The sequence below is a fragment of the Wolffia australiana genome, chromosome 13, assembly GCF_029677425.1.
Source record: "Wolffia australiana isolate 7733 chromosome 13, ASM2967742v1".
NCBI classification, from domain to species: Eukaryota; Viridiplantae; Streptophyta; class Magnoliopsida; order Alismatales; family Araceae; genus Wolffia; species Wolffia australiana.
In genome coordinates, this window is record NC_135847.1 from 1433636 (window position 1) to 1557500 (window position 123865).

Below are 123865 nucleotides of genomic sequence, written 5' to 3' on the forward strand. Positions count from 1 at the left end.
TACTATCATGCATATCACTCTATTATACACTGAAGCTTGTATAAATCATACATTAACTGGCTCTCAGACGTGTAAGTAAAAAAAATTAATTAAATATTATTTTTTAGTTGTGTAAATAATTAAATGACGCCCAAATGAAATGATGAAGGCTATGGTTCTTTTAAATTTTCTCTTCAACTCGCTAATACTTGCTCTAGAGCTGAGATTGTTCCAAATATCTCAGAAATATTAAATTTCATTATCTTAATTATGATTCAAAATATATATTATTTATTTTTTACATAATACCTAGTTTATTAACAATGAAAACGGGGCAAACAAATTGATGAAAAAATTCGTTTGAATTACATGAACTTAAAGTTGGGTGGAAACTTTTCTTTGGTGTATGGTATATAATCTATATTTTTTATATATATTTAAATATAATTAAAATATTAAAATGGAAATAAATTCATGTCTTAAAAAAAGACAGAAACTGTTGTTATAATATATTTTCTCTCTTTGACTCACTTCCACTTGGACTAGGGTAGATAATTTTTTCTGAGTCTCTTATTTACTAGTACCCAATCACAATGTTAGTTTTAAAAATTATCACTCGTTTTAAAGAATAAAAAAAGGTCCATAAAAATAATTTATACTCTTGTTCTTTACTTTCTCTTTTGCTTCTAGGTCTGTAAAATTAAATCAATGGTTGATGCATTCTGAAAGAAATTAGTAGCTGACAAAAAACTTTTTATGGATATTATTTTTAAAGTGAATATGATATTTATATAAGAAAATTATCATAATTTGAAGAGAATATTTACTAACCTTGGGTGTCAATATACTGAGGGTATTTCATGAGTTGTTCCTTGAGCCTATTGATGCCTCATTTTCTATATATTTAACATCCTTCACATTAGCCTCATCAAGAAAACCTTAAAAAATAGTGGATCTATCAAAACATTTGTTCATTCGGATTGTCATGGGTAGTGCATAAGAGAAGGTAAAGATTTAAAATGGAGGGATAAGGCTGGTGCACCCTTTCATTACTTGGAATGTTTATCTTTACCTCCTTTGAGTCATTTTCTTGAGTTTACTCATGATGGATGGAAATATAAATAATTATGACAGAACCTCATGTCATGGATCTTCATACCATTACTCAGTATCATATTGTAGACAGGTCTTTCCCTCAACGTATCTAGTAGCTACTATCCCAATTAGCTTCAGATGAAGTTCGGCCTGGCTCCCCCATTCATCGGAATCATGATCTGTTGGACCTTTATTTATCTCCCCATCTTAGTTTGACATGTGTCATTGGGGAGAGGGTGGGGTGGACCGCCTCAAAATTTAATTAAATCTAGGCAATAAAGAATGTCTTTTCATAAATTATCAACCTGCTTCCCATCAACATATTTACCTGAATTACCTGAAGTAAAAATCTCACGTGCCACAAAAAATTTAAATATTTCTTTTAAAAATTTCATCACATATTTTATTTTTTTATTTAAATATATATAATAAATTCACCATAAAACTATTATCACTAAATGTATGGATTTAGTTACCACCAGGTCACTATTAATCAAAGTTTAGAGACTGATAATTAACTTATCACTAAATTAAAAGGAAGAAAATTTATCAGTAATATTAAAATAATTAACATAAAATAAAAGAGGGATTTTTATTTCTATCTTTAAAATAAATGAAAATATGTTTATGAAAACAAAACCATCTCTTATCAGAAAATAAAATACAATAGTATATATACATATTCTTTTCTTCAACAATGGTAAAAACAATTGTCAAATGCCTACTGATCTCGGATTAACACTTTCGGCAATGTATTTATATTAAATTCACAAAACGAAAGGATGAAAAAGTTAGGAGCACGAATATAATTTATTAAACTTTCCATATCAAAACGAATGAATATATTTTGTTGAGAAACAAAAGCCCCACTATGGAGATGATATCAAAATTATAAATTGATAAAGAGTATTCATAATCGCAAACTGACAATGAAACATCATGATATGAATTTTTAGAATTATCATTAAACTATGGAACATATATATATATGGAAGTATCAACCATTCAGTTCAATATATAACTTCATATAAGGCATGTTAATTATTTTGTGAAACATAAGTTAATACTAAAATATTCATGACATATATTGATCAGCATAGTGGTGAATCATATTGTCTTCTAATCATTATAATTTTCTAGGAAAAAATTTATTATGATATGAAGTACTCTGCATCAACACATGGGACACATTTTGTGAATATTACAATTTAAAGAGGGACATTCATATCTAATTGTTTTTACTTTAAATTTCTATTCCTATTTGGATTATATTCCTGATACATTTTTAACATTAAAATTTTCGGTCCCTTGGATTTTAAAAATTAGATGACTCACAAATGTTGTGATGGTTCCTGACGTAGATTCATGAAGTCCAAATATATATCATTATATTTTATGAATTAGACATCATGCAAAATATCCCTCTATATGATTTATTAGTAGAATTAATCCTCCCTAACCTTGATATGAGAGTTACACTTAATTCATAATATTTGAAGTTGCATAAATAAGCATGACTAAGTTGTTGCTAAAAATTTGTACTTAACCTAAGGTCATTTAATAAAAAAATATAAATGTGTATGTTATTATCCCTAATATAAATGCATATTAGGGTTTCTGTTAAACACGTGAAAAAATATTACATTTGGGATAATACATGCTCAATGAGTGCATTGAATAATAATTTTTTTCTTAAAATAATTTACTAATTTATTTTGTTACAAACATATTCCTTCTGTGTGAAAATCAGATATACATATATAGTACGTGTGACTTTTATAAAATATCAAGTGATTTATGTGCGTCGGCTCAGTATTAATACATGACATTTAAATATAAATCAAAATAAACTATATTTATTTAGTAAATTTCATTTTTACTTGAATTCATCAAAATATATAATCTTTTGTAACCAAATTTATATGAAGAAATTTCCATGCATTTAATCGACCCATTATTCATCTAACGTCTAAGGGGGGACTAATATTTTTACTTTATTTTTTTGTAAAATTTAATTAATTTATATTTTTAGTTATTAATAATAAATTAAATATTATAAATAAATTGGAATTTCAAAGGTTAAAATAAATGTGTGTCAAGGGTGCTACCGATCTACCTGAAGAGTTGGGTCATTAAGGGGCCCATTGAGTGAAATCCCATTGGAGGGGAGGTCTTATAGAGTAGATGAACCTCCTTACTCTGTGATTTCTGTCTTTGTGGAGTTGGATAAGCATCCAAATTCTTTCCCATTTCTAAATGCATCTGTTGAATGTGGGACTAAAGTTTTCTTTTAGTCTCAGCAAATAGGAATGTGAAATATTTTTCTTGAAAAAAAAGCACCAAAAAAACCTTTTCATCCGGGAAAAACCTTTGACATTATGGGCCAGGGTAATGATCACAGGATTAAATATCCAAGTTCTTCATAGCTGCATGTCTGTTGATGAAATAAAGAATCTCTGATGTCATTTTATGACCAAGAGCCTTGGGAAGGTAGGTATATTAATAAATCCATGTAGATTGCTTTCCTCATCGATGAAACACCAAAGCACTTTCTTTTGGTGGATTTGAGGCATCAAGCATAGGCTCAACCTGAACAAATCTCCAAAAAAATTCTAATGACACGTGAAATATAGTTGAGAACATGTTTTTTTTTCAATTTTTTATTTAAATTACATTGGCTTTACAAAACCTAATTTCATGCATTATATATGAGCTTCATAGAAAAATTCATCCAGTATAACTTTACTCACTGACTATTTCTCAGAACTGGAGCTCATGTCCATGACGTTATTCCTAAAATAATGATAAGTAAAATATGGTTTCTACATATATTAATAAAAATAAAAATTTGAAACTCCTAGAATATTTTTGAATTTTAAAATCTGAATATAAAATATAGCTAATTTCTGCAATCAACATTTTGATGAGAGGATGAGAATGGATATTTTCATGACACTTTGAGCTGAGATGAGTTTTATATCAGTTATTAAAATTAATAAAAAATCAATGTAAATGGGTTTATAATTATATGCTCTTATCCATTTTTTTCTAATTAACAGGACTTATATAAGTATTATTATTTTCTCTGGATAAAATTATTTTGATTTTTATGAACTATGAGTTTTTAGAAACTAATTATAAGTATTTATAAAATCCTACTTTTTGCCACATTTTAAATTTTGTGTATATTGTCAAAAGTAATTTTTGTACTACTATGAACATAACTATATTTGAATTCCTAGTATAATTATTCTCAATATTTTTCAAATTATATTCATAAATCCATTAATAATCATCCTAAAGAACAAAAATAAAGAATATGATTTTATCACATGATAAATTTATGATAAATACATTAGATGATATGATTATTCAAAGGCATGTTTTTTATTTCTGATGCACATAGTATTTATTCATTTTAGTGGTGATAGAAAATTGTTATATCTAGGTCATCTGAAGGCAAAGAATGTGTTCATACTTCATGAAACGACTTAAAATTGGAAAAAATATTTTTAAGAGGATAAATTCAGAAGACTCGTCCTTTTGATATATAAATACGACTTCATTCATATTATAATTATGAGTTGTATAAAGGACATGAATTAACTTAGGAATGATGTTATTGTTAGTAGCTTATATAATATGAAGATAGTTTATAATAATAAATGATATCAAAAATTAAAACATGGAAATTTAAATGAACAAGTAGGAACATTACAAAGATTAAATCAAAGCCCCTTTAAAAATAATGCATATTTTCCTTGAAATTAATTTCATAATTCTAATTTAATATTACCCACAGGGAAACTCTCTTCAATCATTCATGAAGGTTGAAAAGATACTTGGTCTGGAATGTTGGTTTATGTGGCTATGTATACTTCAATTAGGTATTTCAATATTTATTTATAATATTCTAACTTAATGTTTAGGTGATAGTTTACCTATGTAGTGGAAAATGGATGAAAGATAGACAAAGAGGGTTTATACAGGTTAGGGCTAGTCCCTTACTCATTTCCTGGGGATATCCTTGTCTGTAGTCCTATAAAGACTTATACAGACTTCGAAGACACCCAAGAATATGCTTGGAAACATGGTTTTATATGAATATCAAAGAAATAAAATTTGGTGAAGAACTAGCCCCTCATAGCCTTGTCTAATGTGTGTTTCTTCCACCTCCTCTTCTTGAAATCACTCAGATCACTTCACTTGGCCCCCTTAGCTGTCATGAATGAGGTTTCTACAACCTTGATATTGACCACACAGGCCACTGAAGTGGCCCCCTTAGACTAGTCTTTAAATTCTCACTGTATGTCTTGATCTCTAAAGATTATATAATCAAATAAAACTATATCAAATAAATATAAATAAATGAGCTTATATTAAGTAATTTCTTGCATTTGAGCTTTTTTCCTAAAGTCAACTTTTGACTTTGACTTCTGTTTTTTTATCTCTGACTCGAATTAATCAATACATTGAAACTCTGAATCAATAATTCGACAAAATTTTCACAAGTCATTCTAGTTTTCTTCCCATAGTTTTCCTCTTACTTTCACACTAGGCTGATAAGCCTAAAATACGTGTAGATATGTCGTTGATTTCACGTTTAGACTTATAAAATAAAATTTATAAATACACTTAATCACTAAATATAGAATATAGAGCAAGCAAGGGGTCCAACCACAGGGAGGCAGCAAGCAAGAATTTTATCCAAAATTTAGTGAATTAATTCAAGGAAGAATTAATTTTTCAATTAATAAACCTTAATTATACTTAATAATGGTTTTTAATTAATCAAAATCAAGTAAAAAAACATAATTTTGATTTTAAATATTTCAGTCAAAAATCTAAAGATATAAATATTTCAATTATAAGGTTATATTAATTTGGATTATTAATTTCTCAATTATTATAATTTTAAGACAATTTTTATGAACTAAAAATTGGGAATTTAATAATCAAGAAAGAGATTTTGAAATTGGAGTTCAAGATGGATGAATTTTCGTATCAAATTTTATTTTTAGGTTTTTTTATATATTAAATTAAATTTCCAAATAATAAAATTGAAATCTAGAGAGAGAAACTAGACAAATTAACCTAGAGAGAGAAAGTGAAGAATTTGGGGAAAAGATAAAATACGACCCTAAATTAAAAATCTAATCATGTAAAATGTTCAAAATTGATGTAGAACTAAAGATTAAAAACCAGATCTTGAATCAGAATCAAAATACAGTGCTAATTTCATTCAAAACCACTTCTAGGGCATGTACATTTCGCCCATGCCTTGGCGTTTTAGAATCGTTCAAGAAGAAGGTTGAAATACAAATCAGAAACTTACAAATTTGAGTGCAAAATCAAGAACTGTCGACTTCCAAAGCAACTCTTGTGTCCTTCCTGGCCAAATCCTTGGAGAGAGCTTCAAAAAGTGAATTTTGCCCTTTTCCAGACCTCTATTTAATGATCCACCGTAGGTAATGTAGAGGGGCAAAAGACAAACATGCCCTCAAAATTCAGCCCAATCGGACGTCTAGATCTCAAGATATCAAGGTTTTACTGGCGCTTAATCTCCACCGTTGGATCTTTTATCTCTCTTCAAAATATTTCAAAAATCGGCCTTTTCTGATTGGTCGGCATTATTTTTCTCATTTTTTGCCTTCTCGGATCACATTCTGATACGTGATTGTCCCCGTCCGCCGCCCACAATCATTGGAGAATGATTCGTCTCTTTGAACGGCTATAAAGAAGCCACGTTGCCCTTTGTTTTATTTTTCTAAAAAAAAAGCATAAAACGACAAAATCAGCCGCAATATTTGATTTATTTCAACCCACATGTGTCGGGTGCCACGTGCATTAAATGCATGCGGCTAACCGATTGCAGCTTTCATGATTAAAAGCACGACGCAATTTTTGATTTTTTAACATGTGTGTCTGTTACTGCGTGCATTAAATGCACGCGGCGAATTGACGCTGCATGTGCATGGATTTACGTGTGTCGTTAGCGCGTACATTAAATGTACGTGCTAACGACTAAAAAATAATCATAAAAGCACAGAAAAAATGCACTTTTTCTTCTTTGTCGACGCCACGTCGTAAAGGTTTTTCGAACTAATGATTGGTTAGTTATGGCATCGCGATTTGCGATGCCATAATGAGCCAATAATGCTCATTCTCTCTTTTTTAATGATTTTAATAATATTTATCCACTTATTCACCGGAATTTTGGCCGAATGATGTGGAATCATTTCTTGGCTAAATATTGGTCAGAAATTTATATGAAAATATGGAAAAATTCCAAGAAAATCATGAAAGCCCTTACCAACCTTTAGTCAATTATTTAAAGCCCTGTAAAAAATATTTCTTCAATGAAGTGAGGTTAAATACCATGTAAAAAAATGATAAAAAATTCTAAACAATAGTAAAATCAAAGTGTAAGTCATTAATCTTCATTTTTATATGATAGCATGCAAATATGGTCATTAAAGCACATAAATATAATGTAAAATTCATCAATTAATCCTGTTTATTTGCAAGTTATCATAGGCACAACAAGAGATTAAGGATGGCCCACTAAGTTTCACTATTCTAACTCCACTCACGCTTAATCAAGGTTTCTCAATCAGATCCCTTAAGAGGATCCCTATCAATTAATTTTACCAATTTTCCCTTAAGAGGATCCCAAAATCATTCATGAAGATAGTTTAATAATATTTCCCCAAGACAACCCTATAGGATCGAGATAGGGATCTGAAGTATGATGGAATTTCCCAATATAATCATTCAAAAAATCCAACAATTTTTTATTTATATTTTCCCCAAGATGTCTCTTTTGGTCTCCTCAATATATATATTTTAACACATCCCAATGTCTACCTTCTATTTGGCCCACTAAGCTCAATATAAAAAAGCCTCAATATATCTCTCTTATGAATCCATGACTTTCTTCTCTCAATCTCTTCTCACATAGCTCATTCCTAAAACCATCTCCTCTGAGGTATATTTAACACATATTTATCCTTTTCTAATCAAGGTCTCTAATCTCTCCTTCTTCAATCTCATTTTGAGTCACCTAGGTTTCAGAATTTTTTTGTCTTATTACCTTGGTAACTAATGGAGTGGATGCTTACAATTTATGCAGCTTATTAATGTAAATGTGCACCTAGATTTATTGCTCAAGAGTGAATCTTCAAGTCCCTATTTTTCTCGCTTCCTTTTCTCTCCTTCCATTATCTGATTAAAAAAGTTAAATACTTGAATTAAATAATCAAGAAGAAGAATGAGAGTAAAATGAAGAAGAAGAAATAGAAGAGGAAGAAGAGAAGAAGAAGATGATGATGATTAAAAATTAAAAAATTGAATTAAATATTCTTCATCGAACAAGAAGAAGAATAACAGTAGGACAAAGTTGAGGAAGACGAAGAAGAGGAGAAGAAACTGATTAAAAATTTATAAATATTAATGATCATTCCAGAATAATGTCACTGAAGATTCAATATAATCCCTCAATTATTAAAACGGTATTCTAAGAATAATAAGAAGAAGAACAAGACTTGCTGATGACAATCAAATGTTCAGAAAATAAAAGCAGAAATGCAAATTGCTAGCGGAGGCAGGAAGCAAAGACTGCAGTTGCAAACTCTTTTAAGAGGTTTTGATTTCTCTTTAAATGGTCCCCATTGGATTTGAAATTGTTAGTATCGGTAAGTATGATTTTTCTCTGCATATGAGTTTTCTCATACTTTTATAGTGAATTTTCATTATATTTTTTGTGCAATGTTCGGGCCTCCATGAGTATTTTCATTATCTGGATTATTTCAAGAAAAAATCAAAATCTTCTTGGGATTTTCTCAAACATCTGAAGATCCCAGGAAAATTTTCAAATTCATACATTTTAGAACTTTTCAAGTTTAATTTATCATTGTTTCTTATGCTTTACATTAATACAATTCCGGCAGAACGGGTTCATCTGTCGTCCGGTTAAACTCAGGAGAGAATGACGAGACAAATTTATCAAAGCATCCGTTAGTTCGGGCAATGTAGATCAAGATGCTGAGATGGAATGAGACCTAAGTTTTGAGTCCTCTTGTGTACAGAGATTAGAAGGAGAATTAATAATTTCATGAATAAAAAAGGAAGTAAATATTTGAAAACCTCATTTCCCCTTCACAGGCAACCATCATTTCTTGAGACATTAAAAATTGCCCAATAACTTATAAGCATGACTAAAAAGTACCTTAAAATTACACTATAAGAAGATTTCATGAGATGCCATACACCACTTCTAATGAAAAAATATAATTCCTGAACCAGATAATGGAAATTGTGTAAAGTTCACCTGCAACGCTCACAAAAAATGTGCATGAATACTAATATATGGAATGATGAAATGCGCACACCAAAGAACTGGCGTTTTTTATTAAATCGAACCCTCACATAGCAACAAAAACTCGTTATTAAACTCAGAAGATAAACCTACCAACATCAATTTTTCAGCAGTTGATGAGTTCCTTGTAGAGGTGATGCCAGATATTTATGAGGGCCTTGCCTGGAGAAGTATGGAAGAAAATGGAGCCATATTATAAACAGCATCAAGGATGACGATAGCGTCTTGCGAGAAATCCTCTGGGGGCTTGAGGTATGTGTCTATCTGTGAATGTAAATCAGAACCAAACATTAATATGTGAGAATATTATAAGATTAGAAGTAAAACATACTCTATCAATGTAAATGAATGTTTTAAAATCTAAATCAGGGTCACTGAGGTAGACATATTTCCCAGACATCTAAGGAGCATTTCTTTGAATCACATAAATATCGGATTACTTTCCATTCCATTTTGAATTGTTGACATGATTTCCTTTTTCAACGTTAATTCGGCATCAGGCATATCCAAGAATTTGATCATGAAAACATTGGTTCCAGGTAAATAACTTGTTACGTTTTGATCCTAACAAGTCTTTGTGAAAGTAGAGTTCAGAGCTCTTAAAATTGAAAATACTTCCTTTTGTCAATCTTTATGTTTTTTTATATGTCAAAACGGTACAGGCTCAGTGAAATATTTTTAAAATTATATAGTTTTTTTACCAAAATAGGGAAATTAAAATAAACATGAAAATTAGATTAAAAAATTCAATAAAATGGGAAGAAGGTGAATACCACTCTATGCCAGTTTTTATTTGGTGGCGGTTGAGGTAATTGGGCACCCATGTAGGAGTCATGAATATTGAACGCCAAATAGATATCATGCCCACGATCTTCATCATGAAGCCTACAAAACATACCCATTCAAAAAAAAGTTATTCATTTGGTTATTGAAGAAAAATAGTTTAAATCTGAAGATATAGCTCCTCTTACGTAAATGCAATGAACTTGCTCTCCTGGTCGTCCCAATTGTCTACGTGCCAAGTGATGTCTTGCTGCATGGCATGTTATCATAATCCATAAAAAATAATGAAAATTTTGAGTTAATATTTGTTTGCCATAAATCTCCTGCAAATTCGTTTCCTGAAGAATCATGGCATTATCCCTGTATTGTTTATTGTAAAATCAAAATGTTTGGTTTCTTAAAGTTTAAGAAAACTCATCCGATATCTTTCAGCTCTTAGGGGAGAAGAGGGTTACTGTTTCAAGGAACCTGTCGCGACCGAGAATAGAGTGCTGATGCCGAAACTTAATCACCTCAGAGAAGAATCTGAAGTGATCGTTTCTCCTCTCTTCCATCTATTAAGAAAATAATAGTTACCTTGACAATAATAATGGCCATTGAGCACTAACTAAAAAGAAATAGCACCTGATTCCAAAGGAAGTGATTTAATGCATTGTCATGTCCGTAGCTGTTGTTGTTTCCATAACGTGTATGACCATATTCATCTCCCATTAGCATCATCGGTGTTCCCTATATCATTCATATGAGAAAAAGGTTTATTGAGAGATAACATATGTATCAAAGAACTCAAGGAGATCATAAAGATGAAGTTCTGATAGAACTTTATTGGACCCTCAGTGGGCCTTTTACTGTACTGGTTCAAAGGGCATATTAGTCATTAGGTCTTGGGTGTTTAAGTAAAGAGCATATGGGAAAATGTATGGGCGGGTAGGAAGAAAATTGTTCGGAGATCCTCCCTAGGGCTGCAGATTCTGTCTCTGGCTGCATGCATTGTTCTGGAGTAATGTTTGCCCATCCCGGATTGATGATGTCAGATGCAGATATGAGGATAGAACTCAATTTCTTCATCAGAATCTTAACCCTGATAATGGATACCGACAACAGACGTCAGTTGTTACAGAACCTATATCCTATATCAATATCTATCCTCGAATCTGCATCTGCCTTTGTCTTGAGGTTTGGATGCCAATATCGGATGTGGATATCAGATTTACAGATATCCACGATATAATATTGATTCTTTTTTGATAATATTTATTACAGATAATATTCTGATGCGCATTTTTTTCTCAGTCAATGTATGCGATGACCATGGAGAAAATGCAACGATAGGAATTGACCATCAAGGACCAATGCTAGATTCTCTAAGTCTAAGTCAACAGGGGACAACTTAGTCCAACCTGGACCCAATACGTGCACCACAAGCTCAAAGAACAGAGGAATGGTCCCTCTCCCAGCCTTCTAAGTGGATGCCATGGGCCATAGATGTAGGCTAATGAAGAGTTGAAGAGTGCAGAAATATTGCTTTATAATACAACAGCCATGCAACAAAGAACGTTATATACAGGTTTGTTTTTTTTTTTTAAAAAGTTGACATGGAATGTTGTCTAAGTCATCTGCTTTATCTTGATATCCGGATATCAGGATTCAACACCCGATATCCAAGATTTGATATACTGTACCAATATCTGCCATCCTCCACAGCATGGTGATATCCATCCCAATATCCAATATTTGCCTCAGTACTGAGATTCGTCCCAATACCCATTATCATCGTCGGAATCCATCTTGTTTTGCTAGATATTGGATATCAGGACAGATATCAGAGAGGAAATATTAGCCTGAAGAAGCCAATTCGAGCTCCAGAATTTCTTCTCTCAGTCATTCACCTGTATCCTAGGTTTCCCAGATCGACAATCTAGGAGTAGATCAATGGTATCACAGTCAGGTTTGTATCTGGTAAGAGGGAAAAAGAGAAGCAGAGAGATAGAGGCGATGATCAAAAGAGATCAAATAATTGGGAGACGATCTACTGGGAGAGGGGTTTACTTGGGGAGAGACAGAGATGAGACTGGGTCAAGGGGACGAGGACAGCTATAGACTTATATTTCAAACATTCTTGGCTTCTCTTCGAAGGGGAAGACTACAGAATCTGAAGTAGAAGTCAATAAATGCCCCCCCCCCAAGTGGTCTGAAATGACAGAAATACCCCTAGAAGGGTTTGAGGTTGGCATCAGTTTTCAGGATGGAAGATTAACATAGAAATACAGGAATTGAAGATGAGAGACTTAAACTGGGCACTTATTATTCAATATCTTGCTCCATTTTTAATGGCCAAACTACATACATGAAATTTCACTGAATGTTTAAAAGTGAGTTCCACACAGTACCTTTGAATTCATGTTTTGTCTTAATAAAAAATAAAATAAAAGTGAATCAAATAATTAAAAAGATATGTTTAAAACATCCTGAGTTCAGTCCTGAATTGGGCCTGAGACTCTTATTTTCCTGGACGATTCAGATCAATTACGATCAGATCTGAGGATTGATAAGGCCAAAACAATGGTATTTGACTGATCAATCTATCCTTATAGATATTTCATCAATCGTTCAGTTTGATTGATAAAAAAATAATGTAGAAAAACAGTCAGGCAAGAAGGATCAAAAGGAATGTGACCCGGGGGAAAAATCAAAATGTACTCTACCTTTATCAAATTTAAGAAATTTCCAATTAAATCAATCAAGGATCGATCATGATTCCATTAAATGAAATTAATTTTAAATGAAATTCTGATTCCATCTTCAATCAAATCTTTGATCGATCTAACTGATCAACTTTTTATTGGATAATTTAGATCTGATCGCCAAACCCTATTCTCCTAAAAGTGAGTGTCAGACTCGGCCATTGTAGAAGTGAACAAGCATGGATGTCTGTTACTCTGGAAAAAGATATATCACCTGAGCTTATTTTCAGAGATTATTTTGATTTCACTATGAGATTGAATGACCCAGTTTTTTTTCGAAAGAAAAAGGGAATATCACCCGGAATCGGTGATCAACCCAACTGAATGACCCAGTTAATTGCTCTATCCAATTCGTACCGGAATTGGTGATCGTACTGGAATGACCTTTAATGCACACCTCAATCCAATTCATAACCACCTCAAATTTCGTTGGACAATAAAAAAAATTCAACACCAAAGACCTAAAATTAAGGTTTGACAAGGAGACAGTTCTTCCAAATATCTCCCAACTATCAGACTGAATTGCTAGTTTCACGTAGAATCGGGATCAGATGATTTTTCCAATTCTAACGCTACATGAGTTTCCATGTTATAGAACTTAACTGGAAGTCATTAAGGATTCAGTAGCACTGTTAATTTCTTAAAGTTATAAAAGAAGGTTGCCTCTTTTATATCGATGAATTAAAGTTTACAAATCCATGAATCTGAAGTTCTGCAAGATTCAGTCCATACCATTAAAAGCATATCACATTGTTGGATGGAAAATTTTTATACAAAAGGAATGGGATGATTACATGTGGACCCTACTGTGACTTTAGATCAAAATGAATAGTACTTGCCTGAGAGACCATTAAAGCCAGATGGAAATTTTTCATTTGCCTTGCACGTAAACCCCGAATATTTTGATCATATGTTTCTCCTGCAAGAGTCCGATATCAAAGAGGAATAAGTGGCATTTTCCTTAATGCAAAATTTAGAATGTTTTAAAGGATAAATAATTACTGTTAGGCAGTTTCGAAATCATAAAAAATAATTTGCAATTTGATGCCCCCATTTAACCATCCAGAGATAATCTAGACCCCAAATTTAGACTGGTTAAAGACATTTCAAAAAGTTCTAAAGAAGTAGGCCTCTTAAAAAGATAAGCAAGTCCAAGTATCATAAATAAATGGATAATTCTTATCATAAATATTTTTAATCACAGTTAAAAATATTATTTTGATGGATAATTCTGGAAACGACTAGCATCATAAATAGATGACCTTCATGACCACAGTTCCAGCTAAAGTTGTCATTGCACCCATCTCTTCCATCCTCTCCATTTTCTTCATTACGCTGAAGTAACCAAAGAATCGTTTTCATGTCTGATAATCCTCTGAAGATTAAAGTGAGGTACTCCTAGTACCTTGACATTGTAAGAAACCAGATCGTAAAGTGTAAAACCATCATGTGCAATAACAAAGTTGATGCTGTGGAATGGCCTTCTGTTGTTTACCTGTAACATGTGTCAATACTTTAGTATAATTTTTCCAAAAAAAAAATTAGGCTTGGTAATGATATCAGTAACCAAAGAGTGACCCATAACACTTAAAAAAATGACAGAGCCCAGTCACCTATGTTTATGTTTTCCTCTTTATTTCACAGCTTCCCGTAACTGGTTGTATGAGAATGGGCTACTTCTATCCTCTCACTTCCGCTTTCTATCCACCCTGTGGATTTCTACAGATAGTTTTTTCCTGGAGAGAACCTGACAACTAGTTTTTCTAATTAAATAGTACCATATTAAATGGTGTTTTACCGTTTCCATATGTTATCAAAGCTACTAAAGCGTACTCTTTCAAAGCCATATCTCATTTCTTCCATTACTACATCAACCTGTCATTTTGAAACCTTAGTCCCCATCTCAGGTGTCTCAACTTTTCTCTTTTTCCCCAAATCATCTTTTCATGACTTGGAGACCTTGATGAAGAAGTTCTTCTAGAAAGGAACTGAGGCAAGGAACGGCTGAGGTTCCGATGGGGTTTCCTGGGAGGTGGTTAGCCAGCCAGCGGAACGAGGGGGAGTGGGTGTGTTACACCTGCATGACATGAACAATGTACTGCTTGCAAAATGGGTGGGCACGATTATGGGGCTAGATGATGCAGGTCGTGTGTGACAACTATGGTACAAAGACAAACCGGGAGCAGCACTCCACCTCTCATTTGGAGGGGCTTCTTCATTCTGGCAAGGCATGTGAAAGAGTTTTACCCACATTCAAAGGTCCTTAGAAGCCAGCCTCGGAAAGGGTTCCCTCTTTCGATATTGGGTGGATGACTGGTCGAACCTAGGCACACCACGGGAGGAGTTCCCACGCCTCTTTGAACTGTCAAGGAACCTCCAGGCAAGAGTTAGTGAATGCTGGGATACACATGGAACCCCATATTGAAGAGCGTCTTTCCAGACCTGTGGATGGAAGAATTGATGACCCTGCAGCGTGCATTACTACACTTACAGGCCTCAAACGAGACATAGGATGGATGGGGTTGGAAAGTCACAGCTTTTTTGGTTGGGGATGCATACAAGAAGATTCGAGAAGGCCCAACGGAAGAGGAACCCTTTGGAGACAAAAGGTTCCCCTTAAAGTGAAGATTTTTGGATAGCTATTGAACAGGAGAAGAATTGTGACCAGTCTTCCATAAGTGTATATTCCGAGACTCTTCCGTAGTTTCACCCATGTCCACACATGTAGAGGAAGATTGTTCTCATTCTTGTTCGAGTACTCATTTTCCTAGGCCATTTGGAGACCACATAAGCTCACAAAAGTGGATGTGGCTTCCGAAGAGGTCCCCTGGGGCTCGATCTAGGAAGGCGCATGCAGGGGACGTAGGAACTGGGAAAGAGTCCTTGAGGTTGACAGGGTCAATGGCTGCACCGCAATGAGGTGATATTTAAGGGAAGTGTTGTATCAAAGGACAGCGTCCTACATGATATTCATAGCTCCATTTTATATCGGTTTCAGAGGCAGGGATGACGGGAGAGCAGAACATTTAGTTGGTTGCGTATTTCACGTTCATATATATTATTGATTTCGGGTTGATCACTGTTAAGGGTGATCAACCCTATTTTTTTCAAAATAAAATGAACAAATAACTGAAAACAAATTGTTTCATCATCAAAGTTAGAAAGCATATGAGCTTGAAGATCAGAATTTTTTCTAAGAGTCACCATGCAGAAGAAATGTTTTGAGTGGAATAAAAAACAATGGGTAACATAGGATGATTATCTTCATTCATCATCCGAAGAAAGAGAGACGGAGTAGAAACAATCATCTAAGGTTGACCAGGAAAGACGGAAAGAGGTATGGATGAGTCATCATGCATGGAAACTGTTGATGACTTAGCAGATCAGTAGATAAAAACAGCTGCAAAGGACCATTTTCTTGAATAAAAATGGTAAAATAATCTCTCTCAGGCAGAAAAAGGAAGCGGGCCTGGAATTTCGTAATTTCTAGAAGAAGCATGAATCCCTGGATAGATTATATTAGAAGCTACTGCAAAAGGTACTGCATCGATGGATATCGAAATTTAGTTCCTGATTTGTGGAAGTGTGTACCGTCATAAAACTCTTTTTAGTATTCCAAGTTTGACTTGTTAGTATTTCATATCCTTCATATTTTTAAAAGCTATACATGTCTGTTGAAGAAGATAAAATAGATAGAACTTTGTTACTTAGAAAAGAAGGGATACATGCCCTTATATAGGGGTGAGAGAGAGAGAGAGTTTTAGAGATTTGTCAATGTGGGATTAAGAGAGGGAACCCTTAGTGGGCTAAGGTCTAGTGGACCTAATAGGCCACACCACCTATTTCCCAACAATGTCAAATATCAGACCTACTTATGGGTTCAGATTCCTAATTCTCTTTAGGCGGACACAAAAAACCTCATAACTCGAGTGTGGAGTTCATTCTTTAGAAAGCTTTTCCACCCTATTCCGAGGAGTGAATTCAGGCATCCCAAGGATGTCCTTGGATCTAGACTAGAGTCATAAAATTATTCAGTCCCTTGTTTATGCAACTTTACCTTTTGTGTTATTTCCTGTAGATTCCCTGAAAAGAATGAGCTATATGAAAATCAGAGAAAATAATGTAATTCACTGAATAGATGTGTTGAGCAATTCCTCTTCAAAACTATCACTTGGATTTAAAGATAATCTTAACTTTCTACAGTATTCTGAGCAAAATCTAAAATTAACTGGGTGATCAATACCCATATCATGGAAAGGCGTTAAATTTTGAATTATCATGATGTTAATACTGAGCTGTGTTAAAGACTTTCATCTTGTGATTATAATTTGTTATAACATATGTTACTACAGATGGAGCTATACACAAAGCGGAGGGATTAAAGGCGACATGGCTCCAGAAGACAACAGGCAGAGAGAGGAGGGTTTGAATATGATCTGATTGATGGTGAAGGGACTGTAAGGTCCTGCTGGGGAGTTTCACCGATTCATTGGATTTTCATCCCTTTTATATTTCAAAAAAAAATTTGCTATAACGTAGCATGTGAAGCCCTCATGCTACATTCCCTTAGACATCAACTAGCCATTGTAACGGCTCCAGTAATCCCCCTCTATATATGAACCTTCACTATTATAGAAAGAGGGTATTGTTGGCATGATGCCCTAAGCATATCATTGCTCTCCTTCTCAAATGGGTGGTCTTATTCTGCTCAATCTCACATTCTTGGCGTCATTGAAGGAAATACCAACCAAACAAGTGTGCAAGATACAAAACTTAGAAACAAAGGCTCTTTGCTTTATCATGAATAAAATTGATAAATAACCACAATATGACGCAATGTATATGATTTACTTTGTACAAGTCTGATGATCCAGATAAACGACTAGCAAAGGCGCCCTTTGTGCCAATATCACCCTGAAAAGTTCAGCACTTCTCTTGGGTCAGTACAGGAAAGTCAGTAATGAAATTTCTCTGGTGAAATGGAGGCTGATAATGGGCTTTTAATGCACCTGCATTGAATTTCTTATGCCTAACTGTGGATGCGCTTTAACTGACGTATTATAATATGAGGAGCCTTTGTAATGAGAACAAGAAATTGATTTTTTTGGCAACATTGTCCATTTGAAAATGATGAATTTGGTGTGTTATCCAAAGCAAGGCACAGAAAAAAGTGGGCGAGACAGAGATTGGATGAAGAAGAGAGAAAATGGTGAGCAAGCGGGAAATAGGGAGCAGAGAGAGAGAGAGAGAGAAAGCAAGAGTGAGAGAGAGAGGAGGAAAAGAGAGGGAGAGGTATCAAAAGGTAGCCTGAGGATGAATTCGTATAAATGAATATATGCATAGGGAAGGTTGAAGATAACTAGGATGTGTCGATTTCTCAGAAAAACCTCATATCTAATTTCCTATTATTCTGCCTTTTCCATCTTAATAGATGCTTTATAGTTCATAAATGAAAATGAAGAAAAGGCGCAGTAAGAGTTGGTAACCTTGATGAATCTCCTCACATCATCACGATACTTCCCATTCCATTCGGCCCACCTAAAATTTTAAAATTCAGGAGAATAATTTATAAAATGAGAAAATCAGAGTCCGGAACATCATATGCTTATTTTGAAAAAATTTCAATCAAAAATGAAAATTCTTTGGAAAAATTATGAAATTAAACAAGGTTTTCCTGATTAAGGTTTGTTTGAAGTAGGCTTTTTCATATTTTTCCCTTTTAGATCATGTGACTAGCACGGGAAATGGAATGGATCGATGGTATCGCACACGGATGGAATAATGATGATTCATATTCTCTTATAGAGTTCTGTGGAGACCAGTGTTTCAAATACAGTTTCTCACCATGAGATACGAAAGCTATTATGCAATCAGCTTGCTTATACATATTCTAATGATAGCACCCAGATTTATAATCTGATGGTTTCTTATTTTGGAGCAGCAAAAGAGGGATCACAGTCTGGCCATGTAGTTTGGAGATAGTTTATCTTCAGGAAGAACTCTATTAATTTCTGCATATTATTGTTATTCAAGATATGAGCAAGTTGCCGTCTAATAAATGGAAGAAATCCTCCTGTCACTTTTACTTCCGTGTCTCTATTTCAGATACATTTCCTGTTCCTTTACTTGGGATCTTTGCTCTATCTTGCTGATGATACTCTTCACTCTAAAAGCCCTCTGATAGAAATCCCCTCCCTGAGAGAACCTACTGTAACCTTCCACACAAAATGTGATTGTTCAACTATTGAACCAAAAGGGCCACGTTTTGGGGATGAGGGACAGGGATGAGAAAAGGACAAAGCTGGCCACAAGGGAAAAATGGGTAGAGGGAGATGATGCCAGAGCGCCATTGATGCCAGATATACTCTGGAGATGAGGGAAGCCCAATTAGATCAAGGTATCATAGAGAAAGAAATGACAGCGGGAAAGGTAGCCGATAATCACGATTTTTTCCTCCCCCTCTTCTTTGGGACCGCCCTTTGCTTCTAATGTCATTGGACCAAAGACTCTTTGCTTTCCTTTGATAAATCTTAGAAGGTATCATATCATCGTCCGGCTCTCCCTTTGAATACCATATGAACTAGATCTCCCCATTGCATTTTTCTAGCTACCTTGTTCAAGCACTAAAGACCCCATTTCTGGCGTTATGACCTATTCCCAAAAATATCCCACCGATTATGCTCCACTTTTCTCTAATCTAACCACATCTGAGCCTTTTACTAAGGCAAATTATCATCTTGGCTAGCATAAAACTGTGGAAGCAGAGATGCAAGCATTACATGTCAATGGCACCAGGTGACTTGTACCTCGTAGATCATCTAAAGTTCCGATTGGTTTCAAATGGTCTTAAAAGTTGATCATTTTAATTCTCCATTAGTTGCTCATGGTGTTGAACTGGAGCTCTCAAGACATCTCTCTCTCCTTCTCTCGTCTCCATTGTAAGTGGGCCACACTCTATAAGTGGCCCACAAGGGAGACTCTTCCTTCTCACTGGCTCCTCTTTAAATGAATTCTCCACGTGGGAGTCTCATTAAGTGACTCCCACGTGGGAACTTGATGTAGGGGCCTTTAAAAGGCCCCAAACCCTAGCCGACTAAGCGTGAGTTCTTTTTTTTTTTTGTTGGTTTCTCTTCCTTGTCAGGCGCCGTCCCCAGGGCTGGAGCTCTTCCCTCTTCCTCCCTTCTCATAGATCCTCATTCCTCTCTCTCAGATCGAGTTGACATGGTATCAGAGCTGTAAGATCCTGCATCCTCCTCGACTGAAGCTTGAAGTTCTTCCTCCAAGATCTGTTTCTCCCCTCGAACCTGTTCTAGGGTTCTTGATTCCATCCCAACTACCTCTAATCGGTGTCTAGAGGCTGCGTGAAGGCATGGCGAGCCAGGGAGATGAAAACGTAGCTCAGGAGGAAGACAGTGCTGTCCAGAACGGCTCCTCTACAGTGGTGCAAGAACTTGGAAGACCTGCTGTGGTGTTTCCCCCTTCAGAAGTGAAGTTTGATGGGGGAAACATGTTTGAATGGTCCAAGATGGTTACCCTAACCGTCTATGGCCTCTTTCTGGGAGATCACCTCACTGATCTGCCTAGGACGACTGCAGATCCTGACTTCAAGAAATGGAAGGCTGAGGAATCCCTCATTCTAGGCTGGATGCTGAGGTCGATGACGCCAGATATGCGCCGAGATTTTCTCTACTGCAACACCGTCAAGGAATTGTGGGATGAGATTCAACGGTACACCACGGAACAGTCCCACGACTGGAGGATTTACGAACTGAAAGTGCAAGAGTCCTAGGCCCGTCAAGGAACAGACAACATACGTCAGTATTCATCCCGCTTGAAGGCAATATTGCGAGAAATCGATCACCTCTGGCCTACACAGAATCCGCTGTCTGTGGAGCGCCAGTATATTCTCAAACAAAGGATATTCACGTTTCTTATGGGTCTGAATTCGGTGTATGAAGCCGTCAGGAGCCAGCTACTTCACCGGGAAATACTTCCCACCTTGGAGGAGGCCATCAGTGCGGGACTGCAGGCTGAAAGCAGACTTGGCGTCACACCCGACCCTCAGGGACAGACATCCTCTGCCCTGCTGACCAGAAAGCCTGAGGGTCGGTCTAGCTCTACGGGAAGTTGGACATCCAGGCCAGCGCAGTCAAACTCATGAAACTCATCAGCAAGTATTGAAGGGGAGGATAGCCGAGATGCGCTATTTTGCAATTACTGCAAGAAGCGCCGTCACACCAAAGAGAACTGCTGGAAGCTGGCATGGAAGAACCAAAATTCAACACCTGGCAAGAAGGCCCTCGTGGCAGCATCACAGCCCAGCAGTTCAAACTCTGCTGTCACGGGCCCAGAAGTCGGGGAAGTCCAGGAGCGCCTGAGTTCCACCTCCCTTGTGAAGTCAGGTAATCCCACTCTCTCCGTGTGGGTGGCTGATACCGGGGCAACAGACCATATGTCCCCAGAACAATCAATATTTCAGACCTATGTCCAAGCCGGAGGCCCCCACAGAGTTCAGACCGCAGGTGGAGGTTTTCTGTCGGTAAAGGGAGTAGGGGACGTTCCAGTTGATACCCTTGGAACTCTCCGGAAAGTGTTACACGTTCAAGATCTTCGGGCAAATTTAATTTCTATTCAGAGAATAGTAGACGATTATGGATGGCGTTTTATCCTCGACAGTGACACTTGTTTTCTCTGTGACAAGGTCTCCGGGAAGAAGATTTCGTCCTTTAGAAGGGAAGGCGGACTACTCCTCCTTGATCGGTCCCTGCAACAGTGCCTGGTGACGCAGCGAAGTCGGACAGTGGAGGAGCGGGTGATACACCTTCATCGACAAATGGGACACCCACCTTTTGATTTGATGAAAACATGCTATCCTAGTATTTTTCGTGGTATTTTGGACAACGAATTATTTTGTGAGGCCTGTCACCTGGCCAAACATCGTCGGGCAGTTTATAAATTGGTGGATAAAAGATGCCGTAAACCGTTCGAGTGCATCCATAGTGACGTATGGGGACCGTGCCCCGTGACGAGTCTTACAGGGTGCCGATATTTCATTGTGTTCGTTGATGACTGTACAAGGGCAATGTGGACATACCTTCTGAGGTCAAAGGCAGAGGTCCCGGAAGTCCTCACACAATTTTGCGAGTTGATATCCACACAGTTTGGGAGGACTGTGAAGAAATTCAGAACGGACAACGGCTCTGAATTTTTTAATGAAACAGTAAATTCTTATTTCGCCAGCCGAGGGATTGTACATGAATCGTCATGTGTTAATACTCCACAGCAGAACGGTTTGGCAGAACGTCGACTTGGGTACACCCTAGCCATGACTCGTTCCCTGCTGTTTCAAACCAATTTGCCGAAACACTACTGGGGTGAAGCTGTCCTTACTTCTACTTATCTGATGAATCGGACGCCAATGAGAGTTCTGGAGTATCAGTCACCGTTGGGGCTACTAAGTGCCGAGTTCCCTCACTTGAAGTTGTTCTCCGGGTTGCCAGCCCGTATCTTGGTGTAGCGTGTTTGTGCACCGAAGTGGCAGTAAACTTGATCCCCGGGCACTGAAATGTGTCTTTGTCGGGTACTCGGGTACTCAGAAAGGTTACCGGTGTTATCACCCATCGTCCCGGAAATTCTACGTCTCTGCAGATGTCACATTTCATGAATCCGAGGCATTCTACGGACCTGCAGAACCTCCAAAGGCTATGGCAGAAGTGGAAACAAGTGGACTGGAATTTCTGTCCATTCCTACAGTCGTTGATGTACCGTCTCCTGATGAGCAGTCAACCGATGTTGCAAACACCAGTGGAATTAGAGAGGAAGATGACGAACATGTACACACAGTACCAGCTGGAGAAGAGCCGCCTCATACCGAAATTCAGACCTCTCCTCCACCTGCAGAAGATGCTGAAGATAGCCAGACACTGCCCGATCAGCTGGAGATTGAAGAGCCTTCAGATTCTCCCCCGGATAATTTGGGATGGCCGATTGCACTGAGGAAGGGAGTTCGGTCTTGTCGATCCACTGCCAAGTATTCGATTGGACAGTATGTGAAGTATGAAAAACTGGGAGAAACTTACAGGAGCTTCTTGACATCCTTGGGGAACATTGTGGTTCCCACCCGGGTTGAGGAAGCCCTCCAACATCCGGGGTGGAAAGCAGCCATGGAAGAAGAAATGTCGGCTCTAGAAAAGAATGACACGTGGATTATTGTCTCTCTTCCTAAAGGGAAGAGAGTGGTGGGATGCAAGTGGGTCTTCACACCCAAATTCCACAGCAGTGGAGTGCTTGATCGATTGAAGGCTCGACTGGTGGCGAAGGGGTACACCCAAATGCAGGGAATCGATTATGACGAAACATTTGCACCCGTCGCAAAGTTCAACACAGTACGTGTTCTGATTGCAATTGCTGCCAAGCACGATTGGGAAATCAACCAGTTTGACGTCAAGAATGCGTTCCTTCACGGGGAACTGGAGGAAGAGGTTTACATGCAGTTCCCGCCAGGCTTCCAACCTACGGGCACAGGACAGTCTGTATGTAAGCTAAAAAAGGCGCTCTATGGGCTCAAGCAGTCCCCCCGAGCATGGTTTGGACGATTCATGAAGACGATGTTGAGCCTAGGCTATCACCAAGCAAGGGGGGATCACACCCTGTTCATCAAACACGGCGGAAATGGGGCAGTTTCCCTCCTGATTGTATACATCGATGATATTCTTATTACTGGGAGTGATGTGGTTGCAAATCAGGAGCTGAGTAAGGCACTCTCCAGACAGTTTGATTTGAAAGATTTGGGCTTGCTGAAGTACTTTTTGGGCATTGAAGTTGCCCATTCCAGAGCCGGCATCTCACTGACCCAGCACAAGTATACTTTAGATCTTTTAAAGGAAACGGGGCAGCTAGGGTGCAGACCCGCAGCAACTCCACTTGACCCAAATGTAAAAATCGGGACAGGCGACGACAGCGCGGCAGTTGACAGGAACCTGTATCAGAGATTGATTGGGAAGCTAATCTATCTCAATCATACACGGCCCGACATTGCGTTTGCAGTGAGTCTGCTTAGTCAGTTCATGAGCGCACCACATGAAGTTCACCTCCAGGCGGCATATCGAATCTTGGCATATTTGAAGTATACAGTTGGACAGGGACTATTCTTCTCCCGGGAAGGGGGACTTGAGCTTGAGGCATACACTGACTCTGATTGGGCGGGATCTGTGGTTGACCGAAGGTCCACGTCAGGCTACTGCACCTTCCTTGGTGGGAGCCTAGTTACGTGGAGAAGCAAGAAACAGAAGGAAGTATCGCTGTCCAGCGCTGAGGCCGAGCTCCGAGCATTGAAGAGAGGCGTCTCGGAATGTCGGTGGTTGAAGCATCTGCTGGAGGACCTCGGCCTGTATGAAGAAAAGGGCATCTCGTTGTATTGCGACAACCAATCAGCATTGGCAATCGTCAAGAATCCAGTCCAACACGACCGGACGAAGCACATGGCGCTAAATCGACACTATCTTGCTGAGAACATCGACAGAGGCATCATCCGACCTGTGTTCGTGCCGTCCATTGATCAGAAAGCGGACATCTTCACCAAGGCCCTCCCTACATCACGCTTCCAGTCATTGGTGGTCAAGCTAGGCATGGAAAACATCCACACCTAGCTTGCGGGGGGGTGTTGAACTGGAGCTCTCAAGACATCTCTCTCTCCTTCTCTCGTCTCCATTGTAAGTGGGCCACACTCTATAAGTGGCCCACAAGGGAGACTCTTCCTTCTCACTGGCTCCTCTTTAAATGAATTCTCCACGTGGGAGTCTCATTAAGTGACTCCCACGTGGGAACTTGATGTAGGGGCCTTTAAAAGGCCCCAAACCCTAGCCGACTAAGCGTGAGTTCTTTTTTTTTTTTGTTGGTTTCTCTTCCTTGTCAGGCGCCGTCCCCAGGGCTGGAGCTCTTCCCTCTTCCTCCCTTCTCATAGATCCTCATTCCTCTCTCTCAGATCGAGTTGACACATGGGTTCAACCAAATCTATGGAGAATACTACGTAGAGACCTCTCTTTCTGGCAACCGCAATATTTCTCATGGCCTTCAAACTGCTGGTCATCTGAAAGAGTTTCTTCATGGTGATCTAGCCAAGGAAGTATATAAGCAGAAACCCCTAAGCTCTGTGGCTTCTATCCGTTATTACAAGGTCTGTCTATCTTAGACATCTCTCTATGATCTGTCTATTTTTAGTCAATACTTCAGTGTTTTCCCCGCATACAACCTTGTGTTCTCTTCTATTCCTTTTACGAGAATGATATCATTATCACTGGTGACATCATTTGTGAGAATGTCATCATTTCCTGCAGAAAATCACAGCTTATATCATTGATTAGTGGGTCGGTTGAACAATCACACATTGATGCAGCTGGATATATTTTTCTACCTGCAAATTTTTGAATCAGCTCTTAGTAGGCCAACATCGGGTCCATCCCACTACTTTCATGTGGAACCTTTAGTGTTTTAAGGTTTTGGTGAGATGAGCATTACTTTATCAGGTTTATCTTGACATCATGATTGGAGTAGGTTCTCATGTTGATCAATACTCCACATCTAGTTATCACATCTTCCTGGAAGAGAAAGAAACTTTCAGCAGAAGCCTTATTTCCATTCTATATTTGTGTTTATTTTTGTTAATTCTTTAAATGTATATGTGGGCCCCGGGCATAAGAGGCCAACTTACCCGCTAGCGCATTTACATGGGCCAAGCCCATATACGTGTATCTTATTGGCATTAAACCAGTGAAAGCCTAGTCTATGGATTATGAGAGTTTCTTGAGTTCTCTCGTTCTGACTGGTGCAACCCAACCAGCTAGGGAGCTCGCTAATATGGTATCAGAGCTGGACCTGGGGAGCTCGCCACAGTGGAAGGTGCAACCCGATCGCTATCATCTCATTCCTGAAGGAAGCAATCTGCTAGTCTAAGGAAATGGGAAGACTATTCAAGATTTGAGATTAGAACTCTCTGGGCTTGGAAGATGACCACAGAAATGACGTAAGCGAGTTCTAGTGACTCAGTATCACTTCAAGACCATGAGACAACGGTGCAACACATTTTTACAGGTGCTTCTGAAACCCTCAAGTATGATGGGTTGAGTACACTCCATTGGGGCCAGTAAGTGGAGATCATCCATGTGGGAAGAGGGCTTTCTGACCATTTATTCATCACTGTTGAACCTAGCAATGCAGGGTACAAATCATGGCAGCAAGATGATGCCCTAATCCGAGCTTGGCTCAAAGGAAGCATGCTTGGGAATGAATGTAAGAACTTCCTTTCCCTGAACACAGCCAAGGAAATCTGGGATCACGCACACAAAGGCAGTTCTAATTGAAGGGATTGGATAATATGCACTTTAATTGCTAGAGCAGCCAATCTGGTCCAAGGAGACAAGACGGTCACAGTATACGTCAACGAGTTACAAGCCAGCAGGCGAGAGATTGACCACTGCAGGCCCATCAATAACCCTGATTCGGATAAATGGAAATATACAAAGAAGGACCAACTCTACAAATTCCTAATGGGTCCTAATATTGAGTATGAGAGTATGCGGAGCCAAAATTTGAACCGAGAATGAGTACCTGACCTAGAAGAAGCTATCAGACCTTTGAGGGAGGAAGAAGAAATACTGGGTGTGGTATCTGACTTGACCAAAAGGGAAGGAAGAACCAGACTAATGGTTAAGACGGCACCACAGAGGCCTCATAGACCTCAGATAGTTCAAGGGGATCAAAAGAGTTAGAATTGGAAGACACAGACTCAGATACAATCACAATCTCAGTCACGGGGTGGCATGTTCTGCAAGTACTGCAAGAAGCAAAATCACAACATCAAACAATGTTGGACGATGCAGAATCGACTCCCCACCCTAGTCTGGGTCAGGAAAATTCAGTGATGGTCCAAGGTGGCTCCACGGAAGATTCTGAACCAGTTGTTTTTTAAGAACCCAGAATGATGCCCAGAAATACAAGGGAATAAATATCTGTCCTTAGGGAGGAAGTTGAAAGACTCATGCTATGTTTGGATCTGCTTCCATGACTAGATCGTGGGAATGAGCTGTCCTGGGAATGGGCTGGATCATTGAGTCAGGAGCAACTGTTCAAAAGACCCCTGCTCATTCAAAATTTTATTCATGTTCTTCCTGTAACAATCAGAGAAAAGTAATTACCGCTTGGGGGGAAATTCTCCAAGTGGTAGGCATCAGTACATTATATCAAAGAATTGGGACTTTTGGAAGATGTCCTTCATGCGCCTCTGTTAAGGCCACAATTGATTTCTCCATAGCGATTAGTCAAAGACATTAATTGCTCAGTTATCCTGAGAGCTTGATGGAGGACCATCCAGAAGATCAAGCTCAGACTCGTCAACAGCCATGTCGTGGAGCCCGAGCCGACGTGAAGAACCCAAACTTCTGATATCAGGTTTGACGACATCATCCTATCATCATTTATTTCGTGCACGTATCATTTCCCCCCCCCCTGTCCGTCTTGCTGCATGTGTATTGTTTTGGTTTTTGTTTTGCCTTGATCCATAGGGGAGAGTCCTTGTTTGGACCCCTCCCCTAAGGTGGCCCATTAGGGCAACCACACCTCCCTACTATATAAGGGGAAGGGTGAGGGAATGGTAGTTTTGAAGACTTTTGATAGAGGAAAACATTCTTTGTTATTTTCACATCAGGGGTCTCCACCTTTCTCCCCAAGGGAGGATCCTCAACTGTTTTTTTAGGTTAACTCTGAAGCAGGAGCACCTTCCGACCGCTACCTTCAATCTTCACCCATACGCACGAGCACCTTCAACGAGCTGCCTCTAGGTTGCACCATCACCCGAGTGGTACCGCGGCCGTCGTGGCCGCTCGACTGTGGTGCAGTGCAATCCAGAGTTGCCGTTTGTTGCGACACGCAGTCTGCTGGCACCTTCGGTGACTCGCCGTGACTTCCACTCCTCCCCGGCATCCACTCGTTGCTGCTGTCCGACACCTCCCTTTCCTCTCAACCGCGGCCACTTGTCGGTTGAGTCATGCACCTGCAGCCCCCCCGCGTATTCCACAGTCGGTCCATAGCCCCCCCTACAGAGTGCACCCATGATTCTCTTGCGCCTCAGCGTTCGACCGCCTTGCCATTAGTGGCCCTCTCTGCAGCCCGTCCACGAGTCCCACAGTATTGAGCCCAGCCAGAAACTGCACCACTCGCTGACTGATTGCTCTTACATCCGAAGCAGCAACTGCACTCCGACCGGTGACCTGCTCTTGCCGTGTGTGTCGCCGCCACCCATTTAAGCGGTGACCGTTCCCTCCCTTGAACGCCCTCTATTGCCGACCCACAGTTCGCACCTTCTGCTACCATTCGCAGTTGCCGCCGCCTGGTCCCGGATTACAGACCCCAATCTGCACGGGGAGACCCGAATACGACCCCGACGTCACCTGTGCACTTTTGCCGTCTCCCATTATCGGCTGTGCTGGTCTCGATCGCAATCTCACTCTCCCCGAAACATCCTCGACAGCGGGCGACGACCACAACCCACCCCAAGCATTCGGGCCCCAGCCCGCAGGTCACATCCGCTCTCCCTTATTTTACAGGTCTAGCCGTCCGCCACACACACCATCCATTTTAGACAAAAGGTGGTTCATTTTTTAATTGATGATTGTACCAGTTTTATGTGGGTATACTTGTTCAAGAGTAAAACAGAAGTATGCAACATCATTCGGGAATTCTGCCTCATGGTAAAGAACCAATATGGGGTTGACATAAAGAAATTTCAGTCAGATAATGCTAAGGAATTTTTTAACCTAAAGCAGTCAAAATCCTTTTCCAATGAGGGCATAGTCCACGAGTCATTGTGTGTGAACGTTAAGATACCGGAATAATCTTAACTATTTAGATCTTGAGATATAGGAAATGAACTAAATACAAGATTGGAAATGCGAGATCTCTGGATATAATGAGTCGCCAATAAGGAGATCCAATCTTCCTGTAGAAGGATGAAGGAGATCCATTCTAGCGGCCAGATCGGACGTCGTCAGCTCTGTCAGTGGAGAATCTCCTGTCGCTGCTCTCTTGGCTTAACTGCTTCTTGATGCCCCTATAGAATGCTGGCACCTTCGTTTATATAGAAACTCCCACGCTTATTAGAAAGGTCGCACGTGCAGCGTCACATTGCACGTGCGGAGGCAGTCTTGTGTCTCCTCTTGCTTTGGCAAGTCTTCGTCAGATCCTTATCCCTCCTCCAGAGATTCTTATCAGTGAACACCCTACAGCAAAATGGGGTAGCAGAGAGGAAAGTAGGTCATGTGGTTGATACCACAAGAAACTTCCTTATTCATGCACAGGCGCCAAAATGTTTATGGGCAGAGGCTCTCCTCTCAGTTGCTTACCTAATCAATAGACTGCCTTAAAGGAAACAAGATTACCAGAGCCCAATGGGCTTAATGTCAGCCTTCTACCCTGACATGATAATGAAGAATGAGTTGCCAATTAGAGTATTTGGTTGTGTAACATTTCCTCATGTACACAGCCTAGGTAGCAAACTTGACCAAAGGGCCGAAAAGTGTGTTTTTTGGCTACTCTTTAACTCAAAAAGGCTATCGATGCTTCCTCCTTGGTCACAAAAAGATCATCGTTTCTGCTGATGTGACCTTTAATGAGTCACAGATGTTCTATGCCGAGCCAAAAAAGAGAGCTCATGATAACTTAGCACAATGCTGAGAGAATGTTGAATGGCATCCACTAGAAGTGACTGCCACCAGAAGGGATTTATCTGTTTAACCAGTGGAAGAGCATGAACAGACAAGAGACTGTGAATGTCAGGATGAGGCCTAGCCGGAGGGACCCAAACAACTGGAATCTCTTGATAGGGCACATGAGTCAGGGGCAGAGGAGACTGAGTTGAGGCATCAAGAAGAAATAATTCATAATGTTGAAGACATGAGTTGGCCAGTTGCGTTGAGGAAAGGGAGGAGAACCTGCACTCAACCAAGATATCCTATGTCCAATGTAGTCCGCTACAGAGAGCTCTCTCCCGAATTACACGCCTTCCTTGTCAAATTGGATGAGGTGAGTGTGACATGCATTGAGGAAGAAGCTATAAAGGACCCTAAGTGGAAATCAGCTACGGATGCAGAGGTGGAGGCTCTCCTTAAAAATGAAACCTGAGAGCTAGTACCACTTCCGCATGCAGGAAGCTTGTGGGGTGTAAGCGGGTGTAAAACATCAAGTACAATTCAGATGGCTCACTGGAGAGGTATAAGGCTAGACTTGTAGCCAAAGGATATAGTCAGTCATATGGCATTGACTACACAGAGACCTTCGCACCGGTGACAGAACTCAAGACTGATCGAATACTAACTGCTTGCAGCAAACTCAGGATGGGGTCTGAACCAGTATGATGTCAAGAATGCCTTCTTGCATGGATACTTGGAAGAAGAGATATACATGCAGCCACTACCTGGATACTATTCTCCTGAGCTTGGTAAGAAAGTATGCATGGTCCGTAGTAGACCGGAGATCAACATCCGGAAACTGCTCCTTCATTGACAGGAACCTGGTTACCTGGAGAAGTAAGAAGCAAGATGTTGTGGCCAGATCCAGTGCAGAGGCTGATTTCATGTCAGTTGCGAAAGGAATATGTGAAGCCTTGTGGATCAGGAGGGTTCATGAAAATTTAGGTCTTTCCCACACCACTCCAATCATCTTATATTGTGACATTACTTCAGCCATTGATATAGCACATACCAGTCAAACATGAGTGAACAAAACACGTGGAGATAGATAAACACTTTATCAAAGAAAAAATTGTCTCCAGAATTATCCAGATGAAGTATGTTCTATCATCGGATCAATTAGCTGATATTTTGACCAAAGGTCTTCCAAGCAGCAACTTCCAGCAAATGACCTCCAAGTTGGGCCGTGATAGCATCTATGCACCAGCTTGAGGGAGGGTGTCAGCAGAAGCTTTATTTCCATTCTATATTTGTGTTTTTTTTTTTACCCTTTATATGTAAATGTGGGCCCCAGGCATAAGGGGCCCACTTGTCTTCTAGCGCATTTACATGGGCCAAGCCCATTTATGTGTACCTCACAGATTTTAAACCAACGAAACCCTAGTCAACGGATTATGTGAGTTTCTTGAGTTCTCTTGTTTTGACTGGTGGTCAGGTCAACAGCCAACCAGCCAGGGAGCTTGCTAACAGAAACATGCCTTTCTCTTGCTCCAATGCCAAAGTCAAACATCTTGCCATGAAAAAATTGAGCTGTGGAATTTTATGGATTTTCACTTTCTACAATAACTGGGCTTCGTTCTCAAATATCCAATGGATCTATCGCATGATAATTCAAGGGGCTTTGCAAATTTTTTCTGCCAACTTGTCTCATGAGCAGATGAAACATGCAGAGGTGGATTGACATTTCATCAGCAAGAAATTTTGTCTTCTTATTCGCGTTTCTGTCTATTCCAGGGATCAAATCAGTGACGTCTTCACAAAGCTTCTACCCAGTCCTCCAGTAAACTTTCTCTGCTCCAGGCTTGGAGCCTAATTTCCTATGATCTCTATGCCCTGACTTGAGGGGCGAACTTATGCGTCTTTTCTGCACTTGGGTCATGCCCACCTCCTCTCTCTTCTCTCGTGGCATCTATACCTGTGGTACTGTATTTTCTTCATCGTTCTAAGTGAAATACATATCTATTTCAAACAGAAATGAGAAAGGTTATGAAAATGTAATAAAAGTCAGGTATGACAAAAGAAAGCCAAATTAAAATTGATAAAATATTCAGGGAAGAGAAATTTTAGGCCACCTATCCCAGTTAGGAAAATTTCCAACAAGATAAAGGCCCCCACAGTCCCATGGTTCTGCAATGATCTTGCATCGTGACAGAACAGAGTCCTTTGCGATTGCCTGTGAAGTTATCCATGATGGTGATTCACAAGAAAAATTCAGGCTTAATTATATGTTATTTTAAGAAAAAAATAAGATCTCGTAGACAATTTTAATTAAAAAACACCATTCAAAGGCCAATTTTCAGATTAGAAATCCACATAAAAGGCAATATTTTGTAAAATACATGACGAACATATGTCAAGCATGCAAGTGAAATATTCTCTGTTTATAGAGTGGCACATTAATATTTTCTTTATTCTAAATAATTTGAGATTCATCAAAAGGTCTTCCCAAAGTTCCCAAAGGTCTTTCCTACAGTAGGAGGCTTAACCCAACCAGTCCTATAATTGATCATTAAGCATGCTTGTTGAAGGAGAATATGGCTTCAGAGAGATGAGAGAGGATGGGAGAGTGACACAGAGTGCGGCAGCTCAAGAAAACAGAGAGAGTAACAGCACCCACGCATCAAATGACCATGGGCGAATAGCTTTGAGAAGGTCTGAGAGGCTTGTTCAGCAGAGAGGAGAAAAAAATATTGTATATTTCATGGGCAAAAGCTTTAGCTTTATACAGACCAATTGGCTCCACCAGTGATTAGTAAGACCAGCCAGAGGGTACAATGGTCAAAAAATAAAAAAGGATATATAAATAATTGTTCTAACTTCTAGAGTAAAATAATAAAAAGCAAAAATAGGTAGCTCCGTGAACAGTTGTCAAGAAACTGTAATGAATTGTAAATGAGCCAAAATTTTCGCGAATTGAGTGAGCATTCGACATTTTCTTAAAAGATACTACGATAAACGAAAAAGCTTCCTACAGATGAACTGAACAAAAGCTTTCTGGGAATTTGAAAAGAAAAAGGATGAACATACCCTAATAAGTGGAGGAGAAATGAGAGGAGCACCATCTGTTCCCCGGCAGAGAACACTCGCAAGGTCAAAACGGAAGCCATCCACATGATATTCCAATACCCTTCAGAAACAGGAAGTAGCTTTATGAGTATGAAGTGAAAAATATTTATAAGGATACAAAACAGATGTTAACGACAACCAAGAGATATAAGAAGCTTGGATTCTCACACTGAATGGCATTACTTATATATTTATATATACATATATATATTATTCTCAGAAGATATCATCCATTTTAATAATTTAAAGTATATATTTATTTATACATATATATATATTATTCTCAGAAGATATCATCCATTTTAATAATTTAAAGTTTAGCGAACAGTTCATTAAAGTCACATAATAGAAAAGGATTTTTTTTTGAATGAATTAAAATATGATACGTCATCAGTAATTTAATTTACCAAATTACTACAAAAAAGACAACATTTTATATTCGTTAGAAAGACTCTGATCTGTCGGCAGCAACTTTACGCTGATTTTCATAATTTTTGAATGACAAAACGTGTGATTAACAACCAAATTGATTCATCACTTGGTTAAAAATAAAAATCAAGGGACTTGCAGCTGTTGAAGAGATCCTTAACGTTTTTATAATTTATTGTTCTCTATTTTCCTAGTCATGTCTCTTTCTTGGATTCCTCAACATATCGATCTCCATTTCCTTGAATATTTGACTTTGGACCTGATACTATACCCATGTCGGGTATCTTAGGCATTTTAGCCATTTGATTTTTAGGTTGGACTCCTTCATTTTTCAATATATAAGTGTAGCCCTCCTTTTAGGAGGGCAGTCAAGACATAAGGGTGAGATCAGCCTCTTGGCTCACTATCTCGATTTTCCCTGTCTTGGTCCTTTCCAGTGATCTCCTATTCCCATGATCGTCTCACCTGATCTTCAGTCGGCTCCCCTCCTATCCGATCCCTACCCCTACTGTTTGGTTCTCTTCTAGTCTCCGACAACCCACATCCCAGCGATTGTCAACCCTTTACCACGTCATCAAGCGGCTCTTCCCTCGTCGATCCCTGCCTGTGTTCGACCCCTCCAATTATTCCCATTTCTACTCTCATACCCCTGAGAACATCTACCTCGCCTCACCCTCTACTCCCTTTCCCATACGAAGCTAGATCAAGGTTCTTATCAGGACCTTCGTGGTCATTTTAAGGTTCAAGCTTGTAGGCCTCAAACGGTTTTGACGATCTAGAAGATGCAAGAGTCTTAGCAGATGAGGAGTCAAAGGAATGAAAGAAGTATCAAGAAACAATAACCAAGGAGAATACGAAAGTGGAGATGGAAGGAGACAGATCATGGCAGATGAGGCTAAAACAGGTTGACAACAACACTAGATTTTTTCACGTCACAACAAATGGGAGGAGACCAAGCCAAATACTAAAGGTGCAGATGGGGAGTTAGGATTTTGTGGGATCACACCCATTAGGGGGAACGCTGGCAGAGCACTTCAAATTTTCTCCAAGCATGGGCCAAAATAAAATAGACCCTTTACAGTGGACAGAGCAGGTCGCTTTGATGAGGCCCTTCACAGTGGACAGAGTAAAAATAGCAATTAAGGGGCCCAATGGAGAAGGAGCCCTAGGTCTCGACAGCTTCTCAGTGTTCTTCTTCAGCGAGTTCAGGGAAATGGTTGAAGCAGAGGTTACGGATACATCGTAGGGAAATGTTAGAACCCCAACTTCTCCGTCGAGTAGAAGAGAGGAAGATACAAGATTGATGCAATCAAAAAGGGTTCTTAGCCACCCAAATGGTTCAGAACAGGGGAGAAGGAGAGAGAGAGGTTCCAATAAGGTAAGACAGGGTGATGCCTTGGCTCGGGAAGCCCTGCCCCGTGATGCGGCCGTCGGATGCTAGGTAGCCTGGTAGGAGGAGAAAGGACAGAGGAGCGGAGAGAAAACAGTTAGGTCAGGGAAGGGTCAGGACGAGGGAGGAGAGAGAGAGAGAGAGCAAGGAGGAAGATAGTACCGATTCTTCGATATCCCCTTCTTTCTCCATTCCTCCCCTTAAGACGGAATCCCCTTCTGTTACTTCCGCCCCAATGGGCGCTGTTGCCGGTTGCGAGCCCAGCGGGGGCCCACGGGGCTTTCTTTTGTAGACTCGTAGTGGAGTCCTAACAGTTCTTCTTCAGCGAGTTCAGGGAAATGGTTGAAGCAGAGGTTACGGATACATCGTAGGGAAACTATGGTTTGGAGTGCCTAAACATGTCACATCTATTTCTACAATTAAAATGCCAAGGGGCGGTTATAGTTGGCAACATTAAACCCATTTCATACCATGTGCAAGGTTGATTTTACAAAAGCCTACAACTCTCATGATTGGAATTTTTCTGTGGGCCTCTATGAAGAAGAGAGGATTTTCAGCCGAGTGAGTGCAGTGGGTCAGGAGATGTGTTTTTCTTTTAAAGATGTAAGGAGATGTATTACGTCCATTCATTCTCAGTGTTTGTAAATAGATTACCATAGGGTTTGTGGATACATCCCCTTGGCACCTCAACCATTAGTCGTAGCGCTTGACGCTGTGGACATGTGCACAATCAATGCATGTGCTCATGGCTTGCAGCAGGACTTCCAGACTACAGGCATAAGCACAGGCATTCCGTTACTCCACTATGAATATGACACTACCTTTTCATGGAAGGCTATGTGGAGGACGCTAGAAATCTATCCATATTATTAGAGTGAGCAATTTCAGACCTTGTAGATTTGCAGATTGACCGAGAAAATTCAGCCTTTATACATTTCATTCTAACAAATGAGAAAGAGGTACAACACTCCTAAGGTTCTGGGCCTGCCAATAGAGATATTACTCGTGCGGTATTTGGGATTACCACTAACAAGGGGAAGGCTTTCGAGCACGGATTGGACTCTAGTGATTAAGGTGGAGAGGAGATTGGAGAGTTGGTAGAGCTGCATGCTGTCGAGCGGAGGCCGTATGATACTGCAGTGATTGGTACTCTCGACTATTCCGTTATTTCACCTATCAGTCTTAAGTTGCTGAAGGGTATCGGAAGGCGTCTGACGTGTTAGGCCCCTAACTAGTCGGCATTCCTTGCCCAGAGGCCTGCGTGCTTATTGGGAAGGATTGCCCTTGTATTTGGCTCACGGAATTTCTAAGGACTGAGTCATTATGGATAGCGATATCCAAATACCTGATCTATTAGGCCATTGCCACTGCCGGTGGTGATTCACAGCAGACTGCACACGTGCCCATCCACGCCCAAGGCGGGACCGACCAGGTACGGTCCGGGCGTGCTGGGTGCGCGGGCCGAACGGCACAGGCGCGCGCGCGCAAGCGCTGCGCGCCAACGCCAAGCGCTACGCGCGGGCGCCAACGCCACCCGCCAGTGCCGAGCGCTGCGCGTGGGAGCGGGAAGCGCTGCGCGCGGGTGCGGGACGCGCAGGCTGGGCGGCATGCCGCGGGCGCAGCGCGCGGAGTTGTGCGGGATGCCGCGCAGCGGCCGCGCGGGCGGCGCGCGCATTGCGTGTGCGGGGCACGTGGCTGGGAGACATCCCCGCCAGGAGACTAAGGCACGTGGCGCACTGAGAGCGCCGGCACGACACATTGGGCGCGTGGCACTCCTGCGGGTAATGGTGGGCGCACAGCGCCCAGCTCTGGGACACCGAATGCGGCGGCGTCGCGCGGACTGCGCACCAGAGTGTAGACACGGGTGCTGGTGGCGTGTGTGATCATCAAGGTAGGGGTGGCGTGTGTGATCGCCATGCCCGCGGGCGCACGGCGCCCGGCCTGGCGCACGGATGAGCGGCAGAGCGGGCGTGCGCGTGCGGAGCGGCGGCCCTGAGGCGATGTGGCGACATTACTTCGGCGCAAGGCGCCTCGTCTCGGTCCTTGTAACACCCCTCATCTTCCCCCATGTATTCGACGATGTACCCTTGATGATATCGATGCAATGACCCTATTCACTGACGGTGCCTAGCACCACCATCTCCCTAACCCCTTCTAGGCAAACTTAAGCAATCCCAAGAGCTTCCGCTGCAAGAGTTCAAGGCTGCTCAATGTTCTGCCCAAGCACTGAGGCTGGCACATTTCAATTCCGAGCCAAGAGTCCTAGCTCGAGATTTGACCGTGTGACAATGTCTTGATATGGACTTTTTTTAGGAACAGAGCTATGGCGGGCAATGGAAGGGTGTCTTCTAGGGTTTCTCGCAAGGAAGTTTGCCGACCAATGGAGTGAGGGGGACTCGGGCATTACACCTGAGAGCCATAAAAACGGCATTGCAGGAAAAATGGGCAGGCAGGATTGTGGGGTCATAGGAGGACATAGCCAAAAAGGTCTGGAGAGATAGTTATGGCAAAGAGGTGAACTGGACGCGGCACAAGACCTCACTTAGACAGCATTTCCTTCCTGGCAGGGTATGAGACAGATCTTTTACAACGTTTAGAGGTCCTTTATGGAGAACAGTTCATTATTCCAGTACAAGATGGATGACTGGTCAGTCAAATGTTCCACACTTGTCCCAGCTGGCATTGGACCCTCAAGCATCGATTAGACTATGTTGGGAGAACACATGGAACCCGACTATGGAGGGCATTTTTTTACACTAGAGGGTGGAAGACCTGTCGAGCATGCAGAAGGCTTTGTTACACATATAGCCTTCAAGAAGAACAAAGGACGACAGGGAGTAGATTTCTTGGTTCAGGATGCATACAAGAATATCCAAGTGGACCCAATGGACGATTAGTCTACCATATTTACGTCAAAATAATATTTCATGCTGATTTGGAGGAAGCCAAGGTTCGAGAATGGACCATTTCATGTTCATACATATTATTTAATTCGGGTTGTCGCCATTCATGGCTGATATCTTTTATTCAAAAAAAAAAAAGGTTCACGTTTGTAAAATGGAATGATTGTTTTGTTTTCAAAAAAAAAAATGGAATGATAGGTTGATGTTCTCCATCAGACCTTAGAATTGACTAGGCCATTTAGGATTTCGATCAGAACAACCACCGTCAACAAAAGTTCACGACTCTCATCCAGACCAACTTCACATATTTATGGATTAAATAAAACACAAATTTAAAAAATATCTTAGCAGAGAGGAAACTGGTACTCAGATATGATACCAATGCCGAAGGCTATCAAGTATGAGCTCCATGACCACAGGATTGTTGCAATTCAACGTATTTCCTAGATCCCATTACAAAAAACAATTATCAGAAGGACAGACAGATAACTGAGTCCAACAAATATATGATAGAATAACATAGAAATAACTTATTTATCAGGTATGAAGACGCACAAAAAAATCATAGAACCTAAAAAAAAATCAATAAGATAGATTCACAATGAGACAGATTCAATTAAGTCTCATGAAACAATGATTGAAAGCCAATCTTCAACCTTTTCTCATTCTTAATTTCAAAATTAAATGCTGTCATTAGCTTGATGACACATGAAAGGAAGACGATTGGAAAGGTATGTGTTGACAAAGCATGTTAGTATTGAAATGGTTGAAACATTTCTTATATGATCCATAATATCAGAAATAGATTTAAAATTAAACAATGATAATACAGGACGGGGGAGCTACCACAGCCAGAAAAATTGAAATACTGAGCATTGTTCTTGAAATCCAGCATATAGTATTCCTGGAACATGCAGATCAATACCAAAATCAATGACGACATTGAAAATGTCATAATTTATTAATCATTGGGGAAAAAATTATAAAACTATGGTAGGAAAAATTCAGATATTTTTCAGCATGCAACAATGACTTAGGCCTGCTGACAAATAGTTTCTATACTGCAAAAAATGAGAGCTTGTCCTTATGAGTTATGATAACAATGAACTCAAATTATTAAGTCCTTACGATATTTTTACGTCTTTTCCTATGATAACTTGGATAAAACTAAAGATTGCCTCATACCTATCGCTGGTATTAATATTAAAATATTGGATAGGTTCTATAAAAAAGAATTTGGAAAGATGATTTAAGAGGTCAGCCAATAGGTTCTATAAAATACCTTGTTTAATAAGTTATATATCAAGTAAATGTTCAACTTATTGATTTACCTTATTATCAATACCCCGAAATGAAGTTACAAATGAGCCTGTTTCATTTGTATGATTATAAACGACATCCAAAATAACCTGGTCAAACATCACAAAAAAACATGTATTGGTCAGGGGGAAAAATAAGTCAATGACTGAAGGATAGTTGATGAGACAGGCCACCAAACCTCAATTCTAGCATTATGCAAGGCCTTGACCATCTGTTTGAACTCATATGAAGCAGCCCGGGGTCCTCCCCCATTACTTGCATATCGGCTCATTGGGGAAAAAAAATTTATTGTAGAATACCCCCACGTATTGACCTAAAAAAATATTACAATTTTGTGTCATTTGTGAAGCAAGAATGAAATACGCATTTTTTTGAAAAAAAGAGAGGAAGATCATCCAAGACCAGTAATCTCCCAATCTGGTATTTATATATGCTCAATGTACACACACAAGACCCAAAGGTCCCCCACAACCTCTGACCACATCTCTTTTAACCAAGAAAAGGAAAGACTCGCCACTGCTTGTATGACTCCATCCTGAGACACTGCCGCCCCCTAAAATGTAACCTCATTATGATGCTGCCATATCACCCAGAGCACTGTAAAAGGAAGTCTCCACTCCTGTCCCCTTCATATGCATCCCCGTGCAGAGTCTCAAAGTCATCGGAGGAGACAATCACCGATGTGATTAGCTAACTGGTCCACACTGTCCCCTGGTGGGGAACAGTATTCTTCCCCCCTGTGCATAAAGCACTCACCCCCAAGTTTTCAAGAACCATCTCTTCTCGACAACCCACATCACCAGCCTCTGTCATAGGAGAAACCAGTCAAAAAACTGTCCCTCTGGGGGGGATCTCTAGTTTCCGTATAACACTGCAAGCATTGGTGGTTGTTGGTTCTTCACAGGTTCTGTGTATGATCCACAGGTATACCTCCTCGACAGAAAAGGATGTGCATATCAGCTTTGTGTCACACGCAATGGTCTCAGACGTAGTATGGACTGTTGCATACCCATAAAATCCTTCGCCGGCTTGTCTGATGAGTTAGCCAACTGCGTATATTCCACTTAGCATCCCAGCATTGCCGATCCATGGCCAGAGGAAGTCATGCAAGGGTGAACATGCCTGGGGACTATTCCCTTGTGTGCCTCTAGTCGACCAGTCATTTAGTTAGAAGCAGGAAACGAAGCCATCCCCCAAGTTGGCACCAAGATTCCTAGACTTGTGGGAACATTTGCACATGCCATTGCTTGAATGCTGATGACCCTCCAACCACAGCTGCATGCCTCTCCCAGTTCATCACTGGCCCATAGCTGTCCTTCAAGATCTACTTAGCCATATACATGTCCAGTCCCATGAGTCTGCTCACCCACCTTGCTATTAAGGCTATGTTCATGGCTTGTAGCTTCAATGTCTTGTGCCCCCCTAAGTTGACTGGTCTGTAGACTACATCCCAAGATACTAGTGTCATCCTCCTCTCTTCCCCTAAGCTTAATCGTAGGAATCTCCTCATCAGGCCTTGTCACCATTTGTCGACCCTCATAGGCAATTTCAGGGCCAAGAGGTAGAAGATGGCGTCGAGTGCTTCCCCGAAATGGGACTCTCTACAATGAGACTCAGAAGATCATCTTGGAGCTTCGTGGGATACCAATGGGGTATCGGGGTCATAATGTACTAGAGACCTTGGTTAGACCGTTTGGTCGACTACAGCATATTATATCAACAGGTTTGGACTATGGAGACCCGAATGTTGTAATACTAGAAGTTGACATGGATACTGGTCTCTCACCTCCACCTTGGCTTATGCTTAGACAACCAGAAGGTACATGCAGGGTGAGGGTGTCAGTGTGCCACCCCCCAATGGCCCCGCCACCAGAGGTGCGAGGGACAGAGGCAAGGCAATGCCCAAGTAACACAATCTTATCAACCGACATGCAGCAAGAGCAAGACAAAGAATTAGTGAAGTCTAACGACATCCTACAACTGTTGGAGGTTCCATTGATGGCAGAAAAAGTAAATGAAGAATCCAACAAGACGATGACCATTATCAGAGAGGACCTAGAGGAGGCCACGACATCTCTAGATTTTGTGACGACACAAACCCCACCAGCAGACAACATAGATCTACAGAATAGTGCGCCAACCGCCCAGCCGAAGGCTAGACGAAAGGTACAAGATGAGAAGGCCATTCTGAGGGCAAGCATCATGCGGGTGGGACTGAAAGTCAGGGAACAAGAATGGTGGGAGGAACCAAACTCAGAGCACCAAGAAGATTGCACATGGGACGGCCGATCATGAAGGGGGATATCTTTGGCAAACTCATCGGTTATAGAAGAAAACGGTGGTTTGTTCGGGATGAGACATGCGCAAAGGTATGGTTGGTAGTAGGAAAAGGAGGTTGCCTTCGGTTTGCAGAATCAGGCAAGGCAAGTCAATTATTGGAGCAACGGGGACCCTGTGAGGATCAGCCCACTATGGAGGAAAACACGAAGGAGCAGAATAAGATGAGTATGAAGGGAGCAGCAGTGGGGCAGGAAGTGGAGGCAAATTCTAGACGCGAAAGCTATGATAAAAAAAGGCAAGAAACCCATATACGAGATAAACATTGAGATAGATGATCGTATGGCAGTGGATGATGTGGTAATCAAATGCCGGGGTGAAGAAGACAGGGATTCCGACTCTCAGATTCAAAAAGTAGCAGATGGATTGGGATACTGGCGGGAGCAGAGCAAGGAAGGGGTTGATCCGGTACTTCCATGAAATGCATATCATGGAATGTGTGAGGGCTCTGAGACGAGCGGAGAAGAGGTATAGTGGGGAGATACCTACGTGAATGGGGAGCAAATGTGGTGTGCTTGCAGGAGGCCATGTTGGAAAAGTGTGAGGCGCGGGATTGGAGAACTGCAGGTGGAGATTTCCTCACTTGATACTTGCCTGTGAACGTGGTAGGAAGATCCGGAGGACTGATGGTGGTCTGGAATGAGACACTGTTTTCTAAAGAAGACAGTTGGACGGGACTTTTCAGGAAGCAGTACAATTGAAGAGGAGAAGGGATAGTTTTCAGATGGTGGTCATATCAGTCTATGGGCCGGTGAACCCGGTTCTTAGGATATCCCTTTGGGGAGAGCTGGCAGAGGTGGTGTCAAAATATCAAGGATTACCACTATTGTTTGGGGGTGAGTTTAATGTGAAAGGCAGATGCATCACTCAAGGAAATGGGGCCGGGGGATTGCACATAAACATGGAGGAGCTCGGCGGGCCCTACAACTCTCTCGCGTCTGGATCAATTTCTATGCTCGGTGGAGCTCCTTGAAAAATTCCCGCTGGCAGATGTGAGATCACTTCCTCCACCGTTGTCAGACCACACTCCGATAATTTGGCATTCGCAAGAGAGAACCTCGCAATCCACATATTTTAAAATGGACAGGACTTGGCTTCTAGAGGAGGGCTTCAAGGAGGAGATAACAAGATGGTGGACTGAAGTTCTACAACAGGGGCTGCCACAATAAACATGTCCAACAAAATTAGAGCCCTACGCAACCATTTCTTGGAATTGAGAAAACATATAAGAGAGAGGCAAAATAGAAGGCGAGTCGAAGCTCTTGCCAAACTCAAGGCTTTGGATGACCTAAAAGATGTTAGAGTTTTAACACAAGCGGAATCAAGAGAGCGCCATAAACATAGAGAGATAATAGCCGATGAGGATAAGAAAGTGGAGATGGATAGGAGACAGAGGTCGGAGGGAGATGCCAACACAAGATTCTTTCATCTCGTAGAAAATGGGAGGAGGCGAACAAATCAGATATTAAGGGTGCAAGCAAGAAACCAAGAGTATGTCGGTGCCCGAGCTGTTGGCAGAGCACTGACAGATCACTTTAGAAGCTTCTCAAGACGAGGGGCTAGACACCAATGGAGGTGGAGCAGAAGAGGAGCAACTAGACTAAATGCGACACAACAGAGAGACCTTATGCGTCCTTTCTCAGAAACAGAAGTCCTAGCCGCAATCAAGGGACTAAATGGGGAAGGAGCCCCTGGTCCTGATGGCCTCCCAGTCTTCTTTTATAATGTGTTTTGGGAGACAATCAAGGCAGAGGTAATGGCTACGGTGGAAGAATTTCGACAAGGGAACTTTGGGTTGGAAAAAATCAACCGTGCTTATTTGGTTCCCCTCCAAAATGTCAAGGTCTTGGCCAATCGGCTCAGGGAAGTGATTGGCGACTTGGTAGGTCCTTTTCAATCTGCCTTTATTCCTGAGAGACAACCGATTGATGGTGCAATCGTCGCATCAGAAATCTTGACCACACAGAAAAGATTGAAAGTTAGAGGGTTCATGTGGAAAGTGGATTTTGCAAAGGCATACGACTGCCTTGACTGGGAATTCTTATGGGCCTCTCTAAGGCATCGTGGTTTTCCTGCGGAATGGGTAGGGTGGATGAAAAGATGTATTACATCCCACTCTTTCGCGGTGCTGGTGAATGGACGCCCCGAAGGAGGTTGGATTCAACCGCAACGAGGGGTTAGACAAGGATGCCCTCTAGCCCCGCTAGTATTTGTCTTGGCCGTGGATGCCCTTTCCATAAGCACAATGGAGGCTTGCTCCAATGGTCTGCTAAACGGTTGTCGGACCCCAAATTTCCTGGCAGGTATTCCTCTTCTACAATATGTGGACGATACCACCTTTTTCATAGAGGCCAAAAACCTATCCATCCTACTTGACCTTTTCGCAGACTGTTCAGGACTACACATTAACCGTGCCAAATCAGCCTTTGTCACGTTCGGATTATTGCAAGAGGAGGAAGCTCTATGTTCTAGAGCATTGGGGACACCTAGTGGTACACTTCCCATGAAATATCTGGGTCTCCCATTGACAGGGGGTCGTATCAAATCTATAGACTGGCATCCAGTAGTGGAGAAGATAGAGCGGAAGTTGGAGGGATGGCAAAGCAGAGTGTTATCGAGGGGGGGACGATTGGTGCTTCTACGACACGTGCTGTCAGCGATACCTATTTTCTACCTCTCAGTGTTGAAACTACCAGTGGAGACCAAGAAGCGTCTAGAAAGTATGATGAGAAGATTTCTATGGAAAAGTTCAGGATCGGAGGAAGGGAGGGGGATATCCCTCGTATCGTGGGATATAGTGTGCAGACCAGTTCGCTTGGGGGGACTAGGAGTTCTTAAATTGCAAGATCTCAACCTAGCATTACTGGCCAAGTGGGTGTACAGACTTATGGGACAGGATACATCGATGGCTACACTAGTTTTGAAACACAAGTATGGCTCGAGTTTGAACTGGGAAGTTCGTGGATATCCAATCCGAGCAGCCTCTGCATTCTGGCAAGGGTTGAGGTATGTGTTTCCTCAAGTCCGTGATTTCTTCGAAGCCAAGCTAGGAGATGGCATGTCATTCCAGTTTTGGCTAGACGCATGGCTCCCCCTGGGCACATTGACAAAATTCCCACGCTTGTATGCCTTTGCAAGGACCCCCCATGCCACAGTGAGCGAGTGTTGGGATGGCACATGGACCCCATGCCTAGGCAACACCTTATCCGACCAAAGACTGGAAAACTATACAAGGTTGCAGCAAACACTAATCCACCTACACCTGTGGGGAGAGACACAGGATAGGTGGAAGTGGATAGGCGCATCCTTTTCTGCTCGAGATGCTTATGCGAAGCTTAGCCGCGGCTGGCGGGGAGGAACCGAGGATCCTTTACGCATGTCGCACCATATGGAGACAAAACTTCCCCCTTAAGGTGAAAATATTCTGTTGGCTGCTCCTCCGACGAAGAATAGTGATGAAGGTTTTTCAGAGGAAATGGCTCCCAGAAGCTTCGGCATTGTGTGTTATGTGTACAAACGGTGATGAGGATTGCGCTCACCTCTTTTTTTATTGTTCCATTACCCGAACGGTATGGACCTGTGAGCCACTCAAGGGGGTGGATATCTCCTCAGAGGTGGCGTTTTGGGATTCAATACAAAATGGAGCACCTAGGGGGCGAGAGGAACAGGTTCGTCCCTTCGCAGTGCTATGGGCACTATGGCTGCACAGGAACGAAGTCATCTTCAACGAACAGGAAGCATCGACGGATGTGGTGATACAAGCAGCTGCAGGTTTTACTGTTGCATGGTGTAAAATCCCAAGGCCAATTCCCTGGCCGGCCTTTTAGGCCCTTCACGTACTTATCGTTTATATTTTTATCTCATTGGGAAGGTCACCGACTTTGTGTGATCTCCCCTATCCTTATTTCAAAAAAAAAATCACACCTATTGTTTTGGAAATCTCTTCACCTCATAGATGTCCACATGAAAATCAGAGTCAAGGTAGTCGTCTGCCTTTACAAAATCCACCTAACACATAAATCTTGATACATTTTTTTCCTTCCCACACCGCCATGACCTATGCTGCTACAACTGCACCATCACCAGCTGTCAGCCTGGAATAAATGCCAATTGAAATTGTATGACAAGATCCCCAATGACCTCCCTTAGCTTGATTGGTAAAACCTTTTCTATGATAAGGTACATAGAGTTCGATAACGAAATAGGCCCCAAATCCACAACAGTGACAACCCCTCAAAATACCCACATCTGCCTTGACCTTTGTATTTAATCCATCTCCGTCTTCTTATCTTCCCCCACTATTTCCTCCAAGAACCCACCATGCTCATTTTCCTCTTCTTCCAATAGGGTTCTGGTATCCTCCATAGTGTCCAAGTCCTTGATTTCTGGCAAAGGCATCAGATTGCTTTCTATTACACTCATCGATTTTTTTCCTGAACTCGTAAAGGTGACTTCAAAATTTTCAAATTTTTCAGCCACCTCATCAGTGCCAAACCTTTTCCAGAACCCTATGAACATCATTTACGCCCTCCTCTTTGGAGCCTGCCTCCTTGAGCCAAAACTTGTCCATCTTGAAATACGTGAAATGGAAGATCAGAGAGTGATCTGATAGCGATTAGGAAGCAACCGCACGTCCAGTAGCAGTAAGTGCTCAAGGAGTTCTGCCAAACAAAAGAAATAATACAACCGAGATAAGGACGTAAGACCAGTCGTGCTACTCCAAGTGTACACACAGTCCATCAGTCTCTTTTCCTACAGAGACGCATTTGCAATGAATGCCAAGAAGGCTTCAGATCCAAGGTCTCAAACCCGCCCTCCATGAGAATGAAACAAAAATTAAACATACTTTCTGTCATATGTGATTGTCAAAGGATGTGGAGAGCAACTGAGGCGACATTATGTTCTTGAAGAAAACAAGATTTAAGGACAAAATAGTACAACACTAAAGTAGCTAGATAGCAGAAACGAGATAATAAGAATAAAGAGACGGAAAAGTGAATGTCCAGGGCTCTCAAAGTGCCGTAAGCGCCGGTCGAATGGAAAAAGATGGAAAAGCCAACCTTCATTACATAAGGGGGTTCACTATCCATATATAAGAGTAGGAAACCCCAAGACACATTACATGAAGACCACCAAGTCCAACAATGGACTTTTGATAATACTATTTTACACATGAAATTTATATTTAAGTAGCAATTAGATTTCATAAATAGCAAATAAAATGATAATTTAAATGGAATGAATCGATGCACCTCATTTTCTAAAAGACATTTCATAATGTATCAAGAATAAAAGGATATTTCACGTCTAACACTCATACCTACAACTTGAGTTGATAAAATTCACCCTCTTTGGTTTAGGAAGGTAAAATGTGAAAAGGTTACAGGATGGTTTGCATGACTCCATGAAAAAAAATAAGATGTCCTCTATAAAATTTAAGGTTCATTGTGAAACATCTATTTCCCCATAATTTTTTTCAATATTATGTTTCCCTGTAGCTTATACTCTTTTTTGAGTTCCCAATACTCCATACCACAAATAACACTACTCAATTGAATAGTTATCATTCAGTAATTGTTAAAATGATTTGGATAAATAGATGTCACATTTATACTTTAGCTTAAATGAAGTTCAATCAAGTTATGAGAATCAAACATGAAGCCCAGCGATTAATGAAGTCCTAGAAGAATTAGGTTGATACCATATGGTCCCTTGGATTAGGGCGCCTCTGAAACTCCATTTCATCAAACTCGAAAACAGGCAATAACTCAACAGCATTGATTCCCAGTTCTAATAAGTGTGGTATCTGAAAAGGACAGCGGTAGAAATAAACAATTTGAAATAGAAAAAATCAAAGAACATATCAAAATGTGATCACACAGAATAAATTTATTCCCAGCCTTTTCGATCAAAATATCAGCTGTAAGCAACTAAAAGAGTCACAAGTATGAGAAAGAGGAATAAGTCTTCTCTATCAAGCAACACAAAAAATTGCATTTTGGCATAGAGTTTCATTTAGCATTTCACTAAAATCTGAATCGAGAGAGCATGAGACAGAATAACGAGTAACATGATTTTTTGCGATAAATTTATTGTATATTCATGTTGTATATGTCTAAATTAACTGCAAAGAATCTATCAAAATCCAGGATCGAAACTTCATACTCTGAAAATTTTCTGACTCATGAGAAATTTAAATAGACCCTTGAGGATTTCTTAGCAAAGATTTGGTTCATATTTCCCAAAGTTAAAACCTTTTTCATGACTTTTGTGTTATATAAAAGTCCTGTGACCGTGATAAATCAAAGTGCCTTCATATCAACTTTGTGCAGAGAAAGTTTGGGCCACATAATTAAAGTTGCGACAAAGGATTCTCATGTCAACCAAATTAGGAAGAATTTGCAAGCATACCAACCTTTTCTATTACGCCAAGATAACTCCCTCGAATACTCTTATCCAACCCACTTGATTCGTCAGCAGTAAAAGCACGAACGTTCATTTCATAAATAACCAAGTCTTTCTGTGGCCATAATTCCAAATCCCGTTGTTAAAATATATATTGAACTGAATGAAAATCAGCCGTCTTATCGATCATACCTCTTCTATATTTGGAAGCTTGTATTCAGGTCCCCAATCATAAGTGTTAGAGCTAAAGTCATATGTTCCAAAAAAATTGGATATTTTATTTTCACGGTCTCCAAAACATCTACGACCCTCAACTAATTTCGCATATGGGTCCAGAAGGATATTATTGGTATCGAAGCGATGGCCTTCCTCTCGGGAACTGGGACCATTAATACGATATCCGTAAATCACTCCACAACGAGGAAGATTCTGCATTGAAAAAAAAGTCAAGTCATTTACATTGTTGAGAGCCAAAACTTAGTTTTGGATAAGTCCATTAACTTCAAATGTTTCCATTCAAATATTTCAAGGGCACAAAGCAAAGAAAATTTCATCAGAATACATAATATTTTTAAAGATTTAAAATTTTCCTCAAACTCTAACTGAATTATTGCAACTACTAACACTTTTTTGTTTAACATTAAGCTTATTAAAATAACTAACAGAAATAGCAGAGGTTTTTTCCGAATACCATTTTTAATGGAATAATTCAATTTCACCCATATACATAAACTGAGAATGAAGAAAATTAGAGCAATTAATCTGTGTTTTTGTACCAAAAAATAGAAAATAAAATAAAAAAGGACTGAGGTAAAGTTCTATCATCAAGAAATTTAAATTTAATTTTCGTTTTACCTCCACGCAAATATGCCATATATCTCCTGTTTTATTCTGAGAAGGATCCAAAGAAATCTCAACCATTTTTGTACCAGGGAGTTCATCTTTGTCCCTATGCAAATCAAGTTAGAGAATAAACAAAATTAAATTACAATGGATAATCATGGCACTGGCATTCAAACCAAATCTGTTGATATAAACAAGACAAAGTTTTTAGATTAACTCTGTCATATCCTTTGCAGGTATTGGACCAAAACAAATATTTTTTTGGCCAAGAAATCCTGCTGATTTCAGAGGGGGTGAAACGTGGGAAGAGGGTCAATTCAGGTCTTTCATGTATTTCACATTATTACATATATTCAGTTTTAGGTTGGCCACTGTTCTCAGGTGATCTTCCCTCTTTTTCTTGAAAAAACTTTTTGTGGGAAAAAAGATTAACCTCATCAGTGGGAACATAATATGAGCATTAAACAAGCAAAAAAATGATTAGGTTACAATGAGTGGCTATGTATGCTAACCGAAAAGGCTTGAAGGACGGATCTAGTCCACGCAATCAAGTTTTGATTTCTCTTCACAATCAAAGGTAGAAAAATATGGGAGACGGGCATGGGCACAGCACCTCTTTATGAACTTTATTCCATGTTTAATGAGCTTCTTTGTTTATCTCTTATATATCCGATATCTCTTTGTAATGGCCCATTAACATGGCCCCATTTTGGATACATGCAATGAACCCTAATGGAGCTTAGAAATGTTAAGCCTCTTTCAGCTTCCTTCAGGACCACTGCCTCCTTCTCGATTATTGATTTCTTCAGTCCATCTGAGATTTTGAGTATTGTTCATATTATGCCTGGGATAATATAATCTTACTAAAGAAGCCGTTTTCAATGTGAGTCGTGAAAACGCTTATGGTTATGTCCCTCCCTCCTTGTCTCTCTCTCTTGGTACCTTTTACAGGCAGCGTTCTTTCCATCCTCTAGGTCAGATCTCTCTTACCTCTCCCTATTCTTGCATCTCCAACTGGTTTATGAAATGAACTGCACAATATAAGGGAAAATATGCAAGACTTAAAGACTTGAATGTAGTGCTTACAGTTATTTTCCACAAAAAGGTGATACTTGTCTGAAATAATCTCGTTTACTCCAGTCCACATTAATCGATTAATTATTTATGGCAGTTGAATACATGGAATAAATTGAGCTCAGTGCCTCTGAGGATACTTAACATCATTCCTTTAGAATTATACACATTCTTCTGCATGCTATGCTGATACTGTCTACAGAGGTCAGTTGTGGTACACGTTCAGATCAATCTTAAGGAATATTTTCTGAAAATAGATAGCATCAATGTCAAAGATTCTTGACATTGTTATCAAATTTAAATCTAAAGAAAACTTCAAAGCCATCAACAGAAGAAATGTGTTCCATCTGTCATATAAAATAAAAACTTAGCTATCGGTACCTTTCCATTTCTGACAAACAAAGGGTGACAAACAATGCATTCTTCGAGAAAATTGCAAAATTTATTCCATTCTCCAATTCAGACACTCCAAGAGGCAAATCTTTTCCACGAGAAACTTTCAGTGAGGTAACTCCCATGATCTCTTCCTGAGAAATATAGTATTAAATCTCAGCCAAACTGCAATATTGAATTAAAATTTTATGATACTTCACAGTAACCAGTCCTTGGACCTAGGACGCTCGTAATCCCTTGCAGATTCATACGTTATTTATGTGCATGGATCTATGCCAGAAGTAATTATAAAGCATTCGTAGTAGTGTCATCCAATTTCAAGAAATGAGAACATCCAAGGACTACAAAGGGACAGAACGATATTTCCTCATTGACAAAAAATTACCATTAAAGATGTCAATTTCATGCTATTTGAAAGAAAAAAAAGAGAATGAAGGAAAGTGACTTACGTCGGAAGTGCTACAAGTTTATAATCGTTAATAGTCATGAAACTAGGGGCAAGCGACTGCAACAACTGAATGGTCTTCATTTGATTGGTGCAGTATATTTGGCACGTTTTTTAGAGCAGAAATTTTTAAAAGACTTGAAAGGATTTGCATACACGACCTTACCTCCATGACCATATCAGAAGATACTATTATCCACAACTATACATTGAATCCTCCGCTAATTTTTTTAACACAAATAAGAAATTTCAATAGTTCCTTCGTGACTAAATCAAAAACTTCTCCCACATTATTTCCACCAGCTGCCACTCTTAGGTATGGCACATATAATTTCATGTTATTCACATTTTCATTAGCATTTGTTATCAATGAAATATATTCTCGAAATTTTGTTGACATAGTTCATCGGAAACAACGTATAGAGAATTATTATAACGACTCTTCAACTTTGATTAGTCGTGATATCAAAAGTAAAAAAGATGATGCATCTAGATCAAGTGATATAAGACCACAGAGAAAAAAAAACTAATGCACATGCTTCGACTTGGAAAAAATGGGGAAGAGATGTCGAAAATAAGAGAATGGGAAAACAATGGATCGGTAACAAAAAAATGGATTGGACAGCGCCCAGCAAGGAAAGAACCAAGTCGCCAGTCATATGAATATACACTTATAAACTTCACGTGATTCACATGCTTGGGTTAAATATAAGAGATCAAATGATTAATTTCAAAATAAAATAAGAGATCAAATGTATCTAAAAGTAAAAAATATATTTATCCATAGGATAGGACAAAAATTACGTCCACAGCAGTGTCTTTTGCAAAGCTGTTGTAAATCCTCGTCCCGCTACATCCTGGACGATTGGAATCCTTAACCTAAAAAGAAAAAAGGAATAGTCAAGCAATCCCTCTGTACTCTCAAAGGTAAAAAATAATTGTACAGGAATACAAGAATGATAATACCTTATTGCCTGATTTTTCCCGTAAGAAAGGAGAACAGTTCTTGTTCATTTTTGGCCTACAAAGGAAGAGTAGAGTAGGATGGTAAAAAAAAAATAAGAATAGGAAAAGAGAACGCGTTTCAATCCCTTCCAAAATAATAATAGAACCGCATTATCTTGTAAACGCAACGAAATGCGACTTAAATGAGACGAACTACTTAAAATCGCAACAATGCATGAACAGCAGCGGATACAAATACCTCGTAGAAAACGGAAAAAATAAATAATGCACGAAAGCAGATTACCGAAAGGGGAAGCGCCGGCTAGCCGAAGAGGGAGAGCAGAGCAAATTCGACGGTCCGCGAGCCACCACCTGCTTGCCATTCCCGCTGCCAGAATTGAGCAAATGAGGATGCAATCGACGAGTCAATATTCCGTTTCCCAAAGAGAGAGTGTAATCCATGGCGGATCAGCGCGAAGAAAACGCGATGATCCGATCAAAAATCCGAGATCGTTAGAACAAATTTCGAGGTCAAACCGGCGATTTGCTCTACTCTGTCCACTTCCCCACCGCCACCTGCAATGGTTGGAAGGAGCTTCCCAACAGAAATACACGTGTCCGTGATTAGGCAGATTCTCCGTGGAAAGTGGGCCCCGCCTCTATTGAAATATCTAACATCACAAAGATTGCCACGTCATAGGTCCACGACAAAGAAGACAGCTGGACCGTTATTTTCTCGCCACGTGTCTGAGCTTTTTCTTGTATAACCCCTAAATTAAGCTGTATTACCAAATACAATCCGTCATCAGTCATCCGTCCTGACCTCAGAATGGAATGGGAACTAAATCCCTCAATAGCTCCCGTTCCATCCCGTTCTGCTCCGTTCCATCACATGTTACTTGAACTTATTAATGAAAATCGATGAAATGTAATTACATATTTTCTAACTAATTTTCATATATATATTTTCATGAGTTGGAATGAGAAATTTAGTTTTAATCTATTTTATATGACTTTTCATAGAATTTTGGGATTTTTAGAAATGTGTAGTACGTTTTTTTCTTCCAATTCTCGGAAATGAAACTAATGAAACAATAAAATAACATGAATTATTTAACGGGCCACACCTTCTCATAGGGGGTAAGCTCACAAAGGGGAAGGACTATAAAGGGGAAAGTATGTGGTGGGAGACTAACCTCCCTCTTGCCTCCTGGATTGGAGCATCTATGTGCAAAAATTGGTCCCTCCTTGAAGAATAAGGTTTGACATACCCCGTCTTCAATGACTCCGTCAATGCCATAGGATTTTGATGTTGTTAATGAAGACATGATGGTTGATGAATATTGAAATTGTTGACGTGAAACATAACATCATCTGACATAAAATTTTCGATGATGTAGATGATGACAAAATTAAAGACACAGAATGTGGGGAGATGAGGGTAAGGATTAACTTAAGTTATGATATGATACCCATTCAAGTGTGATTTCCATGATGGCCCCCCTTCGGCCCATACAAGGTCCTCCTTAATAGTAACAGTAGTGGCAAGAACAGGAGATCCGCAACCCATAGCTTTCAAATGAGATTCTGCCTCCCTATACTTCTGACTTTGGAGCGAAATATATTTTCTTACATGTTTTGTATCACATGACTCATCCCACATCACTCTCGTCACTAGAGACAGATTTTACCCACGTCACTCAAATTCTTTCCAAGATGTCCCAATTATGAGATTGTGCATTCCATATGCACGAAGGTGACAACTACTCATCTGGGCATTATTATGGTCAATGTCTTGGAATATAGAAATTATAAAAGTACTTGTATGCAAGCACCAACTTCGTGCAGTTCTGGTAACAGAAAAATCCCAAGATAGTTTCAAGTGCAACATTGAGCCAATACTCGTCTACGGAGGTTGAACTCAGACATCTATATCCTCTTCAATTTCTATCTATCTATTTTGTTCTTAAATTCTTGTGATTATATTTTTATGATAAACAAGACACATATATTTCTATCATTGGCTGTTTAACTTGTTTTGGATCTGATTTGAGGAGTCAAAATTATGAGTAAATTTGACCCACTTATGAAAAAGAATATTGGTCTAAAATTCAAATTCACATTGAATTTTAGAGCATATTACAAAGAAAAATTCATACCAGAAGTGATTGTGGATTGGCATGGAAGACCATTGCTTCGATTCCATTCCACACATGCATAAACCCTAAGAGTGATGGAGTGCGCCCAAATTTGACATCGGTAAAATGTCTTCGAAGCCGTCCTCGCCGTCATCAGCATCACTGTCGGTTCATGTCCAGCCCCACCGACAGGTCAAAGCATCCGTGAAGATGCTCGGGTTTAAATATGCCGGGTAGAGCACGTCCGCGCAAGTGTTCGTGTTTTAGTTATATGTTTTCGTTCGTCCAATTTTATGTTTTGTGTTCATCACGACGATTCACCGTACTCATCGTGACGTGTCCGCATCGTCGTGTTTTATCCGTCGTTTTATTTCAATTTGTTTTAAGTTTTTCCCCTGTGTTTTCAATTTTGAGTGTTGTAAAAGGAGTCCCTTATTGGGCCCCTTATGTAAACTTTGTAATGGGCCCATCATGGGCCTATATAATGCCATGATGTGCACGTTCGGAGACAGATCTGGAATTTCAACTTTGGCAGTTACAATTCGTCCATATCTCATCCCAAGAAGAAGAGGGAGGAAGGAGAAGGAAGAAGAAGAAGTAGAGGAGAAGAAAAGAAGAAGAGGGAGGAGAGGCTGCCCAAACCCTCTTCCGCAATGGCCTCCAACTCTGGGCATGGTCGCTGAACACCTCTGCTAACCCTACAGCCACCGGTCGCCGTTGTTAAATGCCTGAAGCGTTCGTTGCCGTCCACAAGTGTTGCACCAGAAGATCGGTCATCCATGACCTACGCATGCACAGGCCGGCCGCCCTCATGCATGCAACAACGAGACGTTCCTAGAATCCCCACCGCAGACATTTGGTGACTCCACCAAACTGCTGTGTTGATTCCGAGAGATACCACCGGGGTGGAACGTCTTGTTGGAGTCACCAAATGTGTGCGGTGGTATCTCTCGGAATCTGCGCAGTCAACATAAAATTTGGACAGCGGTGAACCACCGCACAACGTGAGCGACCCACATTCGGTCAACTCGACCGGGGATCGCTCGTGTTTCCTTGTGCGCCGACTCCTCAGCGTGGGCCCACGTATCCTCCCACCGGCAGCATTGCCTATCAGCTCGCGGTGGACTCGTGGTTTTGTCCAGCCTCAGTCATTCAGAACTTGGTCCGTCCGGGTAATCCCAAACTCCTAAGATCTATCCAACGGTGTCAGTTCACTTCGTTACTATTCGCGACGTTGCCTACTCCGACCCTGCCTGCGGTGTCGCCCGCCCGCGTCAGTGTCACCGACTCTTCTCGACGACAGGCTCAACAGGCAGAACGACTGTATCGCACATCCATTGCTTGAAAGTGTGTTGTTTTGGAGTAGCGTCGCCAACGTGTTGCATGGCTACCGGTTGTTCACCACCCGTGTCGTTCCACCGGACCCTGTCGACTGCTCGATGTTGAGAACTCGAATCTCTGAGGCAAACAGAATAGAAGATGGGAAGAGAAGAAGAGAAGAAGATAGGAGAGAAAGAAGAAGAAACAGAAGTAGGAGAAGATCGTTATTATTTCCCTCAGAATATCATGTAACATCGGTTGGTTATGTATAAGGCATATAGATAGAGTAAAAATAGAAATGTCGCCGTTGGCATATATATCCGTTGTAACTGTTTACAACGGATATATTATTTTTAAAAAGTAGTTTAATCTTGTCCGTTATAACTAGGAGGGTGCAACGATCGTAGCCGTCGATCGTTGCGGTGTACCCCTTTCTATAACGTATAACAGGATTTAATCCAGTCCGTTATAACCAGGTGGGTGCACCGATCGCTACCGTCGATCGGTGCCGTGGACCTCTTGTTACAACGGTTACACCATATGATTTAATCCTGACCCTTATAACTATCTACGTTGAATCCTAACCGTCTATATTGAATCCTATTCTATATTGAAACTTATATTTAATCCTAACAACTAACCTCTAGCGAGTATATAATATTTCTTTTTACTATCTAATCTTGTTTAAGTCCTAACGGTCGAGAGGTCGCCGAGTTTGCTTTGCTGACTCCTTCCTTGACACTCGAGTCGCTTTGCCCCGTACGTCACTTCCACCTCGACCTTACCTCTTATATTAGATATCAAGCTCCCGCGCCAGCGGTCGAGCCAACCTGTGTCTATCTACCAGTACGCCTCCACCGACCTGCTCGCTCCGGCCCGTGCACCAACAAAGACGTCGACGACCAATGCTGTCACAGACGAGGTATGTTGTTCCACGTGCTCGTTAGTTATATTACTTTCTTCAGTATATTTTTTACTGCACTCCACCATGCTCGGGTTAGATTGGTGAGAGAGGTTATTTATGGATAAAACTACGTCACAAGTGATTTTCCATGTACGGGTCGAGCCCGTTCATTATGTGTGAGCCCTAAAAAATTATTCCGTTCAACAGCGTAGTCACCGTCGTCACTCCGACGAGGGTCAAAAGGTCACTATCATCGTCTTCGGTCACCCGTCCCCGAGCTCGAAACTCGGCAAACCCCACAAGCTAGACCTGCACGTACACTCCATCTAGGACATTTCACTGATGTAGTTACATTCTCATTAGTGAATTACCCATCAGACGACGCCGTTGATGACGTCCGACATCATCTTGGTATTAGATCATTGTCTCAATACCCGAGCGGACGACGTCATTAATGACGTCCGACATCAAAGAGTTTCTTACGATTAAATAAGATGTAACTGAAAAAAATAATGGTGTGATGCATTCAAATGTATCAGTATGTTTAATGTTTGTAATCAATTGAGGAAAGGCCGGTCACTAAATTTGAACACATATTACATTTATTATTGTCAGATTTATAATTTAAAATGACTCAGCGATATCTGTAAAAAATTTAGAGCTGAAATATCACCTAATATTCTCCAGACCCATATCTAAGCATGATCTATCATTGATTGATAGTCACATTTAATGTATTTACCAAATGAAGAGGCGAGATAGTTGATGATTTGGGAACTTTCTATTGAGGGGAAGTTTTCCTTTGCAAGCAATCGACTGCTTAGACTATTAATTGCACTAAATATCAGAGGGAGGACTAAGGAACTTCTTGTGTTCCCTACAAATCATCCATAAAGTTAAAAGGCTGAAAGGTAGTGTGATGGAAAGAGTTTGAGCTAGTGAACTTTTTTAATCGGTGCCTAGATACAATGCAAAATACTACATTTATATCTTTCATTTATACATGTTTAGTTGTATTAAAGTTATCATACTTGAAGGATACTGAGATGTAAAAGCAATAGATTTATCTTTACAATGATATTTTGAGTTTTTTGGAGGTTTTGGTATTTTAATAGATTTTCTCAATTAAATTCATGGATAATTTCATATTCTTTCTCGGAGTACTTTACTTCATTTTCAATGTCTTGTCTTGCCATTCGTTATCTTCTACCATGGGTTACCATCCAATTTTTGAATGGAAACCAATCATTGCTTGTCTCTAATGACTAGTCATGTAAATCATTGTAGAAATGCTTTATTATGGCTTTGAAAATCATGCAGGACACGTGTCACGAGGATAAAAAAGTTAAAATATTATATATATATATATATATGAATATCTATGAGTGACGAGAAAGTGAGGACAATGTGATAAATATAAAATTTGGTAATTAAAATCACCACAAATGCAACAAGAAAGCAATGTCATGTTTGAGCAATAAACAATGAATTAGGGTCAACTACGTCATTTTATGTCTTCTAGCTTATGCAACATATTTTTTATTTTTCTAAAGAAAAATAAGTAAGGGTCAAATCTAGAAGGGAAAAGTGTTAAAAAACTAAAACTTCAATTTAATTTCCATTTTTATGTTTACATGTTTTAGTAATTAGATATGATCTAATAAATTGAAACTAGTGAAAATTGGGTAAAATAATTATGACTTGATTATAACTTTTTCAAATTTACCTAATTTATTCAAAAATAATTTAATAATTTTTTTAATAAGAAATAATAGTTAATTATAGTTAAATACCTCAACAGGCATTTCAGCATATTTGTCAATGGTTGATGATGGTGGACTGAGTTAAGTGGACCAAATGAAATAAATACTGCCGTTGATTGCAATGGAGATGGTGGTGAATACAAATCAGCGAGCAGTGGGTTGGAAAGAGTGATGATGACTCTATAGGCACTGGTGGTGACAGAGCTGGAGGAAAATATGCAGATACAAGTGACAGAGTTGGAGGCGGTACATGTGATGGTGAAAAGGGGTGGTGCCTAAGTGACCAACATGTGACAAAAACTATGAAAAATGATGAAGACACGAGTTAGAAAAATATGAAGAACACACTAATACCATCATTAAGTGCCCAATGGGACAACCAAAACTTTCTCTTCATGTGTTTTATCCTGAATGCGGCTCCATTAATCCTTCAGCTAACCATATTTATTAACAAAAACAGAGGGTATTTTTTTCAAGGCTCGGGGGTTTTAATTATAGATCCAATATGGCAGATGAGTAGAGGAGGTAAGTATGGAACCACCCAAAAAATTTGAGCCCAAAACTCTTTTTGGATGGTTAGATATGCTCATATGAACTTGGAGCAATCTGAGTCATCCAATTTTCTCTATCCAATTATTGGTGTGGCACAAAATTCTATGAAGACATGGAAAGGTTAAAAAAGCATTAAAATATTTAAATAATTCTGAATTTACATTCCCTGTCTTAATATTTTATCTTTTTTTCCATTTAACAGTAATATTCCATTAAAATCGTTACAAATAGATGTAAGGTTCTAAAAACACAACAAAAACCTAAAAATATTTGAGTTTTATGATTTATCAAATTACGTTAAAAATACCACAAAATCAAGAAAAATATGAACCTTGTTCTAAAGTTTTGTATAAATCATGTTAAACTATAAAAATGTACATTTATGATTATTAATTGGAGCTAGTGTTTGCCTGTCCCGATACCGGTACCGGATGCCGGTATCGGGACGGATACTGTACCAGATACCGGAATGGCAAATTCCGGTATTCTGTTTTTTCGATATCTGGATATTGGATATCGGTATCGGATATCGGCTGCTACAGCGCCGATATCCGATACCGATATCTGTCCCAATTCAGCATCCGTCTCCGTCTCATGGGGACAGATGCCGGTATTGGATATCGGATGTGGATATCGAAAACCGATATCCACATCGGATCAACCTTATTCTTAATTTTCGTAAGGTTGACCATGTATTTTCGATTCAAAATTTTTGAATCGAAAATACACGGTGACTCGGTATCGGGACGGACTCTGTGGAGCTTAGACAGCTTAGACGGCGGAGGACGGCTGCGGCTACAGAGGTAGGTCTTCTGTTCATTTCATGCTTCTTTCATTTCGTAGCGCAATGAAATCCTGCTGAATGATCTCCTTATTTCCACTTTGTATTTTTTTATACTGCGATGCGAAACTTTGTTCTTGATCTTAGAATGGAAAATAGAGAAAGTAAAACTCAAAGGATGAAAAAAATCTTGTCACGCAATGATCTTCTTATTTTCACTTTGTTAATTTGTTGAAATCTGATCCGTGACTTTGTTCTTGATCTTCGAATGGAAAGGAGACAAAGTAGTAATTTAATGAGAAAGAGGATCCATCACAAGTAGGTGTTGTGCTGAGAATGCCAAGTTTTTTTCTTCTGCTATGCTTGAATTATTTATTTTTTAAAAATTATGCTTGAATTATTCGTGAGCGGAATTATTCTTAATTCTTGAGCGGAATTTCTTTCCTTATTCTCTATTACTCTCATTCTTACTATCCTTTTTTTGTTCTCAAATTACATTTCACTGGAATTATTCCTCTAATTCTCCTCCTCTTCTCTCATTCCATCGCAATCTATGTTTCTTTCTATCTTCTAATATTTAACTCTTCCTTTCTTCTCTCATTCTCTCCTATTCTTTGATTAATTCTGTAATTCTTTCTCCCGATTTTCTTTCTTTCGCCCTTTATCTCACTTTGTGACTCTCCCTTTCTCTCATCCAATTCCAGTGTAATTCTTTCTCTAATGCTCCCTTTCTTATCGAATTCTATCGCATTCTCTGTTCCTCTTTATATTTCTATCTCTATAAGTCTCCTTCCCTTCTCACATTCTCCCTTACTCCCTACTTATTTCTCTCAATTTTCTCTCTTCCACCCTCTCTCTCACTCTGTCACTCACCTTTTCTGTCATTCCATTGAAGTGGAATGACACTTTGAATCATTCCCCTGATCCTATCACACTCTTTGAATCTTTCCATGTTCTCTCTTATTCTTATTCTTTATTTTCCTATTCTACCGTTTTAATCTCTTCTTTTTTCACTTTCTCCTTTTTCTCTTGTTTTTTTTTTCCTCCTCTGCGTCTTCTTTGTTTTTTTCTTCTTCTACTTCTTCTTTATTTACCTATTCTATGTTTTTTCTCTTCTTTTTTCTCCTCCTCGTTTTTCTCTTCTTTGGTTTTTTTCTTCTCTTCTTCTCCATATTTTTCTTCTTCTTCTTGTAACTTCTCTTATTCCTAATAATTGATCTTCTTCTTCTATTTTTCTCTTATTCTTCTTCTTAGTTTTCCAACTCTACCGCTTTAATCTCTTCTTTTTTCACTTTCTCCTTTTTCTCTTCTTGGTTTTTATTCTCTTCTTCATGTTCTTTGTTTTTTCCCTCTTCTTCCTCTTCTTTATTTACTTCTCCCACGTTCTTACTCTCTTTTTTTTCCCCTTTGTTTTTCTCTTCTTCTTCTTCTTTAATTTCATCCTCTACCTTTTACTTCCCTTTTCTTGTTTTTTTCTCTTCTTCTTCTTTTTTTCTCTTACTCTTCTTCTTATTTTTCCAACTCTGCCGCTTTAATCTCTTCTTTTTTCACTTTCTTCTTTTTCTCTTCTTGTTTTTTTTCCTCTGCGTCTTGTTTGTTTTTTTCTTCTTCTACTTCTTCTTTATTTACCTATTCTACGTTTTTTTCTCTTCTTTTTTCTCCTCCTTGTTTTTCTCTTCTTCGGTTTTTTTCTTCTCTTCTTCTCCATATTTTTCTTCTTCTTCTTGTTTCTTCTCTTATTCCTAATAATTGATCTTCTTCTTCTATTTTTCTCTTATTCTTCTTCTTATTTTTCCAACTTTATCGCTTTAATCTCTTCTTTTTTCACTTTCTCCTTTTTCTCTTCTTGGTTTTTATTCTCTTCTTCTTGTTCTTTGTTTTTTCCCTCTTCTTCCTCTTCTTTATTTACTTCTCCCACGTTCTTACTCTCTTTTTTTTTCCCCCTCGTTTTTCTCTTCTTCTTCTTCTTTAATTTCATCCTCTACCTTTTATTTCTCTTTTCTTGTTTTTTTCTCTTCTTCTTCTTCTTTTCTCTTATTCTTCTTCTTATTATTCCAACTCTACCGCTTTAATCTCTTCTTTTTTCACTTTCTCCGTTTTCTCTTCTTGGTTTTTATTCTCTTCTTCCTGTTCTTTGTTTTTTCCCTCTTCTTCTTCTTCTTTATTTACTTCTCCCACGTTCTTACTCTCTTTTTTTTTCCCCCTCGTTTTTCTCTTCTTCTTCTTCTTTAATTTCATCCTCTACCTTTTACTTCCCTTTTCTTGTTTTTTTCTCTTCTTCTTCTTTTTTTCTCTTACTCTTCTTCTTCTATTTTTCTCTTATTCTTCTTCTTAGTTTTCCAACTCTACCGCTTTAATCTCTTCTTTTTTCACTTTCTCCTTTTTCTCTTCTTGGTTTTTATTCTCTTCTTCCTGTTCTTTGTTTTTTCCCTCTTCTTCTTCTTCTTTATTTACTTCTCCCACGTTCTTACTCTCTTTTTTTTTCCCCCTCGTTTTTCTCTTCTTCTTCTTCTTTAATTTCATCCTCTACCTTTTACTTCCCTTTTCTTGTTTTTTTCTCTTCTTCTTCTTTTTTTCTCTTACTCTTCTTCTTCTATTTTTCTCTTATTCTTCTTCTTAGTTTTCCAACTCTACCGCTTTAATCTCTTCTTTTTTCACTTTCTCCTTTTTCTCTTCTTGGTTTTTATTCTCTTCTTCCTGTTCTTTGTTTTTTCCCTCTTCTTCCTCTTCTTTATTTACTTCTCCCACGTTCTTACTCTCTTTTTTTTTCCCCCTCGTTTTTCTCTTCTTCTTCTTCTTTAATTTCATCCTCTACCTTTTACTTCCCTTTTCTTGTTTTTTTCTCGTCTTCTTCTTCTTTAAATTCCTATTCGACCTTTTTATTCTATATTTTATTCTCTTCTTCGATTTTCTCTTCTTCGTTTTTTCCCCTCCTCTTTCTCTTCTTTTTTTTGTGCCATTCTGCATGTACTCTCTTCGTCCTCTTCTCTGGTTTCTCACTCTTCTTCATCTTGTTCATTTACTTATTCCACGTTTTTATTCTCCCCCTTCTCCCCCCCTCGTTTTTCTCTTCTTCTTTTACTTTAATTTCTTCATCAACCCTTTTCTTCCATTTTCTTCTTATTTACACTTCTTCTTATTCTTTAATTTCCTTTTCTACATTCCTCTGCTCTATTTTTATCTTCCTCCTCTTTCTCCTCTTTGTTTTTTTTCCTCGCTCGGCATCCCTCACGTTCTGACCACGCCTCTTTAACTGTATAAACGTGCATTCTTCCTCGCACCTCAATCTCAATTTTGCAGGTATATCTAACGTTCTTTCTTTATCAATATATTCCATTCTCATTTGGTTCACTATTTATTTAATTGTGGTATTCGTTGCATCCGTTACTTAATCCATGGTTTAAATTGCAGTTTGGCATCATGTGATGTCGTTCTCTCCCTTGTTTTTCTCTCCTTCTTCATCTTCAATCTCCTCCTCTACCCCTTTCTTCCCTTATTCCCCATATTCTTCTTCTACTTTCTTCTCTTATGATTATTAATTTATCTTCCAACCTCCAACTCTCCCTCACTCTTTTCTGACCATCTATAACTCTCTACCTCTACATCTCCCATCTCATTCTCTCCCCCCTCTTATGTTCTCTCCCCCCTCTTCAATTCTATAATTCTGCTTTCTTCATCTCACCTCATTATCATGCTCTCTGTCTCAATAATTCTTGCTTGAATATCTATCGTTCTTCCTTTACTTTGTATATTCCATTCTCTTTTTTCACTATTTATTAAATTGTTGTATTCATTGCACCCGTTACATAATTCATAGCTTAAATCGCAGTTTGGCATCATGTGATGCCGTTGTGTTGACTTTTTGCTTACCAAATTATGACATCAGGATCATTGCCCACCCGGAGGCAATGACCCAGCCCAAGAAAGATCTGGGTCAGAAGCTGTAGGCCCCCAACGTACGGAGGTGGAAACTTCTCGTGCCGTACAAAGTCAACCTCGTTCGAATTGTTCAGTCATCATTGACTACTTCGAACAGATGGAAGATGGATACTATACATGCTTACTGTGCCGGGAGTTGAACCCGCACAGTAAGAGGAAACCCATAAAGAGGCAAGCCGACAGAAGCACAAACGTATTTTGGCGACACTTCAATTCCTGCCATACAGCTCGTCACGCGGAACTGAAGGGCGAAGCCCCTAAAGACCATGGTCAGAATCACTGACAGAATGCAGAGCAAACAATAGGGAGAGCCTAGCCGACGGGGGCCGATTAGAGGGCACACTCCAGATGAGACGAAGAACTTCATTGCACGATTCATATGCCTGACTGATTCACCCTGGAGCATTGTTGACAATGTCGCCTTCAAGGAAATGTGGCGTTACACGACGCTTATCGACTTGGATCCTCCAAGTGCGAAGGTCATAAAGAGGTGGACCATCCAAATGCACGGTCGAATGAAACATGATGTGAGGAAGCTCTGGGAGAGTGTGGCTCGAGTGTCACTCACCGTAGATGCGTGGACTGCGGAGAGCGGGATTGGATTTCTAGGCATCACCGTCCACTAGGTGGACGACACATGGACATATAGAGAGTGGGTACTTGCCATCCGAGAAATCGTCAGCAAGCATGATTGGGAGAACATGGCGTCCATTGTTCTCCAAGCACTAGATGAATTCTGTCTGCGGACGAAGGTCAGCACTCAGAATCTATCTCATTTTATTAGTTGAACTTCTGCCTTTAAATGTTCTAGGTTGGCAATGCTATTGTCACGTACAAGCGATCGCATCTGTCGCCAATAAGCATTGAAATACTAATCATTGTGAAGTGTTGGCTCCGTGCGGACAACAAATGGTGGTACAATGACGTTGAGCAAGATGTGGATGCTGACGATGGAGAAGATGGTGTGGTCCCATGTGCTCGAGGTACACATCACATGATTGAACTAAAATGTTCTTATTTCTACGTAATCGTCGTTACTGATCTCTTATCTTCTGCAATGCAGTTGATGATCAAGTGAGCAAAAATCTCTAACAGAGCCGTTGGGACTACATTTTTTTGACAGAACCATAGTCATAGCATACAAATGAATTTTGCTACAAATGTCGAATTAACGGCGTGTATGGATTCTTTTGAATTTATTTAAATTCTGAAACATTTTCCAAAAATGTAATTGAATATCCCTAAATTACTATGACGATTCAAATGAATCCATAATATTAAATTTTATATCACTTTAAATAAACACTTTCAGTTCTTGTTATAAATTTATATCCGGCATTACTATATTCCTCCAACTATCCAATAAATAATCTTAGTATCAATCAAAAAAATTAATCCCTGTAATTAAATATACTGCCAAGAAGTATACTTGCTCGTCTATTAAATTTATTAACTATATTACACAATTTTATTCTCTTAAAATAACAGTATATTAATTTCTTCATAACATTAGTTGTTAGATAAAAATAACAATTCTACAACTATCTAGTTATGGTATTACATATTTTCTGCAGTTTTATTCACATAAAAATATAGTTTACTAATTTCAATAAAACATTAGTTGTCACTTGTCAGGCATTCTCATAACCATTCCACTAATCTATTACACTCTACCCTAGTAACCTTATTAACTTTATAAGGAATTTTATTTTACTATAATTAAAAATATATTAATTTCTTAATAACATTAGTTGTTAGGTCATATTAAATTTATTATTCCATTTATTAACTATATAACGCAATTAGTTGTTATGTAAGATTAAATTTATTGTTATTTTTATTAACTATATTACGCAATTTTATTTCCTTAAAATGACAATATATTAATTACCTAATAACATTAGTTGTTAGGTCATATTAAATTTATAATTCCATTTATTAACTATATAACGCAATTAGTTGTTATGTAAGATTAAATTTATTGTTATTTTTATTAACTATATTACGCAATTTTGTTTCCTTAAAATGACAATATATTAATTACCTAATAACATTAGTTGTTAGGTCATATTAAATTTATAATTCCATTTATTAACTATATAACGCAATTTTGTTTTCTTAAAATAACAATATATTAATTTCTTAATAACGTTAGTTGTTATGTAATGTTAAATTTATTGTTATTTTCATTAACTATATTTCGCAATTTTATTTCCCTAAAATGACAATATATTAATTACCTAATAACATTAGTTGTTAGGTCGTATTAGATTTATAATTCCATTTATAAACTATACAACGCAATTAGTTGTTATGTAAGATTAAATTTATTTTTATTTTTATTAACTATATTACGCAATTTTATTTCCTTAAAATGACAATATATTAATTACCTAATAACATTAGTTGTTAGGTCATATTAAATTTATTATTCCATTTGTTAACTATATAACGCAATTTTGTTTTCTTAAAATAACAATATATTAATTTCTTAATACCATTAGTTGTTATGTAATATTAAATTTATTGTTATTTTTATTAACTATGTTACGCAATTTTATTTCCTTAAAATGACAATATATTAATTACCTAATAACATTAGTTGTTAGGGCATATTAAATTTATTATTCCATTTATTAACTATATAACGCAATTTTGTTTTCTTAAAATAACAATATATTAATTTCTTAATAACATTAGTTGCTATGTAATATTAAATTTATTGTTATTTTTATTAGCTATATTACGCAATTTTACCCTCGTTATCATGATATTTTAAAATTTTAAAATTACATGGGGTATTATCTGTGGGCGGCGAGCTGGCGAAGATGAGAATTAACTGTAAGATGGCTGGGGAGAATATAAAGTCCCAAGGAAATTAGAATTTTTCCATATGGGATTGCAGACGACTGAAAATTTTTTGCCGGATATCGGTTTTCGATGTCCGGATATCGAAAACCGATATCTGGATATCGAAAACCGATATCCGGCGTCCCATATCTGTCTCGTCCATCAACCTCCGATATCTGTCTAACCACTGATAGACGGATATCGTCCGATATCCGATATCCGGAACCGTCCCATTTTTTTCCAGACATTGGATATCGGTTGTCCGATACCGGATATCGGACGGATATCGGGACGGCGAACACTAATTAGAGCTATAAAAAATATGATGATTAAAATTAATTTATTTGAAATTAGGCCCCAAAAATGCTTTACATGTGATAAGTCCAAAGATTTTATGAGGTTTTTTATTTGTCAAAAATAGTTATAAATAATAGAAGGCAAGTAAGGCGGCGAATCATAAGAAGGTGTCAATTAAATGAATAAGTTATTTAGACAACCATGTATGTTAACGATGTATTGGTTTTTTGATTGAATTTATATCCTAGAAAAAAGGTAGAAATGATTACAAGTGAACTTTCTTCATTTCAATTCTTTCCTCTTTTCACAACACTTGGATTTGAATTCATAAAGCTCATTAGTTTGAATTTTGTGTTCCTCGTTAAAAGTAAAGCTAACTAAAACTTAAGAATGATATAGGATGTTACATACACCCCTATAACCACTCATTTGAAGCCATAACCAAAGTTGGTTTAATTTGGCCATTAGCCTGTAGAAATAGCTCTATAAATCACATGGAGTGCGTCTCAAGGTTGGTCAATGTCCAAATTAATTCCTTACGATTTATTCGCCGTGGGAATAAAAAATGATCATCAATAATAAGAATTGTTGACCTAGAAGTTAAGCAGGATTGGTTAGAAATGCCCAAAATATGCATAAAGTAATGTTTAAATGAGAATCATTAATATTCGAAGTATTATAGTTAGTAACGTGATAAATTGAACACATTGAAGCCTAGACTAATATAAATTGGTGTAATTGTAGACACCTTTATCATGTTATCAATACATGGCCATGCTTAATTGACCAAAGGGAGAAAAATGCATATACGTGACATCTGCGAACCCTGCCATGGGAAGGAGTTCTGGAGAAACTGAGTATGCAAAGCCTTTGAGATGGGGCGACAATGCCAAAAAAACATAGAAAACACAAGAGAAGAACAACATGCCCATATTGCACCAACTTTCAGATTTAGTATTTCATGATCTAGAAACTAGATTAAGTTGAAATTTGATAGCAGCTCCATCTTCTCCCTTAATAAATAATAAAAACTATCTTGAACTTTCTCCTGCATCGGCAGGCCTAGTGAGAGATAGCGAGTTTGAGATCCATCAAGTTTCTTGGAGTAATTGTTTGCTTAAAGTCTAGAGACATATATATGCAGAGAGATTCATATTGAGGAAGAAAAGATTCCAGATCCTGGTAGAATAGAAGGATCTAAGGTGAGTTACTTATATCCACTGTCATCCTATTCCCAACACCCCGAGTTATGTCCATTCAGACTCTTCATAAAAATACATCACATCATATGTATCCTGATCCACTCCAGAACACTATCCATCTTCCATCCATCATGACCTAATCAACAAATCCATTTTACATACTTCGATACAAATATATCTATCCACATTTCTCCAATCAAGTTTTCATCTCTCCACAATTCCCACGCTATCTTCCTCCTTTCTCTCTCCCACAATTCTCTATATCTTGTCACACTAATGGATGATATTTTATCTCTATAACTTAATAGTTAAAAATTTGTTGTCTCACCAATTTTACATCTCCATCTCCGCCTTTATATTGCCTATTATATTACACATCTCTTCTCATCCCCTAATCACCATTTAAGAAACATGAAATTCATTATATACGTTCCCGATGGAGACAAACCTTTCTCATAAATATCTAGCTTTACTTTATAGAGCCAATGTCATTGCAAATATCATCCAATGAACTCAATTTCCAAAAACAATCTAAATTCTCATGAAATTGAGTTTATTACCAACTACATGCCGTTATCTATCCATTTATTTGCCACTATCAAACATAAATTTTCATCATTCGCAAACATCCTTGCTATGATCAGAACCTGATCACAAGTCACGAGACACATGGCACATAACACACTATCATAGAAAGTCACCATACTTTACCCTTTAAAGCTATTTTTAATGAATGTTATATCGAAAAATCGACACTAAACCCTGGCTAACTACCAGACACAATCCAATATAATTCTAGACTGCATTGCATTCATGCCCAAGGCTTCTCCCATTATAGCGCGTGAGGATCTCATACATTAGAAAATAAGATAAAAATTGAGTTTCATATTATAATTATTATTTTTCCGTCTTAATATATATTTTATAGTTCATAAATGATAAATACGAAGGTTTGCATCAAGAGCTGATAACCTTGATGAATCTTCTCGCATCCTCACTAAACTTCCCATTCCGTCCAGGTCACCTAAACTTCAAGAATCAATAAGATCATTTTTAAAATAACAAAAATTATAGTCTGGGAGAGATGCACATGCTCATTTAAAAGACATTCAATAAAGAATGATAAGTATTCAAGAAAATGATGAAATAACTCAAGGTTTTTAGTGGGTTAATCAATGATTTCGGCCTATTGTCCCTCTTTTTTGTCACAAAAAATTCAAGGTTTCAAGCTCATAATCTCAAGGTTATGCTTCATTTGTTATTTTTCCTCTGGACCATCTTTTTATAATTTCAAGGTTCTTTACTTTCTCTTATTACAGTTTTAGAACAATGATCAATCACACTTTTGATCAATAAAAAATCCATTCTATCAGTGCATTCACCAGCAATCAGCACCACCCAGAACCCTAATTCAATAATCCCTTTATTTTACTCGAAATAGAACTGTTTCTTTTTGTGCAAAATTAGTTTAATCACCAGTAACCCTAATTCATCAAAATAACTGTTTTTTTAGCCCTAATTCAAAACAATTTCAATTATTACAGGGAACCGTTTATCCCAACAGTTCCTAGGGAGTAATTGAACTACTTACTATTTAAAGAGAGAGAGAGAGCCAAGTCTTTCCCCGCCAAAGCGTCCTCTTCTTGTATAAACTCTCTTCCGTCCTCTCCTGTATGTGTTTGAACTTGTTCTTCTGTTCCCGCCGCCTCTCGAGCGTTCTCTACGCGGCTTGCTCGCCGTCGGGATCCTTCCCTGCAGCTCGTACTCTGCACTTTTCGTGAGATTTTTCCGTATACATTTTCATTTCTGTTTTGATGTTTTATTCCATTGTTCATACTTGAAATTGTTTTCTCTTAGCTCATATACTTTGGATTGGGACTCTGCAATCGTACTCTACACTCTTCCTGAGGTTTTTTCGTATTTTTTTCGGATTTTTTTTGACGTTTTCTTTCATTTTTAAATGGAGCAGCTCCGTTGTTTGTACCTGAAATTGTTTTCTCTTAGCGCATATACTTTGGGTTGGGACACTGCAATCTCAGTCTGCACTCTTCCTGAGTTTTTTTCGTATTTTTTTCGATTTTATTTTGATGTTTTCTTCCATTATCTTATGGAGCAGCTCCGTTGTTTATACCTAAAATTGTTTTCTCTTAGCGCATATACTATGGGTTGGGACTCTGCAATCGCACTCTGCACTCTTCTTGGGTTTTTTTGGTATTTTTTTTCGGATTTGGTTTGACGTTTTCTTTCATTTTTAAATGGAGCAGCTCCGTTGTTTGTACCTGAAATTGTTTTCTCTTAGCGCATATACTATGGGTTGGGACTCTGCAATCGTACTCTGCACTCTTCCTGAGTTTTTTTCGTATTTTTTTTCGGATTTGTTTTGACGTTTTCTTACATTTTTAAATGGAGCAGCTCCGTTGTTTGTACCTGAAATTGTTTTCTCTTGGCGCACATACTTTGGGTTTGGACAATGCAATCTCAGTCTGCACTCTTCCCGAGTTTTTTTCGTTTTTTTTTTGATGTTTTCTTCGATTATCAATTGGCGCAGCTCCGTCGTTCATATCTGAAATTGTTTTCTCTCAGCACATATACTTTGGGTTGGACTCTGCACTCGTACCCTGCTCTCGTCCTGAGTTTTTTTTTCGTACTTGTTTTCGGTTTTGTTTTGATGGGTTTCTCCATTTTTAAATGGAGCAGCACAATTGTTTATTTCTGAAATTCTTTTCTCTTAGCTCATGTACTCTGGGTTGGGATTTTAGAGGAAAATTATTCTGATATTGCGTGGGAAACTTGTTCTGTGTAGCTGTGAGCCTGCGGTGAGCGGGCAGCACGTGGGAAGTAATTTATCGATGGCACTTCGGTTTGAGGTATGAACAATCTACCTTTCTGCTACTTCCCTTGAGAAAGGTGCTCTCATATTTAAACGTGTGGTCACTGCTCTCGAACTATTTTTAGTCGACATGTTTTCAGGAAATCTTGGCTTTGTTTTAGTCTTAAGCGGCAGAAGATTTAAATGGGAGAGAGAGTCATTGCTTGAAAAATCAGTTAAAAACAGTTCAGTTAATTTGTGACTCTTCAAGAGAAATTTAAACCTGAGAAGGTCATTTCGATGCACTCTTAGTGTATTTGTGTGAAATATGTCGTGATGGTTTTTTGACAGAGTCTCAAGGCGAAATTTTTACCCAATTAGTCATAAGTTGCTTCTTATCTCGTACCTGCTTTGGCAAAAAAAGATGGCACCTTCGCTTTCAGGATGTTCATCCTATTTGTCAATTAGAATGATGAAAAATGAAATTACGCGTCTGCTTCATGGTGCAGTTTGTTGACAGTGAGTTTGGCTGAACATATTTACTTTGTTAACTATAAAGATAAGTTAGGACTTTTGGTATAGAGTGTTTCTTTTGATCCTAGATGCCGAATATCGATGGTATATTGTAGTTGGATTATTGGAGGTTATGTATAGTAATACATACGTTTCTTACCTGTTTCAGACGAGCCCTTAATAGATATATTGTGCCTTCCCCATTGTAACGTAGGACATCAGAGATATTCCTTTGCCTCCTACTTTGTGTCCTTATATTTCTTCTCAAACTTCTCAACCCTTATATATTCTATCCTCTCCCTTCTCCTCATTCCTGTGCTGCTCCCTGCTGTACGTCTTCCACCTATGCCATCTCGTTTCTACGCCTACAATATTCAATAGTCCGCTCTATAACTCAATATATATGTGCTGCGTTGTCATTTTCACAAGTTTGGGATGACATTCGAAGATGAGGTAGGGGATCTTTCGACTTCAGGGTTGAAAGATTCCCGACGATTATCATTGACTAGCGAAACTTAAATAAGCTCTGTCCGACACAAGTTTGGTATGTCAATTTTTTCTGTCCGACAATTTTGTCTTATATAAGCTCTGGAGATACCTTTTCCACTTGGTTTCTTTCAACGTTTTAATCTCAAGTTGCTCTTTTTTTCCAACGTGCTTTTTTCTTTCTCAATTAATGGTAAAAATTGCTTCCTCCAGTCGGTTATTTTTCATAAAGACTGGATTAATACTTATACGGATTCATATGTAAGTTGATCTTTGACCCTCAGGTAATTGGGAGATTTAACCGTGCCCGAGCTTCCCAACTAACCCTCCCACACTATGTTTGTCATACACCTCTCTTTATGCCCGTTGGTACTCAAGGTTTTTTTTTCTTCTCTCATCCAATATTAATGAATGCTTTATAAAATTATATACTTTCATATTGTTTTCCCTCTCATCATCATTTTAACTTGTTCACCTTATTAAACCACAATTTTCTTCAAAAATAATAAACCAAAATTTTCAATCGATTGTTAGACTGTCTATGCAGTGAGGTCCTTTTGTTTGCTCTATCATATGACACTGGTCAAAGTTGTCAAAAAAAAGTCGAAATCCAATGTATTTGAACTATGAACATTTATCAATTTCCGCCTGCAGTAGATACTAGAAGAAAGAGTTCAAGGAATATATCACAATCAAGAAGTGAAGGTAACTGGAAGGCCAGGCCTCATTGGCCAGCTTTCCCTTCTGTGTCTGGAATATTCCCAAGATTCAGTCACTCACCATGGCGAAGTTCCAAAACAAGAAGTGTCCTGGTTCTTGTCGGAAGGCTCCTATTTACAGAGTTGCCCTCCTGCCAAAAACATTCAAAATCTGCTCTGTAGGCCGCACATGCCCCCGTACAGCAGCATTTCCTGTATTTCCCGAGAAAGTCTGATATGCAGTTCATATGGTGACAAAAGTTCCCCCTTTAGTTGAAACTTTTCTTTTGGCTGCTCCTTCAACGAAGGCTAATGACGAAGGTTGTCAGGAAGAGATGACTTCCAGAAGCTTCGGTGCAGTGTGTTATGTGCGCAAACAATGATGAGGATCGTGTTCACCTTTTCTTTGAATGCTCTTTTGCCTGAGCGTTGTGGACCTGTCAGCCAATAACGGGGTTGGATGTCTCCTCAGGGGAGGCCTTCTGGGACTTTATACAGAGTGGGACACTCATTGGGCGAGAGGGGCGGGTTTGACCCTTCGTAGTGCTATGGGCTCTATGGCTGCACAGGAACGAAGTCATCTTTAACAAACGGGAAGCATCAATGGATGCTGTGTTTCAAAAAGCTGTGGGTTTTTCTGGTGTATGGTGTAAAAGCCTGGGGCCAAGGCCTCGGCCGGCCTTTTACCGACCTCATATTTTTAGCTCATCAGGAGGGTCACTGACTTTGTGTTCCCTTTCTTTACTAATAAAAATATCACTCTGATACGAGCCTTCCCCGGAATTACGTCAAGAAACAATGTAAGGAAGCTCATATCGAATGCTCAAGCAATATGTGGGAACCAGACTCAAGCGGGAACTCTGACTTATTTATAGCGTTTCAAATGATGGAGCGAGGGCACTAAGTCATTTTGGAAGAAACCTTCACATCTGCGACTAGGTGGGCAAGGAGATTGTCCTGTTGCAGGGAGGGCGTGTCTGATCCAGTGCTATCCCTCTTCTCTATCCTTATCTTCTAAAATTCATGACATTCTTGTTTGCGTTGGTGTCGTTCCTCTCTTCTCTATCATAGTTGGTATTTTCTTGAATCAGATTGCATCTTCTCGGTATTCCTTTATCTATGCGAACAAAAATCACCCAGAAATCTTTGGAGTTTCTGGGAGGAGACATCATATTGAAGGCTCATCATCAGGAGTTCATATCACATTCTGGTAAAATTAGACAGGTGAGTGAAGCATACAAGACAGTTTGAGGCCTTTTATTTATCATGAGCCTTTGAAATGCTTTCCTATTTCCCGCTTGGGATAACTGACAAAATGGTCACGATCTATTCCAGAAACAGCTTAGGTGGGGACTCTACAAATCTGGACTAATAAAAGCCCATATAAGTTTTTTTTTTTTGAAAAAAAAACCCACGTAAGTTACATGAGCTCTCCATAAATTTAGACCTGTCAGTCTCCATTACCTTTAGGTTTTAAATCCGGCTTAAGTGACTTATCCAGGAATGACAGAGTAAAAGTAAGGAGTGTCTTCTAGGCTTGCTTGTTGATTGGATTGTTAGCAGCCTTCAGAAATTGTTCCTGTTGGTTCAGGAAGTTGATATCATGTCAATGTCTGTTTTAGACGTATCAAAACCTATGACCTATGGGACCACGTAGATTTTAAATTAACTGTTTAACAAATCTTTAATGTAGTATGTGTCCTTGTGGGCTTTGAATGAGTCTGCACTGTAATATGGTATGGTCCTCCGATTTGTATTTCAATTGACTGCAATATTGAAGAATTCGGGCAGATTTGGGACCAAGGCGGTGTTTAGAAAATACAAGAACACATTCAACAGACCTCTCAGATCACAAAGAATTCAAATAAAAACACACTTAACGGACTTCTCTATCAACAACAATTCCCGGAGTTGATAGTAATAGAAATCAGGAAATAGAACTTGCAAGTGTATCTGCTAGATGAATGGAACACCTGGAGTTGGCCGCATCAGCCGCACACTGGATATTGGTGAAGGATGCCGGATCAGATCGACTCCTGGTCCCGAGCTAGAAGATCTCCGCTCTCCCTTTTCTTGGAAGAAATTCCCAATCGATGCCAGATATTCTTCACACTTCCTTATTTATAGGCTCCATCAGCTCCCACCCCGATTCATTTGAAATTGCACACTCACCAACTGGCGCATGTGCGGAGCTTCTCTGTTGCTTTTTCATTGACAAGTCCTAAGTAAGGACTTATATAATATGTGACCTAATCGGATTTCTAGCAGGAAGCCATTCATATGATCTCATATGATCTTTTAACTTGGTAGTAAAGCCCATCTTTTGGAAACTGCTTCCTTGTGCCTTGAGGCCCTTGACACTGGGAGAAGTCTCTCGCATAGAAATCATCAGTCATCAGGACCCTTGTGTGAAATGTGAAATGTGAAATGTGAAATGTGAAATGTCGGCTCTTGGCTGATCGGAGGAGAGAAGGAGATGCAGGGTAGCGGGAGGAATCCCGCCACCCCGGGAGCCAGGGAATAAAACCCTAGAAAAAATAGTGGAATAGCTCAATGTCATTCATGTTCTATCTGCCTTAAATAGGGAGATAGACTTTTACACTTTTACACAAAACCCCCCGAGAAATTAGGGAAAGACATTTTAACCCTACAATCTAACATGAAATAATGTCTATTAATGATTCCTAGCTATCATTAAATTAAGCGTTGTGATACTCCTGTTTTTTAGACAATCTCTTGAGTTCAATTTCTATTGTTCCTTTTCAGGCACCATTAAAGGTTTAGCTTATAATCAGCTTGAGGATATTGGCTGTCAAATTATTCTTGGCAACACATACCACCTTGCTCTTCGTCCTACTGCTGAGTTACTTGATGACATGGGTGGTCTTCACAAATTCATGAATTGGGATCGTGCATTGCTCACAGACTCTGGTGGATTCCAAATGGTAGTGGACACGTTGATTTCTTTCTATTAGCCTGAGCCCTTCGCATTGCTTCAGCACCAATTTCTTTTTGTCTTTATTTATTTTTTATGCAATGGGCCACTGGCTACAAGTGGCTCACATGTATTCCTTACTGTTTATTTCTGTCAAAGTGTGGTATGTGACCCACGATAAATAAGTGGCCTACTGTGTCTGTTCTTTCATTGCGATTGGTTGACTATACTTTATTATATTATTGTGAAACATCTGTTTACCATTAGGGTTTCGCTTTTGATGTAACAGGTTTCTCTACTGCATCTAGCTGACATCACTGAGAAGGGCGTGACATTTCAGGTGACATGTTGTGTCATTATACATTTAAACACAAAATAATCTGTTCTTCTGGAAAGATAATTGGTTTTGCGCTATTTCCTGTTCATAATAAATATGATTTTTAGACCTGTAGAACTCCCTGAAGAGTGAACGTGAGGAATTAATTTTTGAAAGATAGAGAGGAAAGAGAGAGGAGATGAAAGAGCAGGGTGGCGAGAGGAACCCGGCCTTCCTTGGAGTTAGGCTGATGGACTGAAGTAAAAAACTCTTAGGAAACAGTCTTTGTCAAACTTGCATCAGCCCTCTCCTTCCTCTCCTACTGCTCCCTATCCTGAAGCTCTGTTGGCCAGGGTTTTGGCCAAAAAATACTTATCTCTATTGAATGGGATAAGGTCTTGAAAGCCATACAGACTGAGAGGGGTGGGCCCCATGTCACTTGAACGAAATGGGCCATTTATAACATGTGGCCCTTTAGTACATTCAGAAGAAAATAAAACATAAATAAAAGACTGTGTAACAGTTTCAATTGTGCTAGAGGTTTCAACCCTGAGAGAGGGATAGGAAATTACATGAAAGTCCGGACTTCCAACAAAAAACAACCATAGATACTCAATTATTGTTTTTTTAAAGTGCCCCTGGTAAGTTCACAAACCTGCATGTCTTACCTATTCAAAAGTTTATATGAGACGGTTTAGCCTTTCTTTATTATTTCCAATCAATTGTATACTCGTGTTCTTTATAGTAAACAAGGATGGAAGAAAAACAACGGGTGCTGCCCTTTGTTCGTCCTTGTTTACTCTAATTAAGTATTGTTTTCTCCGAATGCTTTGCATGTTGAAGGGTTGTTTCCTGTCAATTTTTCTTCATGGAGTTTGGCTCATATTAACTCTGCTTGTTATTTTTGGATTCTAAACGTGAAACAGCTCTAACACGATTTTCACGTGCTTTTCTTGTTCAACTGAAGCATAGGGATTTCGTGTTTTTCCCATTCCAGCTGATAAAAAAATTCGGTTTATTTTACTATTATATACATGTAGATAATGAATTTTTTCCAAAAAATCATGTTGGAAATGAAAATTTCAAATTAAAATTCATGTAGAAAACGGGTTTTTCAAAAAATCATGCGGAAAATGATCAAGAGGAGAGAGAAGGAGATAATGTGGGCCTTGTCCCATCTACAGAAAGGATAGGGGATAGTTGTGCAATTAATCATAACAATGCATAATTCCAAGTATCCTTCTTAAAGCACTAGGGGCACTCTTCAAGAGCTGGGTAAGCACAAATACATTGGTTTTAGGTATATGTCCCTGATAAAAGCCAAGTAAATTTTTGTGGGCTAAGTCTGCATTTGTGAGCTGAGGTCTTTCCTTGGAGGAGGAGGCTCAATGTGCAGAGGTGCTGGGAACACCGATTGGTAGCCTCCCTATGAGATATCTGAGTCTGCCGTTAACTAGAGGGCAGATGACTAAGGAGGATTGGCTGCCGATGATAGAGAAGGTCGAGAAGTAGTTAGAAGGATGGCAAGCCAATGTGTTGTCCAGAGGCGGGAGATTGGTGCTACTGAGGACGGTCCTATCAGCAATCCCTATATTCTATCTCTCTGTATTCAAGATGCCTACTGGAATTGGCCAGAGATTCGAAGGCTTGATGAGATGCTTCCTCTGGAAAGGTACTGGTACCGATCAGAGTCGAGGGCTCGCACTGGTTGCATGGGATGCTGTATGCAGGCCCACCAAACATGGCGGACTAGGAGTATTGCATATCCAAAACATGAATACGGCATTATTAGAAAAATGGGTGACTAGGATCATGCAACCAAGGGATGACCTCTCCATACGGATCTTGAGAGACAAGTATGGTCGGGGATTGAACTGGGATAAGAAAATAGCCCTAATGAAGGGGGCGTCAGCATTCTGGCAAGGCCTCAGGCAAATCTTCCCCAAGGTCCGGGAGTTCTACTGTCCTAACAGGCAATGGCTCTCTCTTTAAATTTTGGATAGATCCCTGGTCGTTGTGCGGTCCCTTGCGAGAAGCATTCCCTCAGCTATTTGCACTCGTGCAATGCCCCGAGGCTACAGTAGGTGAATGCTGGGACAGTACTTGGAATCCGAGGGTTGGAGGTGCCTTGTCAGACCAACGACTAACTGATTTCTTGGGGTTGCAACAAGCTCTAAATCAGATCCGCCCAAACCCAGGGGAATCAGATGGTTGGGATTGGACAAGAGCTCCTTTCTCAGTGGGGAAAGCCTATGCACGGATCCTACAGGGCAACAAGGAAGACAAAAATATGATACAGGCGTGTCAAACCATCTGGCATCTTAAGATTCTGCTTAAGGCCAAGATTTTTGGGTGGTTCTTGCTCCGAAAGAGACTGATGACCTGCGTCTTTCCCAAGAAGATGTATCCAGATGCCCCAACGGTATGCGTGTTTTGCACGAGAGATGACGAAGATTGTAATCATCTATTTTTTTGGATGCCCTTTCGCACGTACAGTTTGGGGCACCCAAGCACAGTTGGCAGTGAACACATCATCAAAGGAGGCCTTTTGGGAGTCTATGCAGAGGTCCGGTCCCAGACATAGAGAAGTGGGGGGCCGAGCGCTGACAGTGCTCTGGAGAATCTGGCTACACAGAAATGAGGTGATCTTCCGAGGGGGAAGGCCTCTACAGACGGGCTCGCCCATGAGGTAGAAGGTCTCCTAGCATCATGGTTTTCCTCGTGACGGGAAGGAAGAGTGAAGAGGAAAATGTATACATGTAATAGAGTCCTAGGGCTCGAACCATGTACTTTTCAGGTGGTTACCAATTAGTTCCGGTGATCGCCCCATATGTTTTCAAAAAAAAATCCAAGTAAACTTTTATTTATGTAAGGAAGAGGAATAATAAGAAAAGAGAGAGTAGGCTCATTATGGACTACCAGGCTATGGCCATCCACTTCTTACACCGACGGGGTTGACCGAGCAGGTCCGTGAACCTGTTATGAACCCCATTGCATCTAGGGTTAGTTTTGATATCTCAGCTTCTAGGTAGATTTTGTTTGTTGGTTAAATATTTTTACCTTCAATTAGGTTAGCCCTCCACTAAGGTACGGAGTTTCTAGCTTGGGTTATCATGCCCTTGTCTCCTATTTCCTCAAGTCTCTCCCACGCTTCCAGCAGTCCCATACCTTGTGACTGTCTCTATCTCACTGGGTCTTCTGCCGGTTTCTCTCCAATCAATCCCTCTACTTTACTAATTGTTACTAACTCCTGGGTTACTGGGTTAGTACAAGGACCTTTGGAAGCGCTTCCCTTTTTCTCTTCCTTTCCCGTTTTCTCGACTGAAGACCTATTGCTGGCACCCTGCTCCCTTCACATCCCTGAAGTCTGCTGATCTACTTGTCTCTCCTGCTGGATGCTCATCTGATTTTCAACCCTCTTTTCCTTCAGTAGTTCCCTGTTCTTCCTTTGGAAGCCTTGGAAGACATTCCTTACCAATTGAAGTATTTTCGTGGTCTATATTACTGTCATTATCTTGAAATGCCTGATTGTTTGATGTGTATATGTGCCTTTCCTTTTATTTATTTACTTTTTTAATTTTTCATCTTTCATCCTGGAATCAATTGATATTATTTTTACATATATCACAGTCACCAGCGGATGGCCAGCCAATGCTTCTGACTCCTGAAGAATCGATCCAGATCCAGGTAATTTTTCAGCGTTATTTGCTTAGTCTGATTGGCTGTCTCAGACTTTTGAACGTTGTCAAACAGATGATGTTGACTTCGCCCTTCATTTATGCATAATTATGCATAATTATGCATAATTATGTGTAAATATGATCTATGAAGCGTATTTTACCAGTTTTTGAATTTTGAGAAAATAAAAATTTCCAGTTTTGAATCATGTTTTCTTTGAAGTTTTCTCATTTTTGGAATGGGTTTTGGATGACTTACGGATGAAATACTTTCAGAATAAAATCGGTGCTGATATCATCATGGCCCTTGATGATGTCGTGAAGACCACCATAACAGGTCCTCGGGTAGAGGAAGCAATGTACCGCACCCTTCGTTGGATTGACAGATGTATAGCTGGTAAGGGAACATTTTGCTTGATGCAATTATCTTCTTTTCCCACTTCGCAACTCCGTTTCTACCCTATTCTTTCTTTTCTGATTTCTTATTAACCATGAATTAATTGCGAACTTCACTTCAAGCTATCTGCCTGTGTCTTCATGCTTCATGACAATGCAAACCATAACTACGAGCCTTTTAACTTTTTAAGCTAGGCATCACTAGACAACTTATCGGCCTCAAGTGGTACTTTGAGAGCTGGAAACATATTATGTTGCCTTTAAAATCTGATAAATAAATTCCAAAATAAAATTCAATTTGCCACCTTTTACAATAGGGAAGTATTCTTATTGACGACACGAAAAAGATTGATGTCATTATTTCTACGAGCTCTATTTGGGTATGGTGAGGAGGTTTAAATTCTGACCTCAAGTTTTTAAAGACCGTAAAACATGACGGTCTCAGTTGTAACTTCAGCAATCAGTGAGCCTGAAATCATTTCTACTGAACATTAGAATTTGAATCGCCCCCATAGGATTTTGTTTGTGTCAATAGTACCCCAAGAGTTGTTCAAAAAAAAAAAGTTCCTCAAAAGTGTGATACAAGGTCATACCTGTATCCGGCCCAAGCACATGGGTACTGGCTATTCAAGAGCTAGTGCGTTCATATTACGGGTGTCTTATGGAAGTCCAACACTCTCTATCTCTCTCTTTCTCTTTCTGTCTTGCTTTTTCTACCATCCTTTCTCTAACTCTCTTGGAACACCTCCCCTTCCTTTCCCCTGCCCGATCCTTCTTGATCCCTTGAGTGTCGCTGAACCCTCATTCTCTCCCTTTTTTCTATTCCCCTGATCCGTGTAAGGGTAGTACAGAACCGTGGGATATAATTTCTATGAGGTCTGTGGAATATCCCACAGATAAAATACTGAGTAAAAAAGGTACATGTGTTATGAATTGAAAGTCGCTATAAGCGGTAGCACTGGTCAGATAATTTTTCATTCTCACATAATTATGTTTGTGTCTGTATCTTCTCAAGAATTATTTTTCACAATGCCAGGCTGGTCAGTCATGTATTTTTCATGACATCAAAGAATATTAATTTTGGGGTGATCTTCCCTCTTTTTATTTTAAATCTTCTCAAGAATCATGACATTAAAGAGTATTGCGGTAATTCTCCTGATGTTATCCTATTAGATTTTCCGCTCTTGTGAATTTATATTTTAAGAAGGTATAATTATATTCAAGTGATGTACTTATTTCTATTTTAAGGGCAGCTCACCAGAGACCGCACGACCAGAACTTATTTGGAATTGTTCAAGGGGGTTTAGATCCAGTTCTGAGGTAAATATTTTTCTGTCTCTCTCGATCTGTGAATGTACTTCAGGATTTCACTTAAGATGTCATCCGTCTTACAGAGATATATGTGTCAAGGGCTTGGTGGAGCGTAATTTGCCAGGGTATGTCAATCTACCCTCAAAAGAATTACATGGTGTCACTTGGGCCTTTTTTAAATTAATTAGCATCGTGTTCAACTGTGGAACATACTTCAGATTCCATTTTCAAGAGTTTATGTATTTAGTTTAAAACCTTGCTTTGCTAATGTATGGTAATTAGATGATTAACCTTTCTGGTTTATGGGAGGAATAGCATTTGTTTGACTGATTCATATCCTGTATTCTCTGAAACTGTCTCAGAAGCCATTTTGACTTGCAAAATATACCATTTTTACGTAAGATGAACTTGAATCCCTGTTGTATCCTTGATTCTAATCTTATATCTGATAACAATAGAGGCTCAATGTCAGGCCAAAGGTTCTTTAATCATTGGCTAGTTTTAAGCCGTTGCTTTATGGATCGGCCATTGCCTAAAGCAAACAACTTGAATAAGGAACTATCTTCAGTCTTTCATTTTGAATTTTGTGTATGTTGGTGAACCTGTTATGCTATTTTCGAGTCTGAAGTAGGCACTAATGCTTTCATATTGCATCACTTTGTAAATATACTAGCGATTGTTCTACATCTACGAGGGAACTTACAACTTTCATTTTAGCCATGTATCTTTTCATGTATTATCTATAAAAACGAAAATATAATTTAACATCTGTAGCGTCTGTCTTTATATCGTTTCATGTCTCTCAGGAAGCATTCGCTATTTGTTTAAGCTTTGAATTTTTTCCCCTCTTCTTGAAGAAGAAAGATATCATTTAGCTTATTCAAAATCCGTTCATGCCAAGTACTATGTTTTTTCTTTCCCGAGACTTTCAGTATTTATTTAAGCCTTGAAACTTTTTGGGTCTTATTTACAAATAATAGCATTATGCATTTTCGGTGCACATTAGCAATCCTTTTCTTAAAAGTTCTCGTTCCCCTAAATGTTGTATGCTTATGTAAATTCCAACATTATTTTAGAAAAAAAACTGTCTTTTGCCGTTAATACACCCCAGATCCACCTACTGTTTGTTGGATTGAAAATCGTTCTGTTGGAAGTTAATCTCCTTTATTCAAATCTGCAACAGATATGCAATTGGTGGTCTCTCTGGAGGTGAGGACAAAGACTCCTTTTGGCGCGTTGTTGCCCAATGCACAGCTGCGTTGCCTGAGGATAAACCTCGATATGTTATGGTGACAATTCTTCCATTTCATTTTATCTTACTTTTCCATACCCTGTACGCTTTTCAGCCTTATTTTTCATCGTCTCCATACAACGTTCTTTTCTTGCTGTGTAGGGTGTTGGTTATCCTCTTGATATAGTAGTTTGCAGTGCTCTGGGTGCGGATATGTATGATTGCGTCTATCCTACGCGAACTGCTCGCTTTGGCACGGCACTTGTTCCTGAGGTATTCATCTTGTTCTCCTCAAGATTAATAGAAAAAACTTGGGTTTTTCCAGCAGTTGCTCTGATCCTCTGGGTTCATCAAAATTAACGTCATTCATCAGGTCAACACTTTATATACTAATGCGCTGGGCAACATTGTTGAGAGTTTTTTTTTGTTTTCATGCCGATTCCTCGAGAATTTTATTGTAAATCTACGGAGAATCTCCAATCACTGTTTTTTAAGTGTCTATAACAGATAAGTAAGGCTGGGCTTTCTAACCGTTGTTCAGATCCTCATGATTCATGAAAATTGGAGTCGTATTTCATTCATCGTGAAACTATACTTAAATTTTTTTTTCGCTGGATCAATATTGTTTGAAGAATCACAATTTTCTTTTCATGTTGATCCGTGGAGAATTTTCTTGTAAATTTAAAGAGACTCTCCAACCGATATTATTTAACTGTTATATCCAAATCTAGCGGTGTTGTGGGCCATTTGGTTACATAGAAACGAGGTGGTGTTCCGAGGAAGAAGGGCGTCTACAGATGGAGCAATACATGAAGCAGAAGGAATTATGGCCGCATGGTCATCCCATGCGACGGGAGGTGTAAGGAGATATTGATGATGACTGAAAGGAGTGTATAGGGCCTTTATGGTCCAAATGGGAGGTTCACCGATTCATCGGGTGTTCATCCCTAGTTATAGTTCAAAAAAAAAAAATCCAAATCTTGGTCTTCTAACAGTTGGATTCTCTGGATTCATGATAATCGAAGTCAAATTTCATTCAATCGGGTCAACAATACTCTTTCAATGGGCCAACATTGGTTGACAAAAACTAACTCTCTTTTCATGTTAATCCTTGGAAAATTTTCTTGTAAATTGGTACAATAATGTTTGTGAGTTATGAACGACAGAAGATTAAAGTGGAACGACGTGTCATGCCACTGAAAAAGAGGACACAAACATCATCATGTGCCAGTACACGTGACGAGTAAATAGCATTAAGGCTACTGCAAAGCCGTTGCTGAGAAACAGGCGAGATGAAAGGAAAATGAAGGGGAGGCCTAGATAGGTGCGGAAGGAGCATTCGGTTGGCAAGAGCACTTCGGCATGGGAGACGCCCTGCAGCAAGGTTTGGATGCGACTGGTTTGCTATTGGGAGCTGGAACTTTGGAGACTTGCAATCCAAACTGGGATATGGAAGAATCTGCATGAACAAATTGAGAGGGGGGAGACAACTACATTTGGTAGGCCTAGTTACTCTGGGATTTGGTACTGATTAGAGTTCTTTTACTGTTGATAAACGGTTACAATAAATGTGTGACCGTATCATTACCGCAGATATGTGAAAGCGTGGGAATGTGGAGCTCAACACTGGTCATGAGAGAGAAAGATCAAGTCAATGCAGGTCCAAATTAGGACGGCCCGGCGAGGATGAGTAGGAACGAGAAAAATTGAGTCTTCATTTGTGTTTGTCATGTGATGACTAATGGGTACGGGCCAGTGACAGGCCTGGTCAGCAGTATGGACCAATGACAGGCATTCATTTGTGTTTGGGTTTGTCGTGTGATGACTAATGGTTATGGGCCAGTGACAGTCCTGGGAAGCAGTAGGGACTGGGAAGAAGTGTAAAAGAAGCTTGGGCAGGAAAGATTGTTATCTTTGGGTTGCCGATGCATCTTGGGGGCAGGAAACCTCTGGAGAATGGGGAGGGGGAGTTGGTTTTGCTAAGGCTTGAGGTGGTGCTTGAGCTATCGGAAGCTATCGATGGCAGAGACAGGAAGATTGATCAAAAGTATTAGGTTGCAGGCCGTGAGGAAGTTGGCATAATATCTGTACTTGTTTTTTGTCATCAAATTTCATACCAGTCGATACATTCGTATCGGCATGTCATGGCTTATGCCTTTGGGCTGGACTTGTGTACCTTTGGGTTTCTTCAGTGTAAAGTTCAAGATGAAAGATGACGTCGTGACGCTGTAGAGCAACCATGGTCTCACTCATTCTCGTTTATCTCCAAAGGCAATGTCCAGAATACCTAGGAAGAAACATCTCAGGGCGATGGATTTGTATCATATGGAGGGGGCTGTAACAGAGACTTAAGTTGAAAGAGGAAATTGAGATGGTTGTCCAAGAACTTATGGATGCCGAGCTGATCAGGTCCCCCATATCCTATTCTAAAGTCCAGTGCCAATTATAAAATGAGGAATATTTTGTTGGTGGTGATTTTGTGTTGATTACTGAGCATGTAATAAGGTAATTGTGTCCCTAATTGTTATCCTATTCCTGCTGTTGAGGAGTTGCGGAATGAAGTGGATTGTTACAGTGTTTCTTGAAAATTGGATCTGAAATCTGGGTGTTATCAGATCAGGATGAAGGAAGAGGACGTCCACAATATAGCTTTGAAAACTCATGAAGGCCATTGTGAGTTCAGGGTGAGTCCGTTTGGACTGATGAATGCAGCAAGGATGTTCTAATCATTAATGAACCCACTTATTTTGCCCTTTTCTGAGGAAATTTTGCTGATCCTTTTTGAAGTATTATTTGAAATTTCTCTGTATGTTAGTCCTAAAAAGTTTAGGTTCAGTAAATAACAGTATGAATCCGATGCGAAAGGGCACTTAATTTGTAATAAATGGGTGAAGCCCGGTGCAGCAAAAATGGACGCTATGTCACGGGAGTTACATGATTTTTGGGTTTTACGATGGATGCTATGTAGGATTTTTTTGGTTTAACAGGATTTTACTGACACTTTGTCATAGGACACACCTTTTGTTCCCTTGAAACATTCATTCTCAGCAGCCACAATCTGATTGCATGAGGTGCATAACCATTGTATACACACGCCATTTTTGGAAGAAGTTCTATCAACGGAGGACTATATTGAAGAGGAGCATTTTTCATCACCATGAAATGGACAGTCAGACTGAGGTCGTCTGTCGATTGATTTTTAGTAGCATATTTGAGTTGTTTTACATCTGAGATATCCCAAAATTTGTCAAAAGGGATGCATTGGGTAGAGTTTTCTTATAATACCACATGACATTCTTCTATCCCAATGTCTCCTTTTAAAGTGGTCTCTGGCAGGGACCTCCGAACATATTGAATTATGGATTTCCTTCGTCACCCAAAGCCTTTGGTGACCGTTCACGGTTTGAAAGGACCGAATGTTGAAGATGCTTGGAGAAATTACAGAGAGCTCAAACAGTGATGAAATCAAAGACGGACAAACATCAGAGGGAGCTGCAATTTTGAGGTGAGGGATATAGTCTTATCTTTGTCAACAGACTTGCACATGAGTTCTCCAGCCGAGAAGGTGATTTAGTCCTGATGATGACTCATCACAGAAGAGTGGGTCAACGAGGCTCAGTCAATGACAGTGCCTTAGGCAGAAAGCATAACCACTTCTCAAACAATCTTAGGGTTATAAATACCTACCCCCTTGGAAGGCCGTTGGCAGCTCCTTTTTCGGATGAATGATAATTTTTAAGTTTCTTGGCACTAGTAGCTGTATCCCCTTTTGCGAGGGCAAGTACTCCGATTCAGAAGTTCTTAAGGCCGAGGCCATTCTAACTTCTCATCATCCTCTTCTCTCTTCCTTCCTCCTATATTCCTTTTCTTCTTACTGATTATCGTTAGATCTCCATGGGGATCCTAATATAAGGTCAGTGAGAAGCTCCCTCCAAAACTCTTTGGGCCTTTCAATGCATTGGCGAGATCAGCTGAGCGGCTGACAAACTTGAACTTCCCAAGGAACAGAGTATCTATCCCGTTTTTTGTGTTTCACATTTGCGCGGGGCTCTTTGACCTGCAGACAAGGGGCAGATGGGCTCTTTGTCCAGGAATCAATCCTGAAATGGAACGGCAATTGCGACCAGATTTTTTTTTTGCATTGCAGGTGAGTTCATTCTGATCCTGTTCCCTGAATTTCACCTTGGGAACAAGGTGAAATAGATGGGGGCTGGGGAATGCTACAGTACCAGTTGTGAGTTATGCACAAAAGAAGATGAGAGGGGGAAGGAAACTGCACACCACTGGAAAGGGCGTAAACAGAATCTTGTGGAGATGGACATGACGAGTAGTGTAACGGCCTCTGCGAGGTTGTTACAGAGAAACGGGGGAGGCGTAGGCAAGCGAGGAAGTGGGGTTTGATTGTCGAGAGCGCGATGGCCAGGGAGACATCCTGCAGGAAGGGTTAGATGAGAGTAGCTTGGAAGCAGGGGGGAAAACTTCGGGATGTGCGATCCAAGGCAGGTTCAGGAGGAGCCTGCACGAACAATTCAAGAGGGCTGATACGACTACAGTGGGGTTCTATGCTGATTATAGTTCCTTTACTATCATAAATGTAAGGAGACTCCTACAGTTTTTATTTAATTGTTTTGCGTAATTCTGGGCTTTCTTACCGTTGTTCATATCCTCGGCATCCATCAAAATCAAAGTCCTATTTCATTCATCGGGACTACTGTACTTAATAAATTATTTTGCTGGGTCAACAATTTTCTCTTCATGTTAATCCCTGGAAGTGTTCTAGTAAATGTTAGGAGTCCGTCCAATTCGCTGGTACCTTTAATTTTTCTATGTTCTCCAACTGAAATTCTCCTGCTGTTGTAAATTGCTTTTGCATGGACGGCATTATTTAAACCGAATACATTTATTTTTCATCTCAGTTCGTGTTAATCCTTTGGAAATCTAAAGCTCGCCTTTAATGTCTAAAAGAAGAATTTTTTTCTAAGTAATTGGCAAATAATTTCGAATCCGATATCATAAATCCGAAACCCCTATATAGCAATTAAGTTACCAACTTGTTGGAGAAACTAGAATCTCTAAAACTTAAATCCTAGATTCCAAAGCATAAGTTAATAGAAGGTCACTTCTGCCAACATTTCTGTATAACAAATGGAATGTTCACGTTTTCCAGGGTGTGTTGAAACTTAAGCACAAGGTAATGGCCGACGATGAGCGGCCCATTGATCCGACATGCTCATGCATGGTAAGCTGACTGCTAAAAAAACTCTAAAAAATCAACTCTCTTTTTCTTCATGGGTAAAGTTGTCTTTTTTTCTTCCCAGGTCTGCAAAACTTACACGAGGGCTTACATCCACTGTCTTGTGACCAAAGATGCCATGGGTTCTCAGCTTCTCTCATACCATAATCTGGCCTATATGATGAGGGTATGTGTCAACTTCTTATTAGACATAGATCTCATATTATGGTTGCTTCTAAGATTAGTGGACGGATGGTGATCCGTATTCCATTCCGTCCCTTGCCATCATCAGTCAGCCGTCCTGACCTCATAATGGAAACGAAATGAAAGCCATCGTGCCTTCAATTCCATTCCATCAGCGGGCAGCGGTAATTTGCCCTAGGGCCATGGGTTCTCAGCTTCTCTCATACCATAATCTGGCCTTTATGATGAGGGTACGTGCAAACTTCTTAGTGGACATGGATTTCATATTAAGGTTGTTTCTAAGGCTTGTGGATGGATGGCCGATCCATCTTCCGTTCTGTCCCTTGCCATCATCAGTAAGCCGTTCGGACCTCAGAATGGAAACGAAATGAAAGCCTTTATGTCTTCCGTTCCATTCCATCAGCAGGCAGAGGTAACTTACTCTGGGGCCGTGGGTCGCAGCTTCTTTCGTACCGTAACCTGGTCTGTATGATGAGGGTACGTGCAAACTTCTTAGTGGACATGGATTTCATATTAAGGTTGTTTCCAAGGCATGTGGATTGGATGGCCGATCCATCTTCCGTTCTGTCCCTTGCCGTCATCAGTCAGCCGTCCTGCTCTCAGAATGGAAACAAAATGAAAGCCTTTTGTGTCTTCCGTTCCATTCCATCGTTGGGCTGTGGCAATTTACTCTGGGGCCGTGGGTTGCAGCTTCTTTCGTACTGTAATCAGGCCTATATAATGAGGGTACATGTCAACTGCTTATTGGACATGGATTTCATATTTAGGTTGTTTCTAATAATTGTGGATGGATGGCCGATCCATCTTCCGTTCTGTCCTTTGCCGTCATCAGTCAGCCGTCCTGACCTCAGAATGGAAACGAAATAAAGCCTTTGTGTCTTCCGTTCCATTCCATCATTGAGCTGTGGTAATTTACTCTGGGGCCGTGGATCGCAGCTTCTCTCTCTGATACGATCCTGGATCTAGGCTCTTATCGGAAGGAAGGTAGAGGACGAGATAAGGTAGAAATTCCCGTGGTTGAGAGGTGAAACGGGAAGGATCGGAGAGGAGGCCGAGCAGAGGGGGTAGGGATCGGCCGAGGACGAGTCACCTGAAGACGTGGTGAGATAGAGACGATCACAAAGGACGTGGATCGTAGAGGGAGGGAGAGAAACCAGACCTAGACGAGGAGAGGGGAGACAAGAAGACCTTACTTCAATCTACTTCTTCCTGGCTGCCCTCCTAAAGGAAGGGCATCCCTATTTAAAGGAAATACATCAATCGCTAAATGACTGAAATGCCCCTGTAGTCTAACATGACTAAACTACCCCCTAGGATCCTAATCACGAACCAGCTGTCAACTCCTCATTGGGCATAGATCTCATATTATGGTTGTTTCTAAGTTTCATAGATGAATGGCATTCCGTCATCCGTTCCGTCCCTTACTGTCATCAGTAATTCGTCCTGGCCATGGAACTCGGAGACAAAACGAAAGCGTTTACGCCTTCCTTTCCATTTCATCGTCGGATGGAGAAACAACCATCAATTCAGTCATCCGTTCTGCTCATCCCTTAGAAAAACAGAATGAAGCTGCTGACTGTCCGAATGCCGTCCCGTCAGTCCTGTTCCGTCTTCCGTTGTCCGTTCACGAGCCTTAGTTTTTTCTCCCTGATCATGCAGCTTAGCAGAGATCTGCATCAATCCATCGTGGAAGGGCGGTTCCCAGAGTATGTATCTCTCTTCTTTTCTTCTTTTGGTGTCCTCATCATTCGCGGATGCATCTCTCTCTCATGGTTCTGTTTTTGGGCCAGTTTTGTGCGGGACTTTCTGAAGGCCCAGGTACAAAATTTCCATTTATCGAGTAATTTTCAGATTTTCCTCTAAAAATATGATTTCTTAATTAATTTTTTCTTATAGTTCCCCCAAGGGGATGTTCCAGAATGGGTTTGCAATGCCATGGAGGTTGCGGAGATCGATATCTCGTCTTGCTGCACGCCGCTGCCCGCCGACGCGAGCTGATTTGGAATGTAAGACTCTCCTATTTTTGGAGATTTTTTCTTCCTCTCCGGTCTTGATAATATTCTTTTTCCTTATCTTATTGACCTGTTTTATCGCTAGTGTCCACTAGTCTTATATTTTAAATTCCCACTGGCTTTTATGATTATTATTAAACCGTTGACCTAGCAAAAAAACAAACAACATTATTGAGCCCAGTTATTTATTTAAAGTGGATTTTTGGGATGTCGTAATGGTACGAAATATTTGCATGTTGTTTTGTAGCCTTTTTCTGAGAGTAGACATTTTAGACAAATACTTACTAATCTCCAAAATTTTAAATCTTGGAGATTCTGTTTAAATAGCTGGTTTTTTAATGAGTACACATTTTTATAGATTAATTTAAAATTATTTCACGGCTATATTTTTGTATAGTAGTCTTAATTTAATAATGTCATAATTAATGTAAGAACCCCCAAGATATTTTCAAAACTAAAGATAACATATGAGTACATTTCTTCATAGAGTTATATGTTTCAACGGGTGTAGCCATTCCGAGTATAATTAATTTAAACTCGTTTTCTTTGCCGTTTCATTAAGTAGTTAAAACAATCTTGAGTTTTCTAACTAGTTTAGCGCTTATAAAATCTTAAAAAACAATCTTTTGTGCAATTTATATTTCTCCCCAGAGCTTAAATCCAAAAGTTTTTGCTAATAAAGAAGACAAAAGAGTAGTGTTACAAAATTTTTCTGCCTCATTTTTAGATAAATATATTTATTTATACTGGGGATCTCAGAAAAATATATTTTCCTTGTTTGGGGGGCCAATTAGTGTCTATCAATAGCAAATATTGTGGTTAAAAATCCATTGTTTTTATAATAGTCATTTATAGATTAATTAACCTAAATTTTTTTTCTAACACCCACTTCTTCCTTTTTCTTTGCTCTGTTGTTTTTAATTTGACTGAGAAAAGCAAAAACCTACTTAAACTAATCTAAGTCAAAAGTCTAGTTCTCCACGTGGTTTTGAGATTTGAATATTAGACCAACATTTAAATATAATGTAGACCAGGATTCATAGAACCTGAGAGAAATTATAAATTAACCATTCACCCACGAATTTCCACTCTAATTTCTTCGAATCATAATATGATCACAAATTATAATTACAAACCAAATTTCAAAGTATATTACTATTTCCAAATGTTAAATATTTATTTCCAGAAAAAGCTGAAAAATTCTTGCCAGAATTATTAGCTGAACTTTAACCCTCGAATTCACTGTATAAATTCTTCCAGTCATAGTGTGATCTCGAATAAAACTCAAACCTATCTCGAATAAATTGAACTTCTTTGGAAAAATATAAATTACTTGTTTCCAAATAAATTTTCGAAAACTCTGGTCAGATATTTATTTAAAAAACTTCACCCTCCACTTCAAGCTACAAATTTTCTTCAAACAATAGCATGAACTCGAACATACCCCTTTTTCTAAATACAAGTATTTACTTCCAAATAAATCTCCGAAAATTCTGGTAAGAATAATTGCTTAAACCTGTCACCCTCAAAGTCATAACGTGAGCTCTACTAATAAAAAAAAAAAGCTACAAACCAATTGAAGAACATACTAAAATTTCAAATTATAAACTATTTATTTCCAAAAATTCTGTCCAGAATAACCGATGCAACTCCCACTCTCAAATTCAAGCCTACAAGACTATACTTCTAGAGGACAGTAACGCACTACTTTTCCAAAATATTATTTATATTTCCAAAAAGTATCGAAAATTCCTTGCAAAAGGATAAGGATTAATCGAAAATAGAGAGAGAAAATAAGTCATTGCTCGATATATACTAGTTCGACAACAGCCGCAAGCTTAACTGGCCAGCCTTCTTCTTCTTCTTCTTCTTCTTCTTCGTCTTCGTCTTCTTCTTCGTCTTCGTCTTCTTGCTCGCCGGCGGCAATGGAGACTCTCCTTCTCCGCCGGCCCTCGCTCGGCGCTCTCCCTGCCCTCCGCTCTCGCCCAATCCGGGCTTCCACGCCATCGTCGATCCCTCTGCCATGGAGTTCTTCCTCCGTCTGCAGCATTCTCAGATCCGAATTCAAGCTCCGCCATGGCCGATCTCCGTCCCGGCTTCCCCCGATCAAAGCTTCTTCAGCGTCGTCTTCTTCCCCTCCGGCGCCACCTCCAGCCGAAGGCGCCAAGGTTCTTCCTCTCGCTCTCTCCGTCGCGATCGGGCTCGCCGTTCGTTTCTTGGTGCCGAAGCCGGTGGAGATCACGCCCCAGGCTTGGCAATTGCTCGCGATTTTCCTGTCGACGATCGCGGGGCTGGTGCTCAATCCGCTGCCGGTCGGGGCGTGGGCGTTCCTCGGGTTGACGGCGTCGGTGCTGACGAAGACGCTGAGCTTCGGGGCCGCGTTCAGCGCCTTCACGAACGAGGTGATCTGGTTGATCGTCATCTCCTTCTTCTTTGCTCGGGGATTTGTGAAGACGGGGCTCGGCGATCGCGTGGCGACTTACTTTGTGAAGTGGCTGGGAAAGAGCACGCTGGGATTGTCGTATGGGTTGACCATCAGTGAAGCGCTTATTGCCCCCGCCATGCCCAGCACTACCGCCAGGGCGGGGGGAGTGTTTCTTCCGATTATCAAGTCGCTCTCGCTTTCCGCTGGAAGCAAGCCTGGGGATTCCTCCTCCAAGAAGCTCGGCGCTTATCTGATCCAGTCTCAGCTCCAGGTGCAATGTTTGATCTTTCTCGTTTTTGTTGGATTTTTTTTCGTTTTTTTTGGGGGGGGGAATTTCCGTGCTTGTGATTGATTATTTGTTTGAATTCTTGTTCCTTGATAGCGCTTATGAGTTCTTGAGATGCTGCATTGGTCATTCGTAGATCAAGAGCTTGAATTCTTTGTGGGTGGTCCTGCTCTTGATTTTTTTTTTTGAATAAACATGCCCTTCAAAGTTTTGAATCGAGTGTCAAAGAAAGGATCAGAATTTGTTGTTCATACGATGCCATTCATCATATGGATTAAATTCCATATTAAGGTTTGCAAACGTCATCCAAAACCGTCACCCAAAAATCCGTCATCCAACAACCTGTATTCTGTATCGTCATTGTCCGTGGTTTGAGTGACACTGACGACTTCATCATAATCATCATTATCAGCATCATCATCCTCAATGCTGTCGTCTTTCTCCCACAAATAATGATTTATGATGATGAGTTCTTCGTTGTCTCCTATCATCTGAGCGAGGTTGACAAATGGATGATGTCTCCTGTCATCCGATTTTGGCTTATCATCATCAAGGGCGAAAGACGAAGATGACGACGATTTTGTTATCGTCATTGGCATAGTTATCCTCATCCAGGTGAGGAGAATTGGCCCGGACAGTTACAAATCGTTACTGTCATTGGTGACAACAAACTCTAATCCTGCTCTTAATGAATCATTGTTCATCGTCATCATCATTGTCTGCCGATTGAGCAGCAGTGACAATTTCATCATCATCAAAATCCCTCAGACAAGTGAGGACGACGATAAGGATTTCATCATCATCTCTCTGCATCAGACCGAAGTTAACAAAGCAAAGATGACGAGAGACGATCATGATTTTTGCTTGTCATCATCATCGGTTCGAGGCCTAATCATGATGATGCTGCGGGTTTCGTCTTTGATATCCTTATCCTGGCAAGGACAAATGGGTGGATCAAGGACGACTCATCAGCATCCTCTCGTCATCGTCATTAGTGGTGACAACGAACACTAATCCTGAACTTAATGTGTTGAAACTCCCTAATAAATCTCTTCAGTGAAGAGCTGTGATACTTGCTGGTAATGGCAATTAACTTCAACCTTGATCTTGAGACAGTCTGCTGGAAACTCGAGTGCTCTGTACCTTACAGCTGCAGCTCAGAACTTGCTGTGCCTCAAGTTGATGGAGGAGCTTGGGGTCAAAATCGCCAGCCCGTGGATGTCATGGTTCAAGGCAGCTAGTCTTCCTGCGATTATCTCTCTCATGGTCACGCCATACGTTCTGTACAAACTGTTTCCCCCGGAGATAAAGGATACTCCAGACGCGCCAGCCACTGCTGCGAAGAAGTTGGAGCAGATGGGGTCTGTCAGTAAAAATGAGTGGATAATGATAGGAACCATGTTGCTGGCCGTGTCTCTCTGGATCTTTGGGTGAGGCTCTCTCTCTCTGTTTCTCCCTCTCCAATCACTATCCCTGTCTCTTCCTCTCCCTTTTGCTCTCTCTGTCTCTGTGCCTGTTCCTCTAGACTCTCTCTTTGTCTATCTCTCTGCTTTTCTTTCTCTTCTCTTTCTCTTCTTTTTCTCTCTCTGTCTCTCCGTCGTCTTCTCTTTATCTCTATCTCTGCCTCTCTTTCCTCTCTTTCCTCTCTCTTTCTTTATTTCGCTCGATCAGTTTCATGATTCTCTCTCTCTCTGTCTCTTTTTTAGTCCATCTCTATTCCTCTTCTTCGTATCGGTCTCTTTTTCTTTCTCTCTATTTCTCTCTCTCTCCGTCTATCTTTCTCCTTCTTCTCTTTTTCTCTGTCTCTATTCTCTCTCTTTATCGCTGTCTTTTTTTCTCTCCATCTTCTGTCTCCTCTTTTGCGTACCTACCTCTTTTCCCTCTCTCCTCTCTTTCTTTGGCTTTCTCTTTGTTTCTATCTGTCTCTTCATCTTCTTTGCTTATCTCTGTTCTTAACTCCCTTTCCTCTCTTTCTTTCCAAATCTCCTTTCTTTCCTTGTCTTTATCTTTGTTTCTTTCTGTCTCTCCCTCTTCTGTCTTTGTCTCTGTTCCTACCTCTCATTCCTCTGTCTTTCTTTTTTTCTGCCTCTCTCTCCTCTCTGTCTTTCTCTGTGTTTTCTGTGTCTCTCATTCTCTCTTTGTCTCAATCCCGGCCTCTCTTTCCTTTCTTTCTTTCTCTCTCACTGTTTTTCTCTTTCCCTCTCTCCCTCCCTTTTCATGTTTCTCTTTCTTTCTCTCTCTCTCTCTTCATGTTTCTCTTTCTTTTTCTCTCTCTCTTCATGTTTCTCTTTCTTTCTCTCTCTCTCTTCATGTTTCTCTTTCTTTCTCTTTCTCTGTCTCTTCATGTTTCTCTTTCTTTCTCTCTCTCTCTCTTCATGTTTCTCTTTCTTTCTCTTTCTCTGTCTCTTCATGTTTCTCTCTCTCTCTCTCTGTCTTCTCATGTTTCTCTTTCTTTCTTTCTTTCTCTTTCTCTCTCTTCATGTTTCTCTTTCTCTCTCTCTCTCTCTGTCTTCTCATGTTTCTCTTTCTTTCTTTCTTTCTCTTTCTCTCTCTTCATGTTTCTCTTTCTTTCTCTTTCTCTGTCTCTTCATGTTTCTCTTTCTCTCTCTCTCTCTCTCTCTTCTCCTGTTTCTCTTTCTTTCTTTCTTTCTTTCTCACTCTCTCTCTTCATGTTTCTCTTTCTTTCTTTCTTTCTTTCTCTCTCTCTCTCTTCATGTTTCTCTTTCTTTCTCTTTCTCTGTCTCTTCATGTTTCTCTTTCTCTCTCTCTCTCTCTTCTCATGTTTCTCTTTCTTTCTTTCTTTCTTTCTCACTCTCTCTCTTCATGTTTCTCTTTCTTTCTCTTTCTCTGTCTCTTCATGTTTCTCTTTCTCTCTCTCTCTCTCTTCTCATGTTTCTCTTTCTTTCTTTCTTTCTTTCTCACTCTCTCTCTTCATGTTTCTCTTTCTTTCTCTTTCTCTGTCTCTTCATGTTTCTCTTTCTCTCTCTCTCTCTCTTCTCATGTTTCTCTTTCTTTCTTTTTTTTTTTCTCTCTCTCTTCATGTTTCTCTTTCTTTCTCTTTCTCTGTCTCTTCATGTTTCTCTTTCTCTCTCTCTCTCTCTTCTCATGTTTCTCTTTCTTTCTTTCTTTCTTTCTCACTCTCTCTCTTCATGTTTCTCTTTCTTTCTCTTTCTCTGTCTCTTCATGTTTCTCTTTCTCTCTCTCTCTCTTCTCATGTTTCTCTTTCTTTCTTTCTTTCTTTCTCTCTCTCTCTCTTGATGTTTCTCTTTCTTTCTCTTTCTGTCTCTTCATGTTTCTCTTTCTTTCTACCTCATTGTCTCTGTCTGTATTTCTCTTCTTTATCACTTTCTCTGTTCCTCTCTCTACCTCTCCCTCTCTCTCCTCTTTATCTCTTTCTGACTCTCTCTATTTCATGACTCTCTGGTTCTGTTTCTATCTTTCTCAGACTCAATTGCACTCTGCAGAGACTTTACCCATTTCTCTCCCATCTTTTTTATGGATCAATCGTGAACAGTTAATAACACATACCGCATGTCCATGCAGGGAGTCCATCGGTGTTCCCAGTGTAGTGGCGGCCATGTTGGGCCTCTCGGTCCTCCTCCTCCTTGGTGTCCTCGACTGGAATGACTGCCTGGCTGAAAAATCGGCCTGGGACACCCTCTCGTGGTTCGCCGTCCTTGTTGGTATGGCCGGCCAGCTGACCAATCTCGGCATTGTCTCCTGGATGTCCAACTGTGTGGCCAATGTCCTCCAGTCCTCTTTGAGCTGGCCGGCCGCCTTCGGAGTCCTACAGGCCTCTTACTTCTTCATCCACTACCTCTTTGCCAGCCAGACCGGCCATGTCGGTGCCCTATACTCTGCTTTCCTTGCCATGCACTTGGCTTCTGGAGTCCCCGGCGTCTTGGCAGGCCTTGCTCTGGCTTACAATACCAATCTCTTTGGCGCTCTTTCTCACTACAGCAGTGGGCAGGCGGCTGTTTATTATGGAGGTATGTTTCTCTCCCTTCATCCTTTTCTTCATCTTTCCACATCCAAGTGAGGAGAGGTAGTTCATTCTTTTGTTGGCATTCTAGCCGTGTCTAACAATCTAGAGAGAGAGGGAGAGAATCTGTTCACATTGGTAGTCTGTAACTTAGGGAGCTATGGGTGAGGAGTTTATGAGGTTATCCCACAGAGAAAGATTATGAGCCATCTTCCATTCATTCTTGCCTAATCTCACAGTCCAGAGAGAGGGAGAGAGAGAGAGTCTGGGGAAACCTGTGCTGTGTTTCTTATAAGATCTTTTGAGAAGTAGCCCATGCGATTATTCTAGACAGAGATGAAGTGACTTTTAACACATTTCCAGAGTTCCACAGTCTGAAGAAAGAGAGAAAGATTCTGGGACAACTGGCGATCTGTTTCTTTGAGAGAGGAAGTGCTCATATGCATTTTATTTTTCCTCAGTACCTAGAGAGAGAGGGGGTCTGGAGAAACTGGAAGTTGGTTTCTCTGAGAGCTATGGGGGTACGAGCTTATGAGTTTTTTCTGTCGGGAAAGGAAGTGAATAATTTTTTTTTTTGAAGAAGAAAGGAAGTGAATAATCTTAATGCTTTCCTGCACGGTTTCACTATCAAGACTGATAGAGATTTATCTGCAGAAACCGGCAGTCAGTTTCTTTGAGAGCATTGGGGAAGGAGCCCATTAGGTTGTCTTGAGAGAGAGAGTTTTTATAATCATGCTACCCTGGTTTCACTATCTAGAGAGAGGATGGATGAACTAGCTGTCCTTTTTTAGAGTTTTATGGAAGGAACCCTTGTGTTTATTGTAGAGAGAAGATTTTCCTTTAAATCTTCCTGTTTTTCAGTACCCCTAATCTCTTTATCTCTCTCTTTTTCTGTATTTTTCTGCAAATCCCCGTATCTATCTTTATCTCTCAATCTCTGCAATTAAATATCTATTGACCTATTTCTATGCATCTCTTTTTCTATCTCTGCACATCTGTCTATCTATCTCTCCATCGCTCTTTTTTTCATTTGTGATTCAGTTATTGAACCACTTTCTCTCTCTTTCTCCTGGTCAGCGGGATACGTTGACCTGCCGGATGTCTTCAGACTGGGCTTCATCATGGCCGCGATCAACGCCTTTATCTGGGGGGTAGTTGGAGCCATCTGGTGGAAATTCTTGGGCCTCTACTGACAACCTCAGCCTCCTTCCTGTAAGTCCATCTGTAATTTTAATCAATTTTTATCTTCCTTCTCTATGCCTTGTCATTTTGTCCCTTTTCTTGGGGCTTTTCCAAATTTTCCCATCAAACTCGTGCCTCTGTTTGTCTCGGTCCTTGCTTTTTTGGAAGAAACGGGATATAATCACCATACCATGGGGAGATTCTTGAAATCACCCTGTTTGTTGGGCAGTTGCACAGTGTGATCCAAAATTTTGAACTGCCCTTTGCCCAGCTCAAAGAGCATTCGCTGTTCCAGAATGAATGGGCTGTTTTGATTGGTTATTTAATAAAAAAAGTAAGAAAAATAAATCAAGAAGACTCAGTACATTGAGGCTTAACTTTAAAACCTGCATCAAACATCTTTTTTTGGCTTTAAATTATTATATTAAGGTCATCAATGCATGCTCCCACTTGGGGCACCGCACCTGACTAGGGTCCTGTGGCAAGGGCAATTTGGAGCATTCACCCCATCTCTACTTTGACTGAGGAAACTCACCTTCTCCCCTTTTTTCTATCATAAAAAAGGTAAAAATTGCTGTTTAATAGTTTTCAAAGGAATAAATATTCAGCTCATATGCTGTCGAATCTTCAGGATCAGATGTTGTTGACTGATCTTCATGGCTCTTGTGGAATCATCTGTCTTTCTGATTCATAGGCTGAATTGGACTGTCCAACAGTTTGTTGAGAATTTTTATGCTTTTTTTCGACCATCCATGAACCTTTGTTGTTTTTTTTTGTTTGTATCTTCCTGAACAGTATCTTTACCTTAGCACACAAGGACTGCTTAATTTTTAAAATTGAAATTTATGTCACTTTGGTCAATTTAAAAACTATGTATTACTGATCAGCCAATACTATTTTGGTTTGAAATATTACACCTAATATTTTTGTATTCTTTCCACTAGATGATCCACAAGAGTAAACTTCACCACTATTGCCCGAAAAAATAGAATTTAATTTCATTAATAAGTTTTCATGCTGTTGTTTTACGATTGGAATGTTCATGGATATAAATAATTTGACAATCATTTTTCCTCAAATATGAAACCTGATTCAGATAATAAAATTTCAGCTTTTAATTCATTTCACAACGAAAAACGTAAACTCTATGGATGCACTTAACATAGAGATTAACTGTCACTTTGGGCACCTTTTCCTCTTAGTTCTAATTTGGATGAAAGTTCTTACGAAACGACAAGAAAAGAATTTAGAAATATTGGAATTTTCAAATCAAATAGTATAGTTGAAGAGGAGAAAAACACCCTAATTAGGCAACTAGGGACTAATGAAGATACTGATGTGGGAAGCAGGATCATGAATCTGATGTGGATCTCTGTCAATTAATGTGAATTTATAATATGCTTGGGGAGAAGAGAGCAATATACATTCGTATAGAAATGCAAACGAATAGTAAAAAAATATAAATTTGTTCTGGAAATGTATAACTTTTGCACCATGGAAATTACTATCTCAGATGTGCAGTAACAGCTAAACTTATAGTGTTTGACTAAGCTCATACTCTGCATTGCCCAAAATCCGGACTTGCAAATTATTTTTTAGCAGGGTAGCTGATAAAGAAGATTATTTTAACCAACATTTTTTTGAGGATGCATATTTTTTCCAATTAATTGGCCACAGAAAGAAGATGGGTTTTATGAAAAGTCAAGGTCAACAGACCCAAATCCAATCTTTTAGGGCCCATAAAAAGTAACAACTTAGTGCTTGCTTATTTGTGCCAAATCATGTAAGTTAGACATCTCAAAAACATTGATGCCTTTTGGTGGCACTACAAATTAACTCATAAAATGTCCCCTAAAATGTTTTCTTAAAATCTTCATTGTGTGGAACATATAGGACATGAGTTTTATTATTGAGTCTAACCCCTTTCTAGTTGGCATGAGACACATTTACATGCTATTTCCAAATGATACACTTTCTCTACACCAAAGAAAATTATGAAAGGATTAACTCGGTACAAAACTTTAATTGAAGCAATCTGGATACCTCAGGAAAATTCTTGTTATAAACCAAGGTAATGGTGATTAAGAAAATATAGTAGAAATGGAGCTTCATGATATTTCTTTGAAAATACCTAGAACAAACAAGGAAAGCTTTAGTGCAAGCTTAATTTCAAGGCTAGGATGATGCTAAAGCAGAAATCATTTTCTATTGGATCATTGATGAAAAGGACAGAGAAAAATTATTTTCTATGAATAGAATGCAGATATACAGAGAAAATAATATTAACAATAAAATATTAAACATAGGTTTTTAGTCTCTCAAAGCACCACCAAAATGCAGGATTTGGAAGATTTTTAGCCTCTGAAGTTGTTTGTATCCTTCAATAATCCTCGTCCTCTCTTCTGATATCTTGAATTTTGATATAGTCGTATCTGTATTTCCTACATAAAAAATTCACCGAAAAGTCTAATCGAGCGAACATTTATAACATAATAAATGTGAAATGTAAAATCATTTAAAGTTCACTTCATGTCCATAAAAACCCATTTAATTAGCAAGAAACTTATGGCGTTACGTCAACATGGTGCACCATCCTCAGTATTCATTTAAATTGATATGATGGCGCACACCATCGAGGATCGTCATCAACGTCACCCACGCCGCGCGCCCGCATGTTGAAGACCGGGTGATCTTGCTCCGGTTATCTTTCCCGCTTTTCGTCTATCTTTCTATCGTGTTTTGTCTCTTTTACCATTCTCATCCGTCTTGTTTTCATCGTGTTTATCGCGCCTGTGATGTTCGCCCACCCGGCGTTTTATCGTCAAGGAGGGGGGACCACCCGTTGATCCTTCCCCCTTGCCTCTTTCTCCCTTTCCTTCCCCATTTCCTTCTTTTTTCCCCTATTTTCTTACCTATTTTCTTTGTTGTAATAGGGGAGCCCATGTACAAAGGCTCCCCTAACGAACCTCCCTAAGGCCCACGTAAGGGCCCAACTCTTCTCCCTGTTATAAGGGAAGAGAGGGCGCCCTAACCTCTATAGACCAGTTTTTTTCATTGAGGCATTTTATTGAACAGAAGGCTGGTCTCCTTCCTCGCTTGAGAAGAAAAGAAAGAGAAGGAAGAAGAGGAGAAGAAGAAGGAGAAGGGAGTGGCAGGGAAGAAGGAGGACGCTCGCTGCCACCGTCCCGACCATCCCTTGCCTTGTCGCCGCACTTTGCGACCCGTCGCCGCCCGCGACCCCGTCGCAGCCCGCAAACCCGTCGCCGTCCGCGGCCCCGTCGCCGCCCCCAGCCCCATCGCCGCCCGCGATCTCGTCGCCGGCCGCGACGCCTCCGCTTGGCCGTGGCCCGAGTCTCACGATCTTCTAACAATCCGTCGGTTGACTGTCCATCAGTTCGACTGCCGTTTGGTTGCGGTCGATCGACCCCGCGACCGATTCGGCCCCCCTCAAGGAAGCCGGATGGTCGACCAACAGGTTCGACCCGAAACGTCTGATCGAACCGACCGGTCCGACCAGTCCGACCGACCCCGACCGATCGAACTGCCCAGTCTGAACGGACTGTTCGACCAAACTGCCTGAACCATTTGTTCGAACAAACTGATCCGTTCGATCAACTCTGGCGTCTCTCTATGAGACGATATGTCCGACTGAACCGACTGAATCGGCCCCCTTTTGTGGCGTCGCATTGCTCGAGCTGCCCGACGGATCCGCCCAGCGGCTTGAACCGCCGACGTTGCCGCCACCGTCACCCTCCTCAACGTCCCATCTTTACGAGAAGCTCCGGCACATATAGCTGCACGTCGAGCCGCGGAGTCTCCTCCGGCGTCCCCCCACTCCACGCGCTCCGACACGCCATCGACGAAGACGAAGCCCTGCATTACGAGCCACGTCGACGAGGTACACCGTCCTCTCCGTCGCTCGTTTAGTTATTCTCTGCAGTATTTCTTTCGCCCCGTCTCCTCCGTGCTCGGGCTAGGTAGGTGAGAGAGGACAAACGAGAGATAACTACATCAGTGAGTGTCTTACCGGTACGGACGAGTACGTCCGTTACGTGCGAGCCCTACGGATTGATTTCGTTCGGCCGTAGTCGCCCGTCGCTCCGACGAGGTTCGAGAGACCGCCGTCACCGTCAATCGGTGACCCGTCCAAGCTAGGAGCTCGACGCCTCCCTCGAGTTGGAGCCTGCACGTACGACACGTAGGACCCTCATCTCGCATCATAGTTACATAACCGTTAGGATTACCCGTCGGACGACGACACCGCCATTATCCAATACATTATCATTTATCATTGCCGAGCCATCATACTCGGTGACGACGGGACGATGTCTAGACGTCCATCCTGCATCATGATAGCACTTTGGGAATAAGAGAGAAATGATAATGATTCTTCTTCTTGCCAGAGTAGAAAACTAAAAATAAAAATAAAAAATATAAGATTTACGTCCTTGGTAGCACAAGATTCAACCTTCTCTACAGCTTGTCTAGGGATCCCAAAATCATTCAATGAGGAATTGTCCTCTGATATTTTGGATTCTGTTGAGAACTCCTTGAGAGTATTTGTCATGATAATAATATCTCGTTGTCTCACAACTCTGTTAGTTATTGATCAATATTATGTGGCCATCAAGCCAATCACACCACCATGTTTATTTAAGTTCATTGAATAAAATATTACGTTCATTATTATCAAGTGTGATGTTTATAATGAAATCCATGAACATGTGCAATGACATAGTGAATTATGATGAGATCATAATACAATGATCACTAGTTTTTAAATATGTATTCTAAATATTCATATTCGATGGATAGTCGAGATGAACATTGAATTATCCGGATAGAATTGCACTAGCTGATCCTACTTATACGATAAGTATAGCTAATCATGTGGCTATTAGTGTGGCGACACTAAGGACATATAGTGGGTGCTCTTCGGAGAAAGAGTTTACTGAATTGATCCGTACTAATCCCTGAATGATAGTTTACCTAAACGTCAATCAAGTTGATTCATGTCACAGTTGTATAAGTGATCCACTGACCTGAGACACCAATGACTTCTCATGACGGATAAATAAATTCTGACTATGACTTATGAGCCTCTGATCCTGAGATTCAAACAAGTCATTGTTTGGATGTAGTAAGAAGTTCACAGGGATGATTGAGCGATCAAGATGGATTGTTTGCTGATGGCGGAGGTCGTCAATGCCGTCATCTGACAGGTAAGTTCTGATGGCAATGAAACAACGTGATGCAATGATCCTAGGCAAATGTACGTGCAGGCCCCGACTCATGGGATTTCGCCGAGCTCCAAGCTCTGAGGGGGCAATCGATGACCTTCTGAATGGAATAATTCCATAGGTGCTCACATGTAACGTACATGATAGACCCGTACCTAAGAATTCAGTCAAGTCGTAATTTTCTGAATGTGAACTCTCACCTAATCTAACTTGAGCACGGTCAAATCTCGAGGATAATGTAACTTGAGCACAACCGAAAATATACTATAGAGGATAATGTAATTGACGAGCAAGGGGGAATGCCTTACCTCGTCAGTGGTGTCGCCGTCGTTGATATATTCGTCGGTGCAATTACTAGTGTGGGCAGGTGCGGCAGAGGCATGCCGTTGATGGGCACAGTGTCGCTTGACAGGCGATAGGGACATGACTATGGAGGATAATGCAGGAGACTGACGACGAGGAAGAGAGGCGTGCGGCGGTGGCGCAACTCGTGCGATCGTCTGAGCTCGGGGGCACGACCATATGATGGTCAGGGGGGATGGAGTCAAGCGGCGGATACGAGCGGCGACAGGCAACACGATGGTGGAGCGCGAATCAGAGCAGCGGCAGGCAGCGGGCAACGCGGGGTGTGGCACGGTAATGTGTCGAGTTCGGTAGCACGATGGCTCACTAGTGGCAACTAGGGCAGCACGAGCAATGCAGCACCTCGTGAGGCTATATGCAGCGCTACGAGCGATCAGGCATGGAATGCGATGATCGGTTGAGATACTGGACCGAACATCTTAGTGGAGTCGAGCAGTCCAATGGATCAAGTTGTTGACCAGGTGATAGGCGCTAGCGACCACACCAATCCCGCGATTGGCCAGTAGTCGCCGTAGTGGCCCAGCTTGCATTGTAGACAACCGGACGAGGGCGCATGCACATCGACCTGACGATCATAGTAAGCGGTCGGGCACTGGTGCATGTACGATAGTCGATGGAGAATGCGCACACCCTGGATGACAGCACAAGATGCCAAGATAAGTGCAGCAACTCGGGCTTCGATCAGTTGTTTGGCTGGACCGATAATACCAGCGATCGGCGCCAGTGCAATATTGTGACCTGGTGCTCGAATTGGTGACTGGAAGTGGGACGCCCGATGGCAACCTGGAAGTCATCGCATGAGGCCGACAAGGTCATCGGTTAGCAGAGCGTGTCCACGACATGGAGCTGCTCATCGAACAACACCGATGAGACGCGACATGAGTGCAGCTGGGCGGTGCAATGACAAGGCGTGCGGCCATGCATGACTGACCGGAGCCCGACGGGGGTTTGACGACCGTGGATGGGGGAAGGGCAGCGCAGATAATAGTGGCGACCCCTTCCCCTCTTCCTTCTCCTCTTCTTCCTCCTTCCTCATCTTCATGTGCTCTTCCTTCGTGAGACCAAGAGTTTTGAATGAGAACATTAACACAAAAAACCCAAGTCTGAATTGGTTAGGGCACCATCGTGCCGTTATATAGGGGCATGATGGCCCTTACCAAGGGTACACTACCCCTTGGTAAGGGTCCAAGGGCCCTTACCGGGGGGTGGGGGGGGTTCTTATACATAGGGACCCCCTTTTACCACAAAAATAAACAACATATTTGACTCACATTTGCCAAAACAAAATGATACGACACATGATGACACGAACACAAACACAACGCACATGAACATGATAAAACAATGAACACGACGAACATGAATAGACAGACATGGTAGAACAATGAACATGACAAGCACGTGCCAACGAAAATCAAAACATTCGAATGTGTGCACATGCTTTCACCTGGGGTATTTGAACTTGGGTGTTTTCAACTTCACCTTGGCATGCCAGTCGGCTGGACACGAACCGGTGGGGCCGTCGATGACGATGCTGAAGGCTCCAAAGACGTCTATGATAGAATGGGCTGGCACGCTCCATCATCCTCCCTTGGTATAAGAGGAGATTGACTCAAGGAAGATGATGCAGAAAATCCCTATCCAGGGTACTAAGGATATTGGAGGAGTTATCCAATAATCCCCGTTATGCATTTGTACTTATGGAATGATGGATTAGGGTTTGACGATAAACCATACCCTAAGTCATTCGAGAGTTTCACGCGACTGATGCATTATGCATATACGATAAACGATGACGTAAAATGTTCCATGAGAGAGTTCAACACTACTCAGTTTCTTCTAGAGTATGAGGTGTAGCTGCACCCCACGGGCTGGAAACTTAACCTATCGATGGGGTTAAATCAATCCTTATTTAATTAATCTAGAAGTTATATAGTTAATAAATAAGGTTGGCCAATAATTATAATTGGGCCACTAAAGTTATTAACTAGAATGATACATGGGCCTAGAGGGTCACATGCACAAGGTCATAAGGGCATTGGTGGATAGGTTTTACTTTGTAGGATTTTTGAGAAAAACTTTAGTAAAATATAAATAGGGAAGGGGCACTCATTTCAAGCACCCAGGCCAGCCAGATTTGAGAACCCCTCCTTTTCTCCACTCTCTTCTCCACACATCCAAGGAGAGTGTCTTCATGGTGAGAAGATCGTCTAGATTTTCAAGAAGAGTCAAAGAAGAAGACGTGGAGATCCAAGCGCCGAGTGGTCGCGTGGATACTTCTAGAGGCCGCACACGTGAACGACTTTAAAACAATCTCGGAGTGACAAAGTCAAGGGTGGAGCGAGTTCCCCACAACCTACACTCAATGTTTGTTTTAAAATATTGATTATGAATCGATCAACATGCTTCCGCATCCATGGAATCACGTTTTCCACGGACGAACCAAGGCACTGAACCTAACAGTTATAATGTTCCACATGTGCAGCTTGCTTTCATATGACCTGAACCAACACTTCATTGTTTTCCATATCATATTACCTTGTGATTAAATAATGTGTCTATTTTATGTGATTATATAATGACCAGCAGTGAACAATCTCTATGTTGGGCCCCTTGTCGGTAACACGGAGAAAAAATCCTTTGGTATCTTTGCGTTATGAGGTAATTGTCATTCCCCAGTCTCCTCCGCCATGAAAACACATCTATTTAGGGAAGATAGAACCACTAATATAGTTATCAAATTCATCCAAAGAGACTATTAACCTAGGATCTGAATTGTGTGTGAAAAACAAGTGCAACCCCAGGCAAAAATATTGATGTACATGGTTGGCAGCTACACTGTTTTTGTTATGTAAAAATTTGTTGAGGCGATCTATCCATGATGCATCATCATTTGTAGATAACTTCGTTACCAAATCTGTTATATTTCTTAATGTTATTTACAGAGATTTAAGATTCTGAACCAATGATTTACTCGGATCTATCTCAGTCCCTCTCCAACTAATGGATAATCTTAGAAATTTTCCTGCTTCAAATACACATACATTAGTCAGTGTCCACGTTTGAGATTCAAGAGATGGTCTACTCGAGTCCATGACTTAGAAACAATATCATTAACACAGACCTTATGTGGATCATATCATGAAAGATCAAAGTCATAGAACCCTTGTCCTTTCTGATTAGTGGCACCAGCCTTTTTTACTTCATCTTTACTTTTTCTTTACTTATTTATTGATTTCTCTAATTGAAAAGTTAGCACACACAATGCAACATAATAGAGTGACATTGTGGAACTATAGAAGAAAGTTTCTCAAAAGTAACACCATCAATTTGTTATTCATTGCAGTGTTGAGCTTAAATAGAAGCATATACTTTAAAAACCTTGTTGCCATTTGATTGTAGACAGTCACCAAAAAAAACTCAAGATTCGTCTCTATAGCTCCCATTGTTGTTATCTAAATTGGTCATTGATTTCTCCAAGTGACCATTCTTATGGATAACAATAGATAACTGTAGATAAATATGTCTATGTTGAATTTAATTTGTATTGCTATCTAGTGAAAGACAAAAAAATCAAACCAAGGGATACAATGGGGAAAAGGTTTCAACAGAGACATGGCATTCAAGGCTTGGACATCCAAAACTAAGAATTCTGCAGCACATAAGCAATCATTTTGGACTTCCAATCTCCCGCCAAAATAGAAAACTAATGTGTGCATCATGTAGTATATCTAAGGCTCACAAACTTCCTTTATTTCCTAGGCTTCGTAGATCAAATAAACCTTTGCAATAGATATATCCAGATTTATGGGGGTCATCAAGAGTTCTATGTCGTTTTGGTCTTTTTTATTATTATTTTATTGATGACTTGAATTATTATACCTGACATTACCCTCTTAAAAATAAAAGTGATATGCCATCTATGTTCTTTGAATTTTAAAAACAAGTAGATAACAAAATTTCTAATATAGTAATATATTCAGCCAAAAAATTTGGAAAGTATCAGTCTCTCCACTCAATGTGAAAAAAATTAGGCATCAAACATAGGGTATCTTCATCTCATACTTAGGAAAAAAATATAACATCAGAAACAAAACACAGACATGTAGTTGAAACATCGCTAGATTTAACTTCATAAATTTAGCATGTCCAGAAAATTCTAGGATGAAGCTGTATCAAAAGCTACATATTTGATAAATAGAAACCCCACCGCAATAAACACAAATCTCCATTAATTTTTTTTTTAAAAGTTAACCAGATCACTCAGTTTTAAGAACTTTTTCCAATTTATGCTTTCCATATTTGAGGTACTATGCACATCACAATCTTGAAACTCGAGCAGTGATATGCGTTTTTATGGGATACAGTTCAATGGACTTTAGTTATAGATGTTTCTCAATTCAAATAAGAAAATTGAATATTTCTCACAATGTTAGATTTTTATTATAATAGCTTTCCATTTTATATGTCCAGAGCTGACAACAACTTTGGTGTACTTGGGCCTCATCCCATCCTCGTAAATGATAACACAGACGTACCTTTATCAGTGTCGATTTATGCACCTGAAATTTTAGAAACGTTTCCAAATGAAATTAGATCAATTGAATGCAATGAGTATCAGCATGAATCTACAAATATTTGTCAAAATTACATATCCCTTAACCATCAATCTATATCTTCACGTCAAAATAATCACTCTATGATGACTCTAGATGATCATCTGGATAATATATCTACTTTTGATAAAAATCCAGAGTTAGGAGTACAATTTAAAAACAGAATCTTCATGATGTTTACTTATAAGGAGTTTATTTTGGCACTAGTCCAGCAAATCTTGGAAGAAATTGCACAAATATTACCAATCAATCAACACGGATAGCTATGAAACACCCAACGCCCACTTGCCTTACCACAACAGTTTGAGTTGAAATATAACCTACCTTGTTTAGCAATGTTTCCAAAAAAATTCAGGAATGTCCACTCAATTTTAGGCTCTTATGCGGAACAATACATGGTCTTTAGCTCCTCGTAATCCCAATTACCATCCTATAGACTTCAAGAGGTTCATAAATTGAAATGGAAACCATCATGATAGATTAATAAATATAAAGCTGGGCTGGTAGCCAAGGATTTTTAGTTTTTCTGAGACTAAACTCAACATGAAGGATTTTTTTCCTGAGACTTTTAGTTCCCCAATTAAACATTCAGCTATCCCCTTGCTTTTATCCGTTGGAACTTGACATAATTATTCATCAGTTAGATATATCCAATAAAGTTTTATGTAGAAATTTTTTGGGAACAATCTACATGGAAAAACTTTAAGGTTTCATTGATTTAAGCTATTCTGATCATGTTTGTTGGTTAAATAAGTCAATTTATGGTCTTAAACAGTCACCTAGACCTTAGTTTACAAAACTAACTACTAGTATCCAAATTCTCAGCTTTGTGGGATCCAAAACACACACACACACACATACATATGTATATATATATATGTTATGGCACATGAAGCCAAACTAGGTTTTCTTTTAATTTTGCTTGATGGTATTTTGATCTTGTGTCCTGAGTCCAATGAAATAAAATTTATGGTCTCAAGGTTTTGGTACAAAATTTGCAAAATATATTTGCAACCTGTTATCTTGGAAATGCTCGCTATTTTCTTGGGATTGAATTGATAAAACACCCTCAAGTATTTATATTATTTAATTCAAAATATATCAGTACATTATTACAACGATCTGAAATGGACACAAGCAAACCATGCCCAATCCACGTTTGTTATCATGCTCATGCTCTACAAAAAATAAAAAAATATAGTTGATGAATCTTTAGAGGAAAATTGTTGGAGCTCTTCAATGCCTAACATTTACAAGGCCAGTCATTTCATTTGAAATCAATCGGGCTTCTAAAAAAAGCATAACCCAAATACAAATGATTGGGTTGCTGAAAACATTTACTGCATTATCTTACATGGTTTACATGGTCTACTCTTTTATGAACATAAAGATCTTACTTTTAGTGCATTTAGTGATGTGGAATGGACAGGTGATGAATTATCACTTGAATCAACTAAATGTTCATGCACTAGATATAAATTCTAATTTTTACACATTATGGTTATTTTTGACTAAACTCATTGACTTCTTTGAAGTAAAGAGATTGTATTACTGATGAGTATTCTATAGTTCCACATGTGCATAAATTTACAGGAATAACAAGATGGTAACTCTTAAAAAGTTGAAGAATTTTTGGGAGCTTAGTGATTCTACAAAGGGGCTTAAAAGGATCAAGTGGAGTTGTGGACCTTCAACAGAGAAATCTGAGGAAAATGGACCACTACTTGACCTGACCATTGGGCTCTCAAAAGCCTTGAAAAGAAAGAAGCTAAATATTACAAGGGGAAGCTCTCAACCAATGGAGAAAAAGAGGCAAAATGGCAAGAAAAGAAAATAGAAAATGCCCAAAAGGGTATTTTAGTAATTCTCACAATGTATAAATATACTTTTTCTCCCTCGTTTCCCCTCATTCTGGACGTGCTCCAGCAAGTGGTTGACCAGCAGGACAAGACATATTTCAGAATCCAGGTTGTTCAACCTGCTTGATGCAAGTTTATTGAAGTTTTCACTCAATCTCAACTCTTGTTTGCATTCAAAAATGCCTGATCCTGGAGAAATATAAGGATCCAGACTTGATAGGAAGCACTGAGGGCTCATTAAGCTTGAATTGAGGTTTAAGGAAGTTACATTTCCATTTTCCCATCATTATCTATTCATTTACCCTTAAACTCCGTCACTTTCTCACTCTAAACACTCATTTTCCTTACTTTCTCTTCCATATCCCTAGTTACTCCCCTAAAAATTTCATAAAAATCTTATTCATTTGCACCTTTAAATTCTATCTCAAAATTCTTTCTCAAAATCACTCTAAATTCTAGAGCGAGATTCATTTTATCTCTCTCTCTCTTCATTCTCTCTCTCTCTCTTCTCATTTTGAATTTTCTCTCTCTAAACACGTTTATTTATCTCTATATAATATTCCATCTCTTGCTAGATCCTTAAGCATTCCCCACTTCCAATTAAAAAAACACATTTAAATGTCAATTTTTATCCTTTCAAACTCAGATTTCCCCCTCAGCCACCGCCGTATGGTGCTGTGCGGTGCCATGCAGCGCTTGTGCGACAGGGACAGCCCTCTGCCCGTCTGTCCGTGGGTGGCAGCACGCAGGCAGTGCACACGATCGCAGGGCACAGGGTAGCCATGTGCAAGACTTGGCCAAATTGGCCAAGTCCTGACCATATTGGGGCAAGGCCAATAGGGCTTAGCTCATTTGGCCAAGTCTTGACTTAGCCAAATTGGGCTGAACCTTAGTGGGCTGACTCACTAAGGCCAGCCCTATACTGGCCACATCAGGCCCATCTGGTCCGCTGCCACCGCCGCCGTCGCGCCGCCGCCGTTGCCGCTTTGCCGCCATTGCCGCTCCGTCGCCACTACTGCTCCACCCGCGCCCTCGCCGCAACCGACGTTCCACCATTGCCATCGCCCAACCCCCTTCCCCCCCTTCCTGCCGCCAGCGATCGCCGTACCAGGTAAACTTTATATTTTTAGCATTTAAAAAATATTTTAAAATAGTAAAAATCAGAAAAATTAGGAAAACACTTTTTTTGGATTTAAAAATTCCCAAAAATAGGAAAAATCCAGAAAATTCATATAATCAATTTAGAGTGATTTTAACATCTAAAAAAATTCTAAAAAATCTCAAACTCTCATTTTTAATATTTCTAATGGTTTATGGTGTGAATTAAATTCCAAAAATTTTAAAAATATTTATTTTGGATTTCTGTTGTCAAGCAAAATTAGGAAAATTAGTGAAAAATATTTTTAGTGTTTTTCTTTGTATTTCTGATCCAATTGGTACTTTTCTTAGGAGGCTAAAGTGAGGAGTTAAGTTTGATATGCTCTATGAAAATTTAGTTGGAAAAGTTTCATTTTATTGAGGAGAATGGTAAATGGATTTTGAGTAGCAAAATTATACATATTTTAGCATCATTCTACTTAAATTATCTCTAGTCTACTATAATTTTACTCCCTATGCATTATTTCATGAAAGTTATGAAAACTTCCATATTTAGTATTAAAATCCTATTCAGTGCTTAAAATAAAAAACAGGGTTTAATATTTCATTTGATAAATACTTATGACTGTTAAAATGAAAACAAAAGTACAAAAGAGGGGGTGTTTCCAATGTAAGGGACCAGCTGACGGCCCTCAAGCCAGCCGCCAAAGCCAGCGATCGTAGTGCACTCATGCCAGTCCAACTGCCAGCGAAGTCCGTTGCACAAGGAGCCCATACTAGGCCCATAGCGGGACACCACCAGCCAGGCCCACCCAGCTCATCAATGAAGAGGTGAACTCTCATTCAAGAGGTAATGTATTTCATTTCATTAAAGAATGCTTAACTGGTTTTATATAGCATTTCATCTTTTTACATTTCACGATATGGGATTATACCCCACTCTCTCTTTCAGCTTCGATTAGGGCCAGGCCGCAAAAAAACGGAATTGATCGCAGCCCAACGAGCCACGATATAATGAAATTTATAAAACAAATGATGATTGGGCTTTGAGCTTACCTTGCCCGAAGCCCATATCATTTCAGGCAATTTTAAGTATAAGGATATGATCTTGTTCGTCCGATCTTCTCAAAGAAGATCAGACGGTGAGATCTATATGATATTTTTAAATTGTTTAAAATCTTTTTCAGGTCCTTTGATTGGTTTCTGGACGTTGATGAGGATCGCGGGACCCGTGACACGTGAATCAAAGCATGCGAAGCTGACAGGGCAGCTTAAAGGCCTGCAGACAGGGCAACGGAGGGGTGCACTGATCAGAATGGTTCGACGGCTGCAATTTAATTGCAGCCGTCAACACAAAATAAAAGGAGAACCCAATGGAGGCAGAGGGCAATCTTGTCCTTCTGAGCCCTCGGCCGTCCTCCTCGCCGGCCGATCGGCCGAGGTTGCCGAAGACAGGACCACAAGCCGGTCCAACGGCCTTAGGAAGGCCGTTGGATCAAGCCTACCCCCCAAGAGGCTGAGAGAACCTCTCTCGACCCTTTAAAAGGTGATATTTGACTCACAATTTTCATATCTCGTCGCTTGAATGGAAATGTAGGCAGAGCTCCTTTCTGAGCTTGGAAGCAAGACGGCGGCGTCGTGACAGCACTGGTAGCTGCGGAGGACTCAGGAAGGCTTCAGGGAAGAGCCAGGAGTGCTTAATTCTATGCCAGCAAAGGAGAGAAGAGAGGGGGAAGACACATACCGGCGCAAGGCGGCAGCGATTGGCGCTGCCACTCCTGTTCTTTGAGCTCTTCTCTGTTGACATTCAGTAGTTTGATACTTTAAGTTTGATTCCAGTTTGTTCAATTAGCGATCTAGTTCAGTTTGATCACGATTCATCACCGGGATACAATTTGGGCATAGTATCGAACACCTGGTGTGTTTGATAATTCATCTTCTATTTCATACAAATTCATTTTTGAAACCTTATTGAACGTTAAATATATATCTCTATCTACCTTACTTATTACAGGCATTCTGTCAAACACCTCACGGGTGTTCGACATAATTTATCTTCTTAATTCATAAAATCATATAAAAAAATTTACATAGATTATCACTATCGGGCATTCTGTCGAGCACCTCAAGGGCATTTGACAGAACTGCCTGTTAACCACCTACTTTTAACTATACATAAGTGTATATAAAACATATAAGGCATATAAGATCAAATAAATATATAGTTCTCACATTTAGACCTCCTCTTAAGCGTGTTGTCGAACACCTCTTGGGTGTTCGACTAATTTGAGTCTTACTCTGAACTTTGACCCTTAAAAAATTATTAAAGAATATCAAGAAAATATAAATACATACATATCAACATATAGTAACTACTGAACACATATAAAGTTCTCTTATAACTCACTTCTAGTAGAAATATTACTCATCTTATTAATATTTTTATTTCCTCCTAACTTTCTTCTTTTCTCTTATCACTATAACTTATTTTCCTTTTCTCAACTATTAATCCCTCTGTACTTAGATTGTACTCATATTCTCATAGAGCTTACTAGTAGTTAAGTAGGTAACCTTTTGCTTTTATTCATAGAATATTATTAGATCTTATTAAAACTCCATACTTACTTTATCATTCTACCTAATACTTCTCATAATTCTTACTACATCTCATATTTCATTATTATTACTAGTGTCTCTAATTATAAATAAATAATATAATACTCTTTCACTTACTAGTTATTCATCTGTCACTGCACCTACTATCTCATTAGTAATTTTACTATCATTATTCCTTCTTATTACTAGTAACTCAAATATTGAATATCTCTCTAAAGGCCAGTTCCTGTGGAGACAACCTTACTCTACTATATGTTTGAGTAAGCTTTATATTTTATCAAATTTATTTGATTGCAGGCAAACTAATCTACAATGACTATTGAAATTTATCACGCAATTTGCCTTATTGCGGAGAGGAGAGTTAAATAGTCATACTTAAAATTGATTTTTACCCACAAATTTGAAATTCTTACACATATATGCCTAACAGTTTACTGATTTCTTAATTGTGCACAATTGATTGGTGAATTTGAGATCCCAGAAACAAAAACAACCTATAGGTGAAATCCTCAATTTAAATAGTTCTGAAGAAATTTTATGTGTAGACCCTAGGCCTGCGTCCTATAAAGAAGAGATACCTAAAGCAGATAATCCTAAGGAACATCAAGGAAACAACACAGGACGTGCTTAAATTCCTCCGAGAGAAGGGAGAAGAAGGTTGTGGAATTATTCAATTCCTACATAACCAACCTCTCTTACCACCATCTCTGTATATATCCCACTTGATGTTTTAATCAATATGGATGCACGATAGTACTTGATCTTGCCACATTTTTTGAGAAAGGTTAATGTGATGCTTGAAATTTCCCTAGAGAAATGACAGAAGCAATGAAAATGAAAATTTTCCCCCATGTCTTTAAAGATATGGCAAACAATTGGTCTAGAACCTTAAGAATGAATTCCAGCTCTTCGAGTGAAATGGAGAAACTATTTTTTTAAAAAAATATTATTCTGTGTCTACAAATAATTCTTTCAGGATAGAAATTAGAAATATTAGGCAAGGGAATGATACATACACTGCGACATGGGACAGATTCATGGGATTGCTTATAAAATGCCCCACAATAGCATATCTTCATGGGATTTGGCTCCAATTTATTAGGATGGTGTAAATGACGTATTTAGAAGGAGAAATATATGATTATTGGAGAGTCTTTTGTAGAGATATATGAGTATGAGGCACTATCTTTCCTGCATAAACAAGATTAAAAGTTTGCATACCAAAAAGAGGTAGAAGATTACGAGAGATTAGCACAAGAAGAGGTGGACTAATAGACATAAAGGAAGTAGAATCAGAAGTTAGATTTGATAGATTAGAAAGACACATGGGGAAATGGGAAAGGCAATGGAGCAGATGAACCAGAAGTTCAATTCAATCTCAATTTCCATCTAATCCTTATCAACATGACATCATGGGATACCATTAGCATAGGGATAGGGATGCTAATGAACCAAATAGAAGAGGTCTGCCCTTTTGATATGCAGGCAAATGCTGTAGAGAGTGAGGAGGAGGCCAAGGCACAAGGAATCAAAGGAGTAACTTGGGCAAAAACATTGGAATCAAGGGAGTAGCTCAATGAACCAAAACCAAGGAGGGTGCCAACTCTACCAGCAATACCAACAGAGAAATGAAGCTCAACTCCTCAGCAAACTTTTCAGCATTATAAGGGTACTACAGATCAAACTTATGCCATGTTAATGCAGGTGATCTAGAGCATGAATGAAGATAAAAAGAGGATGAATTAGTTCATGGAGGAGCAAGCACAAATGCACAAAAAGAGATTAAAATAATAAGGAAAGGGCTAAACTACCAATACCCATCAAATCAGCAAAGAGGTACAACTCCAGCTGCAAATCAATTTTACTAAAAGCAAGGTTCATTTGCAAACCAAGCACAGATAAATCCTAGAAATATGGTTAATGTGGAAAGTAATGTTGTTGATGATAATGATATGGAGTCACATACTAAATCATGGTGCAAAAACATGCAAGTTATGTTGTCTTCTTAGTAAAAATCAGGAAAATTCAGGGGAATACGCTAAAGACAAATTTATTTCATTTTTACTATGATAACACACAATTATAATCATTTTAGTCCAAATAAAAATGAAATAAGTATGAAAGTAATTCTGTAAATTAGATGTTATCAAATCACATAGAAAAAATAGATGCGCTTCTATGCTCTGATCACTATTATAGTTATTGGCGAAGTTTTCACGATGACCACACTGACTGCAACACGAACAACCCATGTACATGTTGGGTTCTAAAGGCCTAGATATGGATGAAGAAATCGAAACGATTCACAGCGGAAAACTTGAATGGAATCTAATGTCATCATTAAAACCATGAAACAAAGTACCTTTACGTGGATCACATTCGTGATTTCTTGGATCTTGGAGCAAGCCAAGTTGAGCTACTCAAATGTGCAGCCTCTAGATGTATCCATGCGATGCTCGGCACGTCGCATCTCCTCCTCCTTGACGAGCCCCGTTCTACCTCCACCGTCGTCGTTACACTGTTCTAATCGCATCGCGCATGGAGTGGGGTATAGAGATAGTGGAGAAGATGGGGAAAGGCCCCTAAATAATTCATTCAGGACCTTCCCCTATTTATACTAAGTGGGTATTTTTCATAAAACCCCCAAAACTTAAGTATATCTTTCGATGTCCAAAGACCATTTGCGTGTGACCCTATAGGCCCATGTATCAGTCTAGTCAATGACTCCAATGGCCCAATAACCTTTGTTGGCCTTTCAAATTATTTAACTATATCAACATGCAGATTTATTAATGCTGGATTGATTTAACCCAATCGATAGGTCTAGTCTCCAACACGTCGGGTGCCAAGCTACACCTCGGCTTCTAGAAGATACAAAGGAGTGTGTATCGACTCACTCATGGAACCTGTTCATCATCGGTTACTGTGTATGTATAGTCCTTCATCTACTTGACGCTCCTTGGACGACTTAGGGTATGGTCAACTACCAAACCCTAATTGGTCATCCGAGTTAGTACTAATGCATTCAGAAATCATCGGAGAACTCTTCTCCGATATTTCACTACCTTGGCCAAGGACTTCATCGCATCATCTTCCTTGAGCTGTCACCTCTTATACTGAGGGTGGACGATCCCATTTTGACCACTCAATCGTCATCGTGAACTTATTGATGTATCTGTGATAACACCCTAATTTCTGTCTTTATTTCATGTTATTAGCACAATTTTATGCATTTAAGGAGCTTAAAATGGAGTTGTTATCATATATTTACATGAAAATAGTGTTTTCAAGTGATTTCTGATTTTTCCCTAATTTTCTGTTAATTCTATGAATTTTAAAGGATTTATTGAAGCTCAAAATAATTATTTTTGAATGAAAATGGCATATTTAATATTTTATTTCGACATTTATCAGCATCGGAATGAATTAGTGAATTTTCTAGAATTTTTTAGTTTTTTACGAATTTTTAGGATTTTTCTGAGATTTATATGAAGAGGAAATGTATTTATTTGAAGGAAAAAAAGTATATTTATAATAGAAAAAAAATATTTTTATTATTTTTGAACTTTCAAGGGCCTTATTGCGAACTTTCGTTGCAAAAAGACCCTGAAAACAGCTCTCAGTCACCACTGCAGGCGTAAAGATCCAATTTAAAATTTTACAGGGTTATATTGCAATTTTTAATATATATTTTAAATATTTTTAGGAGAAATCGGAGGAGAGAGAATGCGCCAGGGGCATATACGCAGTTACTTTTGGGCGGCGTCCAAAAGCAATTCCAGGCTTTTTAAGGACTTTTATGCAAAAAGGAGGATTCAAAATGCGCCAGCCAATGAGAGAGCGACACGTCATTGCGTGTTTAAAAATGAAATTAATAAATAAATCAATTTTAAATCCAATGGATTAAATTGGTTTAAAATTGATTTATTAATAACTTTTGCTCCTGAAGTCCGATTGAGATGATTTTTTATGGATTTGTTCGTCTTGATCCCCTCTTTCTATCTGTACGGTTGGATCATTCAGATCAAGCTTACATTGATAGATAAATATTAAGTACTAAACGGGGGTAAAATGGTGATTTTTACCATATAACCTAAGTATAAAAGCTAAATTTCGAGAGGGGGAGCTTATTCTTGATGGTTCTCTATCACAGTTGCAAGACAGAGAGGAGTCCCACCCTGGATCAAGTTATCTGGTACTTTTTCCTTGATTGTATTTGGATTTGTGCATTTTGAATGAGATTAGTTCAATTTCTTGTTTCTTATTCTTGGTTTTGATCTGAAATTCTAAATCGCTTGGCTTGAGCGGCATGTACAAGCCCTGATTAGGATTGAGAGGAGAATTTGAGGGATTCAACTAAGCATTCAACTGCATTCCAAAGAAAAACTCTAAAAAAATTAGCTTTAATTCTTAGGAGATTAAATTACCCCCATTTCAGTTCTGAATTATCAAAGTTGCAAAAACAAACCAAACTCAAATTAAAAATTCCCTTTTAACCTCTCTAATTGATCTCTTGGATCCTTTTATTAGGATCAAAGAAGCCAATTTAGAGCTCCATATTTCTTCTATTCATCTCAACTCTTCTACCACCCTTTCTAAATTCTCATCTAATTAGGGTGACTTGATCCTCATTGAAGATCAAATTCAGTTTAATCAGAGTGAAACGACCAATACAATCACCAAATCGAATTCCTTACTAGCTTCCCTTGGACGACACTCGTACTTATTGATAATCCAGAAAAATTGGGTAAAATGTGTCGTTTAATTCCCAGATTAATCCAGTAAAATTTATAACCCTTTTTAGACTATAGAGAAATTATAGTAGTGAGCAAGGGGTCGTCCACAGGGAGCAGGAAATAAGTTTAGTAGAATTGTTATCAAGAAAATCTCTTTTGTGTGTTTTTCTTAGTAGAAAGAACTAGTGATAAAGAGACACTTAAAATTATAAAGAATTTGATAAACTATAGTGAAATGAGACAGAAATGCAAAAAGAAATGTAAAATATCCTAAGAGATGGTCAAAAAACGTGAAAAAGTTACAAGAAGTAGCGCCCGTCGTGTGGCGGCGGTCTTCGCGGTGATGGAGGTTCCTCCACTCAAACTTGAATATCCGGAGCTGCAGACCTCCGTTTCAGGCAATCTTGGAGGCGTTGGAAAGAGGAGACACAGGCCTATCCTTCTGGATTGGTCAATCTGGAGTGGAAAAAAAAGAAGGAAACTTGGCAGGGAAGAAGGGGGTCGTTTCTCTAGCAAGGGACTCTCACCTATGACAAGGGTTTACAGGATTCCTGTAGAGCTCCTCTCTTGCCTGAAGATTCCTGAGCTGGGATGTTGCTTCTATCCTCTCTCCACTCTCAGGATCAAGATCCAGAGCTGAAAAACTCCAATAATTTCTCAATAGAATCAAGATCCCTTACAAAGAGGAGGAAGAGAAGCTTAAGTAGGGTTTCTTGGGACCAAATCTGGGCTGTTGATTCCTGACATGGAATGAACGACCAGATTTGGTTCTGGGGCCCTACAGCCATGTGATGGGCCCCCCTCCAATCATATTACAGTCTTTAGAAACCCTTTTTAGCTAGATAATGATTCCTCCCTTAGTTAGGATTTCTTCATTTTCTCCTTGATCCTTCCACATTGGGAGCTGCTTTGGTTGGTTTCTTGACTCTGTTCTTGGGCTTCTCTCATAGAATGAAGCCCATGGTTTTGGGCCTGTGTTGAGTCTCCTGAAGTCCTCTGAAGAGCCCAGGACCATGGCTTCAGCTCCCTTCAATTTCTTCATGCCGCCTCCATCATTTGAGTCAGTCTTTCATCCTTCATTCAGAACACTTCATACTAGCATTAGATCTTCACCACTAAACTTGATGAGTTGAGTGGGGGTTAGTGGTAGAATTCGGGAATTAACAGCGATACTGAATCAGGGTGCAAATGAGAGGAAGACATGAAGATCAGTTAATTAAAGTATTTACATGTATTTAAGTAATGATAATGACGCATTTTAGCATACAAATACATATAAAATCATGTGATAATCTGGGATTATCACTTATCACTACACGTCTTAAGTGGAGTTCTTATAAATTTTATTGCATAAGCCAAAATCCACAACGACAAGGGCTAAAAATTGCATAGTTTTTACCCCTATTTTTGGCTTATCAACCTGAACTAAGACCGTTTAGAATCCCATGATTAGAGACTCGTTGGCCATAGCCAAAGTACAATTGTCCGTCCACAAGACGTCTTTGGTGTCTCAGGTCTAAGGACCACTTACACAATCGTGAGGTGAATCAACCTGATTGACAGCTCGGTATAATACCCTTCAGGGATTTGTACGGATCAATTCAGTGAACTCTTCGACTAAAGACCACCCACTTCTATCCTTAGTGTCTCCACACTAATGGCTACAAAACTGGCCATACTCATCATATGAGTGAGGCTAGATAGTCCTATTCTTTCTGGATACTTTGATATCTTCTCATGTATCCTTTGAATAGGAATGTTTAGAACACATGCTTAAAGACTAGTGATCTCCATTTTAAGATCTTATCATAATTCACTAAGTTCAATCATGTATTCATGGACTTCATTATAAGCATCACACGTGCACTATAATGAATATGTTTTATTAATGAACATGGAACGAGATGTGGAATGTGTGATTGGCTTGTCGGGCACATATATTTCACTCAGTACATGCACATCGTTGGAGTTGCAACTGCCAACACCCTCCTCACCCTCTCTTCCCACTTTCTTTCTCCCCCTCTACGGATCTATAAGATCCCAAACTCTCCTTCTTTTAGATGGAAAATTTTCTTTGAAGAAAAGTTCCCTTTGAAAGATTTCTCCATAGGTTTCTCTTCAGCCATTGTTGCTGGAAGTTGCTGCCACCTCCGCCGCTATCGCTGAGGGGACACCCTCCTGCTCCTGTCTCCCTTCCAGCCCCTTTTTCTCTGTTTCTCTTTTTTCTGCTTTCTCTCTACCATTCTATCTATCTTTCTCCTGCTCTCTCTCTCTCACATTTGTGTTCTTTGCCCCCTCGCTCTTTATTGTTCTCTCCCTTAATCACACACTCTATTATTCACACTCTCTCTTTCTCTCACTTGCTCCCGCTCTCTCTATTGCATGCTCTCTTTATCTTCCTGGGTCTTTCTCATTCTGCTCATTCTATTTTCCCTTTGATCGCTCTATCTCTTTCTTCCACTTTCTCTCTCAGCCATGCTCATTCTATCAATCTCTCTCTCTCTATGTATCAAATTATCTCTTTCTCTATTGTGCATTCGCTCTTCCCCTCTTTCTCAAACAAGTTTCCTCTCTCTCTCTCAGTAGCTCTCTCTTTTGCTCTCTCTTAGTAGCTCTCTCTCTCTATCTCTTTCTTCCGTGCTACCTCGCTGTCTATCACTCTCCCACTGGCTCTCCCTCTTAAATCTCTCTCTCTTTGGGCAGTCTCTCCCTGAACACACATCCCTGTCCACTGAACCAGTCAACACTAGCCACCGGTCAACTAAAGGACAAGTCACCAGTCAACACAAGGATAAATAAACAGTCTTTCTTCATTTTTGCTTGCTATCTTGGTCTGTAAAAAAATTACGAGATGGCAGCAAAAAAAACAAAAAATATTAAGATATTAATAAATTCATGAAATATATTAATATTCTGAATGTTTGATATAAAAAATAAGATATTAATAAATAAATTAATTAATTATCATGAAAGAAAGAAATATTTACTTATTCACATTTAAAAAAAAATTAAATGTTTAAAACAATACGATAAGAAAACTATGGGTATACTCATAATAACTGAATACAAGATTAAAGTAGGGAATAACGCATTTTTAGATCTATTGAGATTATATTTGAATGAATTTATCATCAATTTTAAATGATGAAAATTAGATACGTTCTTTTTCCAGTCATCCACAAAGTACTACTTTAGTATGATGTTTCTAGGTATTTTGAAATTAAACAAAAAACTATCTTTATTGTCTGAGATTTCTATGCTAAAAATCATAGAAAGTGCATAATTGTCCTCCAAAGATCCACTTCCCAAATCCTGAAACATGAAGTTCAAAAAGTTTTACAACTCAAATTGATCCGGATAACCATTGGTCTAATTTCATCATCTGCTGCTTAAAAGATTTACTCCCACTCAGCTCAAATAAAAATTGGAAAACTTGAAAGAAAAATGAATGAAAGCTCTATTCAATCAATCTTTCAGCTTTGATGATAGAAAACTAGATTAGGTCTATTGAATGCTGGGTCCAATCAATCTTTCGAGCGATCAGATCAAATCTCCGAGCCCTAGCCTATATTTCCTAGCATATGCATAGTATTAAATAAAAACATATGTTTAAATTTATGCCAAGTCTGATCCATCTGTGAATTAAATAAAACAATTAAGTTTCTAATTGGCCCCACTTAGTAGAGTCAAGACCCAGTTATACAATGGCTTTAAAAAAAAATAATCTACGAGGAATCTATCTATTAGTCCCATTAAAAAATACAGTGCAACCCATCGTATGACATCAATCACCTTGAATTTTTTTCTTAAACTTTACTCCACGTAGGAATATTATTTAAAATACGGTGGCATAATTTGATTGATAATTTCAGTTCCTCGGGGGAGTTAACGTCACCGCCTTTCCCGCCATGAGTGAGCTCAAATAATATGAACCGGAAACCGGCGGTGAAAATAAATCGACGGTGACCGAACTCTCGTCTATATGAACAGCGACGATGAACAGAAGTTACACTCTCTTCTTCTTATGCTTGAAATTCTCAGTTCGAAAGATTTTCCGGCGTAGATAGTCGGCGACGAAGATGAAGAAGATTGCGAAAGAGATAACGAAGATTCCTGCTTCATCATCATCATCATCATCATCTTCTTCTTCTTCTTCTTCTCCAGCTTGTGATTGTTGTGGAATTGTCTCGTTTGCTGTTTTGCGGTAACGATAAGGAAACTGCGAGAAAGTTCATGAAGAGGAGCAGAATCGACATTGGAGGCGGATTGGAGGTTCCGACATCAGTTCTTCCTCCAAAAGGTGAATCTCTTTTCCTTGATCTGATCTAGGAGCGAGGCATCGATCGACGAGTCTCTTTTCCTTGATCTGATCCGGCTTCGGCTGTTCTTCCAAAATCGATTTTCTTTCCCCGATCCGAACGGGGAACGAGGAATCGATCCGGCTTCGATCGATTGATTAATCGATTGATTGGGTGATTGATCAATTGATTGATGGAGTGATTGGTGGAATTGGTGAACAGGTGTGGAAATGGGGGAGGAGGAGGAGGGGGGTGAGAGGAAGAAGAGGCTGAGCGGGGATCAGGTGAGGGCGTTGGAGAGGAGCTTTGAAGAGGAGATAAGGCTGGAGCCGGAGAGGAAGGTGAGGTTGGCGGAGGAGCTGGGACTGCGACCCCGGCAGGTGGCCGTCTGGTTCCAGAACCGCCGCGCGCGGTGGAAGACGAAGCAGCTCGAGCAGGACTTCGCCGCCCTCAAATCTCGTTACGATGCTCTCCGCGTGTCAGTGGAGCTGCTCCACGCTGATCACGCCTCTCTCCTTTCCCAGGCAAGGGTTCATCACCATGATTGTCGTCGTCGTCATCATCATCATCATCATCGTCATCATCATCATCGTCATCATCATCATCATCATCATCATCTTCCTTTTTTTCTTCGTTATCATCTTCTTCTTCATCTTTTGCTTCGTCATCGTCATCATCATCATCTTCCTTTTTTTCTTCGTTATCATCTTCTTCTTCATCTTTTGCTTCGTCATCGTCATCATCATCATCTTCCTTTTGTTCTTCGTCATCATCATCTTCTTCATCTTTTGCTTCGTCGTCATCATCATCTTCTTCTTCATCTTTTGCTTCGTCGTCATCATCATCATCATCATCTTCCTTTTGTTCTTCGTTATCATCATCTTCTTCTTCATCTTTTGCTTCGTCATCATCATCATCATCATCATCTTCCTTTTGTTCTTCGTCATCATCGTCTTCTTCTTCATCTTTTGCTTCGTCGTCATCATCATCATCATCATCATCTTCCTTTTGTTCTTCGTCATCATCATCTTCTTCTTCATCTTTTGCTTCGTCGTCATCATCATCATCATCATCATCTTCTTCTTCTTCTTCTTCTTCTTCTTCTTCTTCTTCTTTTTTACTTCGTCGTCATCATCATCTTCCTTTTGTTCTTCGTCATCATCTTCTTCTTCTTCATCTTTTGTTTCATCATCATCATCATCTTCGTTCTGGTCTTCGTCATCATCATCTTCTTCTTCATCTTTTGCTCCGTCATCATCATCATCATCTTCCTTTTGTTCTTCGTCATCATCTTCTTCTTCTTCATCTTTTGTTTCATCATCATCATCATCTTCGTTCTGGTCTTCGTCATCATCATCTTCTTCTTCATCTTTTGCTCCGTCATCATCATCATCATCTTCCTTTTGTTCTTCGTCATCATCATCATCATAATCATCTTCCTTCTGGTCTTCGTCATCATCATCTTCTTCTTCATCTTTTGCTTGATCATTATCATCATCATCATCATCATCATCATCATCTTCGTTCTGGTCTTCGTCATCATCATCTTCTTCTTCATCTTTTGCTCCGTCATCATCATCATCATCTTCCTTTTGTTCTTCGTCATCATCATCATCATAATCATCTTCCTTCTGGTCTTCGTCATCATCATCTTCTTCTTCATCTTTTGCTCCGTCATCATCATCATCATCTTCCTTTTGTTCTTCGTCATCATCTTCTTCTTCTTCATCTTTTGTTTCATCATCATCATCATCTTCGTTCTGGTCTTCGTCATCATCATCTTCTTCTTCATCTTTGCTCCGTCATCATCATCATCATCTTCCTTTTGTTCTTCGTCATCATCATCATCATAATCATCTTCCTTCTGGTCTTCGTCATCATCATCTTCTTCTTCATCTTTTGCTCCGTCATCATCATCATCATCTTCCTTTTGTTCTTCGTCATCATCATCATCATAATCATCTTCCTTCTGGTCTTCGTCATCATCATCTTCTTCTTCATCTTTTGCTTGATCATTATCATCATCATCATCATCATCATCATCATCTTCGTTCTGGTCTTCGTCATCATCATCTTCTTCTTCATCTTTTGCTCCGTCATCATCATCATCATCTTCCTTTTGTTCTTCGTCATCATCATCATCATAATCATCTTCCTTCTGGTCTTCGTCATCATCATCTTCTTCTTCATCTTTTGCTTGATCATTATCATCATCATCATCATCATCATCATCATCTTCGTTCTGGTCTTCGTCATCATCATCTTCTTCGTCTTTTGCTCCGTCATCATCATCATCATCATCATCTTCGTTCTGGTTTTCGTCGTCATCA

General features: G+C 39.7%; 4 protein-coding genes and 1 long non-coding RNA gene across 7 annotated transcripts in view; 4 read left to right on the forward strand and 1 right to left on the reverse strand.

Annotated features, from left to right (window-relative positions):
• Window positions 1-9424: 9424 nt before the first annotated feature.
• On the reverse strand, window positions 9425-51866 carry ISA3 (isoamylase 3). Of its 2 annotated transcripts, XM_078584677.1 has the most exons (25): window positions 51805-51866; window positions 51572-51655; window positions 51289-51343; window positions 51127-51201; window positions 49866-50011; window positions 48423-48516; window positions 47760-47996; window positions 47578-47682; window positions 46864-46968; window positions 39004-39138; window positions 38837-38914; window positions 38352-38409; window positions 37885-37948; window positions 32745-32844; window positions 31790-31890; window positions 18465-18516; window positions 17830-17892; window positions 14384-14473; window positions 14241-14313; window positions 13818-13897; window positions 10859-10963; window positions 10690-10788; window positions 10423-10484; window positions 10225-10336; window positions 9425-9715 (listed from the first exon to the last, which is right to left on the reverse strand). In XM_078584677.1, the coding sequence occupies exons 3-25, from the start codon at window positions 51334-51336 to the stop codon at window positions 9599-9601; spliced, it is 2199 nt and encodes a 732-aa protein (XP_078440803.1). In that variant the 5' UTR covers window positions 51337-51343; window positions 51572-51655; window positions 51805-51866; the 3' UTR covers window positions 9425-9598. The 2 variants fall into 2 exon arrangements, with proteins under 2 accessions (XP_078440803.1, XP_078440802.1); XM_078584676.1 differs by having other exon boundaries at window positions 51572-51863.
• A 6739-nt stretch (window positions 51867-58605) lies between these two features.
• LOC144711484 (uncharacterized) lies at window positions 58606-63890 on the forward strand. Its single transcript, XR_013583562.1, has 3 exons — window positions 58606-58747; window positions 63551-63647; window positions 63728-63890. It is a non-coding gene; the product is annotated as an uncharacterized LOC144711484 (long non-coding RNA).
• A 4681-nt stretch (window positions 63891-68571) lies between these two features.
• LOC144711223 (uncharacterized) lies at window positions 68572-88918 on the forward strand. 2 transcript variants are annotated; one of them, XM_078585154.1, is made up of 16 exons: window positions 68616-68790; window positions 69817-69880; window positions 71106-71199; window positions 74286-74464; window positions 74744-74794; window positions 78401-78457; window positions 78724-78844; window positions 80097-80163; window positions 80238-80279; window positions 81338-81443; window positions 81548-81658; window positions 86553-86624; window positions 86704-86805; window positions 88482-88528; window positions 88613-88640; window positions 88719-88918. In XM_078585154.1, exons 1-16 carry the CDS (start codon window positions 68687-68689, stop codon window positions 88818-88820), a joined length of 1347 nt encoding a protein of 448 aa, XP_078441280.1. In that variant the 5' UTR covers window positions 68616-68686; the 3' UTR covers window positions 88821-88918. The 2 variants fall into 2 exon arrangements, with proteins under 2 accessions (XP_078441281.1, XP_078441280.1); XM_078585155.1 differs by lacking the exons at window positions 86553-86624; window positions 86704-86805; window positions 88482-88528; window positions 88613-88640; window positions 88719-88918 and adding an exon at window positions 82117-85526 and having other exon boundaries at window positions 68572-68790.
• Window positions 88919-90662: 1744 nt separating this feature from the next.
• On the forward strand, window positions 90663-96937 carry LOC144710981 (dicarboxylate transporter 2.1, chloroplastic-like). Its single transcript, XM_078584859.1, has 4 exons — window positions 90663-91530; window positions 92662-92975; window positions 95089-95534; window positions 96605-96937. The coding sequence occupies exons 1-4, from the start codon at window positions 90760-90762 to the stop codon at window positions 96718-96720; spliced, it is 1647 nt and encodes a 548-aa protein (XP_078440985.1). The 5' UTR covers window positions 90663-90759; the 3' UTR covers window positions 96721-96937.
• Window positions 96938-121231: 24294 nt separating this feature from the next.
• The window catches only part of LOC144711443 (homeobox-leucine zipper protein ATHB-16-like), a 4124-nt gene continuing 1490 nt past the window's right edge, over window positions 121232-123865 (forward strand). Inside the window, exons 1-2 of the mRNA XM_078585453.1 lie at window positions 121232-121537; window positions 121758-122059. Coding sequence (XP_078441579.1) covers window positions 121471-121537; window positions 121758-122059 — 369 coding nt within the window. The 5' untranslated portion in view covers window positions 121232-121470. The remainder of the gene's footprint in view (window positions 121538-121757; window positions 122060-123865) is intronic.

What these genes read in the sequence shown, in the direction of transcription:
- ISA3 (XM_078584676.1), bottom strand. Translation starts at nt 51,729, where the DNA reads ATGGATTACACTCTCTCTTTGGGAAACGGAATATTGACTCGTCGATTG. An exon ending in TTTCTCCTCCACTTATTAGG is followed by an intron (nt 31,891 to 32,744) that starts GTATGTTCATCC and finishes ATAACTTCACAG; the next exon opens with GCAATCGCAAAGGACTCTGT. An exon ending in ATCACTTCCTTTGGAATCAG is followed by an intron (nt 10,789 to 10,858) that starts GTGCTATTTCTT and finishes TTTTCTTAATAG; the next exon opens with ATGGAAGAGAGGAGAAACGA.
- LOC144711223 (XM_078585154.1), top strand. Translation starts at nt 68,687, where the DNA reads ATGTGTTTGAACTTGTTCTTCTGTTCCCGCCGCCTCTCGAGCGTTCTC. An exon ending in AGAAGGGCGTGACATTTCAG is followed by an intron (nt 74,795 to 78,400) that starts GTGACATGTTGT and finishes CATATATCACAG; the next exon opens with TCACCAGCGGATGGCCAGCC. An exon ending in GCACGGCACTTGTTCCTGAG is followed by an intron (nt 81,659 to 86,552) that starts GTATTCATCTTG and finishes CACGTTTTCCAG; the next exon opens with GGTGTGTTGAAACTTAAGCA.
- LOC144710981 (XM_078584859.1), top strand. Translation starts at nt 90,760, where the DNA reads ATGGAGACTCTCCTTCTCCGCCGGCCCTCGCTCGGCGCTCTCCCTGCC. An exon ending in GTGTCTCTCTGGATCTTTGG is followed by an intron (nt 92,976 to 95,088) that starts GTGAGGCTCTCT and finishes ATGTCCATGCAG; the next exon opens with GGAGTCCATCGGTGTTCCCA. An exon ending in GGCGGCTGTTTATTATGGAG is followed by an intron (nt 95,535 to 96,604) that starts GTATGTTTCTCT and finishes TCTCCTGGTCAG; the next exon opens with CGGGATACGTTGACCTGCCG.